The sequence below is a fragment of the Accipiter gentilis genome, chromosome 21, assembly GCF_929443795.1.
Source record: "Accipiter gentilis chromosome 21, bAccGen1.1, whole genome shotgun sequence".
Lineage (NCBI taxonomy): Eukaryota > Metazoa > Chordata > Aves > Accipitriformes > Accipitridae > Astur > Astur gentilis.
The window spans coordinates 7,147,814-7,269,709 of NC_064900.1; the positions used below are offsets into that span (position 1 = coordinate 7,147,814).

The 121,896-nt window shown below is 40.3% G+C and overlaps 4 protein-coding genes across 6 annotated transcripts; 3 read left to right on the forward strand and 1 right to left on the reverse strand.

Annotated features, from left to right (window-relative positions):
* Window positions 1-10,323: 10,323 nt before the first annotated feature.
* CCDC80 (coiled-coil domain containing 80) lies at window positions 10,324-34,075 on the forward strand. Of its 2 annotated transcripts, none has more exons than XM_049824521.1 (8): window positions 10,324-10,969; window positions 11,331-13,240; window positions 16,963-17,119; window positions 22,107-22,243; window positions 22,870-23,018; window positions 26,251-26,354; window positions 27,967-28,047; window positions 30,785-34,075. In XM_049824521.1, exons 2-8 carry the CDS (start codon window positions 11,342-11,344, stop codon window positions 31,129-31,131), a joined length of 2,874 nt encoding a protein of 957 aa, XP_049680478.1. In that variant the 5' UTR covers window positions 10,324-10,969; window positions 11,331-11,341; the 3' UTR covers window positions 31,132-34,075. The 2 variants fall into 2 exon arrangements, with proteins under 2 accessions (XP_049680478.1, XP_049680477.1); XM_049824520.1 differs by having other exon boundaries at window positions 10,325-10,969; window positions 11,334-13,240.
* Window positions 34,076-36,227: 2,152 nt separating this feature from the next.
* SLC35A5 (solute carrier family 35 member A5) lies at window positions 36,228-47,591 on the reverse strand. Of its 2 annotated transcripts, XM_049824522.1 has the most exons (7): window positions 47,448-47,591; window positions 46,529-46,681; window positions 45,619-45,717; window positions 43,814-43,947; window positions 40,562-40,629; window positions 38,441-39,236; window positions 36,228-37,282 (listed from the first exon to the last, which is right to left on the reverse strand). In XM_049824522.1, the coding sequence occupies exons 2-7, from the start codon at window positions 46,656-46,658 to the stop codon at window positions 37,214-37,216; spliced, it is 1,296 nt and encodes a 431-aa protein (XP_049680479.1). In that variant the 5' UTR covers window positions 46,659-46,681; window positions 47,448-47,591; the 3' UTR covers window positions 36,228-37,213. The 2 variants fall into 2 exon arrangements, with proteins under 2 accessions (XP_049680479.1, XP_049680480.1); XM_049824523.1 differs by lacking the exons at window positions 43,814-43,947; window positions 46,529-46,681; window positions 47,448-47,591 and having other exon boundaries at window positions 45,619-45,719.
* A 753-nt stretch (window positions 47,592-48,344) lies between these two features.
* ATG3 (autophagy related 3) lies at window positions 48,345-79,771 on the forward strand. Its single transcript, XM_049825018.1, is given in 15 exon segments — window positions 48,345-48,509; window positions 51,596-51,637; window positions 54,869-54,918; window positions 56,184-56,254; window positions 58,048-58,155; window positions 60,206-60,255; window positions 62,234-62,315; window positions 62,831-62,865; window positions 63,643-63,798; window positions 64,471-64,598; window positions 70,955-71,031; window positions 71,034-71,070; window positions 72,693-72,733; window positions 76,809-76,875; window positions 78,522-79,771. Coding segments are annotated over 15 exon segments (1,137 nt in total). The 5' UTR covers window positions 48,345-48,437; the 3' UTR covers window positions 78,643-79,771.
* A 458-nt stretch (window positions 79,772-80,229) lies between these two features.
* On the forward strand, window positions 80,230-113,698 carry F5 (coagulation factor V). Its single transcript, XM_049825017.1, is given in 26 exon segments — window positions 80,230-80,357; window positions 80,360-80,717; window positions 83,799-83,890; window positions 85,271-85,393; window positions 86,600-86,812; window positions 88,754-88,897; window positions 89,615-89,836; window positions 90,614-90,779; window positions 92,534-92,711; window positions 93,745-93,847; window positions 94,225-94,436; window positions 94,897-95,047; window positions 95,454-95,666; window positions 97,477-99,415; window positions 101,355-101,520; window positions 102,687-102,923; window positions 103,417-103,627; window positions 104,643-104,822; window positions 106,449-106,565; window positions 107,019-107,090; window positions 108,161-108,255; window positions 109,610-109,765; window positions 109,936-110,080; window positions 110,238-110,386; window positions 111,168-111,350; window positions 112,121-113,698. Coding segments are annotated over 26 exon segments (6,111 nt in total). The 5' UTR covers window positions 80,230-80,260; the 3' UTR covers window positions 112,310-113,698.
* The last annotated feature ends 8,198 nt before the right edge of the window (window positions 113,699-121,896 follow it).

The window sequence follows — 121,896 nt, forward strand, 5'->3', positions numbered from 1 at the left end:
TGAGCCCAGCAGAGCCCAGCTCCCTCACCGAGAGCTGCGCCTGGTCTGCAGGGCCGGCAGGCTCATGTTTACATAGGGTCAAATCACACCTGAAGTTCGGGTGGGCACTTCCTATTTTCCTTCTTTCTGCACAGGCTGCGTGTGTGTATCCGATATTCTCCAGGACTGGAATGCCAGAATGAGATGGAGCAGATCCAAAAGGCCAATACAGTCATCTAGGACTTATTCCCCTGCCAACAAGATATCCTCTAGCGCTCTGCCCAGCTCAGATTTAAGTGACTCGGGCACCATGAGCTCTCGGCATCTCCCTTGGGAAGTTACTTGCAAAGTTTTAGTACACCTCCTCCTTAGCCTCAAAAGCCTCACTCTAGACATGCCTTTGTCTGCTGATCCCGTTGCCCTAGCCTTCCCACTAAAAAATCTCCTGCTCTCTGATTCTTCATATCACAGCCTGGTGGTTTGTCGTTAGCCCAAACTTACCGTATCTACTTCTTTCACTATCTCCTCATAAGTCAGGCTCTCAGTCTCTCAATCACTTGTGTTGCTCTTCTCAAAGAGAATTAAATCTCTCCCTCTATAAATAGTTCTGGTTGGTGTTCCAGTCTGCTGCTGATCTTTCCATTACCAAAACTTCTTGACATTTTATAGCCCACCGTCTGCTGTGCCTGATGGCATGCAGATGTTAGTCACACAGATGTCAGACATTTTTGGCTACCAGTACAGCAATAAAGAAATATTTCTCTAACACAAAAACTTGAGATCTTGCCTTAAATGAACTAAGTAATGAAAGGTTAGCTCTGTACTGGGTTCCCTTTGCTTCTTGCTGTTGATGAATAAAATCATATTTTGCTACTTACATTTTGGAAAAAAATGTTCATTTGTCTCCTTCATATTGTTCCTTAAAAATCCCTAAAACCTCCCCTTTGCTAAGATGCCCCCACCACTGCCACTGAGTCAATTGACTTAACTTTAGCCACTGGTGGTCTACCACAATGGCCTGGCACTCCTGCTTCCATTCTCTCATTGTCCCTTGAGCTCTTGCGTCCATCTATCCACCTATTGTCTTCAACAGAGATTATCATCTCCCTGAAGAAGAGACTTTCTTGATGTCCCAGATTTTTGATTGCAGGTACAATAGCATCCTGGCCACAGCCAGGCTACTAATAGCCACCATGGATGAAATCATAAAACCCTATTCCTTAAATAACTCTTAGCAGTTAACAAGAATAAGGTTTTATCAGATGTAATAGTATATTTCCAAGGGTGAGATTAAGGATAAATAGTCTCGGAGTGTTGGTCACAGTTTTAGCATCAGAAAACTACTAGCAATAGATACTTGCAGACAGTTGGCGGGGGGGGGAGCAGACATCAGTGGAAGTGTTAAACCAGTACATTTCAGTAGGTAGTTTTTGATAAACTGCAACGGTGTTAGTCCATAATAGGATCGGGTTGCTTTCTCTGTTTTGTTTTGTTTTGTTTTGTTTTGTTTTGCTTTGTTTTGTTTTGTTTTCCTCCGGGAGGGGTAGTAACTATAACACTAGTAACACAAATGAAAATCAGAGAATAGAGTCTGTGGAAAAGGAATGAAATAGACTGGGTATCTGGTCATCTCCTTTGTATCCTGCAGAGATGTGACAGGTCCCAAATGGTTTTGGAGAGTGTGGGTATGTGGTGTCATGCTTTTGGAGATTGGAAAATCACTCACTATGGGACATGAAGTGAGTTGGCTACTTTATAAGCATCTGCATCATGTGACCATTTAATATTAGCCACCTCTGTGGAAAGGACACTGAAGAGAACTAGAGGTCCAAATACAGTGGCATTTCCAACAGCAGTAGATGTGTTGTGCCAGATACTTTCACAGCTGAAGGTGGTATCAGTGTAAATTAGACATCCTTACTCCAATTATGTGACTTTCTAAGATACCTGCAAGAAATAAGATATCTAAATCATGTCTTGCCCATGCCTACATCACTGTACATTACTCGGTATTTAATACAATCTCTTGGTAGGTAGCGGTTTTCAGTTCCTTGCTCTCCATTTTGAGTGCATGGACACACATATACACTCACAAAATTTTGTATTTGACTAAACAATGTCTGCTATATCTGGATTCTCCCAGTGCTAACATACGTGAGTAAAACAGCTTTAACAGTTCTGGTCATTTGTGTGTTAAATTTCCATTGCTACTGGAAAAATCCCAGGTCACCTCCCCTCAGTGGAAGCAGGAGCTTGCTATAGTAATTATGGAAAAAATAACAACATCCAGACATGAAAACTTGGACCAATTATTTCACCTGGGATCTCTTTCACAACATATTTGCTTTCTCGTTTCTTTCTCTCTCCTCTTTAATTTTTGGAAGGCTGTGATGTCTCTAAAGTTTTCAGCTTAATTGTATCCTATAAATACGAGCAAAATCCAGGAGTCTTCACTCAATACAGGAACTTTGCCATTGATTTCAAGGCAGCCGATTGCCTATATCAGGAACACATATGGATTTACCTACAAGGCTGCCTTTAACCTGAAGATAAGAAAGCAAAACCAGCAATGGAAATATCAGTCCTTACAGTGTATTTCTCTGAAGAAATCTGTTACACAGATTTCCCTCTCTTTTTTGTTATTTTTGGAGATCGTGAAATGTCAGGGAGATTTTGTCATTAATATAACTCTTTAAGGTGAGGTGACAGGGAAATAAATGCATTTCTTTTGGTCTTCCAGGTCTGCTCAGCACAGGCCTCCTGCCACTGTTTCTCCTGTGACTCAGTCCATTCATTGGACAGAAATGTTGACAACATTGGACTGCTTTATCCCATGTATTTAGTCAGAAGCTGCCTGGACTGGGAAGTCATTCTCTAGTCATACAGTATGTAGAGAGGTACCAAACTCAATGGTAAGAACTTACTGCACTATAGTAATACTAGTGCTTCTAGTAAATGGGGACTAAAGTGCTCCATAAACAGCCTGCAGCAATGATCTATTGGAGAAGGGCGGTGACAGTTTGTCTCTGAATGCTTAAAAATAGGAATATACATGGTCTCTGTATATTGTAAGGGAATCACATCCAAAAAATAAACCTTGAAATGCTATCTAATATATAGCCTATCAGATGTGTCATTTCAGATGTGAGCCTCTACAGGGGTATAATCCAAGAACAGCAGCAATATATTAATAAAACATGCTTCGACCACATTTTTTCTGGCAGATAGTACTTTTGCACTGTAGCCCAAAATATATAATGAAATCCAGATCTCACTAGTTGCTGGAATGTCCTTTGTCAATAACTGTGAAAAATGTCTCTCACCCTGCAGTGCAAAATTGAGCTGTGGAATTTATGTGCATAAGTTCTTCCACCCTTAAAAAGTATTTTTTATCCTGAATGAAAACACTGACACTGATTGTGCATGGCAGAGACCACTCCCTACCTCTGCTGTATATCCTAATCCCTTCTGCACCAATTTTGCTTATGTAAATTTATTGCCTGTGAAGCGGACTACCTCACCAACCTCAAACCCCCAGATTTTCTATTATCGTTTGATTAAAAATTAGCACCAGTATTACTGAACAGGAAAGAGATGCATATGTACACCTCCTTGATGTGAGACACTGTATCAGGGACCAGGATCCTTTTTTAGTCTTTGCTTTTTCTGCTAGGGAAACCGTTAGGATTCAACTGCATTATTAGTTTTTGGCCTGGTGGAAACCTATCCACATGGCACCAGTTTGGGTTTGGTTCTGACCTGAGCTGAGAATGGGTCACAGACCTTTAAAAAACCCCAAAACCCCTAGTTCCCAAACCCTGTGGACCAGTGTCATGCCTTATGACTTCTCACACCATTTTGCACCCTCTTCGCATGTTTTTAGTTGAAAGCACCAAAGTAGTCAGCATTGTTCTATTGCCAGCTGCTGACCACTCACCATCATGTCATGAATTACCATTTGAGAACTAGCTGCCTACATCATTCTGTGCATACTTCTGCTTCCAGAAGTAGCACAGGAAGGTCACTGGATTCATGTCCCTGTAGCCTGGTGGAATGATGAGACTAACCAGATTAGCCGTTCGCCCCCTCTCCCAGGTGAGTAGGTTCTGCCCCTATACAGCCACAGAAGGGAAACAAAATTCTGCAAGGAAACAGGAAGAACTGTATTTGCCAGCCAAACAGCATATTCAGGAGGCTGGCGTGGGCCTTCCCAAAGCAAATGAAACCCCTTAAAGGAGGCTGTGGATCTTCCACTTTAAATGATTCCACAGCTATGGACTTGATTTTGTAAATACTTGAGTTTAAGCAGATATTTGACCATTTCTTCTCTGTCTCCCAGTGTGCTTCTCCAAGGTTTGGGTAGTAGACACTGGTGCTGAAAACTAGGAAAGAACTTACGAGCCCTGGGTTTCCACCTACTTGTACTCCTTTTCCCCATTTTTATGACCCTACCTAGAGACCCCTGGCCTGTGAAGCACTTGACAGTCAGATCACCCACCGCAATGGGTGCCCCCCTCCTCTGCCACCCACCCAGGAAAGATTCCAAAAGCGTCTGGCAGAGAAGATCTAGTTCAGCCCAAAGGAGATGAGGGAGAGCCACGGGCTGCCACTGGGTGAGACACAGGAGTGCCTATTTACATGAAGGAAAGAGAAAAGAGTCACTCCACTGAAGATAAAATGCTGTAATGCACCTGATAGCATATAAATAAAGACAAGGGCCATGAATGCCTGAAAGTGGTCATAAACAGCCTGACAAGAAGAGTGATACATTATCTGCACATGACAATATTTCCAGCTGTCACTTTCAGGCTTGAACTGTCTTCAGTCTGACCTGAAGCAAGGGGACATAAACATTAAAATCTCATTCTACTTCAGTCTTTTGCCTTGCCTTGCCTTGCCTTCCCTCCGAAGAGCCACGTGAGCACCAAAGTGTGGTGAAACTTCAGCATATGCTTAAGTGCTTTTCTGACTTAGAACCATCAGAGGATTTGAATCTTCTCCATTGACTAGTAATGAATGTTAGGACAAGAATGTGTGCAGCCATGTAACTAGTAATTTTTTATATTCATCCCCAAAGCATTCTGACACGTAATCACTGAGAGTAATCACTGAGCACAGCCCTGTTTTGGAAGGTTCTTCTATTGCTGAACTGTAGCACAGTCTGGTTTTTAAACATGATCCTCCTCTACTCCTACCCCTTCAATTTCATAATCAAAACAAGTCCTTAAAAAAAAAACCCAAACAAAAAATGAAACCAAACATTTTTTTAAATTTAAATTAGAGGGTACAAGAAAAAGATTTGTAAGCCAGAATATTTTAGGACAGATAACAAGGCCCACAAATATGTAAGGAACAACCCCCTGTGAATCAGTGGGCTCTGTTTTCTGGCGGAATCTCATTGAAGTTTCTCTACTAGTGCAGAGGAGAGCTGGGTCTTCCCTGGTAAGTGAATGAGCCGATTGTATTGCAGGACAATTTCTACTTGATCTTATTCCAAGTGTGCAAAGCCATAAGTGATTGCATTTGGAAAAACAGTTGTCAAAGAGATCAGACCTGGGAGCTCTGCATTAAGAATCCAAGTCCTAGTATTTGTGCAAAGAGAGAAGTTGTATAAGCACCAGCTTCCATCCTGCTTAAATCTGCTTTGTACCACTAAGTGGGTCCGTGAGAGCCAGGAGAGAACCCCCCCTCCGTTCAGAAGGACTCGACATCGCCTGGCAGTCCCCCAGACAAAGGGAGGCAGAAGGACAAAGAACGCACGCCACAGAAAGGAGGTGGCGTGGATCAGTGTTCAGACCTACGCTAGCATAAAGCCCTCTGCTGCAGAGGTGCAAAAGAGAGATGAGAACGCAGGCCCTTGCAGCTGGTGAGTTCATTGCCGTGGCCAAATTCATTTAGCCGTGCAGGCATGTGATTTGGAAGAGGCAACTAAGGGCACTTCATGGGACAATCCTGGAACAACAGCATCATGAGATGCCAGTAGTACAGCTTACAGGGTTACACTGCTGCAAGAGAAGGGTTTAGGCCCCACTCATTGATGATTGGAGCTAATGAAGTCTCTTTTTCCTAATTATCTCAAGAACTATTTCTGTGACTGACCGTCTGTAACTATGCCACGAGTATTTCTGTGGTTTGCTGAATGCTGCACCTCAGCAGCTGCATCGTCAAGAAAACATTTGCAGTACACTGCAATGGCTTTATCGCTCCCACCAGCCTGTGACTAGCTAACGCCGTTTGCCAGACCGGCAGATGGCAATCTTTGTATTCGCTTGCTCTCATGTATAACACTTTCATCTTAGTGTACATAACGCCAGTTGCATCAGTCAGTTTCGGGCAGAACTTGGGTCAGTGCTGGCCAGAAGATGTTTTGTTCTCCCTGGCTGACATTTCTATCCCAGATGTCAACCAGATGTAGAACAAGAAATGAGTCTATGTGAAAGCCTTCCTCTCACCAGGAAGCTCTGTAAACCAGACAAGGAGAGGTGCTAAACTCAAGGTCAGCTCGAGCACAGGCCAGTAATAACACCCAGACATCAGAATTTCACTGCGTCTCAAATATAGCCTGAACCTTTGGGGCTGCAACCCTGTCAGTACCTAGGAGGCTCAGCCTCAGTTTAAAGCATTTAATTTTAAAGTTTGTAATATTTATTTTTAAAGCTTGAAGTGTCACATTGCATCACCAGTTTCTAAGCAACATTCCTGGGGACTCCACAGAGAAATGTATATTTAAAAAGTGAAGACTCAAATGAGGCCAACCTATTTATCAAAAGTGCCTTTCTATTTTAGGAGCTTGATCTGACTAACCAGGCACTGCTCTTTTTATTATGGGTCACTGCTTTTGCAAGCCTCCCTGTACTGACTCCTTTTCCTGCTTACATACAGGGGGCTGCAGCGCAGTTCCCCTGTTTACACTATTAGTTGTTATTTCCCCAGCTGCTGGCTGGGTTATGACCCCAGTCAGATCACTAATAATAGCCTCCTCCCCTCTCAGGAAAGCGAGGAGCCAGCGGGGTTCAAGAAACCTGTCCCTTCTTAGAGCATCAACAATATCTGGCTTCACAGGATTCAGGCTCTGGTGCTCTCTATTCTAATAACCCCCCACCGGCATCAGCAGGGGAACGTACACCTGCTTATCTGGCTCCCAGCTTCCCAGCACTGTGCAAAGCAGCTGATGCCAGTTTTCCCAAGCCCCTTGACTCCTTTCACCTTCCTTGTAAGCAGTTTCTCCCACACTCTCTGGAGGATTGCCTGGAAGTCTATTGAAAAAGAAAGCTTTCCCCACTCGCTCCTCTGTCTCCTTCTTGCTGCTACCTTCTCTCTCCAGGTTTTGTAGGACTGAGACAAAATTCTAGTTCAGGAGGTAGTTGATTTTCCCATTAATTCTTTAGCAGCTGAAATAATAGTGTAGTTATGTGCACATCCCTTGACACACTCGATATATACATTTTTAAGTCTGATACCTAAAGCAGAATGTAGAAAGACTCACAGTGCTGTCATCCTTAAACAGATATATACTTCTCCTTTGTGAACATAGCATTAACTTTCAGTTCCTTAATAAAACCACTCTGAGGGCTACAGGGTTTGTACATTGCATTCCACCTTTCTCAAATTGCTCATGTCAGTTCAGTAGGCTAAAGAATTAATTTCCATAAGCCTCTAGAGAGCTGCACTCTACAGGGGTGGGTGCCATGTTGATCTCAAATTTCCCATATAGATGTCTCCATAGGGATCTCATTCCATCCTTTTGCCATGACTTCCAGTCCAGCCAAGAAGGTCTCTTAGAGCCTTGATATGAAAACTAAGCAGCAGAAAACCACCACATTCTTGGGGAAATTATCCCAGGGCTTAACTGAGATCATTATTTAAAATGGCAAGTAATTGCAATTATTTCAAGTCTGCATTTGTCAAGATTTAATTCCTAATCATTAGTTATCCTTCTGCCTTACTCTGCTGGATTAAAAAGCAATTTATTTTCAGAAGTCTCCTTCCTGTGTATGCATGAGATTACGACCAAAGTGTGGCTGTGAATTCCACATAGTTATTTCCCCACCTCCATTACAATAGGATCATTCCAGGCATCAGGTCACTTTTTGAACCCTTTTGAACCTTGCAATACTTTTGAAAAGCCTGATGTGCATGGCAGTAACCACCTTATTGACACTACATAGGACTTCCCAACTTCTCATTGGCATGCCGGCAGACTTTCTCCTTGCTGCAGTATTACACCACAAGCTTATTTCCCGTGGCTTACATACTGTGACCTTTAAGTACCTTACAGAATAGCTGCCTTCCAGGATATTGTTCTTTATCTTATGCATGTTTCATGCATATTTTTGTTTTTGCTTCTTGCTGTATGACCTTGCACTGGGCCTTTAAAGTATATGTTCACTTTACCAGGAGTCCCATGTTGGCCTGTATAAATTATATACTTTCTAAGAAATTCTGATGCCAAATATTTCCAGCAGTCATTTCAAGTTGATTCCTCACCTCAGATAAAGATACTAACAAACATCAGTCTTGAGAATAATCCCCATGGCTCCATTCCTTCTTGCGTGCTAGCCCCTCCCTACAGCTGCCTTACAATCTATCATCTTCACCTATCTGCCACCCTTTGATATGTTTAAGACAGGTTCTGTAGCATGTTACTTTTTCAGTCAGGTTGGGAGAGCAAAGCAAAGTCCTCACAGAAATTCTTTAGCATATCTGTAATTGGATAGGATGGACAGCAGAGCTAATACGGAAATCTGTTTCTTTCCTTTTTTGCCATGTACTGAGTGTGTTTTTCTTGGCTTCATTAGATCTATGCAGGTAAGTGATAGTTTGCTTCTGTGTGGTTTCAAATTATCACCAAAACCAAGACAATTGAGGTCACTTAGGTTTGGTGTTTTTAAATTAATTTACCCCAAATTAAATACTGGGCTTCAGCTTTGTAGGGTCACTTCCTTTTTAAATCTTTGTAATAAAGCCGGAGGAAACATTGAAATGAAAACCTCATTTTGAATTATAGTTTCTTTAAAATGTTACAAGTGTAATGTTTAGAGACATTTTTTTCTTGTCAAGATCAATAAACCAGCAGACATGCCACTAATTTAAGTGGAAAATGTTACCCACCCTTGTTCCACAGAACTCCAGTTTTGTGATTCTTGTGAGAGACACAATCCTGCTACCTCCCAGCAGATGTAGGATATGATATTCTGGGAGAGGCTGAGCATTTCTGCACTCATGTTAATGTAAGCACAAGCATTCAGCATCCTCCCCTACCTCCAGGGCAAACCACTGGCCACAGAATGCAAACTGTGGACACATATTAGCAAAACCACTACTGTTTATCAGTGCATTGGACAACTTAAAGTAAAAATGAAGCAAATAAGGAAAGAGAGAAAGAAAAGAAAGTTTTTTATCCTTGAAAGATTAATTTCAAGGGAAGTTGAAGGTATGCCTTCCCCCTGTCCCCAAGATAACCGAGGTCAAATCCAGTATGTTATCATGGAAATGCAACAGCATCTCTGTAAATAAGTGAAATCTTGGGAGACAGTAAAAGTAGTATTAAGGTTTTGGATGGTTTTAGGTGTTATCCATCGACTACAATTAAGTGGTCTTTTACACTGAAGATGCACGACACACTGAAGCCCGTGTGAATCAGCTAAAGACCAGGTGCTGGCAGCATAGCTGTGCCAGTTTACATCAGCTCAATAGAATGGTGTCATTTACACTATGAAGGGAGAGCAAAGGACGTGTCCCTGTTTTTACCCATGTCTCTGTAGGTATTTTTGCACCTTTTGGCTTTTTGCACTGCTAGTGCACATTCATGGGAAATATATACAACTCTGATTTTAGTACAATAATAAAGTAAACATTCTGATCTCTTTAAAAACTACAAATTAACAAACAGCCATGCCCATATGATGTTTGCAGAAAAGACTATACTGACATACAGGAGGACCTAAAAGAGAAATCAGTTGAAAAGTGAAGGGAAATTGGATTTCACTGGAGAACTCCCAGAAAGCAAACAAACAAGGAAGAGGGGAACAGGAGGCAGAAATAATGGGGTTAAAAACCCAGTAACTCTTAAACACGAGCGCTGTTATTGACACCGATGGGGAAACGCACTTCTCACAGGCACTATTTTTTATCCAGACGGTGTCCGTTCAATGGCAGGAAAGAGAAAGCCGAGCTTGGCGAGCGCCAGGGAGCTGGGACGCGTGAAGGAAAGAGTTAAGGCTGGAGTCACCCTCTGAAATGCTCTGTGATGCTGTGCAGTATTTCAGCCCCCAGAGCCTTCCTCCTCCTCCTCCCTCCCTGTGTCGGAGTGGGGAGGAGGCGGGTTCTGCTGAGCTGTTAAATCCTGAGTGAAGTTTCCCCCATTTCCAGTGGCCACCGTTGTCTGAGGCTGGTTCGGAGCAGGGCTGGGGTTACCCTGACATTTCTGGGAGCGTGGCCAGCCAAGAAGGGAAAGAGAAGAAAAGACGAGTCTTTTACAATCTGCTTTTGTCAAAGTGTCGAGAAAGGGGAAAGGGAAGTGTCTTTTTTTTCCAGCATCACATTCCTGTGTTTTTCTTCAGCCTGGAAAATATATTAATGCTGGTGCTTTCCTCTCTGGAAACAAAGGAACTAAACGGGACTGAGGAAGCAAGGAGTGGGAAGGAGGCTTGGGAAGTTTAAAAGAGAGAGACTCGGAGCAGCCTGGAGTTCCCTTTTCTTAAATGAAATCCCTGCCTGTGTGGGTAACCAGTACAGCAAAAAGCCAGACCTGCAGGTAAATGGAGAAGCAGAGATCCCAAAGGAAATTTCCGCTAACCTCATCCCACTTGTCAAGAAGGTGAAGAAGAAAGAAAGTTAAAAGACACACAGGAAGACGGACAGGCTCTGGGACCTATTGGGCTGCGTAAAGATAAATCACTGGGCAGCAGCAAAGCTGTATGGCATTGGTCTCCTTTTAAAGGAAAAAGACGTGAAACCTCGTCTCTGGAAGGGGAACTTCCCTGAGAGTGTAAGTCTCAAGTCAAATTTTTGGCTTTCTGCTCTACATACCAGACCATTTCTCTGTGCATGTTTGCCTGTGTGTATGTGAGCGTGAGAGACAGAGAAGGATGCAGATCACAGTGTCCTTTTGGATAGAGAGAGTCATGTTACAAACAGATGATCTCATTTTTGCATAAAATGATTCATTTTGTGCTTTTCAAAAAATAACTGTAAACTGTACAAAGCCACCAGGGCAGGACTGAGGTGTAATCAACACTTTCAAATCACAAAAACTAGCCAGCCTGTGCTTTGATTTTTTGTATCACTTGTGCAAGATACCATCATACTGTTAACATCTAACTTTTTCTTTTTCTCCTCCTCCCCTCAAGCAGATTGCACAATGAACTGGAGGCCAGCTCTCAGCTTAGCCCTGCTGTGGGCAGCATGGCTAGTGTGTGGCTCCGAGAAGACAGGGAGGCTAGCGGAAAGAGGGGGCCATGGAGTTAGGAAAGTGCCCCTGGCTTACAGGGCTCCAAGCAGCCTCCTGAGAAGGTCTGGAGCATCCCTGAGGAATTCAAGCCCAAATCCCCAACACCCCGGCACCAGGAGGCATTCTTCAGCACCTCCAAAGGCACCTGCCAATCTCCTGCAAGGGGAAGCACGTTCCCAGGCCAGGGGCATGGGGACCAGAACGAGACGGGTACAGAGACTCACAGCTGCAGCCAAATACTCCAAGTCCGAGATGATTAAGGACGAAGGGATATCCTCCGCCTCACAGACACGAGTGGTACGTTTCCCTTCAGGGTCAAGTTCCCCCAATGTCCTGGCCAGCTTTGCTGGGAAAAATCGGGTGTGGGTCATTTCTGCCCCCCATGCCTCTGAGGGTTACTACCGGCTCATGATGAGCCTGCTGAAAAACGATGTTTACTGTGAACTGGCTGAGAGGCACATCCAGCAGATTGTGTTGTTCCATGAAGAAGGGGAAGAAGGGGGAAAAGTCAGAAGGATAACCAATGAAGGAAAAATCCTGGAGCAGCCATTAGATCCTGCCCTCATCCCTAAGCTCATGAGCTTTCTGAAACTGGAGAAGGGGAAATTTGGCATGGTGCTGTTGAAGAAAACTCTGCAGGTGGAGGAAAGGTACCCTTATCCAGTCAGGCTAGAGGCCATGTACGAAGTCATTGATCAGAGCCCCATCAGAAAAATTGAGAAGATGAGGCAGAAGGGCTTCATCCAGACTTGCAAAGCAGCTGGGGTGGAGGGACAAGTGGTTGAGGAAGGCAACAATGGGGGCAGCACCCAGCCTACCCCCGGCGGTGGACATGTCCAGGTGTCAGCAAGGAAGGAGGAGCCAAGGAAGAGCAATAATCAGCCACCAAGGACCAAAACAGTGAGGAAACCGATGACAACCACAGTGGCTACTCCTCTGCCTACAGTAAGGACCACTACCCTCCCTCCCACCACCACCACAACTACCCGCGCCACCACCCGTGCAGCGACAACAGCAAGCCGGTCTACGACAACAACTACACCCCTCCCCACCACGCAGAGGACCTGGACCACAAAGTCACATTCCACCACAGAGTACCACAGGCTGCCAGTAGCCCCCGATGCCACCACGCCACGAGTCACAGTCTCTGAGGATTTCTACTCTCCTGTGTGGAAGGCAAACCGCAGGGACCGGCAGCGCGGCCACCCAGAGAAACACTCAGTGGCCACACGGAAACCAAGCAAAGCTGCCCGCTATGACAGTTTCACAGAAGTCCCAACAGCTCCCTCAGTGCACTATACAAAGGCAAATGTGGGTAGATTTAAAGATAACCGAACAGACAGAAAGGACTATAACCACAGGGACCTGAATGTCACACCAGGGCAACACAAACCAACTAAGACTAAACCACCGAAAAAGAAGGCCCAAGAAAAGATACTGAACAATGAATATGAAGATAAATATGACCCGAGCAAGCCTGCTAGTTCCCATTTAGAGGAGGAGTTTGCAGCAGGAAATATTCCCCCAAAGAAAGGAAAAGAATCAAAGAAGCATGAGCGAATGGATAAACCTGAGAAGAAGAAGAAGAAGGACAGACCTGACAAGCTACAGAAGAGTGAGAAGCAGTCCAAGAAGGACAAAGCTGAGAAAAAGAACAAGCAGGACAAAGACCGTAGCAAGAAGAACAAGAAGGGGAGCAGGACTGAGAATGAGGATTTCCCCAAGTCCAACAAGAAGCCTTTCCTACAGCCTCCCAGGAAATCAGTGACTGACCTCCTGGAATATTTTGAAGGCAAAAGGCGGCTCATTGTAAGTAACTCGTTCATTTGAATCTTATTACCTAAATGAAGTCCTATCTCCCTCTTAGTGGGAATATGCGCAACAGGAAGTTTATGGTAGTTTTGCATTGTTCTTTTTTGGTGCTTTTGTTTAAGAGGTAAAATTTCTAGACCCAAAAGATCATCAGATTATTTGCTTTCCAGTGGATATGTAGGTGTTAGGATCTGTATAGATATATTGATAAAATGACGTCCCAGTGTGGATTACATCCATTCATCGCTTTGGGGTACTTGCCAATGTTACCACATTTCGATGCTCAGCATGTCCTGCCAGCTGGCACACCTGTTTTATATTGGTGCTAGTGTCCTAAAACTGGAAGCAAGCCAGGTGGCTTGGCAGTACTAGCGCATGTCTGACTGAAGATATGCACAAAGGCATATGATCAGATGCCCTAAAGTAGGATTGTTACATTTGCTATTCTTTCTGCCATTCAGATCTCCTAGATATCTTCAGAGATCCCGTGCAAACTTTATTTTGTTTTGTTTGGTTTTTTTTCTCCTGCTGTTTCTATTAAACTGTAACACTATGGTAAGTTTTCAAGTCTGAGAAACTCAGCACGGTCTGGAGTTAACTTGTCCCAGGGTTTAATAGTGTTGTATGTTTTTCCAACTACTTATCTAAAAAAACACTTCACCTGGGACAGGAAACAGTTTTAGCTGTAGTACAAATGTTTTTTCTGGCAGATGGCACATACCCTGAAAGGTACACTTGGAAAAACAGTTCTTTAAAAATATTATTGTGGGAGCTGGTTTCTTGCAATTATTCCACTGCAAGCTGGCCTGTTTCACAGTTATTGTCCAATAGTCAGCATCACAAAGATAGCTTTGACTTTCATGCCCCATATTCCAATACAAATAGCTAAGATGCCAAGCTAAAATTTCAACCATTGGAATTTAATTAATCATTCTGCTGATGATTCACAGACCTGAGCAGAAGGCAGCTTTCTTCTCCCCCTCCCCATTCTTCCAGCTGTAGGGGCTGTGCAGAGGTAGTAGACTTGCATTCCCCAACATGTTGGAAATGGAGAAAAGCCATATATTTGAAAAATTTGAACTTGACTGAATTTTGCAAATAATGCCTATTAGTTACTTGTTAACTAATACTTAGCCAAATCAAAAGCTCAGAGAGAGAAACTGCATACAAGTTTGGAATCTCTGAAATTTGGTCATATATCTCAACACTGTGGCTTCCAAGAATATGTGTAGCATCAGGACAAATAAAAACAAATTTGAAAAAAGAGCCAAAAGCAGAGCTTACAAATGTCAGGCTGTTAATTCATTACACCAACACAGTCCTGGCAACTTAAAGGACAATCTGAAATTTGGACCTTCTGATACTAGGCCACATCTCAGCTGGCTCTCCAAGAAAAGAGTTGCACAATCTCAGGCTGTCAGGCCAAAACTCACTGAAGACAAATGATTATGCCACGCTGCACTTCACTTTTCCAGCATCTAATATCATCCTCAGCCTGCTTGCTCTGAAGTTTCTTGGAGAATAGGTTTGATTTGGTCATCAGCAAAAGCAGTGACTGAACTCTACTATCTCTTGGCCACGCATGGCACATGTGGAAAACAAAGAACTTCTCAAGCTTCTTTGAATCTATGCATGTGCCTGTTTGCATCCCTTCCTATGAAACTGTTCAGTTCCCTTAGGATCAGTCCTTCCAGCTAGATGAACTCTGTCATTCATGAGTCTTCAAACTCCCTCTCTAAAGAATTACCCCACACTGCTGCAGAAGTGGCTCTACCTCAGTTATTCTCCATTGCTTTGCTATACTTTTATCTTTCAGCCACTTCAACAGACTGTCTCCCAAGGATGTTGTTTCAGTCCTCTCCCAAAAGTTTTTTGAGAGGGACATGAGTTTTTAAGTCCTACACCTCACTAAGGATTGCAGATTGCAGATTGCAGTGTGAATTTCAAACATCCAGAATTTTGAAGGCTATCCTGGGTTAAGCTCAATTAATGACAAATATAGGACCCAGCTGCAGAAACTGAAAAAAATGTATGGGTTTTGAGTCCTGCAGCCCCACCGCTCTATAGTGGGGCTTTTACTGCAGCCTTACTGATGTTGAGAAATCTTGGCTTTGTGACTTTGGGTTTTTTGTTCATTTCTCTGTGGTGATGAAATGCTGACCGACAGTCCATATATAACACTCCATTTATACCCACATGCACATATATAGACATGCACATGCACACAGGTGCATGCCAATACAGATAGATACAGCGTATATACTACCTGAGTTAAAACAGTCCTGGCACAAAGCTTTGATACAAAGTTTGCTTTGCCTCTTAAATGCTCCCCGCTTTGTTCTACAAGGTTTGATAAAGTAGATCAAATTCAGACTTGACTGTGCATTCCTGCTTACAGCCTCCAAAACTAAGAGGACAACACAAACCAATGGTCTGGTTTTGATCTTGGTCCTCAAATCCTTTTCATGATCCTTTTTTCATTTGAAGCATTTCTATGCCATTTAAAAGCAATGTATTACATGTTATGGCCCAGAAATCAAATCCTCTTTGTGTCAGACTCTCATTCACCTTCATGTCCCAATGCTGTAGTCATGCCAGGGGGCCTTTGCATAAATGAGAGATCTTATAAGCCCAGAAATGCCTCTTACATTTCAGTACATTGATGAACTGGATTTATAAGGAGTAAATCATAAAAATTAGCCTCCAGGCCCTACAAACTTAAGAAGACAGCTAGAAGATGATTGCACCTGTTACAGACTAAAGCATAAGTTTGCTATTGAAGGATTCTGGTGATTATTTATGACCTTAAACCATAAAATTTGGATCCTGATTCTAACTCCCTTTGTGTTTGGGGGATCGATGGCAGGTGCTTGACTGCAGTTCACTGCTACTAGTTAGAATGATTACATCACTAGAGCTGCGGCATTCCTCTCCACCTTCTGCTGGAAACTGCTGCACAGGACCACTGCATGCTGTTATACACACACCTTCCCTGGAATATTTGCATCTCAGTCACTGACAAAGGATCTAAATTGTGTGCTGTAAACTTTTAAAAGTTAAAACTTTGCAATTGTTAGGAGGCTTTGAAATAAATACTATTAACTGTAGAGATTTTTACACTTTTGTTGTTGCAATTATTCCTCCTCCTGCTCTTCCCCCATAGCCGTGCCTTCTCAGCAAATATAAGTCCTGTAAGACATCAAAGTGGCTTAGAACAAAGTCACCCCTTGACAGTTAGAACAGCCACTGGGAGCCCTGCCTGGACCATGAGATGAGGCCAGAGCAGCTGCTCTGCCATGTTCCCAGTGCTCCCACTGTTAGTGAGCAGAAGAAATCCTAGATTCATGGCACCACTGAGGGCCGTGAGGGAGACCTGGAAGGACTGGCAGGGCAAGGGATAATAAGAGAGTACATGGTTTTCTGTAAAATCCAGTGCTATTTCTTCTACCAGCACTGTGGAGAGGCAGCGGAAGAGCTGGTGCCACCAGCTGGCTGTGCTTCCTAAGGTTTTCCTGTGGCTGGCTGAACACCTTTGGGTCAGGCCTGGGCCTAAAGCTACACTCCAAACACAAATAAATAAAAAAAGGCTACAGAGCTGTCAATAGCTCTATGGAAAAGGAAGCCCAGTTTGCACACAGTGACTAGTTCTCCTTCAGTAAAATACTCATCTGCTTCATTCCTTATACTAAACAAGCTCTTTTGTCTCTGCCACCAACCAGCTGATCACAACCCCCAAGGCGGACAACACCATGTATGTACAGCAGCGAGATGAATATCTGGAGAGCTTCTGCAAGATGGCAACGAGGAAGATCTCAGTCATTACAATTTTTGGCACCATGAACAACAGCAGCATGAAAATTGACCACTTCCAGCTAGGTTCTTTTTTTTTTAATAATTTCTTTCCATCTCATGGTCACAATACAGACAGCAAAGGGAGAAATCTCCCCACCTTGGGTCAAGATCTAAGCAAGATCATTTGTTGTGGTCCACTTGCACTTTAGAACCCACTCCTCCTCCTTCCATGCTAACTACCCCTCTTTTGTATTTACATAAGTGTCTCTGGTATTTTCCATGTTTAGGCTTCCAGTGCTGTAACTTGAGCACCTTCAGCTTTCTTTGTAGCAATTCTTAAAGCCAGTAAAACAGTGAAAAGGCAGAAAAATATGATGAGGGCATGGGACAGAAAGAGGAAATTAGTCTCAGCTCTACCAATATCTTGAATACCAACCTCAACTGTCTAACTGGACGGCTATCCTAATACAATGCCCCCCTGCCCTCCCCACCTTGGTTTTTGCAAGACATCAGCCATGGGTGGCTAGATACTGGCTAGCATGATTTAAACACTGCTTAAAGCAGCTGGCTGTTGTCATGAAGAAGAGGAGATTGGAGGTGGGAAATGCTGAAGGGAACTGTTTGAGATTATATTCAAAACTTGGCCCAAGTTAATCCTGTTTTGAAGTTCAGCATCATTATCTCCCCACTCTGCCATGTAACATTTTCTCACACCTTTGCACTCCTCACAAGGGCATGGAAAAAGCTTCATTTTTCGGGGGCATGCACTGGCTAAACCCAGAACACAGAGAAGTGTGCTAGTAAGACTCCTTGCTGTGAGTTCCTTTCCTTCCCAGGATCAGCTTTCCTGGTCTTAAGAGCTGATTTTGATATGTTCACAAAGTGAATATTCTCCTCCACAGGAAGTGGAGGAGAGGGAGGTGGGAGGTCCAGGCACATTTTCCCCTCTGTACGAGTAAACAGAAATTAATTTAGAAGATTTCAACCATAGCCTTTAGGTATGGACAACCTTACAAATTTGTACCAGCATACCTGATATTAAAAGGTTTACCATTTGAAGTCCTATCACCTCTCTTTACCCATAAAGCAAGATACCCACCAGTGTGACTGCTTATTGCTGGCTATTGTAAAGAGGTTCATCTCATTGAAGCCAGAGGTTTTGGAGGCACTATAAATCAGACTACGTAGGACTTGCAAAGTAGCTCATTCAGCCATATTTAGTACCACCTTCTTTACATACAGAGTTCCCACATAGACAGGTGACACTGGTCATCCATCCCTCTCAGGCAGCTTTGAAACAACTGGTGTCAGTGTTCAGGTCCTGGGGAAGCACCCACCAAAGCCAGTGAGAACCTTTCCTTTCATAACAGTAGGGTTTGGACAAAGACTTCACGTCACAGTCCAGCAAAGCACTTAAGCTTAGGTGTCTCCTGAATCATGTAAACAATCTCATTGCTGTTTGTGTCTAAAGGTTAACACCACTGTGAATGCTTCGCTGGATGAAGGCGAAGAAATAGTATAAAAGCTGCTAGTTTTGCTTGTAAGTCCACCACATCTTTCCTCTGAAAGTTCATCTGGTTTTACCAGACCTTGGAAAGAGATGTGTGATGGAACAGAAAGCTCAGGACCACACCAGCTTGAGGGTATTTCAGGTCTGGCATACAACAGGCCACAAGATCACAGATTTATGTCTGGTTTCCAGCCGTGCCTTTACTGCTCTCAGAGAGAGAGCACCTAGCAGGGGACCAGGTGCCTTGTGTCCCTGAATGACTGTAAGTCACAAATCCTGCCAGACTGTCCATTTGTGCACCTCTGTAACAAATCTGGAGTAGTACAGAATTTTCCATATCAAGCCAAGGTTAGTCAAGGTCACTTTTTGTGTACCTAGACCCATCTGCTTGTCAGTGGACTGTTTAGGATTATATTTAGCTCCGGTCTGGCTAATAAACACACATTTACTCTGACATAGACCATACTCTTTCAGCCCGTTCCAAACTTAATCTACACTCAAGCTTTCCCCAAACCACACAAGTGAATATAACAGCTGACTTCTCACAGGAGGAATTAAGCTGTTGAAGAAAAGCCATAGTCTTAGAAGGGTGTAAGTTAAACCTTACATGAAGTTCACCTTACATCTTTTGCCCGAAACACCAAATCCTGAGCTTTTAAAAAAGTTTAATTAATACAAACATCTTTCTATTCTACCTCCCCTTCTCCTCTACCCTTCCTGCTTGCATGGCCTCTTCATGGCTTTCTGTGAGCATCAGAGGCAGCAAAAGCTCCTAAGAAACATTTTGTTCACAGTGTTTATGCTGTAGTGAGAAGCCTTAGCACCCAGCATGATGGGGTCTACTGGTAGTGCTGCATCTCAGGACTGAAATACAAATGACAACAACAGAGAAGTCCACAGAAAAGTCTTTTCACTTGAAATTTCAAACACATTTAGAAGTAGTGAATGAAAAAGAGCTCATTAACACTGTTTGGCCAAGATCAGGTCATACTGAAACCAAAGAGCATTTCCTGGTTTCCCACTGGAATGACACAAAAGCTGAGTGTCACTGCAGAGGTCTTCTCAGCACCCTGAGTTTGCCATGTGGTCTCTTCTCCCCAACTCATGGGAACAGGGCTTTAGTCAACTAAACACCAGTCCCAGGCTACCCACTTTACAAACAAAGCCAATACCTAATCTATTAGGCCACTTTACTGCTACAACAAACTGCTGAACATCTTTGCAACCTCATTTGAGTTATTTCTAAAGAGTAACTCATCTCCCAAGCTGTCTAGGTGCTCAAGATGTATGGATAAAAATTACCATACTCTTTCAGTGACCTTTCTAGAAAGAGCAAAGAGAACGAGGACTTTGCAGGTAGCAGCAGACAGTCTCAACTCCTGTTGTTGTTCATGCTGATCCCAGATGTACTTTATGAGGTGGAGGTCAGGGACAAGTAGTGAATTGGAAAGAGGCAATAAGATTAACTTCTTTTTTTTTCTCCCTAGAAATTACTTCCAAGTTTGAAAGGCAGGCCAGCCTTTGTGGTATTATTTCCCCCCCCGTGAAACATTTTTCTGTATTACTCTTGTAATTTAATTTTCTTCTTTACATTGTAAGTTTTGAAAGAAAATCTCCTAACAATGAAACTCTAAAGCGCTATCTTCATGTTGATATCTAGAGTCTTTAAAGCAGAAGAGTGCTATGGGTCAGCTGGTCTAAGGTACTGCACCATATAGCTGTTTTTCATCACATTTCACACTAACATCTTTTGCATTACTCTACCTCTATATAGCCCCATGAGATAGTCTTTGCTTTTGTAGGGAACTGTTTGCAGGCAGAAGTATGAATTTTTGGTCTATGTTTTAATGGTCATACTTGCCATTAGTAAAATGTAAATCTCACTTATGAAGCATTCATGCATGATTTACATATGTTTTACGAAGTGAATAACCAATTAGCACATCCAGCAACTCATCCAATGGGGAATTTATAACATTGCCTACAATTCTTTATAAAACTTTCAACGGAGGTACATGTAACCATGTAAAACCATAAATTATATCAATAGCTTGATTAGTATAACCATATTTTAACATTTGCTGGTTTGTTGGGGTTTTTGTTCTGTAAGAAGCAGGTCTGAGGTGTGAAACCTAAAGGTCAAGTTCTGATTCAGACATTTTCCCAAGGTTTTAATTCAGAAGTTATGTTCAGTCTATTACACAGATTGGACCTACTGCAAAATTTGATCAGTATGCTCCTTAAAGGCTATGGAAGTTTAGAAAATTATTTAAAATGCCCTCTTGTATAATGAATGAAATCTTTTCTGTTGCTGTGTACTCAACCCAGATCAATTCATCTCATCTGTACTTGCTGGTGAATAATGTTGGAGCAGGGGACTGGAAAGTTGTACCTCTGGATTCTAGCTCTTGATCGGCTGTCGCATCTCTTTTTGACTTCAGGCACGTCACTTAAGCTGTGGCTGGGATTTCTACGAGAGGATATGAATATTTATATTCATAGTGGTGTCACAGGGCATAAGCAAGTAACATTTGCTGAGAGGTCTTTGGTGCTCAGGTGACATTTCACTTTGTGTGTGATTTAGCTTGTCTTTAGCTTTCCAGGCCCACAGTTGCAGACGGAGGACAGTGTTCCAGCACTGTCGCAGTTGTATAGCACTGTGCTGGATGCTACAGCTGAGGCTGAGCTGATGACATGGAGGACTTGGCCCTTATACACCCTGGTTCCAGGGGAAGTAAGAAACCTCTATCTCCACAGGCTTGTCTTGTACATGCTTCAACTATCTGTCTTCAGAGTTCTTTTTCTCCTCAAGCATTTCTGAATGTTTTCTTAGGGTAAAGCAGTAAGTAGGTACAAATCATTCTCAAAAGTTAAGTTTTTTCCTGTCAGGGTGCTAGAATGAGAAATGAACATCAGCAAGCAGATGGAGGAGTGCCACAGCAGGGTATGTAGAGTGAGCTGAAGAGCTAGGCCTGCAGTATTCAAGACACATTAAACAGTTTCTGGTTTCTTGTTGTCACTAAACCTCCCATGTAATTTTTTAAGACTGGCAAGGTTAACTCTAGTGTCCTGGCCAACCTCAAGCTGTTCTAGCTATATTTTACAGATCCAAATTCTCTATGCTGTTTCATTTGGATATGGTGCTTTCCAGCTCCTGTCCTAAATTGTTGAACAGTTTCTATTTTCTATTCCAGAAGTAGCTGCATTTCAGGAGCTGGGGAAATGATTAGTACATGCATATACATGTATAAGCATATTGAAAAAATCCGAAAGATCTTTCCAGGAAAGAGCAGCCAACCAAGATTTTTCAAAAGTAGAAATGTTGAATACTGAAGTGCATGTGCCCTAGGATAGACTGATTTTCAAAAAATAAGGGGACTGAAAACTGGACAGTTAAAAGCCATAGTGCCATACTGATATTTTTTTAATAACTTGCCCATGGGGCAGGAAGAGGGATTCTGGCAAATGGATTTCCCCCTTTCTTTCAAGGTGAAATTAAAGGCAGAGTGCTGTGTGATTCCATCCATGACTATTTTTATTTCTCCTTTGTCTCACATTAAGATAATGAAAAGCCCATGAAAGTGATAGAGGATGAAGATCTTGTGGACCAGCAGCTCATCAGTGAGTTGAGGAAAGAGTATGGGATGACCTACAATGACTTCTTCATGGTGCTGACGGACACTGACATGAAGGTCAAGGTGAGGGTTTCGACTCTTTGAAAGAAAAGGCATTGAAAAAATAGAAAAAGTTTAGGAAATTACACTACAGGCTTGCATGTGAGGCACATAAGAGACTGATGCAGGACTTGGTCATTGCTGGAGGACAATAAAAAGGACAGAGAAATTTTCAGGAATTAGGTAGTTATCTTCATTTTCTGTAGTTAGGGGATTTCAGGAATTGTGGGTTTCTGCTGGGATGGTGAGCTGATTCCATAGGAACAGGACCCCCCACTGGCAGGGGTTTTAATGTAGTAGCTGGCATTATAAAACACATAGTTTGGCTGCTCAATGGGATGACAGCACATTGCACAAGGACAATGCTCTAACCGAATGGCCTTACAAAAGAATATAATGACAATTTGTTGCCTGCAATGGCCTGGCCTTATCACATTGGGCAAATACTGAAAATATACCACTTCCAAAGAGCCGTCTGACTGCAAAAACAGTAAATTAATTTTCCATGGTTTCTAATCTGTTTCAGGCCCTGTTACCTGTGTGTAAATAGGAATACTTGAATCTCTATATATCCTACAGTGCTGTGATACATGCAGAAAGACTGCTAATATGTGCATCCTTTTACCCATCTGTTCTTTTTTTCTTAACAGCAATACTATGAAGTACCCATAGCAATGAAGTCTGTGTTTGATTTGATCGACACCTTCCAGTCACGAATTAAAGACATGGAAAGACAGAAAAAAGAGGGCATTGTCTGCAAAGAAGATAAGAAGCAATCCCTCGAGAGTTTCCTATCCAGGTATTACCTTCTGTTCTTATCTGCTGCTAGTTCTAATAATTATTGTCTTATTGGAAAAATACCCATCCAACTATTTCTGTGATTTTTTAGTATACATTTCTCAGTATATACAGTGTTAAGCAAATACAGAGAAGTAGCCATAGCTGAATGCAGTCTTCTATAGAGCACTGGAAGTCAGGATGCATGTTCTGTTTCCAGACTCACTGCACATTCTTTGGACACTTACTTTCTGTACCTCAGTTCCCCCATCATGACACGAAGATAATAATGCTGATTTGCATTAGAAGAGCAAATAAGGACTAATTCACAGATTAGTGAACACAGCTCAGTGTTTTGAATGTATGAAGCATAGCGTTTATGTCCTTCAATCATCAACCATCACAATCTCATTAATCTCATTTTAATCCCTTCCATGTAGCTTGAGTCAGTAATTAATTCTCTGTAACTTCCGTCTTATCCTGCTTGAGATAACAGTTGGTCTTTGCCAGTATTAGTCATGCATATTGCTAAAGGTCTTGCAGATGTCTCTTGCAAAATGTTTGAGAAACCTTCTGCAGAAAGACAGTTTTGTTCATGCAATCTTTATATGCTGTGTTACTGCTCTACCTGCAAGACCTGAATTTCAGGCCATAAACATGTTTGGACTGTGGGAATTCAGATCCACAGGAGAGCTCTGCAGCTATAGCACTCTCTGTTACAGGATAACTTACATGAAATTAGGGTACCCCATCACTCTAGGCTTTACCTGTTACTACTGCATCCTCCTCACCTACTATTAGAATCCATGGGAAGACACCGTTAATGCCAGATGGCTATAAAAATAAATGAGACGGCATGATGGATTATGACTTGAGGAGGAAAGGAGCAACAGGTAAATGATTAGGTTGTTTGTTCATAAACATTTTAAAATTCGATGGCCACTTCAACAGAAAGAGAACCTTTAACAAGATCCACCCCACCCACCTCACCACCTCCTGTTTAGGTCTTAGTGATTCATCCTTAAGACCATCAAGAGAACCACAGTTTGTAAACAGCTAGCCAACACAAGAAAGAGCTTGTATGCTGCAAAGTGACAGACCCCAAACCGTCTTTGCTTGGAAACAGCCCTAGTCAGAAACACACATTAGAAAAAGAAGCAGGAGAAATGCACAAAATTGCATCTATAAACAGAACTGCCACTGCACAGAATGCATTTGTTGTCTGTGAAACAAGCATTGGGCTTTAAATATTGGGTGGATTTCACTAGCCATGTTAACCGGTCAGACTCCCAGCAAGATTCATTCCAGCTTTGTCCAAGATTATCTTCCCAGCTGAACAAGAGTCCTGGCATCACCTCCCCAGTGTTGCTCATTGGGGAGGTCAGTTATAATAATGCAAATACTATTCTTAAGAAGCCTGGCTGGCATGAGACCATGAGAGCCAGAGCTGGCTTGAGTAATGCTTAAAAGCCACATTTATCAGGAGGAGATCCTTGAGTTTGGGGAGGGGAGGTGGGGTAGAGTCCCCCTATAACACCAAGACACTTAGCTGTGCTGCTCTCTGGCCTCACAAACAAGAATGGGATGCAAAATATGTAGAAGAGGAAGAAAGGATGCACCCAGAGAAGGGGATGGCAGATTTGTCAGTACAGGAGTATTGGCCTGTGGCTTCTGATGTCAGAAATAAGTATTGGTGAACTAACAGCTGTGAAGGACCAACTGAATTAATTTCTCAGTAAGATGTAGCCCCAGACAAACACACCAAGTATATGGATTGCCTGGGGCAGAAGGATAAACAGCCTGAGTGGCTGTCAATCCTTTTCAACTCTGTGCATCTCCAATGGAAATACTCAAAAAAACCAGAAAGGAATTAAGAGTATCTTAAAGCAGCTCACAGATAAAATTCCATCCTGATTTGTGCCCTAGACAAAATATGATCCAATGTTTATATTCTCGGTCACAGTTTATAGGTAGCCAGGTGCCTTTCCTTTATAAAATATCACACAGATTGTTTTTTTTCCCCATTTTCAGAATAACAACACAAAACTTCCCCCCTTTCCTTAATGTCACGTGTGATTCTTAATGCTTCTCATTACTATTGACATAACTGTATACATATGCCCATGTCTCTTTGCTGTTCCTCCTGGGCATGATTAAAATTGGGGAGCTTTGCTTTTCAAGGATTTACTTTTTTAATTATAAAAATACACACAGTATCAGCCAGTCAACAAGACAAAGACACCAGCATTCTTCTGTGACTTTGAGCAAGTCCCACCATATTTTCTGCTTCTCTCACATGGAACAGAATTGACACATTGCATTAGTCTTTGTTTTGAGATCTTCACATGGTGCTGCAGAAAGGCAGGCTATTATTATAAGAGTAACATCTGCATCCATTTAAAAGATCATTTCCTGCTATAAAAATACCCCTGCAGCTTTGCAAATTCCTATAAATCTGATTTATTTAGATTTAGTGGAACAGTACATTTATTCAAAAAAGGGGTTGTTTGGAGAGTATTAAACCCCCCTATAGTTAGAATTTTTAAAGGTTTCAAGTGTCCTTATGGCATCGCCTTTCCTTGAGAGGACAACAGAAGGTGCTCCTGGTGCAAAAGTTTGGTTAGACGGGGCATCCCATATTAAATACCCAAGATTTATTTTATTGCCCCATGCATGCCTTGTGTGAGCCTGTGGCTATATAACCACATACTTACAAACAAGCTCAGATTTAAAGCCATGTTAAAGGTATTTTGAGCGAGTGTGGTATAGAAGAAAAAGAGGTCAGTGAATATTTACACAAAAGTATGAGTTATGTCTGAAATGAAGAAACACCCTAATTCTCAGACAGCCCTTGGACTGCAAAATAACTGTGCAGTTCCAGCAGTGGTGAATGACGTAAAAGCTAAAAGTCTAATGAGAAATTCTACAGGAATCTTTCTTTCTCTTGAATATACACTTCTCAACATTGTTGTAACTACTGAAGGGGGCTTTGAGCAAAGATCATAAGCTTTGCAGTGTTTGTTTGGCAAAGCAGCGAAACTACAGAAGTTTCTTTGAGAGTTTTGGAGTTGTAAAATTCCAAACAGGCTTTATCCTCTCCCAGTGATGGATAGAACTGGGAAGATCTCCCATCCAGCTGTTACTTAGAAGTTGTGAAAGGTATGACATATCTCAGCCTACAGAGAACAAAAATGCTGAGAGGACTCGAGTCACATGTCATGACCATGCCCTGTCACACTCTCTTCCTTTTTCAGGTTCCGATGGAGAAGGCGGCTGGTGGTGATCTCTGCTCCCAGTGATGAGGACTGGGCTTATTCCCAGCAGCTTGCTGCTCTCAGTGGACAAGCCTGCAATTTTGGTGAGTCAAAAGAAATTATACTCTTGCTCCCCAAACCCACATCCTTCCTGGTGATGTGATGGATTCCTTTGCTCAAGCCTGAAGCTAGACAGTCTGAGGAGTCTGACAACTTAAAAGTTTGCCATAGCTACTCCAAATCCAAATAGAAAAGATTGTGCTAAGCAGGTAGTATGGCATACACTGACAGCTGAGACAGCTAAACAAAATGTTCCCTGGAATCATTTGTGTGAGGCAGAAAAGGTTAGCACTCCAAAGCTTCTCTTCGGAATTGTACTTCAGGAGATCAATAGTATTTTCTTTTTCTCCCTGCACAAATTAACGACGTAAGTACAATGCTTTGGGAAGGGCAGATCCTCTAATACCCAGCTCAAACTGGGCCAGGTATCAGGGAGATGCATGGAAATCAGGCTTTTTCTTTTCCTTCCTGCTTCATTGCCAAAACCTGTAAAAATATAAATGGAAGCCACTTTAATCCAATAAGGACCCTCCCAGCCCCCTAACTAGGTACTTAAAATCCAGCCACATAGTCAGTGGAGAGAGATGTGCTCCTCCAGAAGGCAATTAAGAGCAAGACCCAGAAACACTCTTCTGCCTTTCCATTATGAAGCACAGAGAAACTCATTCCTTAACTTAGGTTCCTAGGAATGCAAATACCATACAGGGCCTAGACTTGACTCCTACAACAGAATGAAACAGGTCCCATTCAAAAGCTGCTATTTCAATACACTTCAATTATGCCTGAGGGGAGATCTGCACAGTATCACTGTTTATTCATAATCACCTGGCTTTCATTCAGAGCATCAGCAGCATCTCATTTGATAACTACTGAAGAAAACTGTGACATGGACCACTATAAAATGCTTTCTGAAGAACAGAATGGAACCAAACCAGCTAATTCTCCCCACCCCTTGCTAGGGACAGCTTGAAAGAGATCCAGTAAAGCATTTGTCCTCAATGGGTGTTGTAATTAAGTGATAGGTTTTCCAAGCATCTTACCTCCAAGTTGTAAAAACAGTTGCACCAAATATTTTGTAGATTGTACAGACTCATGTTACATGAACAGTTTCTACAGCCTCTAAGGTCTTTCTTCAAAGCAGAGGCAACAGTCCAAGCCTCTGCCCAGAACAAATGAAAGAAGTGTATACCTGTCATAAGCCATTCCCTGCAGTCATTTGGAGTTTAACTGTGATAGGTTATATTGCCTCTAAATACTTCGTTGCTGTATGACAAGTAAGAGCTTTACTAGCGAACAGAACAGTGCAGAAACATTCTGAATTTGGGGAACGGCCTCTGCAACTTACTGGCATGTCTGATCATCCTTGTATCCCTATGCTACAGAACCACACCAAATGCTGTTGTCCTTGTGACACTAGCAACAGCTTTTATGCAACTGATACCACGTTTACTCGACACACGAGCTTATCACCACTTTTGGGACAGGTGGTGTGACTGGCAGAGACTCCATAGAAATCAGTAACTCTTCCTCCTAGAGGGCTGGCTGAGACTGGCCCCTAATTTAGCATGCACAGACCTGGCTGATGAAACCAAAATCTAACCAAAAATGAGCAGAAAGATCTGGTCTGATCCAAAACCTCCCTCATTTCCTCCACAGGTCTGCGCCATATAACTATCCTCAAATTGCTAGGACTTGGAGAAGATATTGGAGGTGTCTTAGAGTTGTATCCCATTAATGGTAAGTAACTGTTTCCAGTTTCTTCAGTACTACCCATGAAGGGCATTACATAATGCTGAGTGTTTCTTTGCTGTAATTTCTTTAGAGAGACGGGTATGACTGTGTTTTTCTCTTTTGTTTCTTTTAAGAAAAAAGATGACACAAAAGCAAACAAAAAGCTTTCTTGGTATTCCTAAGCGAAACATTATATAGCTTCTTCAGCACAGAAAAGCCCAAATATCATCTGGAAGTCATCTTGCATCTTCATCTCCCACCTAAACATACAGTTCCAAGTACACTCCTCTGCCTGCCTTGCTGTCAAAGACATAGGGATGTCTGTGCCTTTTACATGCTCAAGAGTAATAGACAGACTCAGCCAATTCTCTTATATGGCTACCTCATTCATCTTCATAGAATGGTCTGGGCTGGAAAGGACCTTTTAAAGATCATCTAGTCCAATCCCCCTGCCATGAGCAGGGACATCTTTCACTTGATCAGGTTGCTCAAAGCCCTGTCCTATCTCACCTTGAACACTTCCAGTGATGGGGCATCCAAAACTTCTCTGTGCAACCTGTTCCTGTGTTGCACTGCCCTCATCCTAAAAAAACCTCTTCTTTATATCTAATCTAAATCTACCCTCTGCCAGTTTAAAATCATTACCCCTTGTCCTGTCTCTGTGGGCCGTGGTAAAGTCTTTCTCCATCTTTCTTACAAGCCCCCTTTAAGTATTCCACTTGCATCCCAGCAGGCTACTTCCAGTAGCTGTTCTTAGATCTCACTGTCAGGATACATTTCAAATGCTACAGGTTCCTCTACCACCTAATCCCAACAACTGCCTCCATCAGTGGAGGAACAAAGACAGGAAGGAGCTTATTTATCCCATTGCTGTTACTACTGCTCTGTACATGAAAGCATCCTAGTCCTTCTACCGCACATAACCACTAAGTCCATGCCTAAGAAAGAATAAGAACAGAGGAAGCAGATGTCATACTTCTTCCATGAACACTCTTGCAGCCTCTGCTTACTTTTCACCAAAGGACTTCATGACCTTGGTTATAGTTCCTATTTGTTAAGATCAACAGATCTCTTTCCAATTTACTTGCCTAATCTCCCTTTGAATCACATTAACTTCTAGCATGTGTCCTCCTGTGAGAACCTCTACAGATCTGCAAGGTACCTTTTATTTGTCCTGAACATGGTCCCTATGGCTTTGTTTGATAGCCCTTATCACTTTTGTGGGGAAAAAGGTAAACATTTAATCCTTATCCATTCCTGCAGTGACATTCACAGTCCTGTAGACCTCCCCCCAACCCATTTATTTTACAGACTGCAGTCTCTACTTGGTCATTTCTCAGAGTTTATCCCAAGCCTATGATCAACCTTGCTGCTCTTCTGACTTTTTTCCCCAGTTCTACCATATTCTTTTGAGGTGAGAGAACTAGAATTTCATGCAGTGTTCAAGATGCACACAAATAATAGCTTACCACAATGGCATAATAATACTCTGTTTTGGTTTTTATTGTTTTCCTCATGTTCTACAACATCTGTTTCGGCTTTTGACCATTAGTGAGCACTGAACTAGCCTTTCATGAAACTCTCTTTCATAGCCCTAAGATCTCACTGCCAAGTGGTAATGGTCAGACTTCACCATTTCTTATGTGGAATTAGCAAAATTTTCAACATGTCCATTATTTTACTTCAATCTGAACAGAATTTCTTCCATCATTTTATTAACCAGTCACACAGTTTTACAAGGGTCTTCTGCAATGCTTCACAGTCATCCCCTGCCCTTACTGCTCTGAGTACCTCCACACCCCGAGTACACTTCCTCATGCCTTATATGTGTCTTTTACAAATACATTGAACAGCACCAGTCCCAGCACAACCAACTGTGGAACTTCACTGGTGACCTCCCTCTACTCTAGGAACCGATCATTCACTCCCACCTTGTTTCTGCCTTTCAACCAAGCTATCAAAAGTTCCTTTTGTAGCCTTCTGGAAATCCACATAGCCTGTATCAGCCAGACCACCCTTAGCCACCTGCCTGCTGACCTCCTTCAGAGAAACTCAACAAGTTTGTAAGGCAGGATGCCACTTTGTAAGAGCCCCGTTGCCAAGCCATGTATTTATGTATATACATATATATATAGGTGTCCACTGATCCTAGCTGCCTTATATTTTCTACTCATTTACCCAGCACAGACTTCATGTTTACAAGCCTGGAGTTCATCAGATTTGCTCTAGAACATGTATTTTAAAGTGGACATGACATCTACCACATCCCATATCTCATGTATCATGACAGTTCAAGAGTGAGACTCTATACTGCCATTAATGACCCAGCAAATTCATCCTGCAATTCTTCACACTATCACACTTCAGTCCTTGCGATTTATTTCACTGTGACTATTTTTCACATACACCTTCTGCATTACGTGAACCAGTGACCCAAACTGCATAGAAGCCAGAGAAGTTCATGTGTGTTGGGTGACAAAAAGGTGTGCCACACTAGCAGCTTCAGTCTAGAGAGTAAAGACAAATTTACTAAACCTAACAAAACTGTTAAAAATACATCTTTAGTTCACAGTGGAGCAGTTTCATTTTGGAACCAGGAAAACCTGAACTTGTAAATGACAAAAATCTTACATTGCCAACTCTTGAGCTGTATCCTATCTCAAGTTGCTAACTCACTTACCTACAGACCATCATCACTGTGTAAACAAAATATCAATGCTGTTTTTATGTTATCACTTTCTAGGAAGCTCTGCTGTAGACCGAGAAGATATCCCAGCTAATTTGGTGAAAGACATTCGAAATTATTTCCAAATTAGCCCAGAATATTTCTCAATGCTTCTAGTTGGGAAAGATGGAAACGTCAAATCCTGGTATCCTTCTCCAATGTGGTCTATGGCAATTGTGTATGATCTGATTGATTCCATGCAGCTCCGGCGACAGGAAATGACAATTCAGCAATCACTCGGCATGCAGTGCCCAGATGATGAGTATGGTGGGTATGGTTACCATAGCTATCACCAAGGATACCAGGAAGGTTACCAAGATGACTACCGTCACCACGGAAGTTACCACCATGGATATCCATACTGAAAAGAGCAACTTAGCCTCCAACTGCCCCATGTCTGTCTTCTAATAGCTATCCGAGCAATAGGTGGCCGGTTGCAGAAAGTCTTCCCAGGCCATCCAGATATCCATGCCTCGTTCTTCCACTGTTCAATTAAAGGACTTTGGTCATTTGCCTTCTCAAAAATGCAGAAGCCTTCACAGTGAAGCAATTCAAACCAGTAGTATTGAAGCTTTAAGCAATAAAGACTCCTTTATATTTTTAAGCCTTTATAAACAAAGGGGATCAGCAGGTGCTGTTTGTATTAAAACCAAACAAACCCCCCGCCACAGCCCTAGTCCATGGACACTACTGTAGGGCAGGACTCAAACTGCCCAAGAAATATTGCAATGCTCTTTTTAGTACTTTTTTCTAAGGAGAAAAAAATTAAGTATATTTATTGGAAAGTGAGATTGCATTGTGCTCATGCAGAGAAGCAAAGAATCACACTTCAGAACTTTCCCAGAAAAGGAAAATTTAAGAAAGAAGCATGGGGCAGGCTCTTTAATAATAACAATAACAACAGTAAAACCCTTTTGAAGTACCTTGTCTAAAAAAACAGCATCCCTTTTACAGTGCATTAACATTGTAATTAGCTGACTTTATCAATGAAAATAAGAATTTATGGCTATGGCAAGATTTGTTCCAGTACAATACAATGTAAAGTTCTTAACTACAAAGCTTGCTGCATGGCCATTTATTCTTTTAATTGGGGTCCCTGTTCTCATAGGTCCTGCCCACCTGACAGTTAAATCCAAGTTAATGAGAGCTAAGTGGAAACACCAACCATAGTTAGCATTGTCTGAAATACAGAAAACTGAAAAGCATTATTTTCATCAGAAAAAAAGGAAAAAAATTCTCATTCATATATATTTTAAATGAGTTGTAACTAGCTCTCTATAACAATGTTTTTAATTAAACTATTGCTCTAAATTTCAAATTTCCTTCTACCTCTTCTTCACATACCCTCCCCCATGAAAAAAAAAAAAAAGACTAAAAGTTTATAAAACTACTTGGAAATATTTTGGTCTGCTACTAAACCAGCTCTATTTCTCCCACACTTTCCAACATGGTTTTCTTCTCTTTTCATTGGTGTCTTTGGGCATTGGATCTGTTGCACCACCTTACTCCTACTGAAATCAGTGGCAGGAACTGCATGCATAGCCACACTATCAACACCATTTGGATTAGGTTTCTAAACATTAAAGAGACAGCAGAAAGATTCAGGAATGTCCTGAAGTGAAGGTATCATGCAAGCCTTCATAGTGGCACAGTGCTTACTTCCAATGTCGAAGGCATGCCCGACCAGTCACATTTCTTTTTATAATCCATGACATGGGTGCACATCATGTATAGATACATGCAAGAGGGCACTCTTACTAGGTTTTACAATCACAGCAACAGCACAGGAATAGGGAGAAACTACAGCTATGTGCCAGAGCATGCCCCACAGTTTGAGTTTTAGCATTTTCCTGATTCTTTTTTTTTTTTTTTGGCCCCGACAAAAACAGAACTGGGTAAAGCAACAAGTTCACTCAAAGCCAGATGCTTTCTTTAGAAACTTGGTCAGAAAAAGCCAGACCTTGCTTGCCCTTCTGAATGTCAGAAAGGCAGACAGATGCGGAGGTCACAGGGCCTGGCCAGTTTTTCCTTAGCTTTACAAACCTGGTCACCCTCTGGGCAGGCTACCCTCCATATCACAGGGTCTAGTCAGCACAGGGCACAGCTCCCAACTTACCTCTCAGGTGACTGGAGCTAAGTGAGAGGATGGTACCATTTGACAGAACCATTTTGAGAGGACTCCTACCTGCAGAGAGCTTCCAGGTTCTCATTAACAACAGTACTTCCACAGCTGAAAGCAGTGGACACAGAAGTTCAAAACACCAAAGCGGAGCTATGGTAAAGAATCACAGAACTGGTTTCTAGAAGAAAATGGGAGGTCCCATATCTCAGTTTTAGAAAACAAGTGCTTATTGCATCAGTGTAGGAAGGTCAGCTGAGCAGGAGGAGACAGTTAACTTACAAAAAAGAGTGCAACACCTGATCCAAATTACCTCTTTTTTTTTTTTTTTTTTTTTTCTTCCTTTTTTTTCCCCCCTCTCCAGAATTCAAAGTTAAGTTGTGCAAGTACCAAACCCAGCACAGGCATTCAGTGGGAGTTGCATTAAAAAGACAACTCCAAACAAGTTGTGCGCTTATAAGGGAGGTTGGGATGGGCTCTTAACCAAAACTACACATTCAAATATTCATAGAATTTGAGGAAGACTCAGTATTATTCTACATTCTGGTGCTGATTCCTGCCTTCATTACAAACTGGCTCAAAATTACCAGAAACTTTTAGCAACGAATTAAAATCCTGATTTTGCAACCTACCTCTCCCTATGGAAAACTAAAAGCAAAGCCTGAAGGAACACCAAGCCAAAAAATCCTTTCAACAACAACATACAGTTATCTTAAAGACTGTAAGCATTCAGGAGCTACTGTACTCCAAATTAAGACTTCATTTTTCAAAACACAAATCAAATCCAAAGCGCTGGATCCGTCCCTGCAGCATCACTCTGAGGACAGACTTACTGAAATTAAGGTCCTATTGCTACAGCTCTTAGTGGGAAGATTCCACATGATAAAGAAAAACTTTTTTCTTATACATGGGATTTGATTCAGCTCCAAGATGGCTGGTTTCATCCACAGGCTGTCTTTCAAGCACCATGGATGGCTCTGTTGCTACATTCACAAAGTAGCTGAAATTAACCAAAATAAATATTGCTTTAATTGGCTTGTTACAAACAAGAGAAACATGAATACATTTCTCTTCCTGGGAGGTTTTGTGAACTATTTCCTCAAACCTGGAAGGAGGAACTTAACATCCTCAGCAGCAATTAAGTTCAAATGTTTGTGAATTTGGGTTCTAAATCACAGCTTAGAAAAAGCTCTCTGCCTGATGTATTTATTAAAGACTGTGTGCCAAACTAATGTTGCTCTCCAAAAATCTCCTCATAAATTTCCCTGTTGTCATTTGAGGAGAAAATTAGTAAGCTTTCCAACATGGAGTAGGTCAACAACCACATGGGGAAAACACTTAATCAAGTGGGATTCACATAATCTATTTGAAACATGTAACTCCATAGAATAGCTTCCCCTTGCTAACCAGGGCTCCTCTCCAGCTGACATTTACAGTCACTTCCTCTAACAAATCCCATGTACACACTAAATTTGACTATTGCCATGGAAGGTACAGCTGCACAGAATTGCATGGTTATACTTTCGGGTTACTTTACACACTTTTTTATTGCTAAGTTGATGCAAATCCTTACCCATTTTTAGACAGCAGTTAACATTCCTGTTGCTGCAAAGGGGATATACAGTTCTCCTCCATTATGAAAAGAAACCTGCCTGGCCAATCCAACAGAATCTCTCTGAGACCTCCAACCTGAAGGCAACAGAAAGATTTCTACATGTTAGACAGGACCAACTCTACAGCACAAGTAAACGGTTGGATCAACAGTTATATACCTGGTATCTTTGTGCAATCTAAGACTTTGGCAAATAAGCCAAGCATGATAGCATCAGTGAAATTTATAGAGGGAAAAATCATTAAGCAGGACAAGAGCTGAAAGCAAGAACTAAGTGCACTTTATAAAATCTGCAGATCAGTCATTTCCATATCTCATTTCTCTTAATGCAGATACTTCAGGCAGGAAGGTCAAACATGTGGTTTTTAAGACATTCATCTTTGGTCTGATGCCCTGTCATTAGAGGTATGAGGCTGAATTTCTATGTTCTGACTTAATGCAAGGCAAAGTTCTCTGGAATTAATGTAAAAAGCTACTGCTCATGTAAATGCAAAGCAATCTAAAGCTAACAGTACTTTCACTCTTCTTGGAAATACCTGCTAAAGTTGGTAGCTATGATTGAAAAAGACAATGAACTCAGACAGGTATATATTGCAAAGCTGTATGTAATGAAAAAAAAATGAAACTGTCTTATTGCAACTAAGTCTTTAACAGTTTGAGCTTTTTTTTTTTTGGAGTTTAAGTTTCATTTCCCAAAATAGGACATCATAAACCAATGAAGACCATGTTTCTGGAATTTACATTGAAACATGCTTTCTTATTCATTCTGTACAGGTGCAAACAACTAGGATTCCTTTTGTTGAAATGGCCTACTATACAAGCACAATGATATTAGCTGTAAAAAATCTTTCATTGACAACAGTAATTTCACTCTGTACAGTTATTCTTATTATATGCTAGAAAAAGTTAATACTCCCAGAAAAAAGAAATGTGAATAATAATTTTAGATTCATAGTTTATAACTTGACAGTCATTGGCCACATATGGAAACAGGCTGCCCCTCTTGATGGATCAATGACAGGAGGTATGTTAATTAATATAGCAATGAGCCATCAATACAGGGTGCATAAGTAAGCTGTTATACACAGAGCCTGGAAACAGGATGGCAGAGGGGAACAAAGGCAGGACTGTCTTCAGTCCACAGAGAAATGCATCACTAACTGATTACTATACACTGTGGTATGAGGCTTTGACACTGAACTCATTGCTTATCTTGTTAAGAATTCTTCTGCCAGTATATTTCAAGTATGAAAGATGCATTTTTGAAGGGAGGAAATTATAAACCAACAGCTTTTCCACTGTTCTGAGACAAGAGGCTTTAAGAACATACCAAGAATCTCTTATTTGCATCCCTATTCCCCTCCCTCTTTTCAAATTCTCGGAATTATTTGGAACCTATTTTTCATCTCACTCAAAACACAGTCCAGCAGACGTCTCAACAATGACTCTGAGATCACTATGTCTGGCACTTTGCAGAATGATTTCTCTCTCTCCAAAATGAATGCAAGACCTTATCAGTCTGACAGGGTGGAGCAACACCACATGATACTACCACCTGTATCCTCTTGCTCAGTGTTCCAGATGTTGAAGGGCATCACTGTAGCTGCATAATATTTGTTTTCAGACAGTAGCCTCAGTGCAAACTAAGCCTCTACACATAGCCTTTCTAAACACAAAAAAAGACCCTATGATGCATTCATAACATGTAATTCATAAAGTGTATAACACACTTTTGTTTTATTCAAGCTCTTTCAAAGTTAGGCCACATAAGTTGCATGTAAAATTCACTACCTGCTACAAAGGCATTCCAGATTTCCATTTCCCCAGACACTGGGAGACAGGCACACAACAGTCTCACACTGAAAATGTGTGAACTAATGGCTGAAGTCAGTGAAATCTATTCTGCTCTCAGTCACATCAGAGAAAATCAGAAAGGACGGACTCCACAGGAGTCAGTAGAGTTACACTGATGTATAAACAGGAATGAAGACAGAATTAAGACCATTCAAATTCCAATCACAATCTAGAGGTCTGCCTGTCTGACGGATCAACATACCTTAACCCAAATTATTTGATTTATTATACATTCTCAAGTAAAAGTTTGATGAGGTTGGTTCAGAGAGACTCTTACTCAGCTAGGGATATGTCAGTCTGAATTGCCAAAATACAGTAAAACAGTCAATATGCCTTGTTATTTATGAGGTTATTAGTAACATCTTAAGTCCTGAAAACAAACCTTACTGGAGCATTTGTACATTGGAAGATACAGCAAAAACATTAATCAACACTCATATCACTTCTGCAAGGTGGAGAACAGTTAGCTTTGCTAACCAAGGAATTCATACAGGAAGTTGCAGTGACTCAGGACAGTCAACAAAAGCGGTGAAAGACATATGGTTAGAGTCCAGGACTGCCTTCCACAATGCACCACATGTCACCCAGACCACTGAGTCCAGGGTCCAAGCCTCTTCTTGTTTGCATCAGTTACAAATCTTATTTCTTTCAGCAGATTTTGAACTCCTGATTTACATGGATAGGAAGAAGGAATACAACTCTCCATATATATGGCTTGAATGTTTTCCTCATCCATCTCTGACATCCAGCCCCCAAATAGTCTCATTTGCTCTGCAAGCGGGGAAAAATGACCCTTCTCTATGTTAATAAAACATTAACATTCTCTCACTGAGTAACAGCACTCCTCTGAGCCAGCCTCATGCTAGAGGGAATCTTCATCTGTATCAATGTCACTGCTTGGTTTGTTCAATCTCTCAAATTCTTCTCCATCCTACAGGAATCAGAAGGAAAAGAGAATAATGTGAGCAAAAGTTATCTTGTTATTAATAAAACAATTTAGAAAAAAAGAGAAGAGAAGAATAAAGTTTATTTTGAAGGTATCACTTATATAATATCAAGACCCTGTAATTTAAATCTCTTACCAGTGTGTTATAATCTTGCTCTAGGATATACATGCTCATAAAAAAAAATCCCCTGTATCTTTAACACTTTTTAGTGAGCGCTCCCTAAACCAGCTTGTAGCCTATTCCTTCATCAGGAAGCCCGCTTACATAGTGCTATTTGGTTTTACCACAGCTGCTCAATTGTAAGTGCTACAATAGATAATGCCCAGTATACCAAAAACATATGACTTTGTGTTATTTACTGCTTGTTAAACAACAGCTGAAAAAGGCACCATGTGGAATTTCTGGAAAACCTATCTTCCAAGTTTAATGTTTCTTAAACAGAGACAGCACTCTGCTGGTTGCAACATGTATTACAGAACACATCTGTACAGGCAAACTAAAAGTACACAAACATTAACCCTTCCCCCTTAGACTGCTCTGCTCAACTGAATGACATATCTAAGAGGAAGACCTCCCTGTCATGTTCTAGTTAACTAGATTAGGACAAAAACCACTAATGGGCCTGGAGGAAATGTTCTGTAAGAAAAAAAAATGTGTTAAAACTCTGTATGTATTTAAACATTTCCTTTTTGTCTTCAGGTATCTTTGACTGAAGTAGAAAGAATCTTAATATCAAATATATCAACTTCTTCATGATACGGTCTCAGCTACACAGATTTATCAGTTCTACTTATGTACAATTATTTCCCAGACATCAATACCAATTTCTGAATGCCCAGGACCAGTAAAATAGTTTGGTTATAAAGGTTTCAAGAAAGGATTTGTACAAAGTTGAAGTTGCTCACAGGACTGTCTATAGTCACAGCAGGAAAGCAATGCTTACACAGGCTTCATGAATTGAAAAAGTGGTATATGCAAAGCAATACCCAATCAATTTAAAAGATTTTAAGAAATACTGAGGAGTTTTGGTGATTGAGGGATGAGTCCAGTCACGTACCAAATCAATCCTCCAAACATTCCATAGCATAAATGGAGGTGAAACAAAAAAGAAACCAGAAAAGACAAGTACTGAAAAGCCTTACCCCACTTGACCTCTCCCACGCATCTCCTTTGACGAGTTTGGTCCTTTCCCGCAGAGTAGCATATTCCAGGCCTCTTGGTTTACTGGCATTATAAATGAATATGGAGAGAAGCACTACAGGAGCTTCCAAAAAGAACTCTAGAGAAGGCCTGAAGTCAAAGATGACGAAAGAGACGGCGGTGATGATGACAGTGGTGATCTGAGCAGTCATAACATGGAACATATTGTCTCGGAACTTCAAGATGAAGGCTACAGACAGCCCCAGGAAAGCTGTGACAAATATGAGGGCCACCGAGAAGATGTTGTGCCCATAAAAGAAGCCACAATTCCCTATCTGCCTCCGGTCCTTAGCCTGCAGCCCCAGCATAAGCCCATTGAACAGCACCCCAAAGGCATACAGTTTGCTGTTCTGCATGAAGATGCTTTCAGCAAACTGATCCCCATCTTTCAAGATCTTTTCATTGTAGATGTTAGCCAGGGCAGAAATGAAACACTGCACTAGAATAAGCAGATGGCCCAGGCTGAGGCGGAGAGGTTTCAATGCTCCTGCCATGGTACTGGTGACATTCCACTGGAAGCTGGGAAGGAAACTTGGTGCTATGCAATTGCCCTTTTCCAGGCATGCTTCCTCAGGTCCGGCATAGAGAAGGCAGTGGTTAGATGGACTAAAAAACATATTGTGATGGAATCCATGTGCAGCCAAGCTTTGCTGATGGCCTCCAGTTCCTAGAGTCAGGGCAACGATGGACAGGAATAAAATCACCAGAGATGCCCACTGTACCCAAGAGAGTTTTCGCCTAGAAGTAGACAGAAAAAGCCACAAACTTTAGAAACACAGTGGCACAAATTATATGACAGGAGAACAAGCTCTATCAAACACCTAAAGACATAATGCCACAGATAAGGAGACAGAGACAGGCGCAAATTAAAATCTTGGCTTTTCCGAATTGACAGTAAAATGCCAAAACGCAGCATGCTTTTCTATGGCAAGGGGGGCCCAGACTGGCAATCACAGAAATACAAAATAGAGTATTCTGTAGAGATAATTTAAGGAAAGTCTTTCAAGATCATGTTAGTTCTAGATACTGACTGACAACTTAAAAGCAACTGTTGTCTCCATGGGAACACAGGTCTGATGGATAAAAAGAAATCACAGACAAAAAAAATCACCCTCTTTCTCTGGCAAACTTTTCCTATGCTTCACTTCCCCCATGATTTTGTGCCCTTTTCTAGTATTTTATGATGGTAAATCACATAAATCTATGAACGTAACTTGTAAGACTGTTAGAACTATTTATGCTATTTTTTCACTCAAGCAAAGCCTGTTTATCTTGGGGAAAAACAGAAATTTGGAACATTAAGTAAACTGTGACATCACAAAAGACATTAAACAACTGAGAAAAAGCATTTCAAGTCAGACTATCAGACACTGTTTTGGTATATTAACACCTGTAGAAAAGGCATCTTTGCTCCACGTTCAACACAAATGACTTTTTGAGTAGAGCATGAAGTTAATATCCATTTCCCTGTCAGTCTTTTCTGAATCTAAATCACACCGTAAAGAGCACAAATCAGGCAAAGTGGAACACATAGGAGTGAGAGTCTGGCTTTTGTCACATGAATAACGAAGAAAGGACATATAATTACTTTTTAAAACATACTATGCAGTTGACCAGAAACACATCAGGGCTTGCACAATATTACCGAAGACACCTCTATCTTTCACTCTTACATATCTCATCTCCTCTTGTTAGATTACATTTATATTCAATTAAGAATTACAACAGACTGGAAAGAAGTACTGTTAATCGTGAAATTTGAGATTTACCGTACACATGAAAGTACCCAAACCTTAATTCTGACCATCCTACAACTAGAGAACAACTGAAATCATGATTATATATTACAGTTGACCAAACGTGTAGAGATATGTAGGGACTCCTAATAAGCTATTATTTCCTACATCTTCAGACGTAGAAACAAAGCCATCTCTCTGAGTTGGTATAGCCACAAGAAAAGAGAATTACTGTTCCCATCAGACAAAGGGAAAGAATGTAGCTTAACTTCTTCATCAAGGCTAGGAAGATATAAAATTTAATTTACTTTAGTAAATACTACTTACTTTAGCACTATCCTGAAAAGAAGAGCTGTTGTTATAATGACAAAATTTGAGAAGAGTACAGCCATTGCCTAGAAAGAGAAGAAGGGGAACAAAGTTATACTCCAGACATAGCGTGGACATCAAAAGCCCACCAACTTCAAGTGTTCACCTTTGTGCAAAGTGTCAGAGTGAAAAGCATCATCCTGCTACTGAACTTTCCTTCTTACCCAAGTAGTAGAATAATATGCCCCTAAAATTACATTCAAGTCTTATTTCAAATTCTCAAGCAAACCACAAAGCCTAAGTTCCACTGTAGTGGGGAAAGCTGTATTGAAACAAAGGTGTGAGGAAACCAATCCAGTGGAAACCTTACTTATCAAAAAAGAAAATGGTTTAGTTTTCTGTCAGATCAGTTCCCCAGCCAGGCTGACCAGTTAGCTGCAAAACCAGCTGTGTCAGCATAAAGGAGGAAGTTGCTCCAAAATGGAAATAAGCAAAGAATAGGGGAAAGTGAGGCTGCTTCTGGCTGCAGTGCCAGCTTGCGGCATTCATGAAATCCCAGACTTGGACAAGGCACTTGCAGAAAATAAACTTCTTGTATGTCAAGTGCATTTGCTGTATCATTTATCAAAGGTAAGGAGGTGCTCAGCTTGAATTTTCAAGACTGCAACTGTTCTAAAAAATTCATCCATTTCAAAGTACAACTGAAGATAACTCTAAAGCTCCTGCCTAATTTGGGAATAGCTGTATAATAATGACTATGCCCTAATCCATGGCCATGATGCCAAGATGCAAGCTCCTTGTAGCAAGACTGTCTATTTGGTCTCTGTATTAGACACTCTACACAGGGACACTGGACCAAGATGAGGCTCTTTTAGGCACTGCAGTTACCATTAAAGATCAGAACCTACCAGCACCAGTGAGGGAAAAAGGTTCTTTTTGGGGTTGGGGGTGTTTCGCAAATTGTGCGTTATTCAGGACTGTCCTGTGCAGTCAGTACACGTTCAAAAATCTAGGCATCTGAACTCTTTTCTCCAACTCAGCCTCAGAGTGAGATCACTTTTTTAGACAATTTTACACAAAAACATATATGTATTCAGAAATGCAAAACACAGAATTTATCTTGAACTTTCACATCTGCATTTCCACATTCCAAATTCTGCAATAGCAGAGCCTTTTTCATTTGCCAGCAGAAAAGCACAGGCCCTTTTCCCATTACCTTAGTTCCACTCTATTCCAACATACTATCTGCTGAATAATAAATCTCATGAAACAGCACGACACAGGGTCTCAAGTAAACTGAAGACTGACACAAGACACCTGCCTAAGAAACCTGTGCTTAATTTTCCACTTTGCAAGATTACAACTCAATAAATATTCATGTTAGGTGAACACTGTGGAAGGAGAAAAATATTGAATAAATAAGTGAATCTGGCAGAAACCACTCTGGAAAAAAAAGGCTTGATGCAAAATGTACAAGTGTTCCACATATACTCTGGTTTTGCTTTACATTCAAAGCCCTCCATCCAACATGTCTGGTAACACGATATGATCAAAATCTATAGCAGGATAGTTACAAGGAATTAATTTTTAGTTGTTTTGTTCTCTAAGGCCTCAAGGGAGCTCTGTCCTAGATGAGGAGTAAGGAAAAAACTTACCAAAGATCGCCATGCCACTAACTTACATGTCACAGACAAAATCTCTAAAAAATAAGTTCTATCACTAGGAAATGTTAGCCACTAAAGAGTATCCATAGTTACAGCTGAAGCTTCAAGCAAAAATCTCACCAAAGCAACTTTACACTTCAGGCAACTACTCAGCCAGGTAATACTTAGTCCCAAACCTACTTAGTTTTTGAAGTCACATGAAACCAAGTTCAGTGAGGTATAGCCACCCTCTTTCAAGCACCCTGCCTCAACCTTTTCACTTTCATGGTCTTGTACACTATGAAAGTATTCTACCTTACAGGTATTTAGTTATCTTTTTTAATACTTGTTTACCATGACAAAGTCACAATTTCAGCTAACCCTCATAAAATATATCCAGTTAAAAGGTATAAGACACTACGAATTCTAAAAAAGAGGAATCTCAGAGCACATGTTCTCAGGGGAGAGAGATAGGGTATGTGGGGAGGCGTGTGTATAAAATATAAAAGCTGTGCATGTTACAAAAGATGACCTTAACTGAGCCAAATCAAATTCCTTAAGAAAGCAATAGTGTTTATGTAACTTTCTAAACATCAGGCTTTGCTATTACAAACATTATAGCTGAATCTCCTTCCTAAAGTAAAAAAAAAACCCACCCAACAACAAAAAACAAACCTCAAAAACACCACCACAAAACAACCCCACTACCACCAAAAAACCACAGAACCAAGCACCCATGCATGCTATTTTAAGCTATCCAACTCTTGATTTTAATTAGATTTTTCCAGCCAGGTCCTATTCTGGACTCTGGTCTGAACCTGACAGAAATGTAGACCTAAAAGGGCAGTATTTTAAAGAAAAATTCTGAAAGAGAAGGAACAGAAACATTTATACTTATTTTTAATGTCAAACAGGGGCAGCCACAGTATTTTATAGCAAGCACTAACCATCTGTTGCCATCTAATTTCAAACATAGATTCTGAACCAAAAAGTATCCCAGCATGAAAATAAAAGAAAGCACAAACTGTGCTATTTCCTGAGCATATGTAGATTCATCCAGAAGGATGAACGTAGCTAGAAGAAAGTACCAATTAGATTTTGTGCTTAAACATAACTAATAAACAAATGCAAGAATTAAGAGTCAAGCAGTTTTCTTCCTCCCCTTCTCAGTTTCAGTTACACTTACTCCCTTTGTGGGATTACATTTCTTCACTTTTCTTTGGAGTCAGTGAGGAAAGAAAACACGTCATCATATCAAGTCACACACATAAAGTGGTAGGAGCCACACAGAAAAGCGCGGCTCAAAAACTTGCAAGATTAACAAATGAGAAATACAGAGTTGAAGAAATCAAAGAAGGGAAACCACCAAAAACCTGCCTAGTACTTAAGCAATTCAGCCTACTTCTAAATCACTTTGGATGGAGAAAATACACACTATCCTCTACTGAGAGCTGTACAACACTGACCAGTGGGCAAGAGAATGGGAAGGTCTGGCCGGTCAGGTAACAGATCATTCTTTTACCTGCAAATTTTGCCTTGCCAGTGTTACAACTGTAGATAGTCTAAGGGCAATTTTACCTACCACCAAGACATTGGAAGATACTTTATTCAGTATATGTATACTTACTGGCTGGAGGTAGGACAGCACGTAGAAGACAATCAAGTTATCCAAAAAGTAAAGAAAGGCAGGAATTGACCATTTCATGGAATTACAAAAATTCTTCCAGGAAAGACATTCAAAGGGATGATCCAAACAACCCTCTGAAAGGAAAAGAAATCAGTAAGAAAGACATCTTTCTTATTATCGAAAGCCCATTCCCTTGTAACAGAATAGGTACTATTCTGTTTTCAGGAACACCGTTGGACTGAAAAAACTAAGCTACCACAGCCCTCCGGCAACATAGAGGAGAGATCCAGGGCACAACACACAGCTAGAGCAGCAATCCTGTGTCTACAGGCATTCACCTCCTTGCTTCAGCAGAGAAAACATCAGGGAACCTGTTACCCCCATCAGAGTATTTGTCCACTGGGATCAAAAATTCAATTATCAACCATTCTTTGAGGGCCAAAAAGCACCCCAAAGTCCCTACACAATAGTGACATCATTACTGGGTATCATTTTCTGATGATCTAATTTAGAACTGAAACAATGACAGACAGTGGATCTGTTCATGAACACCTGAAGGGCAGCCAGTAATGTCAGAAGTACAAAATAAACCAGAACTCAGTACCTGTAGCACACAGCACACGATCTGTGTCAAAAGAGAACATATAGGAAGAAGGAAGAAAGAAAGGACAAGGCACAAAGAATGACATTTACTTAGGTATTCAGGGGACACACACTCTAGGAGGAAGACTGTGATAGACTACTCTAGAGTTGGTGACAGAAGTACTTTGCTAGCACAGATTTAAGACTACACAATGTTATCTATTCCTCTTCTGAACCACCAACACATTGAATTCAGCAAAACTCAGACATCTGGAACAAAAAGGGAGAGAAAAAAAAAAAAAGAAAGAAAACCAGAAAACATAATCGGCAATAGCCAATGATGGCAAACACTGACTGAATACATTTACTGTCTTATGTATGTTTGCATTAAATGGTGGAGGTAAAAATTTCATCAGCTTTCCAGAGCCATGACTGTTACATGGAGAAGCGGACAAAAACAGCAGTTCAATTTAACATGAGTGTCCAGTGCCTGACTCCCTCTTCCAACTTAAACGTCTGTTTTCTGCCATATTGAAATGCTACGAAGTTAACCTCTCATCCTTTTTACATCAGGATAGAAAAGCCAAGAAAGAAAAAAGAAAAATAGCCTGCAATGCAAAATCAGTAGCTAGTGAAGCCTGACACCACTCTTTCTGAACAGCAAGATCTGTCTTCACAACAAAGCTACCTTGAATTATAACATTGATATGTTGCTTCTGACTCAAATACCACTACACACATACAAAGCCTCTTCAGTGGAAGGTCATGGTGCTTTTAAGTAAGAGCGGTCAGAACAACAGAACATAAAGGCCAATCCTTGAGTTAATGCAATTTATAAGCATCTGTTCAGTTGTGACTTCACAGTGAGGTGAATCCTATCATCCTAGCATGGTACTGTGTTAAAATTCTGAAAATGTTAGACTGTGTCTTCATTACACTTTCTAATTCAACTTACCTGTCCCCATTTCAGCTACCATACACAAAACCCAAGAACACCTGAATTTACAGCACAAAGCAGAGTTATAAAGTTTAGTTTTAACTCTGCATGGAAGACACAATTCCACTGAACCTTACCAGAAGGACCTACTCCATACTACTACATGCGAATCTATCATTTAAAAAAACAAACAAACAAAAAAACCCACAATAAAAAAAGGGGATTTTAAATACAACAAATCTTAGAAACTCAACACATTTTAGTTATTTTAAACATAGGTACTTACCTTTTTTCTTAACCCATAGTGCCAATACCATGCACAGGACCAGTTTTACTACTTCAGAACATATGTTCACTGTTGTAGGAAGGTAATCATACTTGTTATCTGTAGGATTCAGCAAATCAGAGTACACAATCAGATTCTGTTTCCTGAGTTCATAATTAGAGCAAGAAACTATTTTAACCCCTCCAGTCAGAATTTTAGCCACTTTCCATAAGTACAAAAGGCTGTGTCAGCATTTTCATGATAAATATTCCAATTTTTATGATAGACAACTTCCTGAACAGTCTCCTTTCTAGGTTGAAATCTTTACTCATTTGGTCAGTTTACAGCAGAACTTTTTGGAAGAACTCAAGAACATTGCTGTTCTAAAAAAAATTTAAAATAGGTATGTTTTCTCCGAACAGCAGTATGCTATTTTTTCCCCTCACAAAAAATGGCTTCCAGGATGACACAACCTTCTTCCAGGACTACCTCTTTTCTTTGTTAGCATATCTTGCTAATACTCGGCAAAAGGAGAAGCAGTCATACTAGCCAGTTATAGCACACCCACTACGATACCACTTTTCTCCCAAGACTGTTGGCAAGACAAATATTTCAGTCAAGACATGTAACCCTCGATAGTGCTTACACAACAATTCAGTCTTTGAAAATCAGCTATAAAATAATCCACTGCCTCATCTTTTAAGGGTGAATCTCCACATGGATCGCACTTTGCAACCCAACTTACCACTCCATGTTAGACCTGTGACTATACAGAGATTTTCCAGCACAGAAATACATGTCGCTATTTATATAATTGAACGTTTATGCCAAGAACTCTGGAGGCAGAGAACTACGCTTTTGGGTGTCTGTTTTACCCCAAATACCAACTCCTTCTTATTTGAGGTACGTTATATTTATTGCCCAACAGCACCTTCATTGGCAGAATACTTCATCAAAAGGATTCGACTTGAGCCCAACGCAATAAACACTCCTCCAAGCAGAAAGGTATAGACGGTTGTCTTGGAGCAAAACACAAATCTATTACAGCACTTGGTCTTCATTGTGCTGTCTCGCTGTCAATGCCCTTTGGATGACAAAACAAAAATACGCCGTAAGTAGCACTTCCAGAACCTGGTTAAACAAGGGGAAATGTGTGTATTTTACTGCTTTATGTTATTTTATACAAAGATGCTTACGTCACAAGCCACGATCTCATTCTACAGTTATCTTTTTTCTTTTTTATTAAAAAAAACCCCACAAAATTAAGAGACCAAAAGGATATGACACGAGGACCAGCGAAGGGAGATAAACAATATATATATACACAGTGACTCAGAGGGTGGCACAAAGGGGCCAGTTTGTCTGAAGAGTTCACCTATGGAATACTGATCAGCTAAAAGGATTACGTGAATTACATGCTTATTTTCCTTTAATATTTTTGAAAGCGTTCTTGTTCCTGATTCCAAGGAAAAGTTTTACAGCTGCGGAGCGAGAGCAACACCTCAGGGATGACCTGGCGCTTACTCGGCACCGGCTTGTGCCCAGAAGGCAGGGGAGGACTGCGGACCGCAGGAGGCAGAGCCCGAGCGGTACCCGCCTTCTCCGCCTCCAGCGCTGCCGTTACTCGGCCGACCCGTTAACGGGCTCACAGGTGCGAAAAACCTTCGGGCCGGTTGCGGCGGGCGGACCGTCCGTTAACGGCCGGGACTTCCGTTAACGGCCGCCGCGGACTCGCGCCGTCCTACCCCAGCGGGGCCGGCCGGAGCGCGCGTTGGCACCACCAACGGCCCCGGGGCGGCAGGGAGCGCCCGGCTCCGCGGGCCCCGGGGAGACGCGGGGCGAACACCCACCTCGCAGCGGTGGCGAGAGCGCGGCCGGTAAGCGCCGCCGAGCGCTCCCCGGCGCCGAAGGAACGCTCGCTCGCCTGGCTTCGCTGACCGCCGTCTGCCACGTCGTTACCTCAGGTCGACGCGCGGCTGCAGCCAGGAGCGGGGCCGCAGCCGCGCCGCGGGGTGAGGCGGGCCCCGGGGCGGCAGCGGCGGCGGCCGGTGCTCAGAGGCCGCGACCGGGCGCACGGGCTCCCAGGAGACCGCCACACCGCGCTCCCCCTCGCCCCCGCTGCACGCCCCCAACGCCCATCACCCGACCAAGCCCGCGGGAGCACGGCCAGCCCCTCAGCGTCCCACCGCAGAGCTTCCCCCCCCGCCCGCCACGCCGCAACCTGTGGGGCGCTGCCCGGCTCCCGCCCCGCCTCACCCGCACCGGCCTCACCTGGCGGGGGGGGGGGAGGGGGGGCGGAGCCCTCCCGCCCGGCAGCGCGCGCCCCCTGGCCGCCCTCCCCGCGCCGCCGCCCAGCGCGGGCGCGCGCGCCCGCATGCTCTTTGACAACCGGCCCCGCCCCTCCCGGCATCTCCGGCCACGTGACCGCGGGCAACCGGGCTCCACCCCGGCTCTCTCTCGCCCGCCCTCGTCCCCTCAGACACGTGATTCGCCCCCTCCCCCCCCCCGTCTCTTCCCGTGGACGGCGGGGCGCGCGTGCGCGCGAGGCGTGAGCAGCTTCCCGCCTTGCGCGCGCACACGCCGAGGGGCGGGGCAGCGGCGGCGCAGGCGCATCGCCGCTGGGGCGGGCGCGACGCGGCGTTGAGCGCCGGTGTATCGTCACGCGTGTGCGACATGGAGTGGGCGGGAAGAGCGCAGGGAAGGGCGGGGGAGGGCACTGTGCGTCACGTGACCGGCGGGGAGGCGGGGCTGCCGGGGCTGCTGCCGCCGCCGCCGCGGAGATCGTTGGCCGAGGGGCGGGGGAGCCGGTCGTCCTCCTCCTCGCGGGGCCCGCCGGCAGTATGCAGAACGTCATCAACACGGTGAAGGGGAAGGCCCTGGAGGTGGCCGAGTACCTCACTCCCGTGCTCAAGGTGCCGGTCCGCGCGGGAGCCTGGCGGCGGGGGCGGGGTGCAGGGAGGGGAGGCGCGCGCTGCCTGAGGCGCTGGAGCCGTTACCGGTCGGGGGACGCGCCCGCCCTTTTTGCGGCGGGGCGGCCGCGGAACCCTCAGCCGCCGGGGTCGCGGGTGCCGACGGAGCGGCCCCGGCCCCTTCCCCACCCCATCCGGGGTGTCGCCCGCAGTGCGGCCGCTGCCCGCCCGCTGGCGGCTCCTTACCGCGGCTCCCGCCTGCGCGGGCGGTTTTCCCTGCCGCCCCGGTGGGGTGTGAGGGGCGGCCGGGAGTCGCTCCGCCTTCCCGGAAGCCGAGCGGTGGCCGCGGCTTCGTTTGTCGTCCGGGTCCGGGGAACTCCGTCGTTGCGGTGGCTTTAGGCAGCCGGCGGAGGGTCTCCGAGGGCGCGGTGCTCCCTCACGCCTCAGGGGGAGGTTGTGCTGGGGGCAGCCTTGCGGCGGCAACGCCATCGGCCCTCGGCCCGCACCGGGGTGTGCGGGATGGAGGGAAGTCGAGTTGGAGCTCCTGTGCTGTTAGGGGGGGGAGCATTCACCTCGGAGGTGCGGGCCTTCGAAGCCCGGGTGTCGCTGGTCCTACTGCTGCAGGAGCAGCTTATTTGTTGCTGTTTTCTATTAAAGTGGCTAAACTTCAACTGATAGTGCGACCAGGAATGGAAACCCAAAGGTGTTCGTGTACTGGTAGGCTTAAGCCTGGTTTCAGGAATGTGTTGCAATGGTTATTTGGGTAAGAGTGCAACTTCCCTCAGCTGACAGAAAAAACACCTAGTCACATCTTCATGATGTGAGCAGGTGTAAAGTTATGTAGTGTGGCTTATTTCTGTATCAGCGTTACTATACTAATAGAAGCCTCCATGTGCTAAAGTAACTGCGAATAGTAGAAATGGGCTGTTTGGTTCTTGAGAGCAAATTGTAACAGTCTGCTTGTAAAGGTGGGCAGCACGGCTGTTACAGTTCCTGTTACTGCTTATTCAGGTAGAAACAACTTGTAGGTGGTTTTCTGCAGTTGTTAGACTACACCCCATCTTCTGCCTCCTATTTACAAATACTTTTTCATGTAAAACCCAACTTGGTGTGTTAACTTGTCAGCCATTCTTTCACATTTTTCCATGTTTTTGAAAAAATAATTCTACTGTAATTGTTTATGACAGCAGCCTCTCTGCCTGTGGTTTTATGGTGTGACCTTCTATATGCCTTGTGCTCTGCGGCTTAGATCTTCAGGCAGAAGGCAGTGATACTCAATTATTAATTGAACCTGTCCCTCTGTGGTATATAGTATGCTCTTGCCTGGATAGTAGACCTTTCTAGATTTCCCCACCAATGTGATATCTATGAGCTGCAGTGAAGTTGTGGCATGGAAAGGTCAACTGACTTGTTTACCATAGTACAGTTGCTGTTGCACAGCTGGTGCAATAGCAGAGGAATTCTTGTGCCCAGATGTACTATTGGGAGGAGGCCAGGAGTAGACCCTCCCACAAATGGGAGGTGATAATATTACGTGTATATTTTCCCTTTGCAAGGGGTTGAAATAAATGCTCCAACTTGGTAACTTCGGAAAGAAACTAGACCTGTGTCTCTCACTAGCTTACACACCACAGAATGTACAGAGGTGAAAAAGTGAACTGTTTACCTTCAGGGAACAGAGGATGGTTATTTTACATATTTTCCTTATGTAATTCCAGAAATGCAAGTTTGTGCATGTTGCCTACTACTTATAGTTCATTTTGAGGTTAAATAGTAAGTTGTCTCCACTGTGGTGTTGCATAATGTGTTATTGAGAATTCCCAGTTTTACAGCAATCCAAATTGCTAAATTAGCATTGTTTTAGTTTCTTTGATTTCTGTTAACTAGCATATAGTGATGCTATGGTGTTTGTAGAGCTGCTGTTTTGCTTAATCTTGTTCTTAAATGTCTCTTCTTTAGAAGTGAGGGAGAAAGTAAGTAATCAGTATTGTATGAAACAGGTGTGCTTATTTCCTTTTACATAGCACAGGTGATAGCATGCACCAGGGTGAAGCATCAAGAATAACAAAGTTAAGGGGTGGCTGGTTTTCTTTAATGATTTAATAAGGTGAAGTTGTAACTAAAAGTGAGGTACTTTTCAGTTGCTGCTTTTTAGTCTTGATAGAAAAAAATTGTGAGTTCTTTAGGGCAAGAAGTTCTGCAGTAATCGATGATGCAAAAACTTGAAAAGTGAGCTGTGCCATGGTTGAAATTGTATTCTTTTTCAAAAGCTATTCTTAGATAGCTGTATTGCTGGGGAACACTAGGTTTCCTTGGTGCTTGAGACTTTTCTGAAGAAAAAAAACAGAACAGAAACAGAAGTCTGAAACAAAATACACTTACTCTGGATTTGAATACGCTAAAAAATGTTGTATCTTTAAACTTCATAAATGTTGTCCTTAATGCAAAAGTACTTCATTTGTCCATACAGAACTAAATCATGTTGCCATCTATTCTTTCATCCATAAAAAAGTGACAATATGAGAAAATCAAAACTGTTTCCATGGGTTGCATAATGAAGGCACAGAAATGGGTATAAAAAAAAGTTAATAACTAAGTCTTTCTACATAACTTTTCCTACCACAGAGAAAAGTCAGTTTGGTCATTCATTTCATGACCTTTCTTAACTGCAAAGCCTCATATTGATGCATTGCAGTGCTGGTCAGTGCCTAGAACAGTTCCAAAGTCCTGACTGTGAGAATCACTGATTCTAGCTGGTTTTCTGTCTTTTACTGGCAAATGTAATACTGAGTGCCAGGGATCTTTTCTTCATTGTTGATATAATTGGCTGTAGCAAAAAAAATTATTTCAAATATGTGATCTTTTTTCATAATACCCCACATTCTGCAACAAGTAATTTTGTTGAGCCTTACATTATAGAATATGGAAGTAAGCTGCCTATCAGCTCTGGCAGAAGTTGCCCCCAAGCTGATTGACAGATCTCTGTGGACAGAGCTAGTTCCAAGACAAAAGTAGAGCAGATGCTTTTCTTACCAGTAAGGTGGGGTTTGTCACAAGTTCTGAAAATTTCTAAACTTTCTTTATTGCAGGAGTCCAAGTTTAAAGAAACTGGAGTAATTACACCTGAAGAAGTAAGTAGAAACTTTGAAATACATTTTGAAAGTAATGATAAATTTTACTAAAAAATGACCATGTTCGTCTTGAACAGTTCATGTCTTTGCCAACTAATTATTACTTCTTGAAACAATTTCCATGAAGTGGAAGTTCTCAGTAGCCTTTTTACTCTACAGATGCAGTAGATCAACAGAATTCCTCTTGAGATGGCACTTGACATCTGAATGTGGGATGCTTTTTTCCTATATTATGTCATGAAAGGCTTGTAAGGAAGCTCATGCTGGGCCAACAGCTCCGTTTGTCATGGGAGTTCAAGACTAAAACAGGAATATATTTATTTCAGAAGTCTTTCCCGTAAGCAACTCAAAAGGGAACTTGTATCTTGGGAACAGTCTTTGCTTACCTCAATTTTGATTCCTTCCGAGGCTCTGGCTAAACCATTACATGAGTTTGTCCACACCAAGTATCTAATGATTATTTTTTCCTTCTTCTTCACTATAGACCACTTCAGGCTGGTTGTATTTTGGAATGCTGCCAAGCAGTTGTAGTTTTTAAGGAGTCTGCTGTGAACAGAAACAAACAGGATTTTTTTCTAGAATAGTAAGAACACTTATTGTGCAGTGCTATTTTGACTTGCCCATTCTGCTTTTTCTCATATTAAAGTGCTACTGTTCTGAACATACATTGTCTTTACAGAGGTATGAGAAAAAAAATGTTAAGACTGTTAGGTAGAATGAAAGAAAAATGAGACAGAATGCACAAATGTGAAGATGGGATGGAAAAAGGTGGAACAAATGATGACTGACGCAGGTGGATAATGTGGACAGAAGTATCTTTCCTAACGTTGGTACCTGGCATTTTTCTGCTACATTGCATGGCAAGAAAGCACTTGTGCTTTCTATGATCCAGAAGAGTGCTGGTCAGAAAAACAGGCTTAGCAACATGATGTTCTGCTGTTCTGATAACCATGCATATATGTGTGTGTACATAAATGTTTATATATTACATAGTGATATATTTATATATAAAACAAGTATAACAGAGAAAGTCTAGACAAATGTTCTACTAATGCTTACTCCCTTCTTGATCTATGGGAGAAAACTTTGCAGTAGTACTGAAAGAAAAGGTACCATCTATAGAACGTAGCAAGAGCCCACTGTGTTACATTAAATGGTTTGCAGCAACACCAGTAAGAATGTGAATAATATGTATTGTCTGTTTAAAGTTAGATGCTGACGGGATAAATAAATTGGATTCTACAAAGCACTAGTCAAGGGAAACAATACGGCAAGATTAGTGTTTTGTTAAGTTTAGATGAGACTGGAGCATGGATCTGCTGATTGTCCCTTTGACAGTCTTTCTTCTTCCCTGATGATTTTAGTCTTATATAGTAATGATTACTCAAGAAGAATCGACACTCATGGATAATGATGCTAGGATGTTATCTTTGAATGAGTTTGGATTTCTTGGGTAATGAATCTCAATTCAACTGTGTTTTGGTCTGAGATGCTGACTGTTTTACAGACTTCCTGGGGTTCCTGTGGCTTGCTTCTGAAGATGAATCAATTAGTGATAAGGCTAAAGATGACTTATTAATCAAACTCAACACTTACTCCCTCTTTTCATATATCTGTGTACTTGATTTAATTGCAACAAATTCTTGCCTGTCATGAGTTGTTACTAGTTAATACCTCAGAAAGATAACACCTGTTTTCATTTGATATGTAAGTACAGGAAAATCTTAAAAATCATTCTTTCCAGAAGTAGAAATAAGATGTCCTAAAATTGATCTCTTGTCACTTTTGCAATATTGATTTAGGTATGAAATAGCATTAGCGCTTGAGAAATAGAAAGTGAAAGCAGCTAGATAATGTTGCTGCCTAAGCTGAAGAGAATGCAAATGGAATTTTAAGTATTGTTTTAGGTTTTTGTATCTGCTAGACCCACAAAGAACACTTTAAATTTTTTTCATCTTTAATAATGTATTTTAACATTGGTGCCACAAACAGTGTTCCAGTTCCTTAAATGGAGAATTTTAAATAATTCTGGAGTTTCATGTGTTGTCATTATGTAAAGGGTAATGAGTTTTAAAATTTCCATGTGTATTAGGAGGGATTGCTGTTTTCTTTAAAGTGACGATTTCAGTTTTGCTGGAGACTTTTGTTGAAAAAGGGGGGAAAGAAAGCAGTTTTTCAGAGATTAAATCTGTTAATCCATATGCAGTGCATGTTGTGGTGTTTGCCACTACGCTGATATGCCTCGCTTTGGAGGACATGGTGAGAAAATGGCTGACACACTGCAAGCCTGTTGTGTCATTCTATTATAGCTTCTGTTCAAGTAGGAAGTACCTTTTTATAAACTGCCATTTTAAGGCAAGAAAACAGCTGTAGCAATAGGTGTGTACCTCATTTTCAAAAGTCACTGGTGCAAAGACCACACAAATCACTCTTCTAACGTGTACAAAAGATGTGTACAAAAAATAAGTCCAGTGGGTTAGACTTTGCTGGGTGAATTTTGACTTTGTACACAAGTCTAGCATGAGTTTTCCAATATTGCTTTGCAATAATGATGTAATTTTATAAAATCCTTTATTTCTGATGCTAAGAACAAGTAGAGTGAAGATTTTAAAAAGCTGTTTCTTCAGAAAAAAACTTTATAAGTTTTTCAGTGTACTGATTGGTTATCCATATTTAGTTAACATCAGTGGTGAACGATTATAGTGATGGTCATTACTTAAAATGCATGCTGTTTATTCCTCTGTTGCAGTTCTCTCACTGATTCAATGAATTTGTCAGTCTCACTTTTCTTCTTGCTGCAAAATTGTTTTGAACACTGAAAGAGAATTAAGGGTTTTTTTACATTAAGCTCTTCATTGTCTTCGTAAAACTTTGAAGAGTGGCAAATAAAAAGTTTCTTCATCACAGAGTAAACAATGTTACTGGATCTAGAAACTGTTTTGCTTGTTACGGGACCGGTAGGTAATATCACAGTTTTTTAAACTTTATCCGAATTTGCTGTTGTGCTTAGCATGCATTTCCTCCAGGTGAAGACAATTTAGTCTTTGTGTTTTCATAGTTAGCTGAGATATGGAGTTAAAATAAAGCATCAAACCAATATAAACAGTTACTAGTTACACAGTTAATCTATCAAAGGAATGTGCAACTGAAATATTAATATTGAGAAAAATTGGAAATTGTTTCCTTATGCCATATTTAACAGTACTTTAATTTTTTTTCCTGCCTTAACAGTTTGTCGCAGCTGGAGATCACTTAGTTCACCACTGTCCTACTTGGCAATGGTAAGTAAAATTAAAAGAATTATAGAAAACTAGCATCCCTACCTATGCTTTGATGTGTTTCCATTGGATGCAACTATACAGTTGTCTCATTTCAGAACAGTAACTATACAGTTGTCTCATTTCAGAACAGTACATGGACTCTTCCAGTAGAACTTCTGCTGGTTTTGTGATGGTTTTATGATCCTTAAGGCAGGCAGGACTTATTGCTCTGTGTAGCAGTAGTTGAGATGAGGATTTGTTTGGGGATTTGTTTGTTTGTTTTCCTAAAGTTTTAGAGGAAATAAGCTAAGTACGTAGTGTGAATGCTTTCAGTGCTTAGCTGCAGTAGCAGCATGTCTCCCTGAGCTTGTCTTGGTGATTGGTGATTGAAAATGCAAAAGCCATGTGCAGCTGGAATTGCTAGGAAGTAGTTGTAATTGGTATATTTTAGACAAGCATTTGTTAGTTAAATATGTTCAAGTTGGCCAACATCAGATCACTTTGTGCAGCATTTGCCCTTGGAAATCCATTATCTTTCATGTACGATAAGGGTGCAAATAGGGTGCTTCCTCATGTTTTACTGGTATCTTGCATTATAAAACTAATTAGTGCCTAGATGGGCATTGTCTATGCAGTTGGTATCATCAAGGTTCTTGGCTCTATAGTGGGCTGTGAATTACTGAAGGAGGAGGAGTTATGCTTGAATCATTGTTTCTTGCCCTTTTACGGTCTCCTTCAGAGGAAACATAATGTTGAGTCTGGCCTATGTGCCAGCAGTTTGGAACAGGCTATTTAGAATGTTACTCTTATTTCAAACCAAAAACCACTGAAGGTGAAAGCAAATGCTTGAGTAATGTGAACTTGGCAAAGATTACTTGAGTTGTAGTGACTATGGGCAGGTTTTATATTTATAGAGGTCTATTTCTTGCTTTTTCTGAGGTTGCTTTCTTCAGCCGTTTGGGACTATGTTGTTGCTGATCCTAGAAAATTTCTTATAGACTAGATTGTCCTGTCAACCTGTCTTTGGCCATCTCAAAGTGAAAGCAGTTTTTGAAGCTGAAAATAGTTTTGATCCAAACTCCATAGTTTAGGGGTGGCCAACCTTTTTGACCCCATACCTATATCAAAGTCTTTGTATAGGGAAGAGTAAAGGCATAGCAAACAGATTCTGAGAATAGGTCAAGAGAGGTATATAAAATATTCCTGATAAACACTGGAAATAGAAGGGGTTTTTTGTTTGCAGATCATCAAATTCTCAACCTTTTATGGTGCACTTCATTTTACAGGGCTTCAGGAGAAGAACTAAAAGTCAAGGCTTATCTGCCAACAGACAAACAGTTTTTGGTAACTAAAAATGGTAAGGCTGAAGTTTAAATATAAGTATTCTTAGGATTGATAGCATGGTTGACTGTGCTATCAACTCTACTGATTGTCTGTATTGACAGGGAAAGCAAATATCTTGCACTTTGGATGCTTTGGCTTTGCAATATTAAAAAGTTTTTCCTGCACATCTAAAATCTTTTCCTTAGACCAGTTGTTAGCAGGGCTTTATACTAGTAATACAGCTTGCCTTGATGAAGCAGAAATGAAGTTTAAACATTATAAACCTCCTTGTATGTCTTTCTTTTCTCCTGTCCTTCAACTCATATTCAGTGTCTAAAAGGAAAATGTTTATTTTCCTCATTCTTTTGGAAAACTCAGGCTATTGAAGTGTTCGTAAAATGTCTTTCATAATGACACTGATACTTCTACTTCAGATAGTAATTAATGTCACTATCCCTGTCAATAACAATAATATAAAATACAATTTTAAATACAATTTTGATCAGCTTCATGGTTGTGTATATATAATACTTGTGGTGACTAGCTTTTTTATGGATGAGAAGGCTAACATCTTGGCACAACCACGGGGAAATAATTTTCTCAGAAGATATTGTATGAAGATGTGTCAAAGATAACGCCATTAGATGAACCTTTAGTACTAAGAACAGCCTGAGGAGATTTTTACCTGCAATGGGTTGTATTTTATACTTGGATTTCGCTTGTTGGCTTTTGGAGTCTTGCAGTGTGCTATCATGTGAAAATGCTTACAGTAGTGTTGGACGGGCTTTCCTAAGATGGTCCTGATGGCTGGATGGCCAGGTGATCTACTTTGTTTCTCTCCCCCTGCCCCCACTTCCAGGGTCCCTCATTGCTCTGATCCTTCTAGATCACATTTCAAAATAACGTGTTTCCTGCTGATGGTAACACATTGGCCTACCACCTGAGTAAAAGTTGTGGGCTATGGGTGGAGGCCAGGAGCTGTCCTACAGACCTCATTTTGGAAGTCTTTGAAGAACTCTTCACTGTGACTTTCACACCCCTCTCCTCCCTTTCTGAAAGGTCTAAGGGCAATTTACAAATTCTGCACTTCATGCAGCGGGGGGGGGGGGGGGGGGGGGGGGGAGGTGGGTGTTTCTCCATATTAGTACAAAAGGAGCATTTTTAACATAGTCCTTGTTTATGATGTTGGATAATGCCTGTTTTGCCTTAATCAGATCTGCATTTTTTCTTTGACTATTTTCTGAACACTTTGTATGAATCTGTACTTGAATGGCTCTGTAACGCATATGACTATAGTTCCTGTAAATAACATATTAATACTAATCTCTTCCAAACTTCTAGATGTTAATTTATAATTAAGCATACCTAATACATCACATAAATAGCTAATGCAAACTTTTAGCAGAATTCTGAAGACAAATTAGTTCAGTAAACTGATGCTAATCCAGGCAAAGTTGTACTTAAACTAAAAGTTGCTTAGCAATGTGAAGAAAACAAATAGGTTGTCTCCAGTTGTTAGCAAATGAGAAGTTAATTCTTTTCTAATCCTTAAGAGTGTGGATGAAAGTGCTCTAATGGGTAACAGAAGAATGAACTTTTAAGGCCACTGCAAGCGTTGTACTGTACATGAAATAAAATATCTGGTACAGCACATAAACATTTTTTTAAGTTCATGCATTTGCAATTGAAATATACCTTTAGGATTCCTTAAATAAGGATGTATGAGAGACTACCATATTTCAGAAGGCCTTGTAGAATAATTTGTTGCTCCAGTCTGGTTTTGTATAGGAGTGACTGCATTTGTTTTGTTTTGCAATTTTTTTGCAGTGCCATGCTACAAAAGATGTAAGCAGATGGAGTACTCGGATGAGCAGGAAGCAATTATAGAAGAAGATGATGGTGATGGGGGATGGGTAGACACTTTTCACAATGCAGGTATTCAAAGTCTTTTTTCAGACTTTGCGTTGGTAATCTGAAAGATTTTCAGTTTCCACTCTTAGAAGGTAAAATCTTTCTTATATATAGATGACTGTGTACTAGTATCTAATCTGGAAGAAATAAGTTGCGTTGCCAGCTACCCACCTGATTGGTACAGGACTGGCTTAGGTGTTTAACTGTATGGCTGTGTATGCCAGAAACAGCTACTTTTCAGAGGTGTTGACAATAAATTATTTCAGTATTCTTTTATTAAAGTTCTAGGAAGTTATTTTTAAAAATGAGCTTATTCCTTAGTAAGGAGATCCTATGAAGAGAACGCTGGTTTAAATTAGTTGTTTGAAGAATATGCAAATTACTCTTTTTTTGCAAGACTGCATGTGAAGCGCATTGAGATCTTTATCTTAAAGATGACCTTAACTAATTTAATTATTTCAGTGTTTCCCATTCTGTTGAATTGTTGGATTGAACTAAAAGGGAGAATTGTTAGAAAATGAATATTATCTTAGTATCTGAGGTCACTGAGTGAAGGAGGGCAGGAGGGGTGGTGGCACTAAGAAGAAAGAAAATACTGTTAAATACAGAGATAAGTGTGGGAGATGATCCTTTTTTACACTAAGTCCTTAGATGAGCTTGTGTTTATAAAGAAGTCTAAAAATTACTGCTTACGTGAATGTATCTTGTTAGCTTTTCTAGCACAGCCTCTTACAAATCCTTTTGTTCTTTTCTAAGAATTGGCAATTTTATTAGTTTTAGTCTGTTTCTTGATGTTCTATTGCGAGTTAATAAAATCTTTCAGTGATGGTTTCTCCACCATTTCCAAACCTAGAAGGTACTCCACTCGGTTTTTACTTTTTAATTTAAATTTTTTGCTGTAATGTGGAAGAAGTTCTCTGAACAGTTCAGCCAGGCTGGGGAGAAAAAGGGTGAGAGAAGATGCCTTTTATTTCTGTAGATGTACATTTTTCATCACTGGCGATTCTTAAATCTATCACAGTTCATAATTGAACACCCCACACCAAAGAAATCGTTTGGTATAGCTTTGTCATATCCTTGAATTAAGGATGCATTCTTCATCCCCGCTGTGGATAGGCCCCTCTGCCAAGTTTTTCTTTTTAGGGTTGACTGGTTTGGGCACCATGCTGTGGTAGCACAACTGTAACACTCTGACTAGACCTGGCCAGGTCTCCAAACACTGTCAAAAGAGATAAAAAAAAAAAAAAAAAAAAAGAAAATCTGTTTCCACCCATCTGTATAGATGTCCTTTATAACTCCCCTTTTTCTGGTAGGAATAAACATATGTAAATGACCACACAGCCACTAGAATTGCATTGTTTCCAAGCAGCATTCAACTGGCATTCCTTTTCTTTAAACAGTTATTTCTGATGAACAGTTACTTGATACCAGGTTCATTCCTCATAATGATGTAACTTATTTTCAGCTGAAGAGTTAATTAGATAAACATACTGTGTCAAAGCAGAATCTTGTCATGTGTCCCAAAGAGTACGGAGTGAGAGCTGCAGTAAAACTAGAAGGCTAATGGGGAGGAACTCAAGAGCCGATACTACTGTGATTTGGCATGTTTTTTACTCTGACTTCCTCTCGGCTAAAAGCATTGAGTGTTCTGCTACATTATGCTTTGTCATGAACACCTTGCTTTCAAGATGCTTAGAAATATTCATAAACGCATGCCTTGCTCATGAAGTTGAGTTCCATTATTGTGACATGAATGCCTATCCTGAACTCACTTTTATGCAAAAATTCCTTAAAATAAAAATCCAAATTACTTTGCAGTGTTCAATCAACAAAATTTGTATGACGTGCAAGAGCTGTGCTGTTGTGCTCCATGTTACTGGTATGGTTTGTTTATGGATGTCCAGCACCAAGCATGCTACCAGTACCAAATAAACAGCCCTTCACATATCAAAATTGTTGTGAGATTTAGCTTTGAAAGGTCATACGTTGCTTTCTGAAATCTTTTCAACCTCTTTCTATACTCTTTAACAAAGAAACAAGCTTTTTTAATGGAAAATTCTTGTTCAATTAACAGGTGTAGTGGGTGCAACAGAAGCAGTTAAGGAGATCACACTAGACAGTAAGGTACTTGTTTCTAAATTTTCCTCTTGCTTTATTACAGGACCTAAAGGTAATAGAAGTCTTACCTGCAGCAATCTAGTACGGCCTGTGAAAGATTAAAATATACTTTGTCACTAGGTGTGTTGCAGATATACATTGACCTTCAGAGAGCCCATGATATTATTCTAAGTATGTGCATCTCCTTATTACTATGTGTTTACTGAGGCAGTGTTCTTTTTTGGAATGTCTTGTGCCAGGCTTCTACAAACTGAGAATGAAATTCTGTTTACAGTAATAGTGCACCGTTGTGTCTCAAGAAATCTTTGGAGATCCAGCATAAAGAAATTTTTATATGGAAAAATTATGTAGGGATGTAAAGTATTTCTTTGTAATCTTTAATACTGCAAGCAGAGTTTTTAATGCATTTGGTCCTGTTTGACAGGCTTGTGCCCTCAAGTTTAGAAGTACTAAAACTGCTTAAAGGTATATGTCTTACAAAGTCATCAGTTTCTGCACATGTTTCCAAAAAGTCACTCTGCAGCAGTAGCCAAATCTGAAACTTAAGTCCTCATGAAACAGAACAGGTGGAAGTACTTGAAATGGAAATGAGTTAGCTAACATGTTTAAGAAATGTGGAGAAAGTCACAGAGACACAAAATGCTTTTAAAGATGAGTTGGTTGTTAAAGTGGAGTTGTGTCTGTGTGCTATGAGAGTTTGTTAAACCATCCAAGCACAAAATTTTGAATTCTAAAAATTAGGAGGAAAGAGAATGGGCTGCCGCATGCTACCGCACAACTGTAAACAGCTCAGAATGCTATTGATATGATGCACTGTGAAGTACATGTATTTCAAGTGAGACTGTGCTGAAGATAGTAAAAATACTGCTTTTTCACAAGTCAGTGACATAAGGGTGGAAGAAGCACCCTAAGGAATACCTAAAGGTGATCACTATTTCTGTGAAATATATATACTTGCAGAATGTTATTGTGATTCATAACTGCTGTTATGTGTTATGAATTGGACTTAACTTATATTGTGTGTAGAAAAATTGCTTGTTGTACAGTACTTAATTTCGTGGACCACAGGTCCTATCCTTTGCCAAAGCACTTCGCAGCTTAGTTTCTTACTGGTTTGGAGTTTTTTTTCAATGAGGAAACCAGCCACCTGATGCTTACAATTAGAGCAGCCTCTAATTGTAATCATTATTTGGAGTACTCTCTTAAAGTCTTCGTGAAACCTGCGTAAATCGATACCTCCCTCTTCTGAATTTCACTGGGGTTATCCTGTTGGGTTCAAATGCTATGCATAGGCCCACAATGCCCAAAAGAAAAAGTTGGCTGAGGGCTTGTGTCATATTCATTTCTGTTGAACTGTGCTTCCTCAGACAACGATATCAAAACATGATATCTTTTGGGACTCCTTCGTTTTAAAAACAGTTACGGAACTGGATGACGCTCTTAGTTTATGGAACTGGATGACAGTCTTCGTCATATGATTTAATTTTAGGTAGTCCTGTGAGCAGCAGGGATTTGGACTCGATCATCCTTATGGGTCCCTTCCAAGTTGAGATATTCTGTGATTCTATGAAAACTGCTGTACAGTTGGCTGTGGTTTAGGACACACAAAATCTTAACCTGCATGTACTAAACATAGCTGTTTAGTCATTGCCTGTCATTTGAGATAGGTGGGTTTTTTGAAAAGAAATTATGGGCTGTTTAACACCATGTTTATTCTTCTTTGCTTAGGACTTAAATCATTCCAGATTACAAAGTCAAAGGAGAACTTTTTAAGCGGATTTTTAACATCATACTAGGACTTTGAAATTAAGATTGGTTAGTAAGCAAATATTTGAGTTTAGTATAGTCTTCCTTAATGTTGCAGAAATTATGTTTCTGGTTCACTGTATGTATTGACTGGACTTATACCTTGAATTTTCTGGGGCTGTTAGGCTGTGTAGATGCAGCAGTCTTTAAAGCAGTGTTTTCAATTTAACTTCTAAAGGATAATATAAAAATACCAGAACGTTCAGCATCTTGTGAGGATGATGATGAGGAAGATGAAGGAGAAGCTGCAGACATGGAAGGTATTTCCTTAAATTGGGTGGGACATGCTTTATTTCAGGCCTTTAACTAAAGCAGTACACTCTAAGAGAACACTACTCTTCATGGAATGCATGCTGAAAAATTCAGCAGGGATATGCAGTTTATGATCTTTTGTATGGTCTTATTGATGCATGTTTACTCTAACTTGTGTGCTGAAACCTGTGTGAATGTTAGTGACTGGGAGATTAATTTGAATAGCAGAACAGATCCAAGCAAGTATAAATTAGGGATTTAGCACAGCTTCCTTGCTGCTTCATACCTACACTTAAACTCAACCTGCCTACTTAAAACCACTTAAGGGTTGCTCATCATGTACTTACTGTAGGCTTGGTCAAATTTGTATTAAAAAAGGTATAGTCTGGTTTGGGGATTGGGAAGTCTACCTGAATAAAACATCTTTAGATACAAGTAGATTGTTTTAAAGGAGTTGTTTATGAATGAGAAATATGATGACTAGCTACAAGCTGAACACAGAATTTTATGGGTTTCTTTTCAGAGTATGAAGAAAGTGGGCTATTGGAGACAGATGATGTGAGTGAACAGTTCTCTATCTTGTCTGTTGCAATGCTTATCACCAATATGAGCACAAGCAAAGTAAAAATAGTGATAACAAATGGATGACATAGCAAGCTTGTTATGAGCAGTGGGATCAGTGAGCCTGGTTTCCTATGGATTTGTCTCCTGCCAACCTACTGCAGTAACCTTAACTCTTAGGTCCTCAAAGGTTTTGATCACAGTAATTTTGCTTTTTTTTGCTTATCCTTTTCGGTCTGCTTACACACAGTGCTGTATTCACAAGAGATAAAAAAATGCAGTGGTTGTTCATGAGGCTTATATGTGAAGGATGAGTGGCTTATAGGTTCAACAGATTACATTGATGCACCAGGCTGTCATGAGAGAAAACAGAGGGCATCGTTATTTGTAGTACCCTGCTAAGGCCTTAATGAACCTGCATAAACTGAGACCTCTGTCTTCTGAATTTCATTTGAATTGTCTGTTGGGTTCAAAAATTCTTGGTGAAAGAAAGGAGGGGGATGTGACAATGTAGTTGCATGGTTCTTTAAGAAATTGGACCTTTTAAAAAAAAAAAAAAAAACTCCACCAAAAATAAAACCAAAAAAACATTTGGTGGGAGAGAAGCCGATACTCCTAATTTAAAGGTAAAAACAAAACCCAAAAGCCTATGTTTTTTAATGCTCACTTAAGAACATTAATTTCAGTTTTACAGCTTTACGTAACTACTTGGGGTGGGAAAGGAGGGAACTGGAACAAGACTATACTAATGTTGTCATTTTTACTTTGACCTAGGCAACGCTTGACACAAGACAGATTGTAGAAGCTAACAAAGCTAAAGTTGATGTTGGAGGGGAAGATGCTATTCTACAGACTAGAACTTACGACCTCTACATCACTTACGACAAATATTACCAAACTCCAAGGCTCTGGTTGTTTGGATATGATGAGGTATAGATATGTTAGGTTTTTTCCCCACTTCTGTGAAATTAGATTCACTGAGTCAAATAGCAAGGCTATTTTGTTGCTTATTCATAGTTGAAATGTAAGGAAAAAATGGTGAGAAAACCATTATACAGTCAGGGCTGCAGACAGTATTTACAGTACTTTCAGGAAGTAGGAACAATTTAACTGAAAATTGTACTGTGTAACCGAACACATTTAGAAGGAAAGAAATCATGCTCTGTCATTTGAGTTTCTGTTAGCTCTGTAGACCTAGTAATAACCCCAGTGAATTTAATCAAGTAAATAGGCATGTGTTTTCATGATCTTCAGAGGGAGAGGATTAGATAAATCACTCTTCCCTTTAATGACTAAGTTTATTGAGTTAAAGTGGGCTAGGGCTTACAGCTGAAATACCTAGATGGGAACCTAGGTAGTTTTCAAATATATTGACTTTACAATTCACCTGGTATAGTAAAACCAAAAAATTGTGCAGTACTGTTTTTATACCATATAGATTTTAACACACTCAGTTCTTTCAGTGTACCTTCAGAACTGTTTTATATTAGATAATTATAATTTATGGTGCTTCATCTATTAATGGTGTTGGAATCTTTTGCTCCTTCTCAGCAATTCTTTGTTAGTAATGCTTTCATTCTCGTGCTCCTTTTTCCCATATAGCAACGGCAGCCTTTAACAGTAGAGCATATGTATGAAGATATCAGTCAAGATCATGTCAAGAAAACGGTGACCATTGAAAACCATCCTCATCTTCCTCCACCTCCCATGTGCTCGGTTCATCCATGCAGGTAAGATTTTCTTTCTGGTCTGATTCAGCATGCAGACACAAGGCACTTCACTGGTCTCGTTAAGGATTTGGTTCAGGTTTTCTGGACACATTTACACAGTTGGCTGCCATAGTGGTCTGTTAGCTTCTGAGGGAGTATGAAAGGAAGGTAGCAGCGATTCTCTGAAGTCATTCCCGTGCTCACTGCTGCAAGTGTATGCTACAGTTAGAGCTGTCTTCTCTGCTCAACTTGCTTTTCCTCCACTTCCCTACAGACTCCAGAAGATGGCAGACTACTAGAACTCTATAAAAGAAAGTTCTCCTATACTTTAATTTGCTGCTTTTTGGGGAGGGTAAAAGTATAATGTATATTTTGGGAGTTGAAAAAGCTATTTGAACATGAAATAAACTCTTTCTTATTTTGTAATAACTACCTTCTGCTCCCCCAGAAGTCCTTGAAATTTTACGCTGATAAATAGAGGTCCTCTAATTGCCACACTGAAATATTTGTTGAACACAACTGTAGAACACAGTTGTGTTTTCAGGGTCTTTTCTGTTGCATTTTCCACATTTCTCACCCAAGATATAGGAAGTCTGTAGTTTGACTAGCTGCACGGATAGTTTTTTCTAGGTCTTTGAAAGGTGTCTTTCATCTTAGATGTAGACCCTAACATCCCTTTAGGTATCTTAGGGATACAGAGTCAATATCTTAAACAGTGTAACTCCTCAGCTTCTTGATAGTATGAAGTTCTTAGAGATAGGAGTGTGGCGTTTTATCTCATTTTTAAAAAAGAGACACCCTTTGTAGTCTTGCATATGTTTAAAAAAAAAAAAAAAGTCCAGGTTGCCCCTTTAAGTCTTGTAATTTCTTTTGACTTAAAGAAGCACTTCATGTCACTAGCTGAGGTGTCAGTAATCAGCTTGTTGTTGACAAGCTTGTAGTAGTTTTTGCAGACTCAAAACATTCTTGTTTCTAGTTTAGGAATTATTTGATCATAAGATTAGTCTTGGGAAGGGTATACTATTCTTTAGAGAGAGAGCAAGGGAGCTTTGCACCAAATAGGTTACGGCTGCATTTGATCTTATTATGAGGATGTATATTCATGGGCTTTGTAAATCCGTATCTCGTGTTTCTTCCAGTTCATAGTTCTTTAACTACTGCTTTACAACAGTCTTTGCTTTCACCAAGCAGGCAGGCTTTTCTCTGGACAGTATTGAGCAGAGAAGCCATTGTACAACTGGGAAGTAGCTGTTTTCCCCAGTTTAGCTGTCTTGTAGAAAATCTTGAAGTGATAAAGTTTATTGTAGGTCTTTAAATTCTCAGGTTTAAGTCTACACTGACACAATAGGCCTGTGAAAATGTCAGTCTCGGTGCTTGAGAGTACTACAGGAAGCAGAACTTAGAAAACTGTTAGGAAAAGAATAAAGAATAGAACAGAAAACAGCATAAGTAAGGCCTCTCTTAATCTGTGGCACCACCCACATGTTTCATACTGCAGTACAGCTCTGGTCATCTGTTCTCTAGTCTGTGAGATGGAGGAAGATAAACTGGAAAAGATACAGAGGGGTTGTCCGGGATAACTGAGGTTATGAAGCTCTTTCCTATAAGAAATGATTGAATAACCTGGGACCCTTCAGCTTTGGAAGAGGCAGCTGAGAAAGGAGTTCAGTGACCTTTATCATGAATGGTACAGAAGGTGAAATAATAGGTGTTCAGGTTTTTTCTAATAGTAAAACTGGTGGCATTTGAATGCTACTTACTGCTAGTGTGTTCAAAGCCAGAAAAAGGATTAAACTCTGCACATAGTGCCTAAATAAACTAAATATTTATTTAAGCAATATGATGTTAATGAAAGAAAAATTTGTCAAGAGTTGTTAAAAGTGAAGTTATCAGAATGCTCCAGAATTAGAAAGTCCCTGGGTTGCATACTGCTGGAAACTAGTAGTACTTTGGGGGAAGCATTACTAGGTGCTTGCTCTGGCCTCTTTCTTGAGCATGTACTGTAAGATAACAAACAGGACGTGGTAGACCTTCGGTTTGATCCAATAAGGTGTTCTTGTACCTTGTATGAACTTACCGGTCTTAATACGTCAACCTGTTAGTGAGTTTGTCTTACTGATTGCTGTCTGCAGGGTTTTGGACAAAAAAATGGATGCAGCTTTTTGTGCAGCTAGTGTTTTTGAAGGAGTGTCAGATGGCATGAATGTGGGAAGGCTTAACAGGCCTAACTAGGAAGATGATTAATAGGAGAAAAGGAGGAAAAAAGGCCTGAAGCCACGGCTTAATTTAGGGATTGCTGGAAGCCCGGCTAATAAATTGCTTGGGAAGAAGCTCCTGTTGATGGTTGCAGGCTGGGAGGGCACTCTCAGAAGAAACAAAGATGACCTGATATTTGGGCATGATGGCCCTCACTGACTAGGTAGAACTGTGGGTTTTATACTGGCCTGTGGCTGCAATGCAGTCTGCTTAATTTTGCGAACACCTTTGCAGAGTAAGAACCAATTTAATGCTGGTCTGTGAATTTGGATTGAGAGTCTTCATGGATGAGAGCTCTGTGTGCATGTTTTCCCTTCTTCCTCTGAAGCCAGTGAAGTGCCAGTGCCTTTGTTATGTAATTCACGTCTATACTTGAAGAAATGGCTTGCATCATGGCACTTGTTCCAATTAGTCTTTTAAGCATGAAAGAGATGATTGATATCACAATGAAACAGATTTGTTGGTGGCCTTAATTGTGGAGGAAACTGCCTAGTCCTTCTTAGAAAGCAATCTAATTGACCAGCAACTGCTTAACTTTGGAAATGTTTGAAAAGGTCATCTTGAGACTGAAGAATGAGGCTAACAGCGTATCTAAGATGGAGATTTTAAGTTATGTTCTCTTACTCTCTGAGGTGAGCTATTCTATTTTCTTAAATTGGTGTGGCTAACAGCTAATAAGGTCTGGGCTTCTGAGGTGAAAAATAATAGCTGAAAATGTTGTTTTGTTCTTAATTTAGCTAGGAAGTACCAGTGTTTAGCTAACTCTGCTGCTGTTGCTTCCATGCACGTTACAAGAATTGTGTAATGGAGGGTATTTGGATGGTCCTAAACTTATTTGACTATTTCTTGTGACGTGTCTATCTGTCATGCGTCAGAGAAAGGAAAGAAACAGCAGTCTGGTGCCGCTGTCAGCTGCTTGAGATTGCTTCTATTTTGAGTAGTTAGTTGAAACTGTTCATCTTGCAGCTCTGCTCTAAATTATATTTCTTGTCAGCATTTTTATGGTACTGGAAGGAACATAGTCAACTTCCTCATTAATTGCTGTAAACTGGTTTAATCACAATCCTCAACTTTACGTGGGTGTTATGAAGGGACTATCAAACTAGTTAACTACTAAACACATTTACAATTATATCTGCACTATACTTGCACTAATTCCAAAGGCTTATTTTTCTCTGTTTTAGAATAAATGGTGCTAGGCTTCTGAACTCTTTTTCCTTCTTATGTACTTTATGAATATCTGCACGGAAGTGACTAAAGGCAACGGCAAGGATCGGTGAATTGTGTATTTTAAGGTTAACTGACTATTGCAAATTCTGAATGTTTCTCCTAATGATGATATTTGTGGGTTTTTCCACATCTGTCTCATTGTGTGTGAGCAGTTACAGACACTGAATCAAATTCATAGGTAATTTTTTTTCTTGAAAGTACACTTTCCTAAAAAGTCTTGCATTTTACGCTCTGTTATGGAAGCTTATAGTTGTTACCCACTACACTAAAAGCCCTGTGGAAGGCCTTTTATCTCTAGGAACTGCGAGGGAGGGGGAATGAAAAATTTCTGTAGGGCTTTTTTCCCCATATGTCAGGAAGGCTTTTATTTTTTTACTTTCTGATGGTACATATTTCCCTTTCAGCAGATACTCAGATAATGTCAGTATGTCAGCTGTGCTGAATTCCAATGTGAAGTTGATAAATATTTTGACTGACAGCTTTGGTCAATTGCAAAACAGGAGAGGCATTCTCCAGCTGGAAAGCAAACATTCTTGATGAGAGCATAAAGGGTCATCTAACCAATCTAAGAAATCAGCTTCTTTCAACTTATTTTTAACCCTTTAATGTATAGTCTTAACTCTGTATATCTTAATTTGTTTTCAATAGGAACAGCAGTATTTCTGACTTGGAATATGAATAGTAACTCACTTATATTACTTGAACCACCTCAAGAGTTGGCCAACATACCTGAAAGTAAATTAGGTGATTTTTAGTAGATGTTTTAAATGTCTGATCTATTTGATAGCTCAAGTGATCTACAGACGGGTCCTGGAACAAGCACTGGGGAGCATGTAGTGTATTTAGTCATCTTAAGAATTACTTCTGGGGGTCTTTTTATTCAGAAGTAAAAAAAATAAAATAAAATTGAGATTTTTTGATAGCAGGATATTTTAGATGATATTTCTCCCAAAGTTCTTATTTCTTTCCATTGGGGAGTATACATACTTCATATTAATTCCTCAAAATTTTCTTATAGAAGGAAACTGAAAACAGGAAACAAACTTTTCAAAGTTTATAAACCACCTGGAAAGCTTTTCAGAGTAACTGTATGACAGTAAGAATGACCGTTACTGTGGCTATTATGGATGCAGATATCTAACTAGTCCTTAGAAAACAGAAAAGAGCAAATGTCATTAAGATGCATGAAGTTGAGCCGGTATCCTGTTAAAGACTTCTAATAGCTGTAGGGTGACCTGTATTCTGTGCCAGTACAAAAAATAGTCCACCATAGTTATGGACGAGGTCAAAGCTTAAGTTTTGAAGGTGGCCAGGTTCCTATAGGGAAGCAACTGGCCTTGGCACCTGATAGGGCATCATGAGGATCCAGAATTGGAATCAACTGTGAGGGTTAGCTGATCTGCAAAGGCCAACAGCACAGTGAATGACAAATGCTGACCTTTAGTATCTCCCCAGACTTGCATGTTCCTGTTTACAATGTGTCTTGGTAACTTTGCAACAGCTTCCTTCCTTGTATTTGCAGTCGCTGGCAGCATGATTAACTTTGGAGGTAACTACTAAATGCCAGTTACTGATCGGCTATTTAGATTTGCATGGGCAGAAAGTTACGCAAACTCTGCTTACCACTATTCCTTGTTCTCAGTAGGCACACAGGTTGTTTCAGGGTGGGTATTTTAAACTACTACTGATAACTAGTTTGCAGTGTTGTGTAGGTGGATGTCTATAGCCCTGTGTGTCCTCACCGATAAAGGTTGCCTACAGAATCATGAATTTAAGAGAGTTGAAGTACAGATAAAAGTAAGATGAGTTATACAATCTGGGAGTTTGTGTTAGAAAAATATAAATAAAACATCAGCTAACCATATGGTAGTTCTCCCCTCTGATGTTGTATGTTCTTCATCCCCTGGTTTATGGGGTATAAGAACTATCCTGAACACAAGACCATTACTTCTGAAGTGTAACTGATTGTGAAATGATTTGAAATCTTCATCATTGGAGATATTCAAAACCAGATCAGACAAGGTCCTGAGCAATCTGTTCTGGCTTACTGCTCATTGAGCAAGGTGGTTTGGACTAGATGATCACCAGTCTCTTCCAACCTTAGCTATTCTGTGATTCCATGTTATATTCCCAGGATCAGCTTTGTACACAAATGTTTGTGTGGTTCATAGTGGTCTGATATGTCTCTGATGACTTAATGTCAAAACACAGTGACCTGAGGAAATGTTTTCCTCCCCTGTAGTGCTTTTACAATAACAGTCACATGAGAGAAACATCTAGCTTAGAAACACAGAACTCAAGTTACTGCTGTAGCCAGAGAAAGTTTCCATACCCTGTCAGTCCAAGAGCAACAGTTCTGAATTTCTGCAGGGTTGGTTTAGTCTGCCTTTCTTAGGAAACTATGAATTTTATAAGTGTTTGATACCTTGTAAGCTCTAAAAAAGTAGGAGTGCAGCAGAGGCAGCTGAAAAAACTTGCAACATTTTCTAGGCATCTTTTTCAGGGGTCATCTGGGAACTTCTGGTGGCTTGCTGCTGGTGAGGATTACCTTCTGGGGACTTGCCTGGTGGCTTCTGTGGCATTTAGCAATTAACAGTTACACTAGTGACAAGCAATATGTATTGACGCATTATAGCACTGTAGCATAGAACATCTTTCTCTTTCCTTGTCAATGTAAGGAGTTGGCAAATAATGTTACATTCATCATTTAATATTAACTTCCTGTTTTTGTTGAGGGTTTTTTTCATTAGTAAACTGAAAGCTTCCTCTTGCTGCTTCTGAAGCTAACAGTCCAAAACCATTTAATTTGCCTAAAAACCTAATGTTATTGAGATGAAGAGGTAGCTACATTTTCCTTAAAGTATTTTCACTGTTTCTGATCTGTTTCTCAGGCATGCAGAAGTGATGAAGAAGATCATCGAGACTGTTGCAGAAGGTGGGGGAGAACTTGGAGTTCACATGTATCCTTTTTTGTTACTACACAGCATTCTTGGAGATTTCTTGCAGTGTATGGAGCTGTTACCTCAAGGTTCCTGAGCTGGAATGCAATTGTGTGCGAAAGCAGTAAACAGCTGTTTGTGGTAGGGCTTTCTAGAGTTCTGGGATGAGCTCCTTTGTGCAAACAAACTCTTGTTAATCAGTTGTTGGGGGGGAGGAGGAGGGTGGCAGGAGCAATGGGGAAAGTAGGTAGGAATGAAGGGACAGGATCGAGCCCTTATTGGTAGGGGTGTGAGGGAGGTAGCTATCAGTATGAAACAGATCCCAGTGTAGGAGGATGAGGCTGGAGGTTCATAGGCTCTGGCTAGAGTGTAATCACTCTTCTTGGTACAGCAGCTTCTGTATTAGATTTGAATCTGAGATTCATATCTGAAAGGTGTAGAAGTCCCATTATTTTCTACTCTGCGTGTGAGCAATATCTTGGTAAAACAACTCAGCTGGCAAAAAAGCAATGAAAATTACTGAAACAGTTCTGAACATCAGTATCAAATGCCTCATAATTAGAATTTTCTTAGTGAGATGACTGTTCTTAGTTATGCTTTGTAGTAATTCATACTGTGCTTTCTGACTGAAGTAACCTCTGTGTTAGAAGCAAGTATGTCCTTTCAAAATAGTGTTCTAACTGCTTTTGCTTTTATAAGCCAAGCGAGGGGAGATTACTGAGCAGCTATAGGCCCTGAATCAGTAAACTTCTTGTTCACTGTATGAGTTGAGACTTGCTCAATTTGTGCAAGCAAGCAACTGAAACTGAACTGCAGAATAACTTTTTCTGGCAAGGTAGTTCAAGTCTTTTACTCCTCAATAGCTAGAAATAGCTTATTTTCAAGATTTTACTTACTCTTTTTTGCTATTGCTAAACAAGTTGAGGGGGTTTTAACAGGCAATTTCTTCCCACATTATCATATAGTTTGTCCTTGCTAAGAAATGGTCCATGAGACTGGCATGCCAAAATAGTAGGTTTTACTTCTATCCAGTACCAATGTAACTTAATTATCAGTTGAAAGTAGTGATTTGTTTTAATTTTTCTGTTTGCTGTCTGCCTCAGTCCCAGGTGGACAGACACTTCAGTTTTATAGTTATCCAATATACTCCAGACTGCAGATTCAGGACCAACATGCATTTGGAGGTGATAGACACAAGGGAGATGAGGAGGGTCTCCTCTGCAGAGACAGACTTCTCAGCTTAGCAAAGCTAATCTCTCTACTTTCCCTCATCAACAGGAAGGAGCTCTTTTAAAGGATAGTTCAGAACAGGAACTTATTTCTTTTTCTGAGTGACTGAAACACTGAAGGAGGAGCCTGCTTTCCCTGCAACTACAGGCAGGTAGCTAGGGATTAGCCTTGCTAGGTGCAATTCACTTTGTCATTTGTTAATAACAAATATTACGTATGTAAATGGGATTGTAAATGTTTGTGTGGTGTTTGTAAGATTTATTGAAAATAACTCCTGGTTCCCTGCTTTAACTTAAAACAGGAAGGTCTGTATGTTTGGGCAAGCATCAGATGTCATTACTAGAGTTCTGCTGTATTAATTTCCCAGTTTCTAACTGTATAATTGCTTGGCATTACTTTCCTATTAGCAAAAAATACTGTTGAGCAGACCACTGAATGTGACTTCTGCCTTGTCTTACAGGATTTCTAGCTATTGCAGATTTTCCTTAACAAGAAACTCAGGTACCTTCTTATTTTCTTGAAATTTGTACAGGCAGTCATTCCAACGATAGAATATGACTACACGAGGCACTTTACGATGTAACTAAAATAAGACATGTCCTCCTCTAATTATCAAATCTTTTTTTAAATAACCCATCCATGTGACTTATACGACATTATACATAATTTCTGTAACTAACCTTTTATCAAGTTGATGCATTAAAATAAAATGTTCCATTACCAGCCTTTTTAATAAAAATCTTTGTGTGTAATATAAATAAATCACTTTCATTCCTATACAGCCACTGCACTAAGAGGTGGGATTTTTATTCTCTGCAGTTCCTTCAATTTCTTTTCAACAGAAGACTACTTTTGTGTATATTGGAAGCTAAAATCTACTTTCCTAGTAGAAGACTAATGCTTTTGGCTTCATTGCCAATTCCTGAAAATGTGATATTTTTTTTTTTTTTTCCTCCCATTTAAGTTCACTTGAGATCTGTGTGGTTTTTTTCATAGTTATGAATGGTTGTGTTTCCTCTAGCTGGAGGAGGATTTCGAAAGCTGAAAGAAAATAAGTGATCATCTTGTTAGGAAAGTTTGACTATATATTAAACTAAAATAGCTGTAACTAACCAGTCTTTGAAAGGTGATTTAGAGTTACACTTGAGCAAGACTGGTGTTTTGAAATGCAAGTTTTTTGGAGACAAAGGAGGATTATTAGTACGTAGTCTGTTCATCTCGTAATAAAGACAAGAACAGTCTTATTGACAAAATTACAGCTTGGAGGTAAAGAGAGAAGATCACTATGATAGAGGAAGGTTCAATCTTGATTACTTCTCTGCCTCAACTACACTAACTGGTAGTCTAGGAGCATGGTTTCCTTTTGGGGGTGAATATGCATGGGGTTGTTTACGAATTAAAATATTGCAGCTGTATCCAGGCTTTAGCAGCCACTTTCTGCCCTGTAAAATTTAAGTTTTTCATTAATGAAAATGGGACAAAAGCACCGTTTTATATATATATATATATATATACACACACATATATGTAGAAAAGGTTCACTTAAACTCTGTTTAGCTTTCAGGACAGCATCTTTATCTCCCAGACATCCAACTTGCATTGTGCAAGGTCATCTGCAGCTGGGTGTCTGCAACTGACTGAATTTACTGTTGGGTAGGAGGGCTGTTCCTTGTCTTGGCACAACTGGTCCTTGTCTTGGCTGTCCTCTGTACCATGCTGTTACTTACATGAGATCCTGTAATCACGTTCTGTGCACTGTGCTTAAATTGGTTTTCCTCTTTTGATAATCTATCTTCACTTCCTCTTTCTTGGACAACATCTTAAGCAATGTCTGCATAAGTGAAGAGTAATGCTAGCTGAAACCTGTTAAAACTTAACCACACCCACTGAGTCATGCCATAGGATTTTCCCTATCAACCTAATTTCTAAGATGTTTTGGGTTTTTTGGTAACAAAGGAAGTAGCTGTCCTCCACCCAACAAAGGGGGTTTTGGAGGAGAGCAAAGAGGGAGTATGACTTAAAATAACCAGCAGTGATGTATTTTTGTTTTTTCTTTGCTCTCTCAGAATCTTTTGAAACATCCTTTTCCCTAGAAGGTGTCTATTCTCCTCCTTTAGGAAGATGAATTAGTCTTTCACTGGTTTCCAGTATGCTGAGTTAACAAATAATAATTCTTTGCTGGGCTGTTGACTGAAGTAAGTGGCGTGATTTTTTAATTATTTTTTTTAAGTATAAATTAATGAAGGTCTTTTTCTGACAACAGCAGAACTGAAAAGAACTTGCCAATGGCTTCCATCAGCACCATGGTATTTAATGTCTTGTGGCATTTGTAGGACAGAAATACCTAATATCACAAAACCTGGTGCTTGGTGACTAATATGCGGTGTTCTGCTTGGCTGGATATCAAAGTGGCTGTACCTGGGCGAACAAATTTGGGTACACTTGCAGCAGTTGTACTGTATGTCAATTATTTTCTCCTGTTTGGGACTAGTATTAAAAATTCCTGTTAGAAGTGAAGATTGCTGCTGTAGGAACTGCTATAAACATATGCAAACATAGTGACCTCAGTTATAGCTTCTGGCAAATCCTGCAAGGTCATTAATTGTCTGAATTTTCCCTCTACATCAGAATAGCTCCTGAGAAGTTCTGCCTTCCTGGAGTCCCTTTCCCACTGCACATCTTACAGTTCTTGTGGCTCTTCACTTGCCTTACTAGATCTCTCTCTCAATCTTGGACTTTGAGTACATTCTAGTTTACAGGTGCTGCATGCAGTGAAGATATGGGTGAAATTTTTATTCCACTGAATCTGAACCAAAGTTATACACAGGGAATGGGTTATGATGCAAAGGGAATTAACCTCACAGAGATTTACAATAATGACCATCACAAGCTCTGTTGTCGAACTTAAGATACCTAGGCCTCAATTTACATGAAATAATTTTAAAAAACAAAAAAGACTTGCTTCCAATAAAAAAGAAGAAAAAAATCAAAGCAGTAACTTCCAAACAATACATGGGAAATGCAGTTCTGTATTTAATCTTCTAAAAGTCTAATCAAAGTCTAAACTATTAATAATGAATGGTGGAAATAGTTAAAGAATGTTAAAGAATGAGGGCAATTTCAACTTTGACCTTCTGTGGCTGCATTTTTAGGTGTGGGAAAGTGGAGCTTGTTTAACCAGCTTGCTAACAAACAGCCTGATCCATTGCTAGAGAACTAGAATGCCTTGAATTTGTCTGTGTTGTAAAGTCCGTAGGAACAGATGTAATTTAGTGTCATATTATGCTAAAAGCTTATTGATCTTATGTTTCTTCCTGAAACATACCTGTCTGCTTTCCTACTGGAAAATAACCTTCTCTGCTAGTAACTTGTAAGAATTGTTCTAAGTCTACCCTTTTTTTTTTTTTTTTTAATTTTTTTTAAAAAAGGGGAAAAAAAAAAAAAGATTCCCAGATGTAGAAAATGCAACCATATGAAAGAAGAAAAAGATAATTCATCCAAAGTATCATACCTATTGTTGGAAGTAGGTATGTATACGACTTGATACGAGGCTCTCTTTTGATAATCCACTTTCAGTTCCAGTAAGGCTTTGTGATAAAAATATGCAAATCTTCCTTGTTGCAAACTCTTGCAATCCTGTACCACATGGTTAACATTGTATTGTGGGCACTGATATTCTTACTGCTTTTATTCTCTACAGAAAGGAAGCCAAGTTGAATATGCTATTAGACTGACTTAGCATGAGGGCATCTGGTCTGATTTAGCATATCAGTTGTAAGCCTGGGCAAATAAAGAAATCTCTTGGTAAAGAAGACAGACTGGAACACAGAGAACACAAACATGGTTTAGAATAGGAAGAAAATCTTTGTAGAGCCAAACTGAAAATTTTCTGGCAAAAATTAAACACACAGATTAATAAAAGGCTTCTTTTGGGTCAGTCAAAATTTTGTGTTGTACATTATTAATGTAGTTTTTGAAGAGAGGAAGCTAGTGTATCCTCCTCTCTTCTTGTTCCTTAAAATGAATTTTTTCAGACCAAAAGCCAGTGGTCTTAGACAAATCTGTTAATGCACTGAAATTAGATTTTACAATATTTAGAAAATTCACGTATTTCTTTTTCTCTGAAACTGTTCATTGAATTCAGTGTTTCTGTGCAAATAGTTTTGGGTCCTGCTAAATAATTGGGTTTGGAAAACATATTGACTGGAGAAACACCCAATTCTAATCAATGACACTTGCTTTTCTCCTAAGGAAAAATATAGGTTTAAAACACGTGAATGTGTTTAGATTTAAATCAAAATTATTATCTATTTTCTGCAGCCTTTAGCACCAGAGCAGTCTGAAATGCTGTTCTACATTCTTATTACCTTGTAGTGTGTGTATGATCACACAAGTTACATGGCCTGCTTTTCTTTAACAGTTATGCAGAATGTGTTCTTATATGAGCTGCCATCAAATACAAAACACGTATACGTACTCCTTTTGAATAAGTTGTTATCTGAAAGAAAGCCTAAGTTTCTCGGCCATCTTTTGCTTTTGCCTGCCTGCCTGACAGACTAACCTGTCTTGGCTTTAGTGCCTTCTTGCAGAAGTGAAGATGTTTACCTGATGGCTTCTGTTCCAAGTTGTGCCTGGCAGATTTGGTAAGTGCCCCCTCTGTCTTTTACCTACATTCAGAACCATGTGTTCACTGCTGATCAATAATTAACTCCTTGTTTGCCCATGAAAGTCCTTTCACCCTGTACTAAACAAAGTGTGCTTGCTGGACCATTGTGCATTGATTGGTGTGTTTGAAAGAGAGAGAGAGAGAGATCTGTGTTAGGGCATTACTAGCAATCAGTTCAATAATTGTTTTACAACTTTTTCTTCTCTATACTAGCTCCCTCTCAGTCACTGTAATACAGTTGTTAAAACTGATGGCAGCCATCAGTATATGGCTGCCTGCTAGCATTTAGGATAGCGTTTGTGATGAAGTAGAATCAAGTTTATGGTGGGTCCTGATCTATAATCTGCAGAAAGTTGTAAATCACCACTTTACAGCTCTTTTAAAGAATTATCTGTTCTTGATTGCTCAGACTCAGCCTAGGCTATTCTGGGTGAAAAACTGGCAATACCAGTTAGTTTTAAAGGTCGGTCTTAGAACAGTACTGTGAGTATACTCTTTTAGTATGTTTTCACACGTTGCATAACAAGAATCAGGACCATAATTACTGAGTGTCGGAACAGACAGTAATCTTCGCCAATTACAAGATGCAGACCTGCTTTTAGTGTTTAAGAGTATTGCCTATGCTTCTTTTTCCATGTTTTCTTTTCATCTGGCATTTCACTATCAGTACATCTCAAAGGTACTGCTTAGTTTTGGGAATAACATTGTTCGTTGTGCTGTAGAGTTTGTTTTGCCAGTATGGATTAGACCTGTGCTCCTCCGTGCATGCTTTTGCCCACAAGTTTGGAAGACTTCAGACTGAAGAATGTATTCTGTAGTCACTTATCATGTGACTAATAGTAATAGCTTACAGGCAACCAATACTAACTAAAAAAATTATATGTATTAGAATTTCACCATGTCAGGCAGAGGATATAATTGCAGATATTAGAAATCAGTGGTCAGGTGAAAGGGAAGAAGATCTTTGGATTATTAATAATGGTTTTCAGAACACTGTGAAACTTCCCGAAGCCTAGAGGAGACAATGTGATGCAGTAGCTTAAAGGAAAGAAACCTAGGCTGACCCAGCTAATTTCAGGTGGCTTGATCTTACATTGATCCTAAGAGGTGCTAGAAGAGGAGAAAGTAAGGGAGTAGCCAATATTGGGCTTCCTGTTCTTAAAGGATTAAAGAAGGGTAAGACATGCTAATCAGTATAGCTTAATGAAAAGTATAGCTGGTCTAATTTGATACTCTTTAAAACTATTCAGTATTATCAGCCACCCTTGTAAAAGTAATTTCACTGGTGTAATGCATTTTTAATTCCTTGTATCATTTGATTGGTATTGAACAATTCATTGGCTAAGAAATTTGAAAAATGCAACTCCCAAATTCATCAAAATGGATAAAAGAGAAGTAACTGATGTCAGCCTTGATGTTTCTGAGCTCACAGAGCAAGAGGTTTTAAGCAGGTATTTTGGGTGTTAATTTTTAGCCTGCAATATTTTAGCTTTTATTACAGGGAAGAATAAGTATTAGAAACCTATAATGGAAAATTCAAATTCAAACACTTAGTTCATTAAACAAAATTACAGGAAGACTTGTTTAAATTGTTTAATTTCTTGTTTAATTTCATCTCCTCAGCCAGGCTCATAAGAATACAAGAAGGTCTTCAAATCCCTGTATGGGAAAGAGCTTTAGGAGCAGTGTTGTAAAGCCCAATGGGTGGAGACTGGACTCAAACATGAATCAGTATCTGTTCTGATAAAGATGCATGGTATTTTCTGTGTACTTTTGTATGAATGTTGAAGACCTGGAGCTGAGACAAGCTAACTTAAAAGCGAAGATGGTTTAGATTTAACAGAATGTGCCAGTCACTTCAGCACCAGCTGCTTCCCATCACTTCTGGATCAAAGGAAGGAATTGTCCATCTGCCCAGAGATTTCTTTCACAAAATCTAAATTATAGACATTTTCACACCAAGTATCAAACTCTTAAGCACCAGCATTAGAATAGATCCTGAGCCAAAGATGAGATTGGGACCAGAGTAGAAATGAGACAAATATTATAACTTTTTAATTACAAATTATTGAAGTAGTTTACCATGGATTATGGTGAGTTCTTTAATGAAAACAATAAATTTGTAATTAAATACTATTGGACTGTCTTTGCCTAAGATTTTTCTCTTCAATATCAGGGCACACATTCTGGTCCAACTTAATTGTTGCTGGATTCTGGGTTTTTAATCCTTTTCATATATAATGTATGTGTCAAGGTGGCTTATGGGAACAAGTCATTAACTCCATGCAGATGCAGTAGAAGGTAATTTAAGTTCAATTTGCTGCCTTGAAACTGTTCCATGATGTCTGTAGTCTTAACGCTGTCCAAATGATCACAATTGTTTTCAGGTTTAGGCAGCAAACTCTTCTGAAGTTTGGTAGGGAGCGTTCAGCTGTTGGTCTTCATCAGTGTTTCTTCAGCTGTCTTCCCTATCTCTTCTAAGGCTATGTGTTACTACATAGTTTGGATAGAATTAACCAACCTGCAAGTTAGACCATTCTGCTGTTGAACAATATATCAAACCTAGAACTGATTGGGTTTTCTTTTGAAGTAGTCTGAGGAAATGTTGTCCTTATTTTTGACTGGAACTGGAATGGAATTATTTTGATATGGGGTTTTAGGTAATTTCTTCATGAAAACATTAGCAAAACATTATTGAAAAAGTTGTGATCTTCTATCCCCGAAAAATATAGGTAGAGATTTTTCTTTTTCCAGTAATCCCAGTGTACAGGAAACGCACTCAACAATTTTCTTGTTTTGACAAACTTCTCAGCATTGGCAAAAGCAGGGAAACATTTTTGGTGATATAGTTGACATTGGTATTTAGTGTATCAAAAGGTACTTTCTTAATCATTTCTCTTTAGATAAATGTCAACAGATCCTAATCAAGACTAGATTAGAAGGATTCTGACTACGGGTAAGTCTTCTGGCTGACCTGTTAGCTGCCACTGAGAAGCCAGTTCGTTACCCATTACCTGAGATACTTGAGAGTGTAGTAGGAACTAAACTGAAGCTGCCAACATGTTTGGAAAGGTTACAGACTTACTATTATGAGTATGCAGTATATGTACTAGATTTGAATTGGATTTAGCTCTTCTAGTCCCCACACCTAATCCCTCCTCATTTTGCTTTCTAACTGGGAATGATTTCTTAGGAGGTGTAGCATCTAATGGAAATTTCCATCAGTGCCAGCCGTGTGCTGGGTTTCTACTTTCTGGGAAGATAAAAAATATGCCCCCCTTCTTCCTACCTGTGCAAGTCAAATATCCTGTAATTGTAAGTAATTGTTTTCTGCCTCTGATAGCCTGCTGCTTCAGTAGACAATGACCCAACCACAGTCTGTAGTGGGGCTAAAGCTGCTTCTCCTTGGTGCTTGTCTCACTGAAGATGGTGTGGAGGAGGGGAGGGAAGGTAGTTTAAACAGTTTTTTTTATCTCTGTTGGATCCCTGTCAGCAAGGGGAGGAGGAGGTGAAGAGCAATGACCTGAGCATAGCAAATGCTGTTACCCTCTTGCATCACAATTATTTCATTTCTGAGGGGAAGTTAGAAGCAACAACAGCAATAAAAGCAGCGGTTTCTGCCTTGTCTTCCAGAGCAGTATCAACAGGCATCTGTACCATGACACTCCACTGCATGCGTCTTTTTCTTTTGCTTCTGCTTGGTTCATGGTGGCCAGACTCAGAGAAGCATGTGGTGGGAGCTGTGAAGGTCAGGGAGCACTATATAGCTGCTCAGATCACTAGCTGGACCTACAAACCGGAGTCTGAGGAAAAGTCCAGGTAACAAAGTACAGGACAAGAAGGGTGAAACTAGTCCTCTCTTGTGACTGAAAGTGTTTTATGTTTTCTGTCTCCTGTGGAATTTTAGAGCCCAGGAGGACTTTAGTGCCTGATCTCTTGACTTCAGAGGAACTTGTGTAACTTTAAACAGCATGATTGAACTGGAGCCAGTGAACCATTAAAAGCTCCTTTTCATTTATTTCATTAGTGGATAGAATTATTTTTATGCTTTCAGAGCACTTCAGTTAAATAGGTTCCAGGGCTTGCTTTTATCATGTTCTGTGTGGGTTGATGTTTGGGGTTTTTTAATGTAATTATTTTAGGTATATGGATTTTGAGCAATGTTAAGTTGAGCTGTGGTTTGGTAAGATTTTGAAAACTTTCAGACTTTAGAATTTGATGAAGGAATAAATATGTTCCTATGTGGATACTATCACTTTCACTTAAATCAGATCACAATGAACTTTGGAACTAGTTACATTGTTTCTGAATTGTTCAGTAGTTTTTGTGAAATGTCCATCCTGGGTTCTGCCAAGTAAAGGTTGTAGGGTCAAGCATTGTAATACTGCATTAAGTGAAAATATAAATTATTTTTTTTATAGCATTGCAGAATGGCCAGCCTACATGCATATGCCAATCAAGCATATAAAATCTTATTTGTATTACCACTATTATCCTTAGGATTATGAACACTGCAAGTGTAATGCTACAGAAGACAAAACTTGGACATAATTTAAAATTCTGTTTAAATTAGGCTTCATTCTTATGCTGTATTCACTATAGTCACCATACACAGTTTTTATTTGTTCATTAAGTGGCATGAAATGGTACAAATTACTTGTTCCCCTACATTGAAGGGTGTATTTGGATGCTACTGCACTTTTTTATATTGGTGCATGGCTTGTTTTCTTTATTGTTTAGTTTGTGATTATTTTTTTAAATATATATTGCATTTCTGGATGTTATGGAAAGGACATTTCCAGTTCAGATTTAGACTTTCTAACTATTCTTTTTTCAAGACTTAATTAAAACAAAGTTTCTATGCTTTCTAAAATTCCCCTTGGAAGCTTAATATAACTTGTATAAGCATAATGTCAAACTGGCAAGAGAGAGGAAAACAGGATTTAAATGTAGGACTAATAGCCAAATGCCATTTAAGTATTGACTCAGGCATGTGAATTTAGTAGTTAGAACTTCATTCTCATCTGCACTGGCTGCATCAGTATAAGCATCAACTACTGTTTCATTAACATCACATTGTGCGTAGGCTGTTTTCATGCAGTAGAGACCCACAAGACTGCCTGAAACCTCAGCTGAAATACTCTGTGATTAGCTAGGAGTTTTTCATGCACAGTGCCTATCGAGATATCTTGCGTAAGTATTTAGAGCAAGTCACATCCCAAATGGGTCTGCTGAACTTTGTAGAGCTTATAGAAATTTAACTCCAAAAAACCCAAACAACACAAAGATAGTTGCTAAGGAAGAGCTAATGGCTTGGATCCCAAAGGCATTTGGGTATGTAACTTGCTCTGATTTCAGTAGAAGCTGAATGTCTAAATACAGTGTAAGAATCATAGGTTGCTGCTTTTGATTCTAAATAACTGAGTAGAGGCTGGAAAGAAAATGGGTTCTTCTTGAACTATTTCCTTAATTTTCCAATCATACAGACTAGAAAGGGACACTTAACTTCTCTGAGTGTCAGTTGTCTTCATAGAGATTTATTTGTTACCATGTACAAGTAATAGTTATAAGACACTTCAGAGCAAAGTGACAATGTATTATCTGTGCATGCAGTGTTGCTGCTGCCATTCCCAAAAGTTACGACCTGCTTGCGTAGTCTGAAATTTCTGAAGTGTTAGTAAGTGAAGTATTTTGTTCCTTCTAGCTATACAATTGGCATTGTTAAATTTCCTCTTCTACACCATAATGTTATGTGGATATACTGTTGAACATTGCCATATTAGGGCAGCACTTGTCAATGAAGTTTATGGATCGGGTTCTTCTCCTTAAAGAGTGAAACGAAATTTTATCAGTGATTTTAGAGAGGGGAGTCAATTGAAACATGAACTGCTTCTGCCTGCCTCTTCTGTTGCAAGAGAGTGTCGCAGAGGGATTTACAAAAGATCTCTACAAAAAGAGATCTCCCCCTTTTGGACCCCGGATGTCACTGAAGCGAGCTCACTGTGCTACTTCTGCCTAGCCTCTATGCTTGAGCAGACCATCAGCTCCCCACTATCAAATGTGCCTGAAAGGGCATTACAAAAAAAAGAAAGCAGCAAGTGGAATTACTGTTGGATCCAGTCATCATACATACTATAAGAAATCAACCAATAAATTTGAAACTAAATACAGGCTATTATCCCTCCAGCCCTCTTCTCATCATTATTTCCATTTGAGAAGTATTGTGTGCTGGTTTCCTTCTGCTTGCCTAAATATTTTCTAAGAAAACATTGTGCAGTCTACTGGGTGCCTGATTCATTTACATAATAAGATTACGGATACTTGCAGTGTTTCTTAGCAATTTTCTGACTTGCTGTGAGATTCTTAGTTGTTGTCAGGGAAGAGTTTTGTGCTTGCCTCCAAGGTCATTGCTGCTACAGGAGCTTGCTGTTAATGCTGTTGTAGAATCCTTGTGGCGAGTCTTAAAAGTTCAAGCATGGGGCTGAGTAAAGAGAAATTCAGGTTTCTTTCACTGTGTTTTGTCAGATGCTTTCTAGGTTAAACATGGATGGTCAAGACATCTTCCTCTGTGTCTTAAATGGACAAAACAAAGACATCTTCATTGCAGAATCAGAAGGACCTATAAAAATCACCAACAAAATCAGGGGTAAACAGTACTAGGTACTGTAATTGAATGTCTAATATGAAATGGCCTAGCTCAGGAACATCATAGATTCAATAGATTAAGAGGGAGAGGGGAAGACGCTACAAAGAGTTGGACTGTGTACCTTGCCTTCAGCAAAATGTGCAAGTGATTAAATGTAATTCCAGGATTAATTTTCTGAGAAATCCATTAAACAGCAATGGTATCTCTGAGAATCTTTGTCCTTTTAATTTTTTTTGTAACTCTTTTGGTTTCAGAGTGGAACTTTCAGATCCTGTGTTTAAGAAAATTTCTTACAGAGAATACGAAGTGGATTTTAAAAAAGAAAAGCCAGCAAATATATTTGCAGGTAAACAGGAAGGGAATGTTCTGAGTATTTTTGTTTGTTGCTTGTTATAAAGCCAGTAACAAGCTAAGAAAGCTTGTATTTTTGTGGCCATTGTTTTGCACATAAACCAAATAGGCACAGTGGATGAGGTGTCTACAGTGCACTAGGCTTTCAAAGGCCATAGAGAGGCTGGATTTTCAGAGGCTGGGTCTCAGTACTATCTGCAAATTAATTGTATGGTACAAAGTCGTTCCTTTTGTTTTCAACATCTGATGAGACTTCCCATACACATTTAGACTTGTACAGCACAGCTATAAATTCACGTGGAAGAAGCTTAAGGCCTGAGGCTAAATGTGTTTCTGATAGATCAGTGGAAAGGAAAAGAAAAACTATGAGCTTGGGTGCAAAAGGTGTTCCCTTGCCTTTGTGTCTGTTACTGCTTGAAGACGCTTTAAATGAATGGAGGCACGTTCTTATACTTACGCTATACACGAGTATGGTACTTGTGTTCTGATACTTATGCAGAGTACTGACATAGTCTGTCTGCATTTCATATGAGTAGATAACTTCAGATGTTAGGTGTTCAGATTTAGATTTCAAAGGAAATGTGTGTGAGGTTTGTGGTATGAAATATTTACAAGTTGCCCTGAAAGGTCTAGTCTATGATCTGATTCCTTTCAGTTTTGTTTGTTCTCTAGTGTTTCCTGAAACTACTTTTTTATTTTCAGAGAAATTTACAAAATAGTTTACAAGGAAAGAGACTAACAAGCCAAAGGTTGTCTTAGCAGGTTTCTTCCATTGCTTATTTTTGCACATGGGGAGTAGGGATACAAGCCCCTCTTGAAACCTTTTGCAGGCTATGCTTCAAGAAATTTGCAACATGGAACTGATTATTTCTTGAGATGATATTTTGGGATTGAAAGATCTTTTTGTTCTGTGACTTTGGCATTGAGAGTGCTATTCAAAGAAATGTGCTTGAATGCCTTTCTCTAAACTCTTAAACTATAAAATGTCTGCCTTCCTAAAAATGTTTAATTAAATTGTATGTGAAGGGTTCCTAGAAATTCCCAGTGAACCTCAACATGAACCTTTTGATAAAATTTTCTGTATCTGGAAATAACTTTTTTTTCCCCAAATCTACCATTTTCTTGTGCTTTGTAAGTGCTAGTTGCCAGACATACAATTTATAACATTCCTGACTATGAGCTGCAGGTTTTAAATCCCACATGCCTTTTTGTGGGTAAATCTTCATTGCAGTGGTGTTACATTCGCTGCCTGTATTAATTTTGCAACTTGTACTTTGAGAGCTCACGTTCCCTAATGGAGGGAGAGAATTTATTGTTTCACTAAATATACTGTTTTGCTCACATTTTCCTCTCTCTTTAACTTGAATAACTACAGGGCTTCTGGGACCAACTCTGCGTGCTGAAGTGGGAGATACTTTAGTAGTTCACCTTAAGAATATGGCTGACAAGCCAGTCAGTATTCATCCCCAAGGCATAGTTTACAACAAAAATGCAGAAGGTAAATACTATAAAAGCTCCATGTTTTGTTCACTTACTTGTAGACTATGGCACAAAATATTGAGAGGGTCCCAGACCAATGTTTGAGGATATGTGTAACACAAATATCTGTTGATCCTGGATTAAAACTTTACACCCATTGTTAGCTCCTTTCTTGTTCATCAGTGTAGCACTGGGAATATGAGTGTCATCTGACACGTACAGTTTCCTGACCAGTTGCCTGTGTTCTACGACTGTTTCACAGAATCACAGAGTGGTTGTGGTTGGAAGGTACCTCTGGAAGTCATCTGGTCCAACCTCCATGTAATTGCAAAATACTCTATTTCAAGACATGTAAACTCTTAAATACAGGTCTTAAAAAAACTTTCCAAATCCTTTGCAATAACGTACATCAAGCCTTTATTGGTAAAGGTAGTTGACAGTGTTGATCATGTTGTTCTGATACTCAGCATGTCATGCTCAACTTTGTGGTATTTAGCTCCTGGAACCCTCATGAGACTAGCAAAAAGAGATATAAACCATGACCAAATTGACAGTTAAATGTCTGCACTAGCACAAAGTGAGTTTGCCCATGCTTCTTGGATTGCCATGCCCCCTGGGTGCTGAGCCAGAGCTCTGACCTGCAGTTTACAAATTTATTCAAGACTTTGTTGTGTCGATACAAAAAGTTTCACAACCTCATCTCATGGAGTTGAACAAAATGTGTTGCTGGAAGTGATAGGCAGTTCAGTTTGACTATCTTATTAATGTGCCTTTTGCAGCTAGGATTTTGATTCTCTGGCTCCTCTTCATCATACTGCGGACTTGTTGGATATGGTAGGCATAGATATGAGCCATTACTGCCATCTGGATATGCAGTGCACAAAAGGTCTAAGGCAGCAAGGCAATGCTAGTTTGTGCAATGGCTTTATGAGAGACAATTAGAAAGTTTGACAAAGTGGGTGATATTCCTCCACAGAGTGTCAGTGAGCAGAGGCTGAAGCTTCATACCATCCTAACCCTAGTCAGACTGATGAAGAGCCCCACCTTTTGGCAGTGATGACAGTTCTAGGAAATCTTTATAATCTATAAGAAACAAGATTGTGGAATAGCTACTCTCCCCTATGCTACTCTCCACAATGTGAGTGGAATCATGAGTAGGAGGACATTCCAGATGCTTTAATTGCTCTTTGTCTTCATGCCACCCTACTGACTCTTTTCTTGGCAGGCTCCCTGTATGATGACAGAACATCATCTGCAGAAAAACGAGATGATGCTGTACTTCCAGGCCAGGTCTACACGTATGTGTGGGATATAACAGAAGAAGTTGGTCCAAGAGAAGCTGACCTTCCTTGTCTTACTTACGCATATTATTCTCATGAGAACATGGCAATGGATTTTAATTCTGGTCTGATTGGAGCACTGCTTATCTGTAAGAAAGGTAATGAATGCTTTAAGAATACTGTAAGGTAATATAGTTTCATTTCTTAATAAAGATAAGGTTTTATGATAATGAGGGGAGATATATTATCTTCCTTTTCGCATCTTTACATGCAGTGTAAGTAAATGGTTTTCAACATCTTTCTTTTAGATGTTAAATTTTTCATGCAGATTGTCATGGCTTAACCCCAGCCAGCAACTAAGCACCACGCAGCAGCTCACTCGCTTCCCCCCCAGCCAGTGGGATGGGGGAGAGAATCGGAAAAAGAAGTAAAACTCGTGCATTGAGATAAGAAAGGTTTAATAGAACAGAAAAGAAGAAACTAATCATGATAATGATAACTAATAAAAAGACTATTAATGATAAAAGGATTGGGATATACAAGTGATGCACAATGCAATTGCTCACCACCTGCCGATCGACGCCCAGTTAGTCCCTGAGCGGCAATTCCCCCAGCCCCACTCCCCCCAGTTTATGTACTAGACGTGATGTCACATGATATGGAATACCCCTTTGGCCAGTTTGGGTCAGGTGCCCTGGCTGTGTCCCCTCCCAACTTCTTGTGCCCCTCCAGCCTTCTTGTTGGCTGGGCATCAGAAGCTGAAAAATCCTTGATTTTAGACTAAACGTTACTTAGCAACAACTGAAGACATCAGTGTTATCAACATTCTTCTCATACCTAACTCAAAACCAGCACTATACCAGCTACTAGGAAGAAAATTAACTCTATCCCAGCTGAAACCAGGACACAGATCCATCCTGTAATTATAGGGTGGACAGAGTGTGCTATTAAATAGATACGTTTGCCTGTACTGGTTGTGTCTTCTGTTGCTTAACTGCTATATATATGACCTCAAATTTCCTGTCTTAGAATAAATATTTTTTTAAAGCTTCATTCAAAATGGTTCAGCCATTCCAGAGAATAAGGCAAGAAATGTTTTTTTGGTTTGGTTTTTTTTTTTTTTTTACCCATGCCTTTTAAAGGCTGTCTGGTCAAGAGGCTGTAGCACTTTCTCTTCTGTAACGGGTTTGAAATCACAGAGCAGAGTGTCTTTTGCTAGTCATTTGAAAATATGGCCAAATTTGAACAGATTATAAGTCTTCAAGAATTGATTTGCATGTGATCAGGAACTTGAGATTTTAGCAATTTGAGTCATTGAATTCCATCTTCACTAATAGGAACTGATGTCTTGTAGGACTTGTAAATAAACACTAGGTACATGCGACTGATTTGAGGGAAGTTTGAAACAGCATACCACCATGTAAGCTACTTAAACTACTTTCTGGTCCCTTAAATCCTAAATTTTTCCTAGTTACATACCCTTCTTTTAGTGAAAGCTCTGTGGGTTATTTAGCTTGATCCTCTTTTCCCTGCAGTTTGAATCAAATGTTTTGTATAGGCTGCAGACTGCTTGGACTTGGACCTTGAAGCCTTCCTGAAAGTAAACGTAAAACTGGTTCAGTGTGGGTTGTACAAGGGCACTCTTCTCACTGATAGATATCCATTTAATTGCAGAACACACCTACTCATATCACGTCAAGGGAGTGGCGTTAGTATTAATTATGTTCCTCCAGAAGATTTTTGAGAATTCGTGCTTTTAGTATTATCTAGGATTTGTTATTTTCCTACTTTTCTTGGGTTTTCTTTCTCTCTGTTCATGTGTGTATTTTATGGCATAATGGTGGAGTTACTATGGACAAGTGCTTTGGAATTACTTGCTTGCTTTCCTTCTCAGGCTTCTCAAATTCATGCATATATTGTGGACTTGAGTTGGATATGAGGTTGAGATGGATTGGTTTGACCACTACCTTCAAGACAATTTGAGCATATGTTTCTAGCTAAAGACAAAGCTCATTAAATACACATTAATGCCGTTACATTGATGTGAAAACTGCTTTACTTCTGACTCAAATTAAGACCTGTTGTTTCCTTTTTCATAGGAAGCCTAAATGAGGATGGGTCACAGAAACTTTTCGACAAGGAGTATGTACTGATGTTTGGTGTGTTTGATGAAAACAAGAGTTGGCAAAAATCAGCATCACTCAAGTACACCATTAATGGCTATACTGATGGAACATTACCAGGTACTGTTCAGGCTTATGTGAAATGAAATTAACATTGATGAAGACTGAATATTGCCGTTGCTTTTTATGCAAGAGAACAGGAATGTCGAAGAATGGGATACAGCCTTTTTTAGAACATGTCTGTGAGCATCTAAATTCTAGAAGAGAAACTGTGCTGCTGGAAGGAAATTATGCCGTATTGCTGATAAGAACAAAAAGATTACTTCTAAGAAGAGTTCTGCTAGAAGAATGGATTACTAACTTTAAAAAAATATAAGAAATACCTGATTATTTTTTTTTCAGCTGATGGGGGGGGACAGTGATGTGGTTAAGTGAACTGCTGGTTTTACAGCATGTAGAACACACTAGGTGAAGAACTTCCTGGAATTGGAAAGTCAGTTACCATTAATTTATTTTTATTTTTTTTTTATCTCCTCCAAACAAGGACAGATCAGCTTTCCAAAAAAGGCTACTGTTTTTCATCCTTCTTACCCAGCTCACTATAAGTCAGGCTGTCACTTGCACATAAGATTTAAACACCTGTTTTCCACTGACATGTAGGACTTTGGTATCTGTTCCATTTACAAGCTTCTGAAACTTCCTCTTGTTGCAGACATTGATTGCAGGAGTCAGAGATTTTTTTAACATTTTGAGCAAAGGTTCACTTCAGACCTAGTGTGCATAGGGAACTTGCATGATTTGCCTGTATTCTGAACCCTACCTCCATTTCTCTTTCAGATTTAGAGGCTTGTGCATATGACAACATTAGCTGGCATTTGATAGGAATGAGTTCCAAGCCAGAAATTTTCTCTGTTCATATCAATGGCCAGTCAATGGAGCAAAGACATCGCAGAGTTTCTACTGTTAACTTGGTGGGAGGAGCATCAACCACAGTAAACATGACAGTGAGTGAGGAAGGAAGGTGGCTGATATCTTCTCTTGTCCAAAAGCACCTGCAAGGCAAGGAAACATCTATTTTAGGCAACTGTAGAGTTGTCCTTCTCTTCTTTACATCTCAAATGGCTTCTACTGTTTTGCAATGGTACAGTCACTATGTTTCAGACGGTTGTCATTTCACTAAGAAACCACTGGAGAACAGGGCATTCTGTTGGAATGAAAAGTGCACGATGAACTAAAAGGCATTCTTATCTGCAGCTTACTGCTGTGTGCAGATCACAGAGCTACAGTGAACTCCAGTGTCTAAGTTTCTGTGAGCTGTTCAGATAATCACTGTTATAAAATGAGTAAGGAACCATGTGTTCCTTGAGAAATTGAGCACTTTCAGCTAAGGCTCACTCAATCTGATGCAAATATTTGCTGTTGATCATTTGAAAGTGGGTATCTCTCTCTCAGCAGTGATCAAAATTCTGTTCTAAAGAATGAGCTAAATGCCTCTCTTACAAGACCTGGAAGACATGTTTTGAGGGGGGAAAAAAAAAAGAAAGAAAAAAAAAAAAAAGGAAAAAAAAAAATAGCTGTCTATCTGTTCAGCTGGTATTTTCAAAGAGGGCTAGTTGAGAGAGCTTCTGTATTCCGTTTGATTAATATGGTCTCCTTGGAAGGCTCCCAGTTTATATATACAGTCTACAAGGATGCAGCCTTTTCAAGCCTGAAAAGATGGCAATCAGATGAACAAAAGCTTGCTGACAGGCTTAGCTAAAGAAATAAGAAATGCAGTTGAAGTGGTAAGGTTCATAAAAATGGAAAATCACTATGGTACTGTTTCTTCTCAATTAGCTGGAATGCACGGTTACCTCACTGTAAGAGACTGTGGGGACAAAGAGATGAAGAAGAGTCGTCTCTCCTATAAAGAACGTCTTATGGTCAAAAGCTGGGAATATTTCATTGCTGCAGAAGAAGTTACTTGGGATTACGCCCCAACTATTCCAGACAGCCTTGATAAGTAAAATAATACTTCGTCAACATAATATGGAATGTTAATATGAAATCATAGAATAATTCAGGTTGGAGAGGACCTCTGGAGATCCAACAGCAAAGTTGGATCCAATGGCAAAATTACATCCAGTTGCAGAGGGCCTTATCCAGTTGAGTTTTCATTTTCTCCAAGAATGGAGACTCCTCAATTTCTCTGGGTACCTCTGCAACCTCACGGTGAAAAAGGTTTTCCTTATATCTAATCAGACTTTCTCATGTTGCACCTTGTGTCTGTTGTGTCTCATCTCTTCGCTATGCTACTCTGAGGAGAATCTGGTTCTGTTTTCTCTATAATCTCCCATTTGACAGTTGAAGATTAAAATAAGATGTTCCCTTAGCTGTGTCTTTGCACAACTGCATAAACTGAGATTTTGCTTCTATGTCATGTGCTCTTGGTCCCTAATCACTATGGTGGCTCTCCACTGTGTGTCAATGACTTTCTTTGCTGAGGAGCCCAAAAATAGACACCTTCTTTTGCGTCTAACAGGGAGCCCAAAATATGAAGATGACTTAGGAAATGCCCTAAGTAGCATATAAGCCTATTTTCTAAATTACTTTTCAATATGAATTCTGCTGAAATAAGCAATCCTTAAGAGGAAGGGAAAGGGAGGGAATATTTCTGGAGAACAGAAGTTTTTAAAAGTTCAGTACGATAACATGTTTAGGGAATGGGAGAGAGGTCTCTCTATGGCACCAGTGTAGGTGTAGTAGAAGTCATAATAAGTAAGCATATTGGGCTATTTTGTTCAACCTAAGGTAAATACAAGGAATTCTATAACATACTTGAGGTGATAGTACACAATGCTGCCAGTGCACTGTGAGGTTAAATTTGCAAACTGTCCATTCCCCACTGCTAGAGTACTGGTGACTTTACAAGCTGATGTTCATAAGAACCTTTAAGGGTTTAAGCAGAACAAGACAAATTCCTTACCCTGTATGCGGTTATAGTTTCATATACCTCCTTAGAATATAGTGTTCACATAACTCTTCAAGTATTCCTCCTATTTTGGTATGATTTACTTCTCTTCTTATTTGCTCTTGGACTCCATGGAGGAAACTTTTATATCTTTCCCTGCTAGTTACATGGCATTACTTAACCACCTCAGTGCTCTTGATTTCTTCCTCCTTTGTTCAAAATTAGAGTTTATCCCTGTTCAGTAACCTTTTTTTGAAGCACAAGTGACCAGGATAAACATGTTACTCTGTTACTTCCCAGTATTTATCCTAGTTTTGCTCTCAGCATTAACAATTCTAATGTTTTTAAACCTGAGTGTACAGTACTTACTGTATGGTGCTGACTGGGATTAAGATTATATGTTCCTGTCTTAACCTAGAGTCTTTGCTACTGTAAGCAAATTGTTTATTTTTTTCTATGCTCAGCTATGCCTTTGTAAAAGGAGAACAGTGATTTCTGCTATCTTACCTTGAAAATGTAGCTGCTGCTTCAGTTTGTTTCTTTCTTGCATGTATACCCTATTAAATTAAGTATAACCTCTGATACTAATTGGTCATATGTGATACTAAAACACAAAAAACATTCCAAGCTTCTTCTTACCTAATTTAGGTTAGAATTTGGGGTGAAGAGCATTAGGTTAGTTTAGGGTTTGGATTTTTTTTTTAAGCAGTGAGGTTTCTACCAGTTGCTTGAGTACTAACTCTGTATTCTAATACATGTCACTATTCAAGTTTTGTTGATCGTTTGTCTTTTCCTTTATTTTTAAGACACTATAAAGCGCAGCACTTGGACAACTTCTCAAACCTCATAGGTAAAAAGTATAAAAAGGCTATTTTTAGGCAATATACTGATGCCAGCTTCACTAAACGTCTGGAAAATCCTCGTCCCAAGGAAACTGGAATCTTGGGCCCTGTTATCAGAGCTCAACTCAATGACAAAGTCAAAGTAAGTAACATAATTTCAGAGATTATTTATACTGTAGCATAATTTTTGGTTGGGCAGAGATATAAAAGAGCTAGTTTGATTTGGTTTTTTGGTCAAAAAATATAGCTAATGTTATAAATTGGCCCTATTATAAAAGGTATGATCACAAGTGACAGTGTTTACCTTAAATTTTTCAGCATTCCCTCTATAGTTTCCATGATTGTGCTTTATTTTACAACATAAACATACTTCATTCGCACTCTTTGTAAAATACATTTATATGTTGACACTGGTCCAAAATGGAAAAAAGCTACACCCAGCTGGACTTCTGGGAGGATTTGGATGTGAGGCCAAACTTCATGAGCCCCTCATTCCTTATGTTATCTTTTTCTGGCTGTTTTAGAAGATGGTACTCAGTTTTCATAGTTAAATGTTCTTTCATGGAGTAATGAAATGAAACTACAAAGTGTCTGCATTACAAGCCTGTGCTGCTGTCACATCCACTTTTATTTCTGTTGTCACTTGATGATGCATCACAAAGTTTCATGACCTTTAATTGCCACCATGACTTTGTGACTCTGAATTTGAGTTTAGCATGTTTCTTCTTTTTTTCTGGTTTCATCAAGAATAGGCAGGACATTTTGCCTTTTCCTCCCATATCCCTTTTGGGTCTTGGAATCTGGGACAAGATATTTAAATCTGTTTAAATTTGTTTTCTCCCATATTGAAGGTTCTTAAGAACATTAGTCAGTAACTTTGTATTCCCTGAGGTAATGTGTGCCTGGTAGCTGGAAGAACAAGTGTTCTTTTTAAATTTTCCAGAGACCAGGTATAAGAAGCTGAACTTCACTCAATGGGCTCTACAAAGCCCAGCAACAGGGCACCAGCAGCATTTAGGCTGCAGGTTTGTATTATCAGACAATATTTAAGACATCCCTTTGCCTTCCTGGGCTGAAATCAGGCAAATTCTACTGTAGTTGAAATTTTGTTATGTATTTAGACAAGGATTTCCCGAATACTAAATTATTTTTTTTTCATTTGCCTATCCATATAGATCGTATTCAAAAATAAGGCCAGTCGACCCTACAGCATTTACTTCCACGGAGTGACGCTTTCAAAGAATGCAGAAGGAGTTGATTATCCTCTGGATCCCACAAGTAAGAAATTTGTGAATTACATTTTGTGTACCACTAACTGTTGTGGAGGGTTTCATTGCTTTGAAGGAGATGCTGTGGCTAGGAATGTGCATGACTGGGACACCTCAAGTCTGCTCTGCCTCTGCTGACCTGTTGTGTTGCCTTACAGAAAAACCAAGGTATTATCTGCAAAGCATAGACAAATATCCTTTTTTGGTGTCTTTTCTGTTCTTGTTTGTCATTTTAGAGACAGGAAAGTCCATGTTGAACTTCAGTTATCTCAGAGGTAGCTTGAAATGGCATAACTGCACTAGTTTCATTAAAAGGTGCAGCCTGATGTTATATAAAGATCTGGCTCTAAGTTCATATCATTACTGTTCTCCTTTATTTTTCCTTAGGCAATGGCACCCAGAGTAGAGGAATTGAACCAGGGAAGACATACACTTACGAATGGAAAATTGCTAAAATGGACCAACCCACTGCACAGGATGCACAATGTATTACAAGGCTATATCATAGTGCTGTAGATATTGAGAGAGATATAGCCTCTGGACTGATTGGCCCACTTCTGATTTGTAAAAGTGAAGCATTGACACAGAAGGGTGTGCAGGTAACATGTTTAGCAACCTTTCAGAGATAGATTTTGTTCAAATAATATTATTTGATCTACAGTGAATTTGTTTTTGCTCTGGGAGAGTGGTCCTCTTTGCAGTCTGTTGAAATCTTGCTTGGCAAAGACTTGAGCATCGCTCGGGAGAAAAAAATGTCAAAAGCTTGTGCTCAGGTCAAACCAGGCTTGTCCTTTTACAGAGAGCCCAGTCATATACCATCTGCTTATCAGCAGTGCTAGTGGCTTGCTCAGTGCTCCACCACAGGCTGGTTGCAGTAGTAGGATTGTCACCTTGAAGTCTTGACCCCCTACTCCCTTTTTCTTAGCCCTTGGATCACCCTCACCACAACTCTGGTGAAGGTTATATTGCTTATGTAGTAAGAAAGAAAGATAGTAGGATTGAGTCCTTAATACATGTCTCTGTTCAAAAAATGTAACTGCTGTGTTGATTGTCTTTCAGAAAAAGGCAGATGGGGAGCAGCAGGCAATGTTTGCTGTGTTCGATGAAAATAAGAGCTGGTACATAGAGGATAACATCAAGGACTACTGCAGCAACCCTGCCAGTGTTAAAAGAGATGATCCCAAGTTCTATAACTCAAACATAATGCACAGTGAGTGGGATATGAAGCTGAATGTTGTGAAAGCTTATGCAAACTTGAGCATTCAGTGATTGCTTGTTCTCAAATATAGTGCAACCAGGGAATTCTGTAGAGGCAGTGAACTTCTAACCATGCCAAGTAGCACGGTACAGAAATATGCGATATTTTAGGGGCCAGGCTGGCTCTGGACCCTGAAGCAAAGGCAAGGGTTATTTGACTTTGACGCAGCACCCCGCTGCCTTAGGGATACTATTTCCAGAGCTGAAATCTCCATCAGGACTCTTGTGGTTTCAGCCCTGTGCCAGTCTCTTTCCAGGTGCAAATGTGAGTCCAGTTCAGTGGACTGACATCAAAGAGGAGGTTTTAAAAGTCTTACTCTGAAAATATTGAGACCACTTTTATTTTGCTTTCCTTTTAGCAATAAACGGCTATGTGTCTGACAGCAGTGAAATACTTGGATTTTGCCAAGATAATGTGATTCAGTGGCACTTCTCCAGTGTTGGCACTCACGATGAGATTGTCTCTGTTCGCCTTTCTGGGCACTCTTTTCTGTATCAAGGCAAATATGAAGATGTGTTGAACCTTTTCCCAATGAGTGGAGAATCGGTCACAGTGGAAATGGACAATGTTGGTAAGTGGTAAAATTATAGTAGTTGACAGCTCTTTTAAGACATTTTTTAATCTCCAGTCTATAAGCACTTACCTAAGTAGGAAACAAAGCTTTTCAGATAAACACAGTGCTAGAAAATGTTCAGTCATTCCCCAGCGCAAGTGGTGTGTACGGACTTCTGTTGGCTACACAGAATTAGCATGTAGCATAATTATATGTTATACTGAGGCTCTTTTTGTGGTTTTTTGTTGGTTTGGTGGGTTTTTTTCACTTCACAATTAGTATTGTGGTTAGCAATGAGCATTTTAAGGCAATTCCAAGATTGGCCTTGGAAACAATCCAGTATCAACTCCTCTGTACGATTCCCAACTCTGCCACATACTTGTCCATCCTGAGTTAGCTAATATGGGCCAAGACTGTCAAATTATGCTCGTTGTTATTGGACAAAGTGGCTACACCTCACCTTAGGCTTTTGGTCATTTAGCAGCAGTAAAGTCTGCCTGACTGAATCAGATCACTAGTCCATCAGTATACATCTTAGTGTCTAACTAGGATTAATACCATATCTTGAAAAGATGATGCTAGAACCCATGTAGTCCACACTTACAGAATTACCTGCAAAAGGACAGAAATTCTTCCTTATTGAAGGCTGTGAGTGTTTAGTGATCATCCTAAAATCCCACAAGGTTTAGGTATCCTTACCCTATTTAAAATACCGGAATTTTTGTATTTTTATCTATTTAAATAACAAATTCTTCATATCCTCAAAGCTTGTTTTCAGTGATCGCACAGCATCAAGACCTTGTCAGTTAAAAACGTATTGTACGTTAAGTGTTTTTTATTGTTCAAGACGAGGGAATCATTAAACTCGATCAGACTTCATGGAAACCTCCCCAGTAATGAAGTTGTACTTTTGCTTGATTTTTGGTATGGGATCTGTTCTTCCCATCTAGGGCATGTTTTCTTTTGTAAATTTGCTGCTGTTAGAAATAAGGAAAGCTATGCAGGTCACTTCAAACTCTGATAAATACAGAAAAATTGTATGGGACCTTTTTAATAAAAAGGGCTGGTTTTCTCAAGCTCTGTTAATTCTGTCTATTTTGTAATTTCTGCTGGTTCCAAAAGCAAGCTGTGACAAGCAAAGAGCTTGATTTGATGCTGTATAGGGAAGCAGATTGTATTTTGTTCTCTGCAGATCCTAGTTTCAAATGGAGAGCTTATCTTCTGACTAGGTTTTGGAGGAATTATTAAAACCTTTAAGTTAATCTAAGATGCCTTAGATTGGCAGCTTAATGTTTTGTGTCCAGACTGGAAATTCAAATTACTTTATTCTTTTAAAGATCATCCCTTATGCATTCAAAAGCTTTTAAAATACTATGTTTGTCAGATGTTTGTCAACATTGCCTCAGAACACGCTCCATCTGTGTGGCAATGCATACAACACTAAGGACAGGAGAAAATTAAAAATTTATCTCAAAAGATCCCGATCTTAGATCCAGACCTAAACGTAGGTTCCTTTATATTGTTTGTTTGTTTCTTTCTTTTGCATATCTATCTCTTTCACGGGTTATGTTTGGACTCAGGTCCTATGTACAGCTTAATCTGTGGAGAAGAGCTCCAGCTCTTAGATGTATTTATTTATATGTGCTATTATTTGTTTACATTTATTAATTATTTTTCATTGCAATGAGAGCTCATGGAAATCCCAGATGAGGATTAGCACTCTTCTGTAGCAGGTGCTGTAGAAACAAACCCAGCAACTTGCCCTGGTAGGCAATGTCCACTCTTCTAACTACTGCATATTAGAAAAACACTTTTATGTCAATTGCAGGTACTTGGCTTTTAGCATCCTGGGGTACCCCAGAGATGAGTTACGGCATGAGGCTGAGATTCAGAGATGCCAGATGTGACTATGAGGAAGATTACGCATTTGATGTTGTGGATTTCAGTTACACCAAGACTGATAAAAAGGCTGTTTCCACCTCAGTTGAAGATGTGCAAGAAGAAGAAGTAGATAAGGAGGATTCGGATTATCAGGATTACCTGGCTTCTTTTTACTCCATCCGAAGCTCAAGGAATGCAACAGGCAATGAAGAAAACCAAAACCTTACAGCGCTGGCCTGGGAACAGTATGAAGGCACTGATGCCGTGAGTTCTGAGGTGGCAGCTGGCTCAGGTCTGACAGCTATAAATAGTACCGAATCCACAAACACCTCTAAGTTCTTAGAAACTCGTATCACTCCTCTTCCCTCCGTTGAGGCTGAAACATTCCAGTCAAATCACACATCAGTCACAGCAGAAGAGGACTTATTTTTAGCTAGCATAAGTGATGGAAAGCCTGACTTGTTATTTGAGAATAGAAGCCAAAGCAATTATGAAATAGATCGTGGTAACTTGTCTGCAGGTGCACACTTGCTAACCAATGGGGAAGGCCAAATGAATATTGCAGAAGAGCTTCCAACTGGTGGAAAGAACAGTAAATTTTATTCAGGACAGCATCAGGAGGAAAGCACAGCAAGAGGAAATCATAGCATTAACAGTAGAAGGAAAAGGCGAAACTCACTGGCCATTAAGTTTTACTCCATCCAAAAGATGAATGCCCTTCTAAATCATGTACGAAATAAAAATGTCTCATTTTCTGACAAGACAAGTGCACCTCATTCTTTGCATCATGCAGAGAACACAACCGATACAGACATGGTGGGAACTGGCCAGCTTCCAGAAGATGATGATGATGAACTGGAAGAGGAGGAAACCAAGATGGAAAATGCCATGCACGCAGTTAACTTGACACTTGCTTTGGAACTCATTGTAGAAGATGGGTCTAATGCATCCAGCCTCTCTGAACCCAAGCTATCCAAAGATAAACAAGCAGACGCTTTTTCTTCAGATCATACATTAGGCGATATAAGCCCTAATTCCAGCCCAGCGCTAGTGAAGAACTTACTAGAAGCGTCATTGCCCAGGTCTGGGAAATATTCATCGAAAATGACAAATGAGGAATGGAATTTGGTGTCTTCAAAGGGGACTCTGGGATTAGAGGCAAATATAGATAAATCTGTTAGTAGTAAGTTAAATCATCATAGCAGAAATGGTACAGCATTCATAAATAAGAAGCCTATGAAGAAGTATCAAGGGTTCTCACATCTAATGGGAGAAAACCAGAAAGGGAGCCACATGCACCCAACTCTGAAAGGAAGGGGGAGGAACAAGAATGATACTTTGAGTACATCTGGAACCTTCATCAAGATCCGAAGGAAGAAAAAGGAATATCCAAAAATGACTCACTTGCTAAGCCCAAGGACTAAAAAGCCCCAAAAAATCACCAGTTCTCTGGCAGGGTTTGGCCGTACGTTGTTTCCAGGTGAGACCAACCACACAACACTGCCATGCTGCACTAACACCACAGGGGCACCCACCGAGGCCAACCATACAGCTGATCTGAGTAGAGCCAAGCATGGAGAGTCGCTAAATTACACGCTCACCCCACGGCACCTTAAGCCATCGATCACGATTGGACTTCCCCAAGAAAATGGAGACTACGAATATGTTGTGGAAGGATCTTACGGTGAGGAAACATCAGGTGGCGAATACGAATACCATTATGTGACCTTTGATGACCCATACATGACAGACCCCAAAGTGAATATCAATGAACAACGCAACCCAGAAAACATTGCTGAACATTACCTGCGTAGCAAAGGGAATGAGAGGAGATACTATATTGCAGCTAAAGAGGTCTGCTGGAACTATGCAGGATATAAAAAAAGGTTTGGCTAAATCATTTGCTTTCATTTTGTATGTCATCCTGATATATATTAGAAGAATGTTGATTCACATGCTGATAAATTTAAGAGCATCCATAATGTGCAATGTGATTTCCAACATTTCAGTTGTAGAACCCTAAGAATTTTCCACGGGAGGCTAGGAATTTTCCATGGGAGGCCGGGGGCCCCCTAGAAAGTCATTGAGAGAGATTACTATAATCAAGAACAACACAACTAAGAACTATTATTTATTTTTTTTTTCTCTTAACCCCCTTTTGTAGACTCACTAGAAACATTCTTTAAAACAGAAGTTGAAAAACCCACTGTAGGAGGTCAAGAGGGAAACTTCCAGTTAGTTTTGTTATACTTGAATGACCTCTTTTACTTCCTCCTTGAGTTCTTGGATTCTGTAGTAGAGATAGGATAGAGACCTCCTTGTACAAAGTCTTTCAAGGCATTTAATGGACTGACTGATCTAGTATAGACAGGATGTGCTTATAGGCCGGATGAAATCACAGTTTCTAGCACTAGCAAGAAGTGGTTCTGGTGTCTCAGTTCTCTATTGTAAAATGGGATAATAGCACTTTCCAGCTTCACAAGGCTGTGGTACTGAAAAATATATGAAAAATGCAAAGTCATTAACCACACTGCTGACTGCCTTAAGCTAAAAATAAAGCTGCATGAATTACTGCATTTTTGTTCCTACTGTTTAGAAAAATGAGAAGGTGACTGGATCACAAACCCTTGTGTTGAGGGGTTTTCTTACATTTTGACAGGGAAGATTGGCCACTATGCCACAGTAAAGAGTATATGTGACTTGAGAGAAACTGTACTAAAAATTCATTATGTTCATTCATACAAATTAGGATCAGTGCTTACCCTACAATGTGTAGAATTCCTAGTTGCTTTTCATCAAAAAGCTGAACTTTGTGGCTCTTGCAATGAACAAGACCAAAACTGCCACAACTTCAAGTTTTTATCCAAAGCAGCAAAAAAAGGAGCAAGAAGATTTTCATTGTACAAAATTTGGCTCCAAACATATATTATTTCTGAAATTGAAGTTCCGTTTTATTTGATTGATATTTTTCCCCCCTACTTTTTCAATATTCTCCGGGCTTACTCCTGCCTTATCTCAGTCTGTATACATGGTACTTGCAAAAATGGCAGAAACCACAGGCGGTTTCTTTCCGCACTTGCAAAATAAAGAAATCCTTATGCTCAGAGCTCTGTATAGATCTCCCCAGTGAGGTTCATCCTCAGCTGGTGTGAGGTACGTAGTTCCAGTGAAATTAACAGAGCCCACGGCACATCCTGTCTCAGTGTGTTGAAGAGCTGAAAACCAGCGTTTCCTCCTACTAGATGACTTTGGTTAAGTTTCTATTTTTTGCAGAATTGGAAATGAGGCAAAGTTTATAGGGAATAATACTATGTTTTATCAGAATAATAGCATTTTGATGCTTCTATTTAAGATCTGAAGAATGGTTTGAATGCCTAAATGTTGTTTGGTTTTTTTTCTTACCAGCTCTGTGTGCCAGAATGCAGATATAGTCAAATGTAAAATGTGTTTCTGCTAGCTTTCCAGAGAAGGTACATCTGTGAGACAGTAGGGCATAGGTGGTAGGCTCACTACACTCTGAGCTAAGCTCCAATTCAGATTTTTAAGGCTAATGGTAAAAAAGGAAAACAGAGGTCAGGTAGGTTTTTGGAGACTAGTTGGAGTTTTTCAGTGATACCTGACCAAATTTTTGAAGGCTCTCTTATACAACTCTAGAACTAGAATTGCTTAAACCTTGCAAGTCATGATTTTCAGAATCATCTGACACATATTTCTGTGTTTATTTTTTATATTCTAAAATGTTCCTGCTGTATGAGTTCTCAGATTTCATCAAAGCTATTATTTCTGATTCACTGTGTACGTTTTTAATTGGGTGTTTCCTTGCAGTACGATGATGAATGACAAAACCTGTAAAGATGGCAGCACATATAAGGTGATTTTCCAAAGCTATACAGACAGTACCTTTACAACTCTTCAGGATGAAGATGAATATAAAGAACACCTTGGCATCCTGGGGCCAGTTATCCGGGCTGAAGTGGACGATGTTATCCTAGTAGGTCAATGTTTTGAATATGTGTGCAGGATAAGATTCTTGTGGCAATCTTAGTGTGATGTAGAATGGGTCTAAAAATACCACAGACTTTTAAAAGATCATGATGGGGAAACAGTTTTCAAAGCTAGAAACTGCAGTGTGGACACACAAGCACAGTGATGTGTTTCTTTGAAACACATCCTTTTTCTCTCCTATCCACAGTAAATTCACTTCTGCTTTTCTTTCTTAAGTTTCCCAACATTAAATACTGGCTTATCAGTCTAATGTAAAATGAGATTTAATTTTAACATTAAAAATATTAAGTTTTTTAAACCCAGATTGCACTGAAAATATTACTTTTTATATGTAAAGGGAGCTTCTTAGTTTTTTTAAAAAGAAATTAGTAAATTTGTACTCAAGATGAATATATATATTTGTCCAAAAAGCGTATTTTCCTTCGAAAACTTTTCCTGTAAATGGCTTGGTTAGTTATAATACAAACAACAAGAATGGAGAGGAACTGAATCCCTGGTGATACAGTAGTATATTTGCATTAGGAAGCATGTTGCTGTAGACTTTCCCTTCTCTCATGCTTCTTCATCCAGTCTTCCAACACACAGGGGTGGACTTAGATGCGGAGAGTAGATCTTACTGCTTTCTGCTTATTTCAGTAGGAGTAGTGTGCAACAGGAACACATTAAGCTACATTTAAAAACATGAGTAAGAGAAGAAAGAGGCTATTTTAGTTCGGGAGCGTCATTCTCTAAGGAGAGGTAAATATGTAATCTCCCTATCCTCATGCTTCTCTGGGACAAGTGAGAAGCACTGCTTTCAGTGAGAGTGATACATACACAGGTCTAGTATTACTGTTTTGTGCCCTTTAGTGCAACTATGCAGCAAAGCATAAGAGGTAGAAACTCCCTGTCTCCCTGTTTGCTGTAACTAACCATATCTGGGCGTGAAGGGCAGCAGTAAAAGTCCGAGGAACCTAGACTCAGTGGAAGACAATGGAGATGTCAGAAGCTCTCCTGCCTGCCAGCTTTGCTGTGCACAACATAGCATGTAATTATGATACAAAACTTGACCCTGGTTTGAGGTCATGGGAATGTATTGTGTGAGACTTCAGTTTAGGCCTGAATTTGCCAAACAGAATCTATTTCTTTTTTTCTTTTTTTTTTTTTTCCTAGGTTCATTTTAAGAATTTGGCATCCAGACCATATTCCCTCCATGCTCATGGACTCTTCTATGAAAAGTCCTCTGAGGGAAGCATTTATGATGATGAATCTACTGCTTGGTTTAAGGAAGATGATAAAGTTCAGCCAAATAACAGCTATATATATGTATGGTATGCAAACAGGCGATCGGGACCTGTGCAGTCAGGAGCAGCTTGTCGGTCCTGGATCTACTACTCCGATTTAAATCTGGTAAGGAAATCAAAATAGAAGTGGTAGTGTTGCTGGGATTGATTACAGAATCACAGAAACATTTATATTGGAAGGGGATTACTAGAGATCATCTAGTGCACCCCCCACAACTCAAGCAGTATCAGGTAGAGTAGGTTGTCCAACACTATGTCTGGTCGGGTTTTGAGTATCTCCAAATGACGTTTTTTGTATGGCTGTAGAAATGCAAGCTGCCAAACATGTTTTGGATAGCTGTCCTTTCTTTTGGGCCTGATGTCCCCATCTGACATTTAATCTCTTACACTCAGTTAAAAGAGGATATTAGCTGTTGAAGAATTCAAACTGGAGAACACTCTGGTAGACTGAGCAAGGGAAAGTAAAGATACAAGGCAACATCAATGCTGGCCTCTGCTTTAAATTTTTAGGGCCTGATGCTTTTCCACAGAATACTATGGTTTTTTGACATCTTTTGGGAAATACACTCTACATCTAATATGAGTTTATTACGTTCTAGGAGAAAGATATTCACTCTGGTTTGATTGGGCCAATACTGATCTGTCAAAAAGGAACCTTCAGAAAGTCAAACAATAGCAGAACATCGACCCGTGACTTTTTCTTGCTTTTTATGGTCTTTGATGAAGAAAAAAGCTGGTACTTTGACAAACGTTCTAGAAGGCCTTGTACTGAGAAGACCCAAGAAACGCAGCAGTGCAACAAATTCTATGGTACTTATTTCATTTTGCCAAGCATTCAGTTTATTGGGGCAGAGGAAAAGGTGTTGGGGGAGGTATCTCAGCTCACAGTGCCTTTGAATCTGCATAAATCCCACACGTTGATTATGCGAACGGTTTTTTTGTTCTCCATTGTACTCATAATAGTCATAGTTTTATATGTAAAGATTAGCATTGACTGGAAATTTGTTATTAAAATGAAGAAAGGACATATTAGACTGAAACTTTCAACAGAAATCTTCTTTCTCACACTCACATACATCTAACCCCCATGTTTAAAAAGAAAGAAAACCAAAAACCCCTCTTTTCAGTAAAAAGCTAATACCTTGAAAACTTTTTGCAAGAAATGTAAAAATGCCATAATTATTTGACAAATTAGCTAGTTCTACTGGAAAATTCAAAGCAGCTGTAGGACAGCCCTTCATATACCTCTCTGTGGATACAGAGATTTTAGTCACATAGAGTTAAGTAACTGGCTGACTGTTCAAAGGTAACCCTTTTCTCTTTGAAATAATGGTCAGTAACAAAACTATGTTTCTGTCCTTGAAAATCTGATGCTTGTGTGCTGTAAGTAATCATGTTTTAAAAAGGCATGTTGAGAAATGGAATCTGCCTTTTGAAAATGCGGTCTATAAAATCAGTTATTAAAGATGTCAGTTGTGACTGTATGGCTGTGGAAATGTAAGCTGCAGAACATGTTTTGGGTAGCTGTCCTTTCTTTTAGGCCTGGTGTTCCCATCAGACATTTAATCCCTTACACCTTTTTGTTCTCCTGGCTGCCACATGTTGCAAGCAAACTGTGCTTAAATCCTCTTGTGAGGTCCCTGGATTTCCGGAATTGATGTACATAGACTATAAAGTGTGTAGCACTTCAAATTGGAAAAAGTGGTGGTTTTCCCAGATGCATTACTTCATTAAATATTTTACTGATTTTAATAACTACATTCTAGCACTTTAAGAGACCTGTTTTGTGAGCGGTTTTCCTTACTAACAGTATATTTTTTTTCAGCTATTAATGGGATTACCTACAATTTGCAAGGCTTGAGGATGTATGAAGGTGAACTGGTCCGATGGCATTTGCTGAATATGGGTGGGCCAAAAGATGTTACCGTTGTTCATTTTCATGGACAGACCTTCATAGAACAAGGAGAGCCAAACCATCAGCTTGGTACATACACACTCCTTCCAGGTAAGTGTAAGAGTAGAGTAAGTTCTAAGGGGTGATTGTTGCAGTCTGTCATCATACCAATGTAAAGGTGAACAGAAGTTGGCTTTGGGCACAGTAAGAAAGAGTTTGAGAGCGCTAACAGTTCATTTGCCTATGATGGTCAGAAGGAAAATCATCCCTTTGCACCTCACTTAACACTGTGGGAGGGGTGAAATAAAGATAACGTTGTTGTCCTTTAAAACTGGAAATATGAGTAAAGTTACAGACAAAACTTAAGTGCTTGAACAAATGTCTTCCTCTCAGACGAGAACGGGTATATATGGAAAATGACTAGTAGTACGGTCTGCAGCACTACCTGCTGTTTTGCATGCTCCTTGCCACTCACCAGATATGTGAGCATGTGTGGGTTTCTCTCCTTTATTGCATCTCTCTTTTCCTATCTGCAAAGTAGGTCATAGTGCTGGGCTTGTATTTGGAAAGTGCTCAGCAGTAAAGGTCAGTATTGGAAAAAGGAAGTCAGTAGGATAGTGTCAGCCACCAATTCCTCGTCAAGTGACAAACGTATAATAGCGCAGCCATCCTCTCCATGTGTCCCCAGGCTTCAATACCACTCACTGATGTTTGCTGGGAAAGGCTATTGCTATCTGGCTGAATATAATGAGGGTCTATTTTTATAATGTCAAGATGAGTGTGATACAGAAGAGAAAGAACAAATGTGAGCCTAGGAGAATTCTTATGTCCAGGAAGAAAGGAAGTAGGCTAAAAGCATTCATTAGGCCACAGGATATGCTCCTCTGCCCATCACTGTCAGCAGTGTGCGTGTGCAATAACAGGACTTATGAAGACTGTATTGCCAGCTACAAGTGTCAAAAAAACCCCAAAACCAACCACCACCGACACACAAAAAAGCAGGAAACCAGGAGATGAAAATAATGGGATTGGCTTGGAGTAATATGAGTTTTAGTGAACATTAGGTGGTTCAATCACTATTTAAGCTTTTTAAGGTGATGTTTTTCTCTGATATCTATGTATGTTTTTGTTTAAATGGGAACCAGAATTGTCACTTCTGCACTAACTAGGAATATAAGAAAAGCAATGAAGTGCAGCAACAAGTGCAGCAAACAGCCTAAACCATGTCTGCTTCCTGCTCAATCCTTGGCCCTCCTGGGGCAGGCAGAACGTGAGGGGAGAGTCCATACATCTGATTCTCCTACATCTACTTTTGGCTTCTTTACATCCATTCTTTACATTACTTGAACAACACCCTGGGGCAGTGGGGGTAATCATCAGCACCACAGAATTAACATCCCTACATTATGTAATAAACTTAATAGCGTTGTTCATTAGATGGCTCAGCACTGTACTTAATGTGCAGATATCTGCTGTTACAAACAGGCATCCAAGGTTTTATACTTTGCATCAGGAGCAAAGGTTAGGTTTTGACCTGGTCACTTAATTCCAATCTTGGTGTCCAGCTGACACTTGCTAAGAAAAAAACAATTGAGATGGTGGTAGTATTGCTCTCTGTAATGTGTAGCAGGTTATTTAATTTTTCTGATAGGATGATCTTTGGTTTAACGTGCAGCCTCGCTAACATCAACCTTATAATGCTAATGTTTCTGATAGACTTCTCTGGTTTTTTCCAAGGCTCATTTAGAACAATTGAAATGAAACCACAGAGACCTGGCTGGTGGCTTTTAGACACTGAAGTGGCGGAATATCAGCAAGCAGGAATGCAGGCATCCTATTTGGTTATAGAAAAAGGTACTGAACTAAGGTGTTTTGTGGCTGGGGGTGTCAAGCTGTAAAGTCATCTCCACCCTTTCAGGATCACTAAAAATAAATTTGGGAGATTGTCCTTCAAAAACCCAAAGCAGATTCTCTGGGCTTTCAAGGAGGGGGTGAAGTGGTTACTGTAAACTTATTCTAGAAGAAAAAATGTTTAGCCTCTAGCATATTAGCTTTGAATTACTTAGCATACTACTTTTATTCCTTTAGCATACTAGCTTGAATTTGAGGTTTCCTCACAGTGACCAGTGGATCAATCTGCTGAGAGAAATTGCAGAGATTAACTTGGCCTTCTCTGGGGAGAGAGGGATGATGTTACAGTATTACTAAGAATTGTTCGGAATGATGTTGTCTCAGAAGATTCCACCAGAATATATATTGGAATATCCCTGCTTTTCTTTAACAACAAACTTACTTTGCTCTCTTTAGAGTGCAGGATTCCAATGGGTCTAGCAAGTGGAGTTATACTCGATTCACAAATCGACGCTTCACATCATATAGGTGAGTTAATACTTGAAAAGGTCCAGGCATGCTCCTGAGTATCCCAACGAAGTATTGCAGTTCCATATCCTTTTGGCATCTCTTGATATGTCATACAAGATCAGTTCAGCAGTGATTCAACTGGCAGGTTAAAAAGCTCTCCAGTGATGCAAGCAAAGACTCTGAGCTGTACTAGGTAGCCCTCATTACTGTATTTTAACAGTGTCACAGGCCTCCTGTCAGTATCACAAGCCTGAGAGTCTGGGAGTCCTCTGTCCATGGCCTGCTGGCTGACCTGGAACAAATCCAGCTTTATCTTTTTGTCCTTTGGGTACCCTGCTTGAAGATCAACAGCAAGTGTTCAAAAAGATTTTGAGATTTGCATGTGGTATGAGATGTGAATGGACAAAGTGTATCTGTTATGAAAGATTTGGGAACCTAGCATCCAGAGCAATGACAGAGTCTTTAATTTATCAAGTTTATTCCTGGTATAAAAGTAGGATCATTTGACAGAGAAATTGATAGAATTTTACATGGACAGTGGCAAATCAAGGTATACAGGTTACGCACATGCAGGATCACACATCCTTTCCCTTGAAATAATAAATAAATTACTTATTTTGGAAAACTGATTTTTATGTGGATTTAATTTTCTTTCTTCATTTCCCACCACAGTGTTATGAAGGCTTGAAAGGTGTGTTGGCATATATATTTCATATCAGTTGTTAACATGGAAACCTCCTTATACAGAGGGAAGCTTTCTACCATGAATGTAGAGCACATTTTGTCTGACCCCGCTGGTGGCCAAAACTTGTTTAGCAAACTCTAGACCCTAGTTCCAAATCAGTAGACAGTACATTACATAACAGGCTGTTATTTTTAAAGTCATTCTGCCAACTGTAAAACTTTGCAGGGTGACAGCTGACTTTCAGTTGCTGACCATGTCCAAATTGTCCTAGATTATGGTTTTAGAGTCTATTGGTTGAGTTTGGAAAAGAACTGAAGCACTCAACATCAGTGGCTAGTTACAGCCTCTGTTCTTTTTCAGCAATTCTCTTTAAATTCTTGCTTTATTCATGTTTTCCGTGTAGACTATTGGGAACCTAAGTTAGCCCGATTAAACAATTCTGGAACATACAATGCTTGGAGCACTACAATGGAAAAAGAAGAACTCCCTTGGATTCAGGTATGGTTGGTACATGTGCTTGACCATCATTGAGTCTGGGTATGGCCATACAATCCTGTGTTGTGATCTTCCTGCAACTTGTTTTAAAATGTCAAGCTGCTCTTGTTCTTGCTGAGAAGTCTCCTGGCAAAAAACTGAAAAGATGCAGCAAGCTTGACTGGTGATACCATAAACTGTCCACCTCCCCTGGAGTAACCCAGTCTCTACTGTTATAGAGGCCCATTGACTGGACAGTTGCCCTCACAATTTAGACTGTAACTGTTTTCTAGACAAATTGACTCATTCTTTCCATTACTTCTTTTTTCCTCCATCTACCTAAAAGTACCTATTTATATTTATGTATGTTTGTTGGGTAGTCATTTGAAGTGTAATATTCTCAAACATTGCTTCAGATAGAAGCATCCAAAACAAACACACACAAAACTATATCCAAATTGACATAGCACAGTGTGGCTTCACAGGGAAATGAAGCTTATAATTAAGGCTTCAAGCAGTCACCCCACTTCTTTCACCTTTTTCTTCCACCCCAATCACTTTTGCACCAGGTAGCCAATTTGCACCCAAATTTAGGGTAGATAGTTGATTTCTTAAAAATCTCATTAAAATTGGCAGTTGGGAGAAAAGACAGACTCAAATTAGTGTTGCGGTGTAAGTTCAACAGGTGGCTGTTAAATTTGTTTTGCTAACATTTGACATGCTAGCAAGTTAGTGGAGGTGAAGTAGGGGCAGAAGGTTGGGGATCTGATGTGGAACTGGAAATAACGTTGGGAAGAGAATTTGATAAGGGGCATGGTGGTGAGAAGCTGAGGCTACTGCAGTAAAGCATGGAGAGATGTGGAGGGCATATCCTGAAGAATGAGCTTCACTGCTGATAGGAACATCATGTTGACTTGATTTTACGTGCTAAGTTTTTAGATCTGATATCAGCAGAAATGGTGGCTTTTCAGCACTTCAGAATGTCGTATCCCTTTCTCAGCCTGGGTATCCAAAACTAGAGGCAGCTTATGAAAATGTGAGCCTTGAATTTCTCTGTACTCCTTTTGCCTATCTGTAGAATGAAGATAGCAGAGTTCTGCCTAGCATGGAAACACAGATACTTTTGAGGTGTCTTTGTGGTGCTGTGCTGAACACTGTAAAGTGGCCTCTGAAATTAAATGCACACACAAATAAATACACAAATTAAATTAGAAAGAACGCATTAATTTAGACTCTGGCATCTGCTTGTATTCCTCCTGAGAGTGTTAGTGTTGTGGGTTTTAAAGTGCAGGGCTCAAAGCTACTGTGTAGATGCAAAAGAATGAAACGGATTTCACTGTGCATTATTGGCTTTATAAACACTGTTTGCTGTTCCTAGGTGGACTTTCAGAGACAAGTTCTTTTAACTGGGATACAGACGCAGGGAGCCAAACAGTTTTTAAAGTCCTTGTACATCCAGAAGTTCTTTATCATTTACAGCAAAGACAAACGGAAGTGGAGCACCTTCAAAGGAGACAGCTCTCCAGCACAAAAGGTCTGTACGTGCCGTAGGGGTTGCGACAAGAGCACTCTCTATCACAGTGGATGGTGTTAATGGCATAAAAAAAAGACTACTTTTGTAACAGAGCAAGTTTTCAGTATCCAACCTTGTGTTTGTATTAAATTAATGACGTGGATATTTTTCCTTTTTTTTTTTTTTAATAGATTTTTGAAGGTAATTCTGATGCCTATGGGGTAAAAGAAAACATCATTGATCCCCCTATTATTGCTAGGTACATCAGAGTCTACCCAACCGAGGCCTACAACAGGCCTACTCTTCGCATGGAGCTTCTGGGCTGTGAATTAGATGGTAAGAATGGGTCGTGTGCTGGTGCTTCCTTTATGGCAATTTTTTTACCTAATACATTAAATGAAGCTAAAATTATGGGTGTTCTCAATTCCAACATTGTTGCTTAGGCTACAGCTACTTGGATGAACTGGAGATAACATGGCGCTTCTCTTAACAGGTTGCTCTTTGCCACTTGGAATGGAAAATGGAGAGATCAAGAATACTCAAATAACAGCCTCGTCTGTTAAGACATCCTGGTTTAACACATGGGACCCTTCACTCGCTCGTCTCAATCAGAAAGGAAAGATAAATGCCTGGCGAGCCAAGGTAACAAGTGTAAAACAGGGACAACAGCAAGACAGCTAGTTAATAAATTTGCGCTGCCTGTGTGCTCATGCGCTTCCGGCACACTGTGTCCAGTGCCAAGCATGATAGGGTTACTTCACAGCTGTTTAGCCATCCTTGGGGAAGAAGCCCATTCAACTCTTCCAGTAGAAAACTTGTTGAACTTCTGGCAACAGCAATGAAATCATATTTTGAGAGTTGAATGGTGTCCTCTGGGCCACAGCCTGCAGCATGTCCCTGCAGAAATAGCTCTTTTAATTTCAGGACATAAATATAACTTGAATATTTGCCTCAAAGGGGTTAAAGAAACCCTTCCTGGGTTGGCTTATAGGCAGTGCAGCTTAATGGATCTGGGGGTGGATGACCTTCAGCAAGGTATGTGAGCTTCTGTGTCTTCAAAATGGAGCTGCATTTCTTTATGAAGCACCTTGAGATTTACTGGAAGCTACTCTTTTGTATAAGCATTTAGTATTATATATTACGTTTTAACAGTGGAGGAAAATCTGTGTTACGTTTCATTATGTATTGGAAATTAATGTGGAAATTGTAAGACACCAAATACACCATCTGCAGAAAGAAGTTAATTGTATGGGCCACCAAGAACGCCTGTGACTTTTGCCTCAGCTTTGCTCTTCTGCACTTCTTTCATCCAGTTTTGATGCATTTTGATGCAGTTTTAACTGTCTTTCAATAGGATTTTTCACTTAAGCGAATACAGACATAGACATGTTTGCTAATAGACAACTCTTTTTATCAATTATAGTTGAACAACAACCAACAGTGGCTGCAAATTGATCTCCTCACAATTAAGAAGATAACTGCTATTGCTACTCAGGGGGTCAAGTCCGTATCTGCTGAAAACTTTGTGAAAACCTATGTTATCCTATACAGCGACCAAGGCCTAGAGTGGAAATCCTATACAGATGGTTCAAGCTCAGTGGCAAAGGTATCATCCTCAGCTCAGACAATTGTATCCTTGCTTGGTTTTAGATGCTGAGCATAGTCAAGGCCCAAAGGCAGAATACCCAGCCAAGGAGATATTCCCACAGGACTTTAAAAGGCTAAGGAGCTGGGGTTACTACAGATAACATAATATCCATCTGATTTTGGTCACAGTAATTAACAGTAATAGAAGGAAAGAACACCAAATCTGTAGAGAATCACCATTGTGATAAAAGGAGCTGACGCTATTTGTAAAGGAGGACATTTAATTTGAATGGACAAGGACATTTAATCTGAATGAACAATGGATTTCCCAGGGCCTCTTTGAAGCTTTTTTATTTCTGCCTTGATTTTATAAGTTAAATTAATATTAGTGAGCAGTTTTGCTGTAACAGAGATGGAGAGCTCCAGATATCCACAGAGCGGATACAGTACTTCATGATGTTGTCCATATCACCTTACACAACAAGGGTTATTAGCAGAGGTAAAATAAGGGAAGTTTGTTTTTCAGTCCATCTGAATTAGAATGGCAAATTTTGTGGTGTGGATGAAAACACGGGCTGTTTAATTCATTCAGACTCAGGTATTGCTGGCCTGAACTACCTTTGACCCAGCATTTTAGGAAGAGACTGGATGTGGTCTTATGTAAAATCAGAAATGAGCCAGTCCATCTACCCTGGGTGGCTAATGCAACAGCTTAGAACCATAAAAAAAAGGGGGGTTGGGGGGGCAAAGTGCTGCCTTTTAATTAATTGTGTGTTTGTGTATTTGCAGGTTTTCTTGGGTAATGAAAACAGCAATGGGCACGTCAAGCATTTCTTTAACCCACCCATCCTGTCCAGGTTTATCCGCATTGTTCCAAGAACATGGTATCATGGTATTGCCCTGCGGGCAGAACTCTATGGCTGTGATTTTGGTGGGGGTCTGGCTGTGAAAAGGACTGACAAGTCTGGGAGCACTTAACCTTTCAGCAGTTGTCATGCAGAACAACAATTTTTTTAAAACCCTTAAAACAATCATACTTAGTAGTTTGGATGTGTGCTTCCTCAAAGGACCTTAATGTTTTGCCAGCAAGAATTGAGAGAGATTTCTCTGGCAGATGTTTCATTCCTACAAATACACACTTTAGAAAACAGCTTCTTTTCTCTGGGAAGAAATAGCAGTCCCTTCTGATTTGTATTATAACTTCTTCATTCTAACCAGTACTCTGTCTTACTTTTTACTTAATGCTAAGTTCTAAATCCTTAGGGATGGAGACTCTGGCCTTTATCCTCAGCCCTGATTATCTCCATTTCGTAATGCTTCTGTAGCACAGAGGAGGAATAAAAAGCTACAGCAGGTGGATATTCTCCATACATAGGGCTGAGAGGGAAAACCAATGCAGATATGGAGCTGTGGTGCTGCATTCCAGCAAAGCCTTGGTAAGAAATTATTGCTAGGGGTGGCCTCGCCCCCACGTCTTTCGTCTACACTGCGACAAAGGTAGAATGCATCCCAGCATTGAGGCATGTGTAACCCCTTCTTAGAGAATGTGGGTTCGCATTATTCATTTGGTTCTTACATACCGAGCATACCTGAAATGCTGTGGATTTCACATAGTTCATCTTCGGTGCCCTGGCAAGAGGAGGGAGAGTCAGCAGTATCTTTCTGTCCCAGAAATAAGAAGGGAAGTGATTTAACCTGGCAAGTCGTGGAACGGCAATGGTAGAACCAAAGTGAGAATCCAGAATTCCCGACACTCAGTCCCATACAAACGTTTAGACCATGGGGAGAGGGAGCTCCCTCAAACAGGAAGCCATTGAGAACTGTAGCTGTTGACTGAGAATACAAACTGGTGGTGATGGAGGAGGGTTAGATGAAACTGTGTAATAGAAACATCTGCACGTTCTTTACCATTTAGCTCTGACAGTGTTTTCACCAATGGAACTACTCTTGTGCATAGAGCATACATGGATTATTATTTTTTTCCCCAGGATGACTACATCTAGTGAAAATATATACACAGTCCATGAACTCATTATTCCAGCAGAGTTTTAGCTAAGTTTTCAGTAATGTTTTTGGCTTTTATTCTGTAAATTGTTTCATTGCAGAACTTCACTTATCACACTAGATAACATTCAGCAGGGTGGATTTTTCAAAGTAGTTTGTCTTTGAACCTTGTGTGGTGTTATCCAAGCTGTTTCAGTAGTTTTTCAATTCTTATATCTCACAGACCGTGCATTTCAAAATGAAGGTATAGAATAGGAGTGAAAAAAGTATAAAAACTAAACAAATATTTTCTTTTTTACTATGTCACAAACTGTTGTCATTTTTCACTGGAAAATAAAGATAATATTGTAGCATGAAAAACTACATTTTATTTTGTATATTTGCCTTGACAGTAGTAGCTCTTTGGCAACAATTAATGCAGTTTTGCATCATGAAAGTGAAATTTTCAGGTTGATGGGAATTTTCAGTGCTAATTAGAATTAACTAGAAATGGTGAAACTGTATGAAAAGTTGTTTCATTTTAAAAGATCAGTTTCTTAGTATTTTATAATGGTGCTTAATTTATTTTTGTTTGATACAGCCATGAAATTGCAGTACAAGCTATATTCAGTAAAAAAAAAAAAAAAGAAAAAATGTAAACTTTGGAGTCAGGTTTTACCCTAGAAAACATAATAAATGCTTTCAAACTTCAGTGGAACCAGGATTTTGTGCAGTAAGTGCTCAACTATGTTTAAGAAGGCAATGATCTTAAAGGTTCTACATAAGTAATTAGCTCTTCATATAGAGTCACACATATATATGAAGTTAGACAAATGCAAAATTGTAAAATTGATGCAGATGCAGTCACGTTGGAGATTCTGGTTCTATTTGCTAATGGATAGGACTTTGGTAAGCTGTCCTGGTTATGTCCTGTCTCCAACCTCTCGTTTACCTCCAGCCTACTGACTGGCAGGGCAGAGAGGGGAAAAGATGCTGTGCAAACATTGATCAGTAACAGCTAACACACTTGCGTACTGTCAACATTATTTTAGTTACAAATCCAAAACACAACACTCCATGGGCTGCTACAATGAAAATTAACCCCATAACACTGGTGTTCCTGTATGTCCAGTATAGCAGCACAGGAACAGCAGCAGTGCCTGGCCCAGTCACGTGGCTATTGCTGTTAACAAAATGTTCCCTGGCACAGTAGAGTACGATAACTGCCACAATAAACAGCAAAAGTCCAAACAGCCACTAACAAGCACCAGACTCTAATATACAGTAAGGCAAGCAAGCACAGGACCCTGCCAATGAACAGCTTACCGGCTATAAATTCTACCTAGCATGCTCTGATCAGATGATGTTATCTCAAAGTCCCCTTGCCCCATGTTGGACACAAAAAAGGACTGTGGTGAGTTAACCCCAGCTGGCAGCTAAGGCCCCACTCAGATGCTCACTCGCTCCCCCTTATTAGGCTGGGGGAGAGAATTGGAAGGGCAAAAGCAAGAAAAACTTGTGGGTTGGTATAAACACGGTTTAGTAAGTGAAGCAAAGCTGCACATGCAAGCAAAGCAAAATAAGGAATTAATTCACTCCTTTCCAGCAGGAGGCAGGTGTTCAGCCAGTTCCTGGCAAGCAGGGCCTCGGCATACCTAACAGTTACTTGGGAAGACAAACACTGTAAGTCTGAACATCCCCCCTTCTTCCTCCTCCTTTCCCCCTGCTCTTCTTGCTGAGCTCATATGGTCTGGGATATCCTTTGGGTCAGCTGTCCCAGCTGTGTCCTCTCCCAGCCTCTTGTGCACCCCCAGCCCTATACACTGGTGGGGCAGGGTGGGGGAAAGGAAAGGCCTTGGCGCTGTGCAAACACTGTTCAGCAACAGCTAAAACATTGGTGTGTCATCAACACTGTTTTAGTCACAAATCTAAAGCACAATGCTATACAGGCTGCTATGAAGAAAATTTAACTATCCCAACCAGACCAGGTACACACAGTATTTCCAAATGCAGATGGGGGGGGGGGGGGGGGGGGGGGGCAAATTCTTGGTCCATGTTTACATCAAGGAAGATGTGAAAACATCTGTACCGGATCTGCCAAACCAAAGGTAAGTGATGTTCAGTGAGCCCACAGATGACTGCAAAACAAAGAACTTCTATCAGTTTTATGAAGCAGCCAGCTTAGATTGAATGTGCCAAGGCTACAGTCAGTCTTGCACAATCTTTTACACACTGGAATGAAATCCTGTGTACATGGAAATTGTTTGCAAAATACACAAGGAAAGCAAGAATTCCTGCAGTTTTCTCAAACTAAAAATAAAGATGCATATCACAGCATGAAGGTTAGCAAACACAAGTTCTTTTGAACTGAGGGAGAAATGTGGTGCCAGAGTTCAGACTACTCCCATATGGCCAATAATTTCTTCACTCACAAATCTGTGTGGATGCCTTCATGCTGGCCTTTTGATCCAAAGGTCCAAAGTCAACTGCGTCCGGACTCAAACAGCGTTATAACGGAGTTGCTGCCCTCTAGTGCTCATTCCAGCTTCCATAAAGGTGTGCCCAAAGCTGACCATCTGCAGCTGGCAATAGCATGTGGATGGCTGTGTATGAAGCCTTACGCTCTATTCACTAAGTGCCACTATTTCCTTTTGCTTTCTAGAGGTGGTGGCTGTGCTGCTTCACACAGAAGTGAAACTGGTTGCGTCTGCGCTTGGATTGGAAGGGAGGTGGAAGTACACCAGACAGTTGGGCATGGGCATGGGCACAGCTGAGCAGTGAGCAGCTCTAAAGTAGTTTAATGACACCAGCACCCCAGCAGTTGCTTCAGACCCTGATGCATTAGTCCAGTGTTTGTATTGTACAGAGTGCCCTGTAAAGTCTAAAGCTGATTCAGGCAGGCTTACATGAATCAATAAGCACACCTCTTGTTTATAGAGTAGATGTAACCTCCATTTTTGCCAGTTTTTCTGCTGGTAGTTCTGACCGTAATGCCTGTACTGCAGGGGTAGCTGGACTGAAGCTGAGCCAGCTCTCCTTTACCAAGGTTTCCAGGAGTCTGCAAACTGGGTGGTTCCTTCCATGCCACTGGCATAGCAAAGCATAATAGAGGTATAATGCTGCATATTACCCATGGACTAAAGTCAGTGCAGATCATGGTTTTGTGTTCACTCTCTCAGAAACCTCCTGAGCTGTGCAACAACATAGATGCAAAGGTGAACCTGGGTTTTGGGACACATCGCACATTAGAGACATCAGCGAGCATGCATGGCAAAAGTATGCCCTTGTGAAGTGCCAGGAGAACTCTACAGAAAAAGCATGAAGTGGGAATCTGGTCAGGACTCCAGATAAATTACCAACCTTTTGAGCAGCTTCCAGCACCCCTTGAAATGACCATGGACACTGATGGGTTGATCAGAATTTTAGGACTGTGCTAAGGAGCAAAAAGAGGGCTTGCAACTTCACAAGCACTGATGCTCGTGAGGTATCTTTCATGATGGGAAAAGATTCTTTGGACACATACCTGAGGGAGGAAATGTAAAGGCTGTGCCCATGCCCATGTATGTGCTAGGGAAGACTGTTTATTAATATGTTACTATTTAGCACCATAGAAATGAGAATGCAACACTGTCCTGGGGTGACCAACTGTCGTTTTGTATGAGTCAGTCATTCCACTTAATCAGCGTTAAATATTCCTCTTCTTGCTCTTGCTCCTATATTTTGTTTTGTTACATTTATTCATGCTAGCCATACATCATAACCAGTTTATCCACCTACAATTTCCTATCATTACTGTGCCCCATTCTCCCTTTAGCTGTTACACCCAGTAATTGCATCATGCTTCAATTACAATAAGCTCATCCAGGTAGGGACTCCATCTTCTTGAACGTACAGCACTCTCCAAAACAGGCCATGGGATCATTCTCAGGGTTCCTGGGCACATCTGTAACACCATTCCTCATGGCAGCAATACTATGTTAAGCCCACTGTGACCTAGATATATCTAAAAGCATCAAGTAATTCAGACTGACCTATGCACTTTATAAAAGTACGGGGTATGTTTCTTCTAAGTCTACTTGATCCACTGCTTGCTTTTCTTTGTAACACTACTATTGCACCCTCTTTTAGCACTTGCCGTGAAAATTTGTCCACCAGTGTCCCCATTTGTAGCAGACTTAAGTGACTTTTCCATTTTTTCCCATGCAGCTGACTGCAAAACGTTTTTAAAATGTTATGTCCATGATGCAAGTGTATAGTGCTGTACAACGTGATCCATCTTAGACCAAGAGATAATCTGTTATCCTGTGGCAAGTGATTCCACAAATTCAGCCATAAATGCCTTATTTCCAACAGCTGTGTGCTTCAGCCTGCGTTGTGTCCAATGCAGAGCCTGCTGTGGTGTGCAGGGCATAAGGGAAGTTTTCTGCCAGAGACTTTCAGTAGCAACCTGCCTCCTAAAGACTCCTATACTTCGGAGAGATGGCTGTGGTTTCTTCTAAAGCTTCTGCAGGTTATGATAGCTTGGATTTTGCACCGGCTTCTGTATCAGCTGTGTTCCAATAAACTGCAGTGCTGCTTTTTTTCCACCCCATGCACAGGTTTCAGGACACATTTGGTTTACTGGTCTTGTTGAATGCAAGATCTAGTACGTATGGAACTAGAGGTGATGAAGGCAGTGCTGGAGGAGGTGCATGGTGGAATGTGTGGACATCAAGGCATGAACTATAGGTAAAAACAGTGAAGTTTCAGAAAAATTAAAAAGATGAATTTATGTTGAACTAGAGTACCAAAACATCTTGGACTTCCAGATTGTGTATAGTAAGACAGAAGCAGAAAATATGCTCTGTCTGTGCTACAGAGAAGAGCTGTTGCATTCTTTTAGCAAGGGACCTTTTCTTACAGGGCAAGGACAATTGATCCGATTATAGCAATATATTTATGACAATGACTGCTAACCCTCCCTTCACCTCTCTAAAATACAAAATTACAACATAACCCTGAGAGTTTTCTTGCTCTCAAAAAGCCGGAATGGCTCCGGAATGGCTCCAAAAAAGTTGTGGCATTCAGAGAATATCCTAGCAGAATTTATGTATCTTTATCTTTCGAAGAGGGGAAGGAATTTTAAAGGAATTAAGAAGAAGAGATCAAGAAGCTGAGTCAATTCTGTTGTCTTTCTTAAGGCTTTTTTAAAAAACTGTAATTTAGTATTTGAGGTCCTGATACGGGAAAACACTGTATTATTCCCTCCAGTGAAATTGCCTTGTTCCATTGGTTTTGGTGCCAGGGAAACACATGCTCTATGCTTGCAGGACTGGGCTATCCTCTTGAATTTGGGCTCATATTTACTCAACATGTGACATCTTAAAAGTCTGGAACTAACAAACCCTTGGAGAATAGGAAGTAACAGAAATGAAGGCATACTATCTGAATAAAGTAATCAATGCCAGAGCTTTTAAATTAACCCTTCATGGCTGCAGAATATTTGTAAGTCTCCTGTTCAGAGTCCCCAGATTATCTAAGGATCACTCAGGGGAGGGGAAACTAGAAGACACAGACCTTCAAGGCTGTATCCAGTCTTCTGTTCTTACAGATAGCTACAATCTGTAGGCTTTGTTCTAAACTAATCATGCTTCATTTCAGAAATAATTTGGGTTTTTTTGTTCTCACTACTTTGTTTCATTCCAACATATATACTAGTTAATAGTCTACTTCCCCCAAATTAATAATAATGGCCAAAATCACCAAAACAAAGAAATCAGTTGCTGCCTTTTCTCCCATTTATGTGCCTTTGTTCCCTCCATGGTCAGCAAAAGACAAATCTGTTTTACTCCCTCCTTCTGGAGAGTTTCTGAGGTATTTGTAACGTCTTGGTGCTCTCACATACTGAGAGAACGCTCTGAAGAACGGCTTCATAAGAGTGCAGAAAGTTTTTAACTTACAGAAGCTTTTCTCCAAACAACTTAGTAAGGCTTTAAGAGAACTCTTCTTGCACATATATAAATTCCTCCACAATTAACTGCAGGCCAGAACTGGTTAGCAATACTCACCTCTGGTGCATTTTTGAGTGAAACCTGTCAGAGTTTATGGTGTGCATAAGATGTGACCTTAAAACGTTGCTGACTCTGAGGCTGATGTGTGCATTTAGATGAGTTGCTTGGATCTCATGCTGAATCAAGCATCCTCTAGGGGTGATTCCACCCTAGATTCAGACCAAAAGGGATTCTTAGTCATTACACTAAGGAAAGCAGTAACAGTGCCCTGCTGAAGACCTTGGTGTGATCCTTTTCTTCCAAAGTGCCAGCTGCAGTTTCTGAGATTGATCTGAAAATTAGTTCTGGGCAAGAACAGACAGGTTTCAAGCTTCCCTTGTGCAACAGAGGAGCAGGAAAACACAGCCAGCATGTCCCCTGGCCAGCAAGAGAGCCTTCTAGTGTACAACAGCCCTGAGTTTTATGAAGGCGAGGCTCCTGATAAAGAGGTTGGTTGAGGAAACTCATACGCTCTGAAGGCAGTTCTGAGTGGTCGAGTAACCAGCACAGAAGGGTTTTGTCCAACACTACTGCATAAGCTATGTCGTTGTATAAAACGTTACTCACTGGGAAATGTTCAGGAGATGTAGAAGCCGGAGTTGCGTCTGTAAAGGGCAGCCATCACACAGTGCATCCATGCTGCAACTATCACTCAGTTCAGATCATACATGTGCAGGTGGAACCTCTCTAGCAGACTTGCACTGAGTGTTATGAAAGATTTTATAACTACTTCTACATAATATTATTTATCTGGAAGTGTTCAGAATACGAACAATCACTCAAATTGGTCAAATCTTTCTGGTAAGAGAATGATTTTCTCTGGAAAATGGTTTCATCCTGCGTGGAATGTAGTGATTTTCAAAACACTCTTCACGTCACCTGTCTGGGAAGCTAGAAATGAACAAACACTTTGCTTTGGGATGAAACCAGTCATTGTTTAATGCTAACATAAATTGTGAGGTTATTTTGGTTTTGGAATTTAAAAAATTACAGTTGAAGGGTAGGAATTTTTCCCCATTCCTATTTCTTTATTTTTAAACTTCCTATTAATCTTTTTTTCCACTGGAAAAGGTGTCTGCTTGTTGAGAAAGGAAGGGAGCAGGTAAGATTAAGGAAAGAAAGTATGAGAAACCCTACTTTTCAGAGCTTATGTCTTCCATCTTGGAAAAAAATATTGCAAGTTTTGAGGTTTTTCTTTACTGTCAAATACCTTTAACCTTACCTTACTTTTTCTAGTAGAGTGGTGAGACAGAGAGAGAAAATGAGGAGGAAGGCTAGGGAAGGAAAGACAGAAGTCGAAACTCAGGGAATAAAATTTTACCTTGTTTCCAAAGGCTGAAAATATTCTGTGAAAACAAAATCAGGTGAGTTCTTTTGAGAACAGAAGAAACCCTGAGAAAACCTGGAGTACTTAAATCAAAACTTTGCAGGTTCTTTTTCTTACGCAGTTTTTGGAGGAGAGATCCAAGTTGCCTGACTGACTGACTTGTGTATCGCTTCAAGGAAACGGGTTGAGCTGACGTAACTCCTTCTACCCCAGCCAATCCCCTGGAAACAGCAGTTGAGCTCCAGTGGCACAACTCTAGGGAATGCTGTTTTGGAAAGGACTGAGGCCATCCATCAGATCCTTTGAGCAGCCTGGAAGTTGTGGGAACTGCTGCCCCTAGGCAGGGCTCGCCATGGGAACTCCAAGGTTTTACTCTTTCCTCCCACCTCTGCTCAGCGTGAAGCGCAGACCCAGATCAGTAAGATGCACTACACCTCATGCTAGCAGGCCATATCCTTTTATTACCTGCTACTGAGCCACATGCCAGCAGAACAGAGGGGCTGCTAAGAGCTCATTCGCTCTAACCATGCTATTTTAAGAGATCAGCATTTCCTCGCAAATGGCTGAGATGGATGCCAGTATTAACGGGAGCTGCTTCTTTCTATTTAGAGTTTTGCTTCAAGCTGAAGTGTGTTGAAATGGCAACTGTCATCTTTTTTTCTTCTTTTTTTCTAATACACCTGCAAACAAAAGAGTATATGGAGATGCTGAGGAGCAGCGGCCTGAGAACAACTGAAAGGACATTTTGCTAGACCCAGAAGATAGCCAGAAAGCAGCAAACCACTGATGCCAGATGATACTGGACCAAAATGTTTAGCTGTATTTTACATAGGGCTGAGTAATCTCATGGCCCTAAACCCTTTTGTAGCTCTGTTTATTAAGTTATGAACATGGAGATAGTAATAAAATTCTGCAGCTCAAGGAATCTGTTCCGGGGCTACGAGGAACCTGTTCTTTTCCACTCAGCTGTGTATAGCCAGATGCCTTCTGAGGGCTTTTATTTTGCTTCCTTGAGCATTGACCCCAGCTCGGAAGCAGGATAAGCAATTGCCCAGGTGGGAGGCCTGAACCCTGGTGTGATATTTCTATGGCATCAGCCAATTTGGAGAATGAACTGTAGGTATAGAGTAGGAAGCCCTAGCAGCAGTAGCAATGTGGTAGAGATCAAGGGAGTGGAGCACAGGGAAAGGCAAAGCAGGGAGGTAGAAAGACAGCGTGGGATAGAT

What these genes read in the sequence shown, in the direction of transcription:
- CCDC80 (XM_049824521.1), top strand. Translation starts at nt 11,342, where the DNA reads ATGAACTGGAGGCCAGCTCTCAGCTTAGCCCTGCTGTGGGCAGCATGG. An exon ending in AAGGCAAAAGGCGGCTCATT is followed by an intron (nt 13,241 to 16,962) that starts GTAAGTAACTCG and finishes GCCACCAACCAG; the next exon opens with CTGATCACAACCCCCAAGGC. An exon ending in ACACTGACATGAAGGTCAAG is followed by an intron (nt 22,244 to 22,869) that starts GTGAGGGTTTCG and finishes TTTTCTTAACAG; the next exon opens with CAATACTATGAAGTACCCAT.
- SLC35A5 (XM_049824522.1), bottom strand. Translation starts at nt 46,658, where the DNA reads ATGAAGACCAAGTGCTGTAATAGATTTGTGTTTTGCTCCAAGACAACC. An exon ending in TGCTGTCCTACCTCCAGCCA is followed by an intron (nt 40,630 to 43,813) that starts GTAAGTATACAT and finishes TTCTCTTTCTAG; the next exon opens with GCAATGGCTGTACTCTTCTC. An exon ending in CTTTTCAGGATAGTGCTAAA is followed by an intron (nt 39,237 to 40,561) that starts GTAAGTAGTATT and finishes GTCTACTTCTAG; the next exon opens with GCGAAAACTCTCTTGGGTAC.